General features: G+C 38.1%; 3 protein-coding genes across 5 annotated transcripts in view; all 3 read right to left on the minus strand.

Annotated features, from left to right (window-relative positions):
- Positions 1-38,179: 38,179 nt before the first annotated feature.
- Positions 38,180-39,091, minus strand: LOC113423026 (olfactory receptor 14I1-like). Its single transcript, XM_026684244.1, has one exon. The coding sequence runs from the start codon at positions 39,089-39,091 to the stop codon at positions 38,180-38,182; it is 912 nt and encodes a 303-aa protein (XP_026540029.1).
- Positions 39,092-69,893: 30,802 nt separating this feature from the next.
- LOC113423006 (uncharacterized) lies at positions 69,894-95,665 on the minus strand. Its single transcript, XM_026684210.2, has 8 exons — positions 95,551-95,665; positions 91,749-92,124; positions 89,339-89,569; positions 86,813-87,037; positions 84,554-84,658; positions 83,237-83,347; positions 74,291-74,839; positions 69,894-73,260 (listed from the first exon to the last, which is right to left on the minus strand). The coding sequence occupies exons 2-8, from the start codon at positions 92,116-92,118 to the stop codon at positions 71,375-71,377; spliced, it is 3,477 nt and encodes a 1,158-aa protein (XP_026539995.1). The 5' UTR covers positions 92,119-92,124; positions 95,551-95,665; the 3' UTR covers positions 69,894-71,374.
- A 35,759-nt stretch (positions 95,666-131,424) lies between these two features.
- The window catches only part of LOC113423027 (serine/threonine-protein kinase SBK2-like), a 14,379-nt gene continuing 1,624 nt past the window's right edge, over positions 131,425-144,179 (minus strand). The window contains exons 2-7 of one of the 3 annotated variants that reach the window (XM_087948296.1): positions 141,811-141,830; positions 141,200-141,516; positions 138,614-138,736; positions 138,245-138,419; positions 133,771-133,973; positions 131,425-132,226 (exon numbers count right to left, since the gene is read on the minus strand). In XM_087948296.1, coding sequence (XP_087804422.1) covers positions 131,666-132,226; positions 133,771-133,973; positions 138,245-138,419; positions 138,614-138,736; positions 141,200-141,241 — 1,104 coding nt within the window. In that variant the 5' untranslated portion in view covers positions 141,242-141,516; positions 141,811-141,830 and the 3' untranslated portion in view covers positions 131,425-131,665. Of the gene's footprint in view, positions 132,227-133,770; positions 133,974-138,244; positions 138,420-138,613; positions 138,737-141,137; positions 141,517-141,810; positions 141,831-144,179 lie in introns of all 3 variants that reach the window. The other 2 variants (XM_026684245.2, XM_087948297.1) reach the window with 2 other exon arrangements.

The following is a 144,179-nucleotide window of genomic DNA, read 5'->3' on the forward strand; positions in this document are numbered from 1 at the left end:
GAAAAACATTTCCTCACTGATGTATCTTTAAATTCTTATTCTACAGCTACTATTCTTGTAATCCAGCAGTTACATACTGCAAATTTGGTGAGATTCAGACATGGCTTCCTCCTCAACATTTGTTAACTAGTCCCATAGGGAACGTGGACACAATATTGAAGACTTCTATACACAAAGGTGGAAGCTGCCATTCTCCAGGGCACTAAAAGCACATAATGTTTACATTCAATAAAATGAATGTATAGTTGTAGAATTGTAATTGCAGGAATGTTCCAATCTCAGATGGCAAACCTCAGATAAAGAATGTTTCCAAGCAAATACAACTCAGACAAACAAAGTCACTAATCTATGGATAAAGGAGGATTAGAGAGGGGAAGTAGACATATGTTAGACTTTAACTAGAGATAATTAATTGTATGGATTACTGTACTAAACAGTAATGAAAGTTAAGCAGTAACCAAAGTTAACCAATGATGGAGGATAACTAAAATGTATATAAATGCAAGACTATACTCCAATAAAGATCATCATAATTCAGTTGTTCATGATCAAACAACTCGACTGCCTTGTCATTACAACAAGTGGCGCCTGAACAGGGACCCTCTTACTTCATCCAGCAAGGATTTGGTGCACCTTCAACCCTTTTTGGTTTCTTCAACCTTTTGGTTTCTGTAAGTATGGGGTCTTCGCTTTCTGAGGAACAAGGGAAGCATGTAGATGAATTAGGCTATTTGTTGAAGAAAAATAATACTGAGGTACCACAGAGAAATCTCTTAAGGCTGGTCCAGGAGATTGCAGCTCAGTGCCTATGGTACCCAGAAAAGGGGTCTTTAAAATTAACTGATTGGGAACATATTGGGAAAACATTGCATACTGAACCTCGAGCAAAAATAGAAGTTTTGCATATGTGGCATTTATGTAGGCATGCAATTGAAACATTTGGTCATAATGAACTTTCTCAGCTTGGACTGCAAGTAGCAGAATGGGAGGGTCTGCCTTATCAGATCTTAAGAGAGTTTAAAAAAGGCAGTTACAGACTATGGGATTAGTGGTAATTTTACAAGAGGACTTGTAAAAGGAATAAAAAATGGTTATACAATGATCCCTGAAGATTGGAAGCAAATATTTCACATGATTTTAACATCCATGCAATATGTGGTTTGGGAGAGTGAATATATGAGACATGCTCAAGCTTCTGCTTTAGGAGGAGGAGGAGCATATACAGTTGAGCAGCTATTTGGTTCTGGACCATTTGGTACAATTCCTACTCAAGTTGTTCTTCCTCCAGGTACGTTAACTATTGTTTCCGAATGTGCCTTTCGTGCTTTTCTTAAGGTACCCCAAGCTGGAGAACCTAGAGCAAATTTTTCAAACATTCGACAGAATGCCAATGAGCCTTATGCTGACTTTGTTTAGCATCTGTCCAAAGCAATTAGACAGCAGTTTGATCATCAGGAAGCTGCTGGTGAACTTCTTCGCCAGTTAGCTATTGAAAATGCTAATGCATTTTCCGGCAGAACTATACAAAGCAATAATGGAACTAGTAGGACCACTGATGCTGGAAGTGTTTAACAAGGTACTTCTGGCAGCCAAGATGCCGGACTCGTGGAGGGGGGCGCTGATTTCGCTAATCCCGAAGGAGGATGCAGATCATAGATATATTAACAACTATAGACCGATTTCACTTTTAAATGCCGACTATAAATTATTTACTTCTATCATAGCTAATAGAGTAAAACAAGCTTTAAATCCACATATCCACGAAGATCAAAATGGATTTCTTCTGTCCCGACAAATAAAGAACAATTTAAGAACCGTTATCGATGTCCTAGAATACTATGAAGCCCATCCGGAGAAACAATCCGCACTCATGTTTTTAGATGCTGAGAAAGCATTTGACAACTTAAATTGGCACTTTTTAATTCAAAAAATTTACAATATGAGCCTTGGCACCAAATTCGAAAACATTATAACAACAATTTACAATACACAACAGGCTAATATACTAATTAATGGCGAACAAACAGGTCCAATAAATATAGAAAAAGGTGTTAGACAAGGCTGCCCTCTCTCACCTCTTCTTTTCATATTTGCCCTAGATTCACTTTTAACACGGATTAGACAAAATTCTGAAATTAAAGGAGTGAGGGTCAAATCAGAAGAATATAAACTACAAGTGTTTGCTGACGATATGGTTTTCTTTTTGGAGGAACCTATGGAAAAAGGATATAATCTAATAAAAGAATTAGAACGATTTGGCGCAGTGGCAGGATTAAAAATAAATAGAAAAAAGACAAAATTAATGACCAAAAACTTAACAGAAAACCAGAAGGAGGAATTAGAAGCAATGATGGGGATACAGGTAACAAAAAGGGTCAAATATTTAGGAATAAGGTTAACACCACAAGGTAAATCACTCAAAGAGAACAATTATGATAAATTACTTCAACAAACAAAGAAAGATTTAGAATCCTGGAATAAGCTGCAGCTCTCCCTATTGGGCAGGATTGCCTCGATTAAAATGAATATATTACCAAAATTTCTTTATTTATTCCAGACAATTCCAATTAAGTTGCCAAAAATTTTTTTCAAAGAATTAAATAAGATTACACTTAAATTTATTTGGCAGGGGGAAAAAGCCAGGATCAATGTAAAGGCCTTACAAGATGTGAAAAGTAGAGGGGGTCTAGCTCTTCCAAATTGGGAATTATATTATTTGGCAGCTATCTTATTATAGTTAAAAGACTGGGTGAACTTACTTAATAAAATAATTTTAGCATTAGAAGGGCATGACCTCCAGAGAGGGTGGCATGCCTTCTTATGGGAAGTGGGGAAACCCAAGCAGCCTTATTTTCACAGACACCTTATTAGGGACTCATTATTAATTAATTGGAAAAAAATATGCAAAAAACACTATCTAAAAATTCTGATCTGGCTATCAACAATGGAGGCAATGGTACATCCCAATAATTTGGACATAACAAAAATGATTAAATAAAGATTTATTAGATCCGCAAGGAAAATTAAAAACTCGACAAGAATTACAGGAACAGGGATTTAAAATTGATCAGTGGTTATATATACAAATTCATAGCAGATACAAACAAGACATTAAAGACTTCGGAATTTATAACAAACTGCAGTATTTAGATAAAATTTTATTAGGATCAAACAAAAAGAACATATCAAAATTCTATAAATATTTACTGGAAGTAGAATTAGAACAAGAGATAGTCAAAGGGAACACGATAGCCTGGAGCAGGAATGTCGGAAGAAGTATTACATTATCAGAATGGGAAAAGATTTGGAACAGAAATATCAGGATTACAAAATCGGCAGCGTATAAATAAAATACATACAAAATGTTTTATAGATGGCACTTGCCCCCTTCGAGGTTGACGAAAATGAATCCTAACGCGAGTCCAAAATGCTGGAAATGTAAAAGCATAGAAGGAACCTTTTTTCACATGTGGTGGTCTTGCAAGGAAACCCAGAAATATTGGCAAAAAATCAGAAAATGGTTGGAGGAGATAACCAAAGAACAAATCGAATATAAACCAGAGTTCTTCCTACTAGGGATCTCTGACAAACATTTATCCAAAAAGATGAAATATGTAACAATTCATATTTTAACTGCAGCCAGATTAGTGTTCGCTCAGTGTTGCAAATCACCTTATACACATACAGAACAAATGGTTATCCAGAAAATATGTGATTGTGCAGAAATGGACAAATTAACTATAGCACTTAAAAATAAAGAGTCTTCAACATTTTATGATAATTGGAACTCTTGGTATAATTGGTTAATCCAGAGATAAACTGCTTAAAAGACAATGGGTAATTTAAGCATAGATATCGATAAGATGTGTGTATTCAAATTAAGTTAGGAGAATTGGATCTTGCAGACTGTCAAAAAGGATATTGTCTGTTTTTAAATGTATTCTTTTCATTTCTTTTTCTCTTTCTTTGTTTCTTCCTTTCTTTTATATCTCTCCTTCTCTTCTCTTTCCGGTTCGTAAGGCCGAGTGTTTTTTTTTCTTTTTTTGTGTATGTAATGTCGATATGTTTTTAATTGTAAATTTAATAAAATTTATTTTTTTAAAAAAAAGAAAATGTTAATACAGATTGTAAAAGAGCTTTACAGCCGTTGAAGGCTACTGCTCATTACACTCTGGCAGATATGCTGCGAGTCTGCCAGGATATTGGATCACAAACTTACAAAATGCATATGTTAGCAGCTGCTATTCAGAAAGGACAGCGACCAATTGGTAACTGTTTTAAGTGTAAGAAGCCTGGCCACTTTCAGAAGGACTGTCGTTCTACACCTTCTATGCCTCAGAATCGTCGTTCTAAGAAGTGCCCTATTTGCAAGAAGGGATTTCATTGGGCCAATCAATGTCGGTTTCGGTCAGGAAACTTGCCAATGGGTGTGGCACCCACCCAGAATCCAAAGCGTGCCTTTCCCATCACTCTGACTCCTCCAGCAGTCTCTCTCACTCCTCCCCAGCCACAGCTGGTAGCGCTGGGATCGATTTAATCACTCAAGAAGAAATTGAGTTTAAATTTCCCATGGAAGTTAAAATAGTTCCATCTCAATTTAAAGGTCCTCTTCCTTCGGGATTAGTTGGCTTAATTTTGCCTCGTTGGCTTAATTTTGCCCCTTGCACACAAAAAGGACTGTTTTGTTGTGCCTGGGGTAATAGATTCAGATTACACTGGTATCATTATGATTCAGATTTGGGTGAATTTTCCTCAAGTTCTTCCTTGTAATTCTTCTGTTGCTCAATTGCTTCTTCTTCCACATGAAATTCCATATCCTGGTATAGGTAATCGTGGGAATGCAGGATTTGGATCAACTTCTTTATCTGTAGGCTTACTTCATCAGCTGAACTCCTCTCGTCCTTTGTTAACACTCTTCCTAAATAAACAACCATTTCAAGGATTATTGGATACTGGAGCCGATGTTACTGTCATCTCCTCTTTACAGTGGCCAGTACAGTGGCCAAAAACGACAGTTTCTTCATTGTGGGGAATAGGAGGTTCTACAGCTGCTTGGCAGAGTGTTCAAGAAATTAATGTGACAACACCTGCTGGTAAGTCCTTTTTCCTACAACCATACATTCTAGATATTCATACTAATATTTGGAGCCATGATATCCTTTCTCTTCTTAATGCCCATTTGATTCTTGATGATGGCTCTTCCTCTTAAATGGCTCTGTTCTGTGCCAGTTTGGGTGGAACAATGGCCATTATCAAGGGAAAAACTCGCTGCTTTACAACAATTGGTTCAAGAACAATTGGCTGCTGGTCATATAGAACCTTCTACTAGTCCTTGGAATACTCCTGTTTTTGTTATAAAAAAGAAAAATGGGAAATGCCGTTTCCTTCATGATTTAAGAGAAATTAATAAATGTATCCAACCCATGGGTCCTTTACAATGTGGTCTACCAAATCCTAACTTAATTCCTAATTTTTATAAATTATTGGTAGTTGATCTTAAAGACTGCTTTTTTACTATACCTTTGCAGCCTCAAGACAAAGAAAAATTTGCATTTACTGTCCCAGTTTTTAATAATAGCATGCCCACAAAACGATATCATTGGCGAGTGTTGCCTCAGGGAATGCTTAATTCCCCTACACTTTGTCAATATTTCGTGGATAATGCCCTTCAACCCTTTCGGAATAAATTTCCTTCCTATTTAGTCTATCATTATATGGATGATATATTGATAGCAGCCCCGGATTTTGATGAATCTAAGTTGTTAAAAGAGTTAACGGATATTGTAGCACAACAGAGATTGTATATAGCCTCAGACAAAATTCAAAAGGTAGAACCTTATACCTACTTAGGACATAGAATGTTGCACAATTCCTCCATTCCAATTCTTCCTGAATTACAAGTACAGAAATCATATACATTAGTACAATGGCAAAAATTACTTGGCATTATTAATTGGGCACGCCCATTCTTCTACATTACAACTGGTGATATGTTGCCCTTATTTCAGTCTTTGAAGGGAGTACAATCACCAGGAGATCTAGTTATATTAACTGATCTTCAAAGAACATGCCTTCAAGAAATATTGAATAAGTTTAAGCATCGATATGTGGACAGGATAACATCCTTAACAATAGGACTTTGCTTAGCTATTCTTCCCACTACACCATTACCCACAGGATGTCTTTATTCTAATGCGCCCCCACAAGCGGTCAACATTCATGAATGGATTAATTTGTCAGCTACTCCGCCTAGAAACATTTATCCTTATCAATCAGCATTAGAGGATTTGATTATTAAAGGTGGTAAATGAGCCTTGCATCTTACAGGACAGGATCTCATTAGCATAGCTTTCACTCGTACAAAAGTTGAACATGAGCATTTGATGATGATTTCAGAATCATATCAGATAGCCTTTTCTCAATATGTGGGAAACTTGTTGTATTCTTTACCCAAGGATCCTAGAATAGTGGTTACTACTACTTTAAATCTGGCCTTTTCTTCCATTTTTGTGCAAAATCCTATTTCTAAAGCTCTTACAGTCTTTACTGATGGATCACCTACAAGGGGTGTGGTTGTCTGGCAGATTCAACAACAATGGTATTCTAAATTTACTGCCACGCACACTTCAGCTCAACGTGCTGAGCTGGCTGCTGTGATTTTGACTTTACAATTGTTCAATGACCAACCTATTAACTTGATCATTGATACTCAATATGTGTATTTAGCTATGCAATCTCTTCCCTTTTCTTATTGTGCTCTCTCTTTGGATAAGAATTTGTTATCCTTGTTTTTACCTTTAAAGAATAGTTTGGAAACTCGCTTGTATTCTTTGTATGTAGAACACATTCGAAGTCATACTCCCTTTACTAATGCCTTGACTGAAGGAAATCAGAAGGCAGGTGAATCCTTAAAGGTTGTTGCATCTTTGTTTGCTGATCCTGTTGCTAGTCATTCTTATTTTCATCAAAATGCCAAATCGCTTGCAAAGCAATTTAAAATTTTATTATCTCAAGCCCGGGATATTGTACGTGCTTGTCCAGCTTGTCAGCAACTGGCACTTCCCTATCCAGTGGGTGTCAACCCACAAGGAACCCAAGCTAATCAAATTTGGCAAATGGATGTAACTCAATTTTCAACCTTTAAGCCATACTGTTATCTTCATATGTCTATTGACACTCATTCACACTTCCTTTGGGTTACTGCTTCAAAACATGAACGTACTTCAGATGTTATTTCTCATTGCCTATCCTCTTTTGCTGTAATGGGTCGGCCTTCTCAGTTTAAAACTGATAATTGCCCCGCTTATATTAGTAAGGAACTTCAAGCCTTTTGTCAGAAATGGAATATTGCTTTAGTGCATGGAATTCCTTACAACTCTCAGGGTCAAGCTATAGTTGAGCGAAATCATCGTACTTTTAAGGCAGGGGTCCCCAACCGCCGGTCCACGGACTGGTACCGGGCCGCGGAACAAGCCTTACCGGGCCGCTGGTTGCTGGGCGCCGCCATCTTTTTTTTGGTAAAAAAGCGCTTCTGGTGAGCTTTTCCGGGTAGAAAGCTCACCCGGAAGCGCTGTTTCGTCATAAAAGATGGCGGCGCCAGCGCTTCGGTGAGCTTTTCGGGTAGAAAGCCATTTCTACCCGAAAAAGCTCACCAGAAGCGTGGCTCAGCCGCCATATCATTTTTATGACAACAGCGCTCCCGTGACGTCACCGGAAGCGCCTTTTCGTCATAAAAGATGGCGGCGCCCAGTTGACGCCTGGTACTGGAGCGGCGCCCAGCTGATGTCGGAACCGGCCGCGGCGTCGAAAAGGTTGGGGATCCCTGTTTTAAGGCATTGCTTCAGAAACAATTACAAACTGAGTCTGGCCCTTACCATCTGTGAAAGATTCAAAATCTCATTGCTATAGCATTATATACTTGGAATTATTTAACCTTTTAGATTCTCTTGCAGACTCACCTGTTAATTTGCATTTTCGAACTACTAAATCTTTAGCAAGGCCTTTGGTAAAGTATCGCCAAGCTCCAGATCCAACCTGGAAAGGCCCTACACCGCTGATCACCTGGGGTCACGGTTACACTGCTGTGGAAGATCCTTCTACTCGACAAGCAGTGTGGGTTCCAGTGCACTGTGTTCGTCCGTATCATGGCATGGCATCAGGGCCTTCACAACCCGATTCCGGATTTCAATCTTCATCTGAACATGGAAGTCCATCTTCCAAGGTCGACGCGCCCGCAACCCATCACTTGGGGCCAGGTTAAATATACTACATATCAAGCTCAACAACAACTGCAACAGGCCTCAATACCTCAGACTCCTGAAAATCTTGTTGCTGCTGTTTTCGCTATTATTACTGCTAACTCTGTTACCATTTTATTTTGTATTTTCTTGTTCATGGTTAATGGTGTTTCTGCTCAAAATGATACTTCTGTGGTTCGTCTTAACCCTAATTTGTGGGTTCATCATGCCCAATACATGTTTATGACCCATGGCATGAATATTACTTTATACTATGAGCCCCCAATGGCATTTGGTCAAATTTCTTTTACCCCTAACTTGATCATGTCTTCTACATTTATTGTCTCACAACTAGAATCTATTTCACACTCCTGGCTATTTTCTACACCCCCTATGCAATTGAATTCTGTCTGTTGGCATTACTTGAAAGTTAGTCAATTTACAAGGGGTCTGTGTTTCTGTTGTCATGCTAAACACACTTGGCTTCATAATTGGTCTGATTATGATGCTGCTCAGCACATATTAAAAAAGCTAGGGAATTATAGTTATTGTTCTGACTACTATTGGTTGTCAGGTACCTTTAATTCTTCTTTGCATGGAATTAATATAGCTCCTGATATGTATCCTGACAATTTTCCTATTTTTAATGCCTCTGTTCAATCTAATATAGGATTGATATGCGCTGGTTGGCAGCTTAAAGATCCTAATATGTGGTTCTTTTTTGATAAATATGCTACTAATGTTCATCCTCAGAATTATCAATGTGCAACTATAGGTTATTTTACACTACCTGTTCAAATAGGTACGCTCCCATGAACTCGACAGCGGCGTTCCTCTCTGGGGCCTACATGTAATGATGAAGTCATTATTGACACACAATTGTCTTCTGGTTCTACATTTGGCCGTGCATTGGCAGGGGCCGTTACAGGAGTCCTTACTCTAGGCTCTTATCCTGGCATAATTGCTCAAGAAAACAGACGATCTATTCTTGGTCTCACCTGCAGACTTGAAAAATCCATCAATGCTACTGCTGCTATTATTTGTGATTTGCAGCATGAAATAGAAGACTTAAATCAAGATGTCTTACAGCAGCGTTTTGCCATAGACTATCTTTTAGCCCATCAGGGAGGGTTCTGTACGTTAGTTGGACGCCGTGGATGTGCTGTGCATTTTCATTCTTTGAATAAAACTATTGAGGATGAGCTTGCCAATTTACAATCATACATTCAAAATAATATCCATGCTCATTACTCACCTTTTGAGTGGCTAACCAATTGGCTCCCTGATTGGTCTTGGTTCAGACAGTTTTTCTTTTATGCTATAATTATTATTATTGTACTAATTGCAACTTGTTGTTTTATTCAATGTATTCCAAATTTATTCACATTGTTTCATTCCGCTTCCCCCTCTCTTAACCCTCTTCAATTGCGATACATTTATAAATCTTTGAATCCTCCATTTAAAATAAAAAACGAGGATATGTAGAATTGTAATTGCAGGAATGTTCCAATCTCAGATGGCAAACCTCAGATAAAGAATGTTTCCAAGCAAATACAACTCAGGCAAAGTCATTAATCTATGGATAAAGGAGGATTAGAGAGGGGAAGTAGACATATGGTAGACTTTAACTAGAGATAATTAATTGTATGGATTACTGTACTAAACAGTAACCAAAGTTAAGCAGTAACCAAAGTTAACCAATGATGGAGGATAACTAAAAATGTATGTAAATGCAAGACTATACTCCAATAAAGATCATCATAATTCAGTTGTTCATGATCAAACAACTCGACTGCCTTGTCATTACAACATATAGTATAGGTACAAAATATTACTGAGAGTAATATTACTTTAGCAAATAATGAATAGTACAAGTTTCTCTTTCTGTAATTAAGGATTGATATAATACCTTATCTTTTCGATCCCTGCCTTTAGTTTTCAAAAATATTGTGTCATGAGCTAAAACTGTCCCTTAAAGACCACTCTATGTATCCCAACTATTCCTTACAATGAAGACTACTGTACATCAAAAATTTTATTTGCCCAATGAAAGTCAATTTGAATAAAGATCTATGGTTGAATAAATAAGATTAGTTGCAAGCAGAGTCCATCAGTGATATAAGGAACACAAATCTAATATCCTGTAGGCATCCACAGAAGTATAAATGGCACATGTGAAAAAATATGTGTCCAATACCCTCCTTCATAAACTTATGTGTGATGTTGAAGCAAGGGTTTGAAAAGAAAAGGCTTTGATCAACACATCACAAAATATGTTTTGTTATTTTTGTGTGATGGCAGTTAACTCTATATGCTTGTCCTAATTAGTAACTTGCAAACTTCAGTCTCTATTATTCTAGTATACAATATTTATTTATTTATTTATTTATTTATTTATTTATTTATTTGATTTGCCAATTGTTTACAAGATAATAAGTATAAGCGTATGCATAGTTGTGAATACATGAAATGGGTACATATAAGAAAAATAAAAGAATAAGAGAAACAATAGGACAGGGACGGTAGGCACGTTGGTGCGCTTATGCACGCCCCCTACAGACCTCTTAGGAAGGGGGTGAGGTCAATAGTAGACAGTCTAAGGTTAAAGTTTTTGGGGTTTGGGGAAGAGACTACAGAGTCGGGTAGAGAATTCCAGACGTTGACCACTCTGTTGCTGAAGTCGTATTTCCTGCAATCAAGTTTGGTGCGGTTTACTTTGAGTTTGTATCTATTGTGTGCTCTTGTGTTGTTATGGTTGAAGCTGAAGTATTCATTGACAGGTAGGACATTGCAATGTATGATTTTATATACCATGCTTAAGTCAGACCGAAGACAGCGTAATTCAAGGTTTTCTAGTTCTAGAATTTCAAGTCTGGTGGCATAAGGTATTCTACTAACGAGTAGAAGAGTGGAGAACTCTTCTTGTGAAATATTTCTGGACTTTCTCAATTGTGCTAATATCAGATACGTAATGAGGGTTCCAGACTGATGAACTGTATTCGAGTATTGGTCTAGCAAATGTTTTGTATGCTCTGGTTAGTAGTGTGATATTACCAGAGAAAAAGCTACGTAGGATTAGGTTAACAACTCTTAATGCCTTTTGGCTATGTAGTTGCAGTGGGCTCTAGCACTTAGATCATTAGAGATGAGTATTCCAAGGTCCTTTACAGAGCTTGGGTCATCAACAAGTTCTTGACTATTCAGCTTGTATTTTATTTTCTGATTTTTTTGCCAATATGTAAGACAGAGCATTTATTTGTTGAGATTTGAAGTTGCCATTTGTTTGACCATTCAGATACATAGTCGAGATCTTTTTGAAGGGTAGCAGTATTGTCTGTGGTATTGAACAGCTTTACATCATCAGCGAAAAGAACGCAATTGCTCTTAATATGATCACAGAGGTCATTTATGTAGAGTATGAAGAGAGTTGGTCCTAGAACACTGCCCTGGGGGACACCACTATTGACAGGTACTGGATTTGATAGGACGCTCCCGATTTTGACCATTTGTTGTCTGTTTGACAGGAATGCTTCTATCCAGTTATTCAGTTGTCCAGAGATACCATAAGATTTTATTTTTAGGAGTAGTTTGTCGTGTACCACTGAATCAAAGGCTTTACAGAAGTCTATGTAGATTGCGTCTATTGCTTTGCCCTGGTCGAGTTGTGTCGTCCATATGTTTTTGCAGTGTAAGAGTTGCAGATTACAGGATAGTTTTTTTCTGAAACCAAATTGTTTATTGGAGAGTAGGTTGTTTGTCTCTAAGTGGAGGATAATGGATTGGTTAGTAATTGATTCCATGACTTTACAGGTGACAATATATTCTCATCTAACTTATTGAGCAAGCAGGTTTTTGTTATATAGTGGGTGGAGTGAAGACCAAAGTACTTCTAAGTTCTTTATTTGGCTCCAGAGAATGCAAGGGAGAAATCATGCCATGGCAGCCCTTTTTAAAGGGAGCTATCTGTAGCTTCAGCATGTGCTTGTTTTTCCTGCTTCACCTGACTAATAATTGGTCCCTACATCATTTTACTCAATATCTAACAGCTCTCCCCTCTGGAATAGTTTTGTCCAATCAGATTGAGTTATGGAACGTGGTCCTGTGAGTAGGCGAGATGCTTGTGGGTGCAACCTGACCTCATATGACTCGGCAGCCCTGGACTGAGAGTTTAACGAGTTGTTGCTCCTGTGTTAGCCTGTGGAAATGCCTCAAAGTCTCCTTGAGGCATGGTATTTCTTTCCAGCTGGATGCCGCTTCATTCTCCTGTGGTGCCAGGGTCTTTCTACTGTTTCCTGGACCCACTGATAGACTTCAGCTAAGTGATTGCAACCTATGCTTGGGTTTGAGACTAATTGTTGTGTGTTTGCTTTGCTACTTGGTATAGCCTGGCCGGAATCTGCTATTCTTTGGTTGTGTTTACCCTCTCATTCCAAGGCCTTCTCTTGGGTATTGTGTCCCCTTCTGGTTATACAGCCTCGGAATTGATCAATGTGCCTTTTCCATGCTCTTCCATTGTCTGTCTCTATGCAGTAAGAGAGGGGGCCTGTAACTTGTATTATTTTTGCTGATATCCAGGTAGGGTCACCGCTGTAGTTCCTGGTATTTACTCTGTCCCCCACTTGAAACATTCAACATTTACTGGTAGAGTCTAGGGTTACCTCTGTGTTATATTGTGGGTGTAGTCTGTCCAGCGGAGACCTTAGTTTCCTGCCCAATAGTAACCCCGCTGGACTTCTGTTAGTGGTGGAGCTTGGGGTAATATGTTGGATACTTAGCAAATTTTCTATCTTAGCTGGGGTGTCCCTGAGGCCCATCCTGGATAGTGTTTCTTTTGTGGAGCTCACAATCCGTTCTGCCTGACCATTTGTCAAGGGATATCCAGGCATGGATAATGAATGCCAGATCCCTTGGGCTGCCAGAAAAATCTTGAATTGATTGGTGGTGAATTGGTGACCATTGTCTGACACCACCACATCTTGTAACCTGTGTGTTGTGAATAGTTTTCTTAAAACCCTGATTACTGCCTCTGTTGTGGTCGATGTCATGATGCTGACCTCTAACCATTTAGAGTATGCATCAACTATGATAAAGAAAGTTTTGCCCTGACATATTCCTGCAAAATCGATATGAATTTGGGACCAGGGTGTCTTTGGGTTTTCCCATTTGTGTGTGGGTGCGCTGTGTGGAGTTGGCCTGGGTTCTTGGCAAGGTGTATATGTGGCAACCTATGTTTCTATCTCCTTGTCCATCTCTGGCCACCACACATAGCAAAAATGATTTCCCACCACATCATAGTAAAAATGATTTCATTTTTACCATCCTCGGGTGTCCCTTATGTAGCATTTCAAGAATTGTCTCCTGTAAGGCTTTAGGGATTACTACTCTATCACCCCACCCAGACACCTCTTTAGTCCTGATAGTTCAAGCTGGTGAGTTTTAAATGGTTTGAATTCATCCTCTACTGTAGCCTCTGGCCACTCCTTCCATACCCAATTTAAAATTCATGCTAGCATTCTGTCTTTGGCAGTAGCTCTCACAATCTCTGATGCCGTGACTGGTCCGCTCACGAGAGTTTCTATGAGAAGTGTGGATGTAGCTGGAACAGGGTACTCCATGGGTTCTGGTAAAGGACATCTGCTGAGTGCATCAGCATGGTTGATGGTTTTTCCTGGTCTGTAGATAAATTGGTATTTGTATGCAGCGAGGAATTCTGTCCATCTCATCATTCTCAAGAACAATATATTCGGTGTTAGGTGATCCCCCACAATGATTCCCAGGAGTGACTTATGGTTGGTGATTAGTTCAAAATTTCTCCCATATATATATATATATATATATATATATATATATATATATATATATTTTTTCATGGAATTGTTTGATTCCAGCAACTGCAACCAATGCTTCCTTATCAAGCTGACTTTAGTTCCTTTCTGCTTTGGATGTCTTAGAATAAAATGCAATAGGGGCTTCCTGTCTGTTTGGCATGCGATGGTTAAGGATAGCCCCTATGTTGAAAGTTGAAGTGTTGCATGTTAATACCAGGGGTAATGTTTCACTATATTGCACAAGTATATTGTCTGATGTTAAAAGTTTTTTTATTTCTCCAAATGTGCTTACTTTTTTGTCCCCATCTCCATTCTGCCCTTTTGTCTAGTAGCTGATGAAGAGGTTTAGCAATCGTCACCTTCTGTGGCAAGAAAATGTTGTAGAAATTAAGTAACCCCAGGAATGCTTGTAATTCTGATTTATTTTGGGGGGTTGAGGCTTCTGAGATAGCCTTCAGTTTACTGTCGGTGGGGTGTATGCCGTAGCTATCAATTAGGTATCTCAAGAATTCAACCTTTTCGACAGCTAGTTGGCACTTTTCCTTCTTTGCTTTTAAACTGACTTCCTGAAAATGACTCAAGACTATTCGTAAACATTGATGTAATTGCTCTCTGTCCATTGCTGACATGAGGATGTCATCAAAATAGGGCACTACCCCTTTGGTTCCCCTTAAGGAGGTGTTAGGAATCTGTCTACCAATTAGTTGGTTTGGCAATATATAAACCAGCAATGTATGTTTGTAGCTTTAAGACAAAATCACTGTATTGATTTGTACTGTGTTCTGATTGGTTGATTGCATTGCAGATTTCCATAAGAGGGAGCTAGAGATCATAGAGACATTCTGTCTCTCTGACATTCTCTCTCTCTGACATTCTGTCTCTCTGACATTCTGTTGCTATCTAAGGTTCTCTGTTGTATTTATGCTGTCCTTATACTTTGATATTTTTGTTTACTGTAAATGACAAAGACAACCAGTAAGAAGACTTTGTAATTGGATATTCTTTGGACTGTAAAACGTATATGACCTGGACTGTTTATTCGACTGTGCTATTTCTTAAAGTAAACTTTAACTCAATTTAGTGTATCTGTGTGTGGCTGAATACTTACTCATAACTATTCTCATAAACGTTTCCATGTGCATATCCTTGTTAATCAAGGGTTATTCTGTACATATCATAACATTAGGCACTCCATTAGACTCTGGAACAACCCCAGGGCCATGCTTACCCCAAACTGCAACTGTTGGCATTTGAATACCCCTGGTGGATGACAATTGTCTGGGCTTCTGTTGTCACATCATTGACATGTAATTGTTGGTATGCTTGAGCCAGATCAAGCTTTGCTAAGATTTTTCCTTGCCCCAGGAAATGCAATAGGTGCTGCACAACTGGCACAAGGTATGTACTCTGTTGCAACACTCTGTTCAGAGTGCATTTATCATCAGTGTATATGCGCACTGACCCATCTGGCTTTGTGGGATTACAATGGGGGTTTCCAACTTGGCATGACTGGTCAGTTCCAACCCCCCTGAGCAATTAACTTATCCAATTGTTCACCTATTTTGGGCCGAAGAGCAATGGGACCCTTCTAGGCTTCATCTGGACAGGGGCAACCTTGGGATCTATATTGAAAGATATAGGTGTCCCCGTTTACTTGCCCAGCTTTCCATTGAACACGTCCTCAAAGTCCTTTAGGAGGTTGTCTCAAAATTGCAATCTTCTATGTTGTTGATACCAGTCACTGCTAATCCAAGGGGTTTGAACCATTCTAGCAGGCTAGGCCAGTCCCAGTCTACTATGGTCAGGGGAGTTGTCAGTTGAATTTTTTAAATGTTATCTCGAAACAACTGATTCCCAGCACTGGAATTCGGTTTCTTTGGTAGTCCTTTGGTGTCATTTTCTGTGGCTTGAGTTGTTTGGCTGTGATTCCCAGAACTAGAATTCATGCCATTTCATGAATAAAGAAGCTTGTGAGGCATAATGTGCCCTGAGCAATCTCTCTAGTGCCAGCCAGGTCATGGTTTTCATCTCAGTTGGTGAAGAGAGGTCTTTTGCCATTTGAATATCATGGGTCCACAATGAGTGAGGAAGAGTACCCTCTTCATCTGTTCCAAGAGGCTCAGGAGGTTGTTTGCTTCCAAGAACATGTGGAAGTGATCCATATAGGAGTCCCAGTCTTCTCCCACTGGGTTGAATGGAGCTGATGGAATGATTACTGCAGACATCTTGGGGTTGGCCAGATTGAGTTCAATAGCTAACAATACCACGTGGATGCCTTCGCTTCAGTCCTAATCCCTCTTCAGGATCCCACCTTCATTTTCAATGTTGTATAGTGGACAGCATGAAAATGCAGGACACCAAAGTACTTCTAAGTTCTTTATTCAGCTCGTACCATGGCAACCCCATTTAAAGGGAGCTATCCACAGCTTCAGCCACTGACTTGCACTTATTTTTCCCGCTTGGCCTAAGGGACCAATGATATTTTACTCAATGTCTAACAGTTTTGGTGATTCATATCAACTGCATCTAAATTTAGTAACTTGACAATGAAAAGAAAGAGAAAAATTGATTCAAACATAACAAGAAAGCAAATTTTAAAAAATAAAGTAAGGAATGTGTTCTTAATTGCATGAAGAACAATTAATTGACTAGTTTTAAACCAGAGCACTTTGGAAATCAACCACAAGCTGAACGTTGAACATTGAGCAACATATATCTACTCCAGGATTGGTAGCAGCAATCATTAGGCAGAATACATTATACAAACTAACTGTAGAGTGAAAGTTAAAATATATTTGTACTTATGTTCCACAGAATGTTGAAAATCACATTACTATTATTTATTCTGTTTCATTTTTCTTAACACTTTTTTCTTACACATTTTGCTTTCTTTTGCTTGCTTGCTTTTCCATTTTTCTTACATACTGTTTATTAATATGCTTTATTTTTTATCTATTTGCTAATATGATTTAATAAAAATTATTTAATAAAAAAGTACTGCAAGAATTATTGAGGGACAACAATGACAGAAAGGAGAAAAAAGGATGGCTTTATCATGCTACAACTTATTTTCTTTGCCCTCATGCTTAACAGGAATTTTCCTAATAGGATTTGATAAGAATGTGCATGAATGAATTTGATAAGAATGTGAATGAAAAATGTGGACCTGAAAATGCTTAAAAGAAATCTTAGTTATCATGTGCTATTTGTTGGAGAACTAATTAAATTTTATTTATGTATTCCCTTGTCATTAATGTAGATTACATTACTTCACTCTTGAGAGGTTAACATCTCATTAAATGATATATGAGGATTTTCGTTGCATAAACTTCCAACCATTGACCAAGGCTATATTACAAGAAATCTAAAGAAGCCAATTCCTACCCATTTATAAGGCACGTAGAACATAAAGTGAGAGGGTATAATTATATGTGTCTCAAAGAGTAGCAACAAAAAATTGATGAAGTATATATGGGATAAAACAGTTTTTTTTGTTAAGTTTAGGAAAATTATTATTCATTGTTCAGATTTTTTCCCCTAAAATATAAGAACTAAATGGAAATGCAAAACTTCAGAAAATGGAAACTTAAAATAGGCAGAATTTTACCAACATTTTGATTATCCTTAGATATGTGTGCAATAGAACTACAACATTATTCAACCACATCACATTCAGTCTTAGACTTGGCTTATTAATTTGGGTGCCTGAAGTGCTACCTAAGCTTGTCTATACATTTTGTGGTGGTTCAGTCTATATGGAAATAAAACATTATCCATTGTGATGTTATGCTCATGCTATCTACCTGAGGATGGGAGTTATCTATGTATACAAATGTCCATTGCCTGGATGTAAAATAAAGATATGGTATCCACAAGTTGATGCTATATAAATGAAGAGAAAAGTTCAGTAACATAATGTTTATGATTAAACTGCAGATTTATAAAAAAAAAAATGAGGGAAATTGACTAATAAGCTAGCCTTAAAATCAAGATAAAAAATTATTTAGCTTAAATAGATGAAATGTTTACATATATTACATTTGTGGTTGGACAGGTAGAAGTTGAACAAATGAAGCTCCCCCGCCCCCCCAACAATTGCCAAAATGCTTATTCGGTGAGGGAGGGGCAGCTGGCAGAGGGGCGATGCAGGCGGAATAGCTTCATGCTTCCTGGTCATACACCCCTGGCGCCTCCTGGCAGGTGAGCCCCAGAAGCTGCTGGAGAATCCGGGCAGGGGATGAGATGTGGGCTGGCAGGGAGCCAAGTGCCGATGGCTTTGACTTGGCTGACTTGCCTTTTCCTCTGCCACCAGCTGTGGGAGGAAGATAACATTTCAGGCAGTCAGGAAAGCCAAACTGTTCCTCAGCCCAGAGCTGCCGGTGGTGGGGGGACGTGAGGTTGCAGCACATGCCTCGCTTGAAGTTCCCAGCCCTTTTGTTTCCAGGACAGGAGGAAGAGAGGAGAAAGTGAATGAGATAAATGGATGGATAGATAGATACATGGAAGGAGCGGGGAGAGAGGAAAAAAGGAGAGGAAGGAAGGACACAAACCCTGGCATCAGAAGACTCTTTGAAATAGCACAGGAATCTAAGGCTGGAAGGGATCTTGGAGGTCATCTTCTAGTCCAAGGGTCTTCAAATTTTGCAAGTTTAAGACTTGTGGACTTCATCTCCCAGAATTCCTGACCTAACATGACTGGAGGAGCAATTCTGGGAGTTGAAGTCCACAAATCATAAAGCTGTTAAGTTTGAAGACCCCTGTTCTAATCCAACTCCCTGCTCCAGCAGGAGATCCTTAGAATATCAGAGTTAGAAGGGACCTTGGAGGCCATCTAGTCCAACCCCCTGTTCTAGCAGGAGACTTTATATCATCTGGAATCTGGATTATTTTGGTGCCTCTAACAGAGAGGAAAATTGGCAGAGGAGTTTACTAGGACACGGATGCCATGCAGAGGAAGGCAGATAGTTCTTCACTTATGACCACAATTGAGCCCAAAATTTTGATTGCTAAGCAAGAGCATTATTAAGTGAGTTTTACCACATTTTACTCAATCCATGACTTCTCCTGGGTCTAACAGTCATGTGCAGGCTAGGGAAGTAAATCTGAAGGCATGTGCAATGTTCTAATGTACAGAAGTTATTTTTATATATTTATTTATTTTTATTTTATTTGGTTTGTTAATTGCTTACAAGATAATAGGTATAAGTAAAAACATAGTTATGAATACATGGATACATATAAGAAAAATAAAAGAAACAATAGGACAGGGACAGTAGGCACGTTGGTGCACTTATGCACGCCCCCTACAGACCACTTAGGAAAGGGGAGAGGTCGATAGTAGACAGTCTAAGGTTAAAGTTTTTGAGGTTTGGGGAAGAAACCACAGAGTCAGGTAGAGTATTCCAGACATTGACCACTCTGTTGCTGAAGTCGTATTTCCTGCAATCAAGTTTGCTGCGATGGGACTTCTGGTTTGAGTTTCTTCAGCGACAGACCGAAACCTTGTCTCTGCGAGGTTTTGATCCATGCTCACCACTGGAACACGCTGAGCCGGCTGGTTTCGGGGCTAAGCCAACCCGTAGAGGGGGTGAAGAGGGGGGAGACTGGCTGCAGGGTTGAAGAGAGCCGCATCTCTCCTCCCCAGCTGGCCATTACTCCCTTTCCTGAAGGCGGTTGCAGCGGTGGTCAGAAATGGCCACCACAAAGAAGAACTCAACTGGAAAAGAATGTGCAGGAGGAAGATAAGAGGATAAAGTTTTAGTTGACCGGGTCAAACAGCAAAAGCAACAAATAAGGTACCCTGGAATTGAAACTATTAAAAAACAATAACATTGTTCCCTAAGAAAATTTTTAAGCTGAGAAGGAGAGAGAAAAGGGGAAAAAATTGGTTTTTTTTTCTCCTTTTCCTATACTGGCAGCTAAGAGACTTAAGTAAGAAATTGGAAAAAAATCCACTTTGACATCAATAGGCATTTAATGCTGAAAATAAAAAGTCAAAGGGATAATAAAGATTTCTGGATAATTGAAAGCTTTTGAAAACAGGAAAGGAGAGAAAAAGAATAAAAGGGCAGGATCTGGAAGGGAGAAGACTGCCTGAAATTAAAAAAGAACTTACAGCAAAATCTCAACAATACTTCCAAAAGATACATTCTAACTGAAATATCGCAACAAAAACCCCAGGAAGAGAAAGTCAAAAAAGAAATAAGAAGATATAACTCGGGACTATTTGGATTACTTGATGATTTCTGGATTCTTGGTTATTGTTTTGAATGCTAAAATCAATCGGGTAGTTGTCTAAAACTGTTTAAAATGGCTCCACTTTTAGAAGAACTGAAAATGGAACTTTAAAAGTACAAAGAAGATGCACAAGAAGGGAGAGGTTCTTTTGGCTTCGTATTTCAGTTTTTAGAAATGGAGATTTGGAATTATGAGAAACAACAAGAAATGCCTGCAGAACAAGAAGATTGCGACAAAAAAGAAACCATCTTTAATGAACAAGTAATCTTAGATCGGGGGGGGAGGAAAGGGGGGAAAGAGAATGGAAAGTTTAAGATTGGGAAAAACAACTCCCAAAAAAAATAGAGTGAAAAATAAAAAATCAGAAAGCAACAGAAGAGGGAAATGCAGAAGAGAGAATTAGAACTAGAGAGACAAGGGGGTAAAAAGGGGAGGGAGAAGATGAGAGGGAAGAAAGAAAGGAAAACAAGTCATAAAGGACAGAAACAAAATATAGAGAAACAGGGCCTATTTAGAGATAATGTGTGAAAATTTAATGGAAAAAAGGATTCTGCAAAGATACATAAGGTAGTATGGTTATACTAGAAACAGAAATAATTTTAGAAAATATGAAACAATGTATGATTAAAATGTCTGATAAAATAGCTATCATAATTCAGTGGAATGCCTGTCAATAAATAAATGTAATAAAAGGTATATTTTATGATTTATAAAACATATGTGAAGAGAAATAAAGGAAAAATTAATTATGGAGATTATATGTGTTTTTTAAGGAACTATGATATTTAATTGAAAAGAAATGTTAAAGATGTTAAGATTTTAATGATTATTAATGATAGAACTGAACGGGAATGGAATGAGGGTTTATAATTACATATATTTACAATTTTTTTAAAAAAAAGAATATAGTGTGTATTATAAGAATGTACCAAGCAGAATTTGATTGGAAGTTATGTATTATGTATTATATTGAAGGTTATATACTTTAAGGTATATATTGAAGTTTAAATAAGAGTTGAATGGATGTAATTTAAAGATATAAAAGTGTCATACTCCAATTAGTAACTACAGGAGAAAATTTGTTTAATGAGAAAAGATAATATGAAATTGAAACAGAACAGACAAAAGTATAATGATTTGAATTGAGATGAGATAATCAAAATAAAATTGAGAAAATTAAAAGAGGGGAAAAACTATATAGAAAATGTAAAATAGTATATGGAATAGAATACAAAAAGGAGCATGAAATTGAGTTTTGTGTCTGTATAAAGAAGTTCAACCCGGGACCATGCTATTTTCAAAAAAGATGTTTTACTTGTATTTTGTATGTGTGAAAACCCAAATAAAACTTTACTAAAAAGTTTTAGTAAACTTTGTGATTAACCTTGAGTTTGTATCTATTGTTTGCTCTTGTGTTGTTAAGGTTGAAGCTGAAGTATCCATTGACAGGTAAGTCATTGCAATGTATTATTTTATATACTATACTTAGATTGGACCGAAGGCGGCATAGTTCTAGGTTTTCTAGGTCTAGAATTTAAAGTCTGGTGGCATAAGGTATTCTGCAATGAGTAGAGGAGTGGAGAACTCTTCTTGTGAAATATTTCTGGACTTTCTCAACTGTGTTAATATCAGATACGTAATGCGGGTTCCAGACTGATGAGCTGCATTTGAGTATTGGTCTAGCAAATGTTTTGTATGCTCTAGTTAGAAGTGTAATGTTACCAGAGAAAAAGCTACATAAGATTAGGTTAACAACTCTTAATTCCTTTTTGGCTATGTAGTTACAGTGGGCTCTAGCACTTAGATCATTAGAGATGAGTACTCCAAGATCCTTGACAGAGTTTGGATCATCAACAAGGTCTTGACTATTCATCTTGTATTTTATTTTCTGACTTTTTTGCCAATGTGTAAGACAGAGCATTTATTTGTTGAGATTTGAAGTTGCCATTTGTTTGACCATTCTGATACATAGTCAAGGTCTTTTTGAAGGGTAGCAGTGTTGTCTGTGGTGTTAAATAGCTTTACATCATCAGCGAAGAGAACACAGTTGCTCTTAATATGATCACAGAGGTCATTTATGTAGAGTATGACGAGAGTTGGTCCTAGAATACTGCCTTGGGGGACACCACTGTTAACAGGTACAGAATTTGATAGGACGCTCCCAATTTTGACCATTTGTTGTCTGTTTGACAGGAATGCTTCTATCCAGTTATGCAGGTATCCAGAGATACCATAAGATTTTAGTTTTAGGAGTAGTTTGTCGTGTATTACTGAATCAAAGGCTTTACAGAAGTCTATGTAGATTGTGTCTATTGCTTTGCCCTGATCGAGTTGTGTAGTCCATATGTTTTTACAGTGTAAGAGTTGCAGATTGCAGGATAGTTTTTTTCTAAAACCAAATTGTTTATTAGAGAGTAGGTTGTTTGTCTCTAAGTGGAGGATAATGGATTGATTAATAATTGATTCCATGACTTTACAGGTGATGCAGAATAAAGAGATTGGTCTGTAATTTTCAATTAGGTTGGGGTCTCCCTTTTTGAAGATTGGGATGACTGTGCCTTGTGACCATAGGTTAGGCAAGGAGCTGGTCCTGAAAGATTTTTCAAAGATTATGCTTAGAGGTTCAGCTATGGCGGTGGATAGCTTTTTTAAGAAGTAGGCACATATTCCATCCAGTCCAATAGATAGAGATGGTTTTAGATTGCGTAGTGCTTTTTCAACATTGTCTACTGTAAAATCGATGTGTATTAGATCATTGTAGTTGTCTGTGGCTCGACTAGGAAATACCAGGCATGATCCATTGCTGCTTACAAATACTGAGCCAAAGAATGTGTTAAAGTGGTTGGCTTTAATAGTGTCATCGTTGCAGTCTTTACCATTAGGTCCTTTCAGGGGTGGGATGGACCTTGAGTCTTTTAGTTTGTTGTTTACAAAATTGTAGAAAGCGCAGATGGAATTGGCGTGTAGAAGGTTTTCCTCTTGTTTAATGTGATAATTGGTGCATTCAGTCTTTATCTGGTGACATAAATTTTTGTATCGGCTTTTGAAGTTGGCAACATGACCAGATTTGTTTTTCTGCCAAAGTGATCTCTTTTTGGATTGAAGCTTCCTTATTGTTATGGGTAATCTGTTTTTTCTGGTTTTTGGAGTATTTATTGGTACATATAGTTTGATGATTCTTTTGACTTCAAGTAAAAATATGTTGTAATGATCTTCAAGAGTATTGCATCCAGTGAATAGAAATTGCCAATCAAGGGATGAGTGATCGTTGTCTATAAGATCATAGTTGCCTTTTTAAAAGTTATAATTGGGGATCACACCATTGTGTTGATTTTTGTGTGGACGTATGTTGAGACAAAAGTCAATCATGCTGTGGTCACTGTTGGAAAAGGATTCTTTAATTTGTATTCTGTAAATTGAATTCAAACTATTGCAGAAGATGACATCGAGGCAGTTGTTAAGTCTAGTATTGTTGGTTACTAGTTGTTCCAGTTCCAGGTTTGTTACAGCACTGTAGAAGGTTGCATGTATCGGTTCAGTTTTACATTCGTTTAGGGTCCAGTTAATGTGAAGTAGATTGAAGTCACCAAGAAAGATAAAAGTGTGTGGGCAGAATGTTGCCCATGTTAGTAGTGAATTTAGCTTGGTTACATGTTCGATGTCATAATCAGGGGCTCTGTAACATAATAAAAATAGAAATGTGATATTTAAGGATAGTTCACAGATGATGGTCTCAGGAAGAGCAAGCTCTTGGGTAATTTGGATGTTTTTTAGCTGTAAGGACTTTTTATAGAAGATAGCAACACCACTTCCTCTAGGGATTTCATGATCTGATCGGTAAACATGATAGTTACTCTTACTGTGGTAATGGAGTCAGGGAGAAATGCATTGAGCCATTTTTTCACAGACAAATATGATGTCGAATTTAGCCATATTTTGTAAGAGGAGAAATTCAGGTATTTTATGCACAAGGCTTCTTGCATTGAGTAGCTTGCATTTAAGGCCAGTTGTAGTTGGAATTGAGGTAGTTGGGGCATGCATGCCTAGTTTTGTGTGATGGTGGATTGGATGAGGTTTGTGTGACTTACTTTTGATACAATCTGCGCAGTAGTCAATGTAGAGATCCTTCTCTCCATTGTCTAGACATCTTTTGAGTTCCTTGTGGAGTTCACAGGAGCAGATTCTTTGCAGTATGGATAAGTCTGGTCTTGAGCGAAGTTTTTTGTGGTTGGGATTGGTTTTTGCAATGGTGTTTATTGTTTGAATGAATATGCGTTTGCTGGACTCATTTTTGCAAACAACTCTACAAAATTTTGGCGCCACTGAGCTATCATTGTATTTGGACTCAGGGCCATCTCTGGTTACTTCAATGCTTTTTTCAGGAGAGATGTTTGTTGTATTTGAGTTGCTTATGATATTACAAACTTCGGTGATGTTATCTGATTTGTTGGTGTCTTCAAGACCAAATAAGATGGCATTTGGCCATTTCTGATCACATTCAATGGTGTCTCTGATGAGTAAGGAGATATCATTTGTGGAATTATTTGATGGGATAGTCATTATTTGTGGTTGTGGTTTGGTGGTTATTTTTGGTTGTAGTTGTGATTATAGTTGAGGTAGTATTTGTGGTAGTGGTTGGGATTTGATTTTGAGCTGATAGGTAGTTTCTTATCAGTGCTGTATTTTTTTTCCAAGAGAAATTAGGCTTTCTTGTATAATTGTTTCAAAACGTGTTGCTAAGCATTTTTCTATTGAGTGCATGAGTATGCTATCAACTCTGTCAGGCAGGGTACTTGGTTTGTTTAGCTTAGGAAAACATGATGGACATAGACAAGGGAAAGTATCTGATGCTTTTAGGAGATCAGCTTGGTCTTTGTTTAAGTTTAAGCAGGCAAGGTGGGCTTGATTGTCACATAGGTAGCATTTGATGTTATTTTCGCTTTCATTGATGGTTTTAAGACATCTGAAGCATGTACTGGGAGATCATTGGTAGATATATTTTTTGTTGTTGTTTGGTAGTGGAGGATTTGGAGTTTCTGGAGTTTCTGGCTGCCATGGTCACTATGGGTGTGTTTTTCCAAATGCAGTGAGGTTGAATGTGTATAGTTTTAGAAGAGATGTGTGTGTATGTGTGTGTGTGTGTGTGTGTGTACATACACAGAGCATATATAGTAGATAATGTATCTTTTTGTGTGTCTATACACACACTATACTATGTAATATGCATGTACACATATGGCATATATACATAGGATTTAATAGTGTATTTTGGATGTTCGGTAGTAGTAAATAAATAGCGAGGGAAATTGTATCTCTGAGGCAAGGAGAAGCCAGGCAAGGTGTGAGTGATGTCAAATTGGCCATGACCACCCAATCACATGACCACCCAGCATGACCACCCAGTCACATGACCACCAAGCCACATCCACCAAATAAGCCATGCCCACAGGACAGGTAGTAAAAAATTTTGAATCCCACCACTGCCTTGGAAGCAGTAATCCACCCCAATATAATGGAGGTTAAGAAAATGGCCAGGTACAGGGAAATTTTAGATAACCAAGGGAATCTAAAGATTAGACAGAAATTGGAAGAACAGGGAATAAAATTGGATTGGTGGACCTATATGCAAATACAAACAAGATATAAAAAAGACAGTGAGGACTTTGGAATAGACAATGAATTACAAAAACTGGATAAAATCTTGATTGGCCCAGATGAGAAATTATTATCAAAGTTATATAAACATTAATTAGAATTTGATAGAGCCGAAGAAATTGTGAAAGGAACAATGATTGCATGGGGTAGGAACACTGGACATACTATTGATCTGGAAGAATGGGAAAAGATTTGGAATATGAATGATAAAATAACAAAATCGGCAGCATACAAGGAAAATCAACATAAAATGTTCTGTTGTTGGCATATGGCACTCTCAAGATTGGCTAAGATCTATCCAAATTTAAAACCAAATTGTTGGAAGTATGGACAACAAGAAGATACCTTCTTTCATGCTTGGTGGACATGTCCCGAAGGGAAAAAATATTTGAAAGTGATTTAAATGTGGTTAGAAGAGTTAACTAAAAACAAAATTGATTTTGTCCCAGGATTATTCCTTTTAGGAATAAAAAAAACTATAACAGAAAGATAAAATATCTTATATTACATGTATTAACAGCAGTAAGAATTTCCTATGCCCAGTACTGGAAGAAAAACTCCACACCACCTGAAGGCTTAATAATAATAATAAAATTTAGAGTGCGTGGAAATGGACAAATTAACTATGGAACTAAAAGGGAAAGTAGACACAGAATACAATGCAATATGGGAAACACGGTGTATTTGGATTGATAATAGATATAAGAATAGAAAATGTAAACAATATATATAATAGACACAACGGTATGAAAGTATTGTGTATTGTAAGTTTAGATAGGATACATAAATGTATATATAATGTCACAACACTGTTTAATAAGTATTGGTAGTATGTATAAATGGGAAAAAAATCAATAAAGCATTTAAAAAGAAGAAGCAGAAGGAAGGGAGGAAAGTGACAGTGATAGAACATTCCAGTACAGGCTAAAAGTGAACCCCGCACTCAACACTGAAAATTTTTAAATTGGACAATTTAAATGATCTGCTAGAACTTCAAATTTTTAAACTAAACAATTTTGAACTATAGAATTTTAAACCCTTAAACTAGACATTCTTTAACTGCTAGAATCTTAAACTTATAGCTGCACCTTTCCCCCCAAATTTGAAACTTAAATGATCTGTTAGAATATATATAGTTTCCAAATTTGGACATTTTTCCCTTTAAAAATCTGTGGTAAAACCTTCTACACTTCCATTTTCAATTTTTTAAAATCCACTCATGGAAGAAACTATTGTGATCTGCAGTACATGTTCCATGTATATACTTATGCTCATAGAATACCCAAACTATATATGTACCAGATGTAAACTAATCATGTTACTAGAAGAAAAAGTAAAGGGTCTAGCGGAAACTCTAACTACTCTGAAACTCAACCCACAAAATGAAAAACCCCAAACCTTGCAAAAGGAATATGCCCAAATTGAACATAATAACGATCAAACAACTTCTAAAAAAATCAGACCCCTTAAAGGAAGAAGAAAACAGCTGAAAACATGTCACTCATAGAAAAAACACAAACTTAGTACAAAACCTCTGTCCAAACCAATCCATTCTGATACAGCCCCACTGGTGCTAAGCAGTTGACTCTCACTAGAAGAAAACATGCAGATACATAGAAAAGAAGCACCATCAAATGTCCTTTAAAAAGTAATATCATCAAGTGCTTCTGTAGTAGATAGAAAAACATTCCAAATCTTCCTAGGGGAAAAAAAAAGGTGAGTCCTGGTGACAGGAGATTCAATTCTCAAGGGAACAGAACCTGCCATCTGTAGACTAGACAGCCTATCCAGGGAGCTATGTTGTCTCCCTGGAGCTAAAATCAAACATGTGGCTGAGAACCTAACTGTTAGGAATGTAAGTCACCTAACAGTTGGGTTGGAAATATATAAACCAGGATAGACATTTTAATACTGTCTCTTTAAGGGAATGCTAAAATTGTAATTGGGTGTAGTTCCTCAAACAGCCATAAGATGGAGCCAGAAACCTGATTTGGATGTCCTGTTGTTGATAGTTGCTAGTTGGTCGATGTTCTGATGTTCACTGTTTCCTGAATATTTCCCTATTGACTGTTGCTGATCATCGTTATTCTTGGATTGATGTGAGTCTATTACTGAACTGTTTTTGATACTGGACTTTGATATTGGATTATCCCTGAACTGAAAACTGACTGCTTTAACCATGAATGACTTGAACTGTTTGTTGGACTTTGCTTAACCGTTTACTGGAAGTAAAAACCTACATTTTACTATACAGTGTATCTGTGTGCTGGTTGTGTGTTATTCTTTACCACTCTCACTACGTCTCCCTGTGTGCGCTCATTCTCCTAATGGGGAATTACTTCAACACTAACCAAAATAATAAAATCCACAGACTATTACCCCTTTCTATTACTACATGAAGGGATGAATGACACAAAAAAAGAGTTAAAAACAATATTGAGTGATTATGAGCAGCTAAGCAAGAAAGTCAAGAGCTTAGGTGCACAAGTAGTTTTTTCATCTGTACTGCCAATGAAAGGACAACATCTGACAAGAGAACAAAGAATTCTAGAAGTGAACCACTGATTAAAGGGTTGGTGTCATCAAAAGCTTTGGATTCCTGGACCATGGTCTGTACTATCTCTATGATGGGCTTCTGACAAGGGATGGGTTGCACCTCACCAAATTTGGGGAGATTGTTTTCAGAAAATGACTGGTTCAACTTATCAGGAGGGCTTTAAAGTAAAATTGAGGGGGGGAGAATGACTGATCTTCAGGATCTCCAGGAAGCAAAAACCCCTAGGAAGGAAGTCAAATAAGGAAGTAAAGAGGAATGGGAAGGAAGACAAACTCAAATACCAGATAAGAGACATAGGAAGCATACCCAACATCAGACATAAAGATATCAAGTACCTATATACAAATGCACAAAGCCTGCAAAACAAACAGGGTGAACTTGAACTACTAATACATGGTGGATATGGTATAGTTGGATAAGAGAAACTTGCTGGGATGAAATCCATGACTGGGTCATACTGATAGAAGGATACAAACTGTTCAAAAAAACCCAGACCCCATAAAAGAGGAGGTGGAATTGCACTATGTAAAGGACCACTATATTGCTACAGAAATGCATGAAACCAAAGACAAAAACCTCCTAGAATGCATATGGGTCAATATAAAAGAAAAAAAGAACGTCATGGACATAGGTGTATGCTATAAGCTACCCAATCAAGCAGAAAAATTATATGTCCTTTTTGCCAGTCCAGACCTCAAAGTGTACTTTGCTGCCTTCCAAGAAATGTCTCCACAAGAGGAGGGCCCTCCTCCCATATGGCCCATTGTTGTTATATGTCAGTGTGTGTTTTGGACACGTAGGTGCAGGGTTGCAGTTGGAACCTTGTAGGTGCGCTGCTGCTACCACAACATTGCTGGCATCGGCCTGCACCACAAACGGCTGCTCAGGGTCAGGGTGTCATATAATTGGTTCTTTAGAGAATAGTCCTTTTAACTCCTCAATGCTTGTTGGCAGTCAAGGATCCAGGTCAAAGGTTGGCTGGGTTTGGGTTTGGGACCAGATCTTCTGATCTTCAATAGCTCTGTAAGTGGCAGAGCTATCTCATCGAATGTGGGAATGAATTGCCAGTAAAAATTTGCAAACCCTAGGAAGCTTTGAAGTTGTTTTCAGGTGTGAGGGGATTGTCAATCCAGTACTGCTTTAACTTTTCCAAGGTCCATTTCAACCCCCTCATTGGACACCCAGTAGCCCAGGTAGTCTAGTGAAGTCTTGTGGAATTTGCACTTTGACAGTTTAGCATAAAGCTTAGCATCAAGGAGTTTTTTTCAAGACTTGTCATACTAGTTTGATGTGTTCTGCCATCGTCTTACTAAAGATGAGAATATCACCCAAATAAACAAAAAATCCCTTATTGAGCTCATGTAGCACCTGATTAATGAGTTTCATGAATACTGCAGGGGCTCCTTTTAACCCAAAATGCATAGCCTTAAACTGGAAACTGCCTAGCAGGCAATTGAATGCTGTTTTCCATTTGTTGCCTTCCTTGATCCACACATGGTAGTAGGCTTCTCTGAGGTCTAGCTTTGTAAACACCTCTCCCCTCACCAGGTGGTTAAGCATGTCCTTCATAAGGGGGAGGGGATAGGTGTTTTCCATGCATACAGCGTTGATTCTGCAGAAATCCACACAAAGTCTCATCCCCATCTTTTTCTCCATACAAAGTCTCATCCCCATCTTTTTCTCTCAAGTTCATTCCACTCAGCACTGTGTGGACTTAGATCCAGCCTTCCACCTTGGACCCAGTCCAAGGGGCCAACAACTCAGTCAGGGCTTGCAGCCAGCCAATATCCTGTTCCCCTGGGGCACTTGAGCCCTGGAAACCATGACGGAACCCAGGCCTGCCCGCCTTCCCCCACCAGCAGGTCCTGGATTGTCCCCAGCCAACCAAATTCTTCTTGGATGGGCATTTTACCCAGGGCAGGATTCAGTGCCAGTGGATGTCAACTCCAGCCCTACCACCAATTCCACCAGTTGCACCTAACCCACTGCAATTCTTGGAAACCTTTGATGGCAGCCCAAAATAATTGACTTACTTCCTAAATTGAATCTGGGCCCACATTGATCGCTACAGAGCTCAATACCAATCAGACCAAGATATGATCTTGGCTATTGCAGACAATATGAAAGAGGGGATGCTGCTGAATGAACTGCTCATCTCCAGGATGAGGGAGCCCCCAAGTTAGAAGATGTGGACAATTTCATAGAATCCCTCGGAGCTTGATTTGAGGATACTGATAACTGGGAGGAAGCTGAAGTGGAAATCATGGGATTGAAGTAATGCGGGCGGCCCCCTGTTGAGGTATTCCCCGTTAGGAGAATGAGTGCCCTCAGGGAAACATAGCGAGAGTGATGTTGAATAACACACAACCAGCATACAGATACACTGAATAGTAAAATGTAGGTTTTACTTCCAGTAAACAGGTAAACAAAGTCCAACAAACAGTCCAAGTCATTCATGGTTAAAGCAGTCAGTTTTCAGTCCAGGGATAATCCAAAAATGATGTCAAGTATCATAAACAAAGTTCAGTAAATGGGGTTTACTAACAGTTGCAAGATTCACAGCAATCCAAGCAAAATGACAATCAGGCAAAACAGCAATACAGGAAAATGCAAGAAGAACAAACCAGGTTTCTGGCTCCATCTTATGGCCATTGGAGGAATCTCAGCCAATCACAATTATAGCATTCTCTTAAAGATACAACAGTATTAAATGACTATCCTGGTTTATATATTGCCAACCCAACTGTTAGGTGACTATCATTCCTAACATTCTACCCTTTGGGTAGGACAATATATAAAACCTTACAGTTTAAGTCCATATTCATCACAGTAAGCCTTATGTTTTACAGTGCCTTGGGCTTTCATAAAATGATCTGCAATGTTATTCTCTGACATGCAGTACTCCAGTGTAATCATTTTACTTTGAACACATTGTCTCATATTTAAATATTGTAAATCGGTGTGTTTTGAGCTTGTCTTTACAGCAAGATTGGAAGCCATCTGAATTGTTGATTGGTTGTCTTCATATACAACAATAGGTTCATTTACATTAATTCCCATATTTATTTTATTTATTTTTATTTATTTGATTTGTCAATTGTTTACAAGATAATAAGTACAAGTGTATACATAGTTGTGAATATATGAAATGGGTACATATAAGAAAAATAAAAGAATAAGAGAAACAATAGGACAGGGACGGTAGGCACGTTGGTGCGCTTATGCACGCCCCCTACAGACCTCTTAGGAAAGGGGTGAGGTCAATAGTAGACAGTCTAAGGTTAAAGTTTTTGGGGTTTGGGGAAGAGACTACAGAGTCGGGTAGAGTATTCCAGACATTGACCACTCTATTGCTGAAGTCGTATTTCCTGCAATCAAGTTTGGTGCGGTTTACTTTGAGTTTGTATCTGTTGTGTGCTCTTGTGTTGTTATGGTTAAAGCTGAAGTATTCATTGACAGGTAGGACATTGCAATGTATGATTTTATATACCATGCTTAAGTCGGACCGAAGACGGCGTAATTCGAGGTTTTCTAGTTTTAGAATTTCGAGTCTGGTGGCGTAAGGTATTCTATAACGGGTAGAAGAGTGGAGAACTCTTCTTGTGAAATACTTCTGGACTTTCTCAATTGTGTTAATATCACATACGTGATAAGGATTCCAGACTGATGAACTGTATTCGAGTATTGGTCTAGCAAATGTTTTGTATGCTCTGGTTAGTAGTGAGATATTACCAGAGAAAAAGCAACGAGGATTAGGTTAACAACTCTTAATGCCTTTTTGGCTATGTAGTTGCAGTGAGCTCTAGCACTTAGATCATTAGAGGTGAGTATTCCCAGGTCCTTTACAGAGCTTGGGTCATCAACAAGATCTTGACTATTCAGCTTGTATTTTATTTTCTGATTTTTTTACCAATATGTAAGACAGAGCATTTATTTGTTGAGATTTGGAGTTGCCATATGTTAGACCATTCAGATACATAGTCTAGATCTTTTTGAAGGGTAGTAGTATTGTCTGTGGTATTGAACAGCTTTACATCATCAGCGAAGAGAACGCAATTGCTCTTGATATGATCACAAAGGTCGTTTATGTAGATTATGAAGAGAGTTGGTCCTAGAACACTGCCTTGGGGAACACCACTATTGACAGGTACTGGATTTGATAGGGCGTTCCCAATTTTGACCATTTGTTGTCTGTTTGACAGGAATGCTTCTATCCAGTTATTCAGTTGTCCAGAGATACCATAAGATTTTATTTTTAGGAGTAGTTTGTCGTGTACCACTGAATCAAAGGCTTTGCAGAAGTCTATGTAGATTGCGTCTATTGCTATATCTATCAATAGTTGTTTATAACAAACTAAATCCGTACATAATAGAGACAAACATGAGAATTCAGCCTCCATTGTTGATAGATGTTTCTGTCTAATAGACCACCATCCAATTAACACCTTTCCTAATAATACTACAGTACCTGATGTTGATTTATGTGTAGGTACGTCTGTAGTGAAACTTGCATCAGCATATGCAGTTAAACTTAGTTCATCCTTAGGCTCCAAATATAATGCATAATGCATTGTTTGTTTAAGATATTTCAAAATACACTTACCAGTGCCTTTCAGCTTGGCTCAGTGTTAAACCTGGATAATTGTTTAACACTATATGCTATATCTGGCCTTGACCAATTACTAAGATAAGATAAGCTACCAATTAAAGATTGATAAATATCTTTATCAAAAACAGGACTTTGCACATCACTGTGGCTAAACTCCTGGCTCATTGGTGTTTTAGCTGGTTTACAAAGTTCCATTTTAAAGTTTTTTAGTAATTGGTTAATTTTAATCTGCCTGTGAGATTTTGTAGTCTCCCCTAGTTTTATCTGTTTTTAAACCAAGATACTGTTTAATCTCACCTAAATGTTTTATTTTAAATTTCTTCTCTAACAGTGAAATAATCTCAGTAGCTTCTTGCTTAGTCTTAGTGATTAATGCTATGTCATCAGTGAACAATAGCAACAATGAAATTACACCATCACTTTCCTTTTTCAATAAACATGGATCAGCCATGCCAGCTACAAAACCTATCTTTGTTAATTCCTTCACTATGCACTGGTTCCATTCATAGCCTGATTGCTTCAAGCCTTAAATACTCTTTTTTAATCTCCAGCAATCAGTTTTGTTATCAGTTTTTATTCCCAAAGGCTTCTTTAAATAGATAGTATGTTGCAACGGTGCATGAAGATATGCCGTCTCCACATCTATATGATTTATTATGTATTTGTTCTTAGCTGCCCACACTAATACTGCTCGTAATGTGGTAGCCTTCAGACTAGGTGCAAACACCTCATTGTAGTTGTTTGCTGTCTGATCAAACCCTTGTGCTACTAACCTGGCTTTATGGGTAACAGTAGAGTAGGCAGAGTAGCCAGAAAGTTATGGGACTGACCTGAATGACTTTTCATCCACTACTTCAAGGCCTTGGATCAGGACCTTAGGCAAGCATGCACCTATAGAGGAGTGCCAGACCAGATTCAAGATTGGTATCGGATAGTGATGACTATGGATTTAGAGATCTACCCCAACCAGAGGTCCCCACCTGAGAAACCCCTCAAGCAGCCATTGGTATACAGAACTGTCTCCAAAGCAGCAGGGGAGCCAAAGCCAGCAACAACGTCTGGTATAAAGTGCTTCACATGCGGCTAGCAAGGTCATCATGCCTCAGAATACCTTACGCCCATTCTGATCCCTCAAGTGCTAGTGGCATCAATGTCAAGGAGGACTCCCAGAAAGTCATAAGACAAGGGAAATTTTGTTTAGCAAGCCATGGAAGTCGTCCCCCTTCTGCTCCACAAGGGGGGAACTCCAGCTTTGGAAGGCACCAAACCAATGGCAGTGGCAAGGAGGATCCGATGGTAAGTGACAATTGACAAAAATAAATAAATAAATAAATGAGGCCATCTGTCCCTTTGTCCTAAAGTCCTGCATAGTAGTTCCCAGGACAGAGGCCCACGGAAACCTAGAGGCCATAATAGATACTGGCTGCATCAGGTGTTTAATGAGCACTCAGATGATGGAGAATTTAGAAATAAAAATATGGATATTGAGCTGCCCCATCCTATTCAAACAGGTAGGTGGTTCCCTAATGGGGGTTGCACCTGCAACATTAGTCACTGAACCTATAAGGCTGGAGATGGGGCACCACTGGGAAATTATTTGATTCATAGTTGCCCAAAAATGACTGAGTCTCTCATTCTCAGTATAGCCTGGCTAGACAAGTGGACACCTACAATCACTTGGGAAGATGCTACCGAAAATGAAAGTTGTCCATTGGGCCGCAGCCTCCCCTCCCACAGCATGAGAATTGGTCCTCTTTAGGACCCAACAATCTAGGCCAGATTCTGTTCCCTTTAGGACCTAGTGAACTCAGTCAAAGGAAGGAGTGGCTTCCGCCACAGAAGCTCTGCCCAGATGCCTGAAAATATCCAAGGAGTAGTCACAGCCCCCATGCTGTTTAACCCAGCTGTTTAACCCAGTGACATTCACATCACATGGCCCAATCAATCGCCTGTCTCAGCTGCCACCAAACTTTGTTCACTCCCCTCCAAGTACCAGCAGCTTGACCTTGATCTCATGTGAAAGAATGTTATTGTGACTATACTCCCTTCACTAGTCTCCCATTGCCATAGCTCATCCATCCCCCACTGTGGCAGCCCTGTTAAGTCCATCCAAAGATGGATCCAGGGCTGACAGGAATCTCTGGTAAATACCAACTTCAGTGAGTTTCAATTGCTCACTATTTCAGTGTTTATGTCTTTGTTTAGGGGCAGAATGATTCAACACTGTACCTATGCTATTCAGGGCTAACTACTGTATTACTGCCTTCTTCTAATGTGCCTATTCTTTCACAGTTTAGGAAATGGACAAATAAATTATAGAATTATAAATAGAAAACAGCAAATAATGATAAATAGATTTTGTGCTGCCTTCAATCTTTCACAACATATATTCTTATAACAATCTTGCCATGTTTGCAATATGCAATATGTTGGAGACCTCCATTTTCTTGTAGACAGCTAAGTTGAGTGAAGCAATTATTAACCAGAAAAAAATAGAGTGCATCAGTGTGATAAATGGAGAGTAAAGAAAAATTTCCCTTCTATAACATCACAGGAGCTGTTCACTACAATAGAATTTAGAATAGAATAACAGAGCTGGAAGGGACCTTGGAGGTCTTCTAGTCCAACCCCCTGCTCAGGCAGGAAATCCTACACCATTTCAGACAAATTGTTATGCAATTTCTTCTTAAAGACTTCCAGTGCTGGAATATTCACAACTTCTGGTGCCAGTTGTTCTACTGGTTATTTGTTCTCATAGTTAGGAAGTTTTTTCCTAATTCCACATTGCTTCTCTCCTTGATTAGTTTCCATCCATTGTTTTATTTCCTGCCCTCTTGGAGAATAGCTTGATTCCCTCTTCTTTGTGGTGACCCCTGAGATATTGGAACACTGATATTATGTCACTCCTAGTCCTTCTTTTCATGAAACTAGACATACCCAATTCCAGCAACTGTTATTTATATGTTGTAGCCTCTAGTCCCTCCAGTCTCTGTACTTTTTCTAGAGTCTCAACATCTTTTTTACATCGTATTGACCAAAACTGGATGTAATATTCCAACTATGGTCTTACTACAATAAAGTGGTATTAACATTTCACATGAACTTGATTCTATCCCTCTATAATTGCAGCGTAAAACTGGGTTGGCTTTTTTGGCAGCTGAAGCATTCTGCTGAGTCATATTTAAGTGGTTTTCCACTAGGACTTCAAGATTCCTTCACACTTACTACTATTGAGGGAGGTACCACCTATACTGTACCTGTGCATTTCAGTCTGTTACCCTACCCAAATACATTTTACATGGGATAAATCAGTCCATCTCTACACAAAATCTGACACCAGTAAAGGATATTTCTCAGAGCATTTTGAGCCTGAATTCAAGATGACTATATTTAAGAAATAAATTGAAAGCAAAATAGAGATTTTATGAGCAAATATTTAGGCAAGAGAATACTTAAGAATATTTTCCATTGATTAAAAGAAAGCCAAGTTTCTTATATTTATTTATTTGTCAAACATGTCCAAGATATCAAGTATAAGTATGAACATAAACATGAACAAACGAAGTAAATACAGATAAATGGGGATAGTAAGACAGGGATGGGAAGCATACTGGCGCACTTATGCACACCCCCTTTAAGGACCCCTTAGGAATGGGGTAAGGTCCACAGTAGACAGTTTGAGGTTGAAGCTGTGAGAGATTGAAGCTGTAACAATGGAGTTGGGTAGGGCACTCCAGGCATTGACCACTCTTTTGCTGATGTCGTATTTTCTGCAATCGAGTTTGGAGAAGTTTGCCTTGAGTTGGTATCGGTTGTTTGTCTATATATTATTGTGATTGAGACTGAAGAGGTCATTGACAGGTAAGACATTGTAACAGACAATTTTGTGTACTATGTTTAGATTGGAATGCAGGCAGCACAGTTCTAGATTGTCCAGGCCCAAAATTTCAAGCCTGGAGGCAGAGGGAATTCTACTGTGAGTGAAGGAGTGGAGTACTTTTCTCAAGAAATAACTCTGAATCTGCTCAGTTGTGTTAATGTCCAATGCACAGTGTGGGTTCCAGGCGGATGAGCTGTATTCAAGAATTGGTCTGGCAAAGGTTTTGTATGCCCTAGTTAACAATTCAATGTGGCTAGAGAAGAAGCTTCACAAAATAAGGTTAACAACTCTTAAAGCCTTTTTGGCAATGCTGTTACAGTGAGCTCTGGGGCTTAGATCATTTGAGGCAAGTACTTCTAGGTCCTTGACAGAGTGAGGGTCATCTACAACATCATTTCCTCCTAACTTGTATTTGGTGTTCTAATTTTATTTTGCCAATGTGTAGGACAGAGCATTTGTTAATTGAAATTTGGAGTTGCCAATCCCAATGAATAGTGTAATTATATTAAAATATGGATATTACATCTAATTTCTCTTTTGCTAAAGGTTACAACAAGTAATTCCACCTTTTCTACCATTTCATATAAGTGTGTGATTTGTTTTGGCTATGCCCAATACATTCAAATAAGTACATTGTAGTTCACAAGGCTTAAATGATACTAAAGATATTTCAACTCATAAAATATTTCTATGGTTGTTTTAGAGTTGCCAACAGAAAAGGAAGGGGGAGCAGTGCAATAGCTTGCAAACCAAAACAGCATTCTATAAATGTTTTCAAAGATAGTAACTAGGTGACTGAAGTTTCTGCTGTGCAAAATTCTAACTGGAGAGCATGATTGATGACTCTTGGCTATGGATATGTCCCATTGGAGAATATAAATTATGATACACCCAGTGGGTGAGGGAAAACCAGGGTCAAGATGACAATGAATTATGTGTCTCAGAGTCGACTACATCCAGGCAGTGCCAGACATTTTAACTCCCAATAAATCATTTTTAAGTTTTGGAAGTTTGGCTCGAGACTCATGATTTAAATGGGGGTAACTGCCAGAATCCTGACAAGATGTTAGTCTTTAGGATAATAAAAATTTGTAATTCATAAGCAAAAGTTACTTAAGAATTCAGTTTAAGTAGTTTTGTATTTTGATTTGTAATCTTTTAATTAAACAACTTCTTTCAATTAAACAATTTCCATATATTAGCTTTGATCTCCTTATTCCTCATGCTATAGATTATAGGGTTCATCATTGGAGGGATTACAGAGTAAATCACTGCAAGAACCTCATCCCACTTGTAAGAAGACCAAAAATTTGCTATCAAATTAGAAAATATACCTGTACCACATAATAAGCAGACAACAAGGAGATGGGGAATGCAAGTAGAGAAGGCCTTCTGTCTACTTGCCATTGAGGACATGCTTAGTACTGTCTTAAAGATTTTTATATAGGACATGATAATTAACATAAAACAAACAATACCCAGCAAAGTACTAAGAAGAAGAACCCAGAATTCACTAAATTTAGGATCGAAGCAGGAAATCCTCATGAGGTGTGGGATTTCACAGAAGAACTGATGGATGACTTTGGAACAGAAAGGCAATGAAAAAAGGGTTCCTGCATGCATGGCAGCATTAAGAAAGCTGAGCATCCATGCACCCCCTACAATCTGGAAGCAGTTTCCCCATTTCATCAAAGACATGTAATGTAAAGGATGGCAGATAGCCACATATCTGTCATAGGCCATAGCCGTGAGAAGGAAAAGGTCTGATGACAGGAAGAAAACAAAGAAAAACATTTGTGCAGCACATTCAGAGTATGATATCTTTCTTATATTCATGAAGGCACTGGCTATTGATCTGGGCACGGTAACAGTGGTGTATCCCAGATCAACAATTGCTAAATTGACCAGAAAGAAATACATTGGTTTCTGAAGATGGTTGTTCATTACTACCAAAATGATGAGGAGAAGATTTCCTGTCAGTATAACCAGATACATCATAAGAAAGATCACAAAATGCAAAACCTGGAACTCCCATTTCTCAGAAAATCCCATAAGCAAGAATTCCATGATAATGGTTCTGTTTGGCATTGTTGAAATTTTAACTGTCAGGGAAAAACATATCAATTAAACAAATTTTCCCATTGAATATGATTCTATATTGCAAAAAACACAATAATTTGTTATTGTACACAGTAAAATTTTCAACTGCATAACATACTAAAGATATGAATAAACTTAGGAGGGATTTCAAAGCTTTTTAGAGTGTTTATGTATAATAGAGAAGCAATGGAGACTGTTATTTTTGGCATTTTACTGAAGTTTAAACTTGTGGAAAACAAAGATATAAATTTTGTTATGGTGCCATGATCCCAGATATACATTAACCCAAACCCTAGCCATTTTCAATATTGAATACTTATTTTGCTAAACTTTGAAATTTTAGAGATAGATCTTTCTTTTACTACTACAGAGATATTATCTGTAGCCAAGGGATATATTCAAGGATGTGAATTGTCAAGAGAAAGTTTAATACCTGTTGATTAGCACAAAAGTTGTTTCATTGAAAATGTTACATTTCTCCTTTCTAACTTTAGCCTATTTTTATCAAAACTATGAATGCAATAGCAACAAAACCTCTTTGTTATAACTCATAAGAGGACAGGTTACCTGATGAACATTTCTTGAATAATCCTGACAAATTTTAAAATTTAAAAACTTACTTTTTTCCCATTGAGCCTTTTAACAAAAACAGTCATTTTTCTTTTGTTGTTTCTCTTATATTTTTTCACAACCCCTTGAAGTCCTTTTGTGGAAGATTTATAGCCCACCCCTACCTCAAGCATAACTGCATGATGCCAATTGATGGAGAAAAAGCTAGCATCAAACACCAGTGGATGTGATAATCATAAAAGGAAAATGAATCCTTAATTAGAATACAGATATTATTAATCTTATTCAAAAAAAGATTTAATTTAAAAAAAATCCTCATTTGCTTTATCTTATTCTACAGTTATTATTATTGTAATCCTGTAGTTACATGTTACAAATCTGATGAGATTCAGACATAGCTTCCTCCTCAACATTTGCTAACTAGTCCCATGAGGCACATGGACACAACATTGAGGACTTCTATACACAAAGGAGTGATTATATTAACACTATTCTAGTGATTGCAGATACCATTCTCCAGGGCACTGCAAGCATATAATGTTTACTTTCCATAAGAGGAAGGTATAATAGAAGTACTGTTAGGGATAACATTGGTTACCTAACTTAGTTTGGCTAAATATAATATATGTTTGTTAGTTTAAATGTGTGTGTCACTTTAAACTGTAAGCCAAGTATTTGGGTGCGGTTGTAAATCGCCATAAGAGGGAGCAAGAGAGCTCACTGTTCGCAGGCTTTTACTGGAATGCTGACAGAGAAGGATTGATGGTGATTACTGCGTGCGTTTGCTGAGAGAAGAAAAGGTTTGAATTTGCTTCATATCTCTGACTGCAAAAGAGATACATCATTGGACTGATTGTTTGTGAGTTGAACGACCTATTTTCTACACTGGACTTTGCAAACTGAATAACCCTCGGACTGTCTGAACTTAGTGTATGACATATGGACTGCTTTGACTATGCTATAACTCTTGCTGGAATAAAAAACTATTTAATTACACAGTGTATCTGTCTTACTGATTGTAAAGCTACAACAATGCTTTATCTCACACACACTCTCTGTCTGCTAGACTGCCGTTGCACGTTCTGCTAGGGTGTTGTATCCCTAACAAGTACAAAGTATTAAGATAAATAAATAAATATCTCTATATTTATATGGTTCACACATTCACTGTTAGAAAGAGACTTTCAAACGTTTCAGTCATGCAGATTAATATATACAAAAAAGTAGACATTTCTTTATATAATTGAGAATTGAGGTTTTTTTATTACTGCTCAGACAGATAGTCTTTGATTTACAACTATTCTTTAGTATCCATTAAAACTTACAACAATACTGAAAAAAGTGACTTATGACCAGTCCTCATATTTACAGCCATCACAGCATCCCCACAATTTTATCAATATATAGACACTTGGCAATCAGTAAGTATTGATTATGGTTGAACCATCCTGGAGATCATGTGATCACTATTTGCATCTTTCCCAGGTACCTTCTGAAAATGGAAGTCAGTGAGGGAAGTTGGATTCACTTGACAATTGTATGATTTACTTAACAACTGCAGTGATTCATTTCATAACCATGGCAAAAAAAAGGTTGCAAAATTGGGCATAACTCACTTAACAACTGCCTTTCTTAGCAATGGAAATTCTGGTCCTAATTGTGGTTGTAAGTTGATAATTGTCATATCAAGGCTGGTTTCCAGCAAGGCTTAAAAACCACAGCTGTGTCCATCGACCTTACTGCGGCATACAATACCATGTGAAAGAAAGCTCTGTTTTACATCATTCCCTGTAAAATCCTCTATCACAGGGGTGGGCAAACTACGGCCCGCGGGCCACATCCGGCCCGTTGGTCTGTCCAATCCGGCCCGCCCCTGAAAAAAAATCGCTGGGCGTGGCGTATTGCCCTGTGCCGTGTGGCCCCCAAAGCTGCAAAACAGTGCGGAGCGCTCTCAGGGTAGGAAAGAAAAGAAGTTTGCAAAGGCCTCGGCTGGGAGTTCGAAATCACCTTCGAGTGCGACTTCTCCGAAGGTGAGTCCCCGCCCGATCCCCTTTTTTCCGGGGCTTCAGGCTTAAACTTTGCAAAGGCAAAGTTTGCAGGCTGGAGCGTCTTCCCACCGAGGTGGGAAGGGTTCCGCCTGGCGGGCGGGCGGGCGGGCTGCTTGGAGCGGGCTGCTTGGAGCCACCTAAAGCTAGGCCGCTGCTGGTGGAGCCTTGCCCTGCCTTGGTGCCCGTTTCCCGGCTCGGCGGTCCTGCTCGGGCAGCACTTTAAAAGCCTGCTCCCAGCACCCAAGCAACTTCCCAGCAACTTTCGGCTTCCTTTTAACTCGCGGGCGCCGCACCTGGCCCTGAGCCGCGCAGCGAGGAACCCGGAGCGCTGCCAGGTCGCCTCCTCCAAGCAGCCCGCCCGCCCGCCGGGCGGAACCTCCCGCTCCTTGGCGGGAAGAGCTCCGCCTGCAAACTTTGCCTGTGCAAAGTTTAAGCCTGAAGCCCGGAAACCTGAGCAACTTCCCAGCAACTTGCGGCTTCCTTTTTCCTTGCAGGCGCTCGCGCCTGGCCCAAGCCGCACAGCGGAGGGAAGCCCGGCGGGCGGGTGGGCTGCTTGGAGGAGCGACCCGGTGGCGCTCCGGGTTTCCCCTCTGCCACGCGGTTCGGGCGAGGCACAGCGCCCGTGAGTTAAAGGAAGCCGAAAGTTGCTGGGAAGTTGCTCGGGTTTCCGGGGCTTTCAGGCTTAAACTTTGCACAGGCAAAGTTTGCAGGCGGGAGCATCTTCCCACCGAGGAGCGGGAAGGGTTCCGCCCAGTGGGTGGGTGGGCTGCTTGGAGGAGGCGACCCGGCGGCGCTCCGGGTTTCCCCTTCTCCTTCTCTGCCGCCTTCTCTGCCTCTCCCCTCTTTCTCCTCACAGTTGCCCTGAGCTGGTGCGGTTCTTTACTTGGGCAGCCAGATGCCCGCAGCAGCAACAGGCAGTTCTGCCCGGGCTCCGCTCAGGTGTCCGGGCTCCGCTCAGGTGTCCTCGGGGCTGTCAGGAGTTGCTACTGCCGGCACGGCTCCGCGCAGCTCCAGTCCTGCGTTGCCTTGGGAAGGGAAAGGCAAAACCAGGAGCCGCTGAGCCTGAGCCTCCGGTGCCGTTGCTGCTGTTTCAAAGCACCGCCGCAGCTCTTCCTTTTTGCCTTTCCCTTCCCAAGGCAACGCGGGACTGGAGCCGCGCGGAGCCGCGCCGGCGGTAGCAACTCCTGACTCAGGGGGCCTCCGAGGGGAGGAAGGAGGAGAAGAAGGGGAAAGGGGGCAATTCCCAAAAATCTTGTGCTGACCCGGCCCGTCTGTCAAATTTTAAAAGTCAATGCGGCCCCCGAGCCAAAAAGTTTGCCCACCCCTGCTCTATCACCTAATAAACAACATGTTCAGTGATAGATCCTTTCAGATCATTATGGGGGACAATGTTAGCAGTTAAGAAGACTGAACAATGGCCTTCTACAAGGTTCTGTACTGGCACCCACACTGTTCAATCTTTATATCTCAGCTATGCCAGCTACAAGAGACTTAAATTTGAGTATGCAGATGATCTGGCCAGGGTGAAATTCAATTTTTTTTCTACTGCCGCTGTGGACCTGGCTTGGTGGGTGTGGCTTGGTGGTCATGTGACTGGGTGGGTGGGTGTGGTCATGTGACTGGGTGGGTGGGCATGGCCAAGTCGAAATCACTTGGCCTCTCTCTCATCTCTCATCTCTCATCTCATCTCATCTTTCTCCTTCTCCTCTCTTCTCTCTCATTTCTCTCTCTCTCATTTCTCTCTGTCTCCCTCTCTATCATCTCTCTCTCTTTCTCCCTTTCTTTCTCACTCTCTCTGACACTTTTTTTGTGAGGGAAGCAAAGGTTTTGCGCTAAGCGTCAATTGCCACTCAACCAGAGAGGGGAGGGGGCGAGGAAGGTCTCTGGCAGAAGCAGGAAAAGCAGTGCCTCCCACATCTCTCCCCACATCCCCTCCTCACTTGTACAGCATCAGCACTTGGTGGTCACAGAGCTGGAAGAAAGTCACAATGGGCAGGGGTCCCTCTGGCACCTTCTCCATCGCCTGAGCTCCCAGCAGTTGAGTCATCCGGGCCAAGCAGGCGCAAGCAGTCCCAATGGGCTGGCTCTCCCTGGTTGCCATGGAATCTGCTGACCAGGCTCCCCTCACAGGTTGCAAAGCCCTTGCCAACCCTCTGGCACCCACCAAGCTTCCTCCTTCCCACTGGGTGTGCGAGCCTTCTGGCAAGGAGGAAAAGAAGCATGGTGGGGAGGAGGCTTGGCGAGTGCCAGAGGGGCAGCGAGCACTTTGCAGCTCCTGAGGGGAGGCGTTGGAGATCAAGCTCTTCCCTCGCAGGTCAGGGAACACCTGGGAAGGGCTTCGATGCTGCAATCTCCCAAATGCTACTCTCCCTGCCTGCACACATCAGTCCACCCACCGCCAGTATCACCCCTGTTGCTGACACAGGTTTGACCAGGCAGGCATCAGCGGGGCCAACCAGAGGTGATTGTTTGGTTCAGCGAACCGAACCCAATCATCCCTACCATCTCTCATGAGGTGGTATGAGGTGGTTGAACTTCACCCCTGGCCCTGGCCCTAGCAGCACAAGATAAAAACTTGGAAGTATTGGACTGCCTCCTCTCTGAGGACCTGAAATCCCTGGGAAAATTCCTTGCTGCCTGGAGACACATACCCAGTGTCAGCAAACGGTAACTACCTGTTTCCATCTCAACAACAAACTTGCCAATGTCACCCCAAAGGCCTACCTGAATAACAACTTTCTCCCTTATGATCCTCACCCCAAATACTTCAGAGTAACTTTGGATTGGACTTTTTCCTATTAGAAACACTTAGAAAACATGTCCACTAAAATCAATACGAGGGATAATTTATTCCAAAAGCTAAGAGGATCAAGATGGGGAGCCTCCGCCTGTACTCTCAGAATATCAGCACCAGGGTTGGTCTACTCCACAGCTGCGTCCTCATCAGGCTTAATAGCTGCCCCACTAGCAAGTTCGATGCTAGACTAAATGATACAATGAGGATCATAAGTGGTTGCATAAAATCAACTCCTCCTTGATGTCTTCCTTCTTGAGCCACATAGGACCACCAACCCTATGAAGGCAGGAGGCCTTAGTGAAGGAGTACAATAAAACTATGAGAAACCCACTTCTTCCTTTGCATTCTGATCTTCCTCATATATCAATTGGCAGGCTTAAATCCAGGAATCCTCCTCTTGCACCTGCTCAAATAGCTGTCTACAACTTTGACATCAACTCACAGTGGAAAGCCAAATGTGCTGCTGAACACCCAGAGGCTTGATAATAGATTATACAAGGAAAAGAAACATCACGAAAAGACTAGCCTCTAAGACATTAGAGGATGAATATAAAGGACTTGAAAAAGAGTTACAGAAAATGCCACAGAAAAAGGACATTATGTTAAAAATGGATATAATTAAACACAAAATGGGATTAATGGAAAAAGAATAATTAGCACAGAAAATCAGAGGTGCGAAACAGAACTATTTTATGGATGCAAATAAACCAGGTAGATGGTCAGCATATAAACTGAGAAAGGAGAGAGAATCAAGGAAAATATTGCAATTAATGGATGATCAAGGCCAAGCTTGTTATGGAAGTAAAGAGAAGAAGAAAAATCATACGAGATTATTATGGGAAACTATACACACAAGAGAATATCGATGATGAAAAAGTCAAACAGTATTTACAGAATGCTAATCTATCCCAGATACCTAAAGAGACTGAAATAATGTTAGAAAACAATATAACAATGATGGAGTTAACTGAAGCACTTAAGACGCAAAATAATGGAAAGGCACCAGGACCAGATGGACTTCTGGTGGAATTTTACAAAACACTACAAGAATCGTTGAACCTTCCATTGTTAGAAGTTATGAATGGAGTTATGTTAAAGAAGAGGATACCTAAATCATGGTCAGAAGCTTATATTACACTTATCCCAAAAGAGGACGCCGACCCATTACAAATCAAGAACTATAGACCTATTTCCTTACTAAATGCAGATTATAAAATTTTTGCTTCAATATTGGCAGAAATACTCAAAAATACCTAAATAACTTTATGCATCCTGATCAAAATGGATTTCTGCCAAAGAGACAAATTAAAGACAATATGAGAGTAATCTTGGACACTTTGGAATACTACGAGGCACACCCTGAAAAACAAATGGCTTTGATATTTCTAGATGTGCAGAAGGCATTTGACAATGTGAATTGGCGATTTATGTTATTACAGCTGGAACAGATGGCTTTGGTAAAAAAATTATCTAAGCAATAGAAGCTATATATCATAAGCAAACGGCAAAGGTAATGATAGAGGGAGATTTAACGAACTCTATTGATATAAGAAAAGGGACAAGACAAGGGTGCCCACTGTCACCTTTGTTGTTTGTGTTAACTTTGGAAGGGCTGAATAGAAATATTAGAGAAGAAAAGGATATAAAGGGGATGAAAATTAAAAAGGAAGAATTTAAATTGCAATCATTTGCAGATGATCTGGTTTTCATCTTAGAAGATCCATTAGAAATAGCACTAAAATTGATAGAAAAGATAGAGGTATATGGGAAGGTGGCCGGTTTGAAAATAAATAAACAAAGATTCTGACAAAGAATATGTTATCAAGACAAAAGGAAGAATTGGCAGATGTTTTGAAAATCCAGGTCACAAATAAGATTAAGTACTTGGGGATAAATCTGACAACAAGATGTAGTTCACTTAAAGAGAATAACTATATTAAACTCAAGCAGCAGATAGCGCTAGATTTGGCGAAATGGGAAAACTTACAACTGTCATTAATGGGGAGAATATCAACAATCAAGATGAATATATTACCCAGAATTTTATATTTGTTCCAAACAATTCCAATTAGGCTTGGAAAAGATTATTTTGAAGATTTAAATAAAATTGTGTTGAAATATATATGGCAAGGTAAGAAAGCGAGAATAAAACTAAAACTTTTGCAAGATGCTAGAATAAGAGGAGGATTTGGTTTGCCTAATTGGGAGTTGTATTATCAAGCTACAAATTTGATGTGGGTTAAGGAATGGATAACATTAAGAAATGCTGGATTGTTGACATTAGGAGGACATGATCCATTGTTGGGGTGGCATGTTTTTTTATGGTATAAAGGAACTAAAACATAGGGGTATTTTTGAAGACATTATATATGGGAGTCTCTGGTTAAACTGGGAGAAGACTAAAAGGCAATATTATTTGAAAATTCCGGTCTGGCTATCTATTGAAGCTTTTTCCTATCCTATAATATACAAAAAGGAACAGTTAGATATGGTGAAATATTGAATGAAAAGGGTGAACTTAAATCTATGCAAAAACTAGAGGAACAAGGTATAAAGATGAATTGGTTTTCATATGCTCAAATACATTCTAGGTATGATGAAGATTCTAAAACAGAAGGTTTCTATGATAAATTGACTGATTTAGATAAGATTTTGACAGGTACTGATGAAAAGGTGATTAAAAATTGTATGGATATTTACTAGAAATTAAACTAGAAGAACAAGTCAAAGAAACAATGATTGCTTGGGGGAAGGAATTTTGGATATGGAATTGATCTAGAGAAATGGCAAAAATTGTGGTCTCAAAATTATAAAATGACAATGTCAACAGCATATAAAGAAAATTTGAATAAGATGTTTTACAGGTGGCATTTTCGCTCAACAAAAATGTTCAAGAACAAATATGAAGAATGTTGGAAATGTCATCAGGCTCATATTACCATATGTAGTGGACGTGCGCGGATGCTAAAAAATGTTGGACTAAAATCCACACATGGTTGGAAAAAATGACAAAAAAGCATATAGACTTGAAACCAGAGATATTTTTATTGGGGATTTTACCTGAAATATATAGTAAAGAATTGAAATATTTGATTGTAAATGTATTAACAGCGGCTAGGATTGTATTTGCCAAAAACTGGAAAAATGAGAAAATACCAACACCGGAGGAAGTTATTAAGAAAATATTGGAATGTGCTGAAATGAGTAGATTGACATTTGAAATCAGAGAACAACAAGATAAATAATTTTATAAGATTTGGGATCTATTCTATCAATGGATAGACAATAAAACATGGTAATGAAATATGTAGATTTTTAGAATATAATGAATATATAAAGATGTATTATTTTTATTATAGCTACAAAATGATTATAGGATAGATTTGAGATGATAATATGAACTGCTATAAAACAAATTAAGTAAAATATGGATTACCTTGTAAAACATGAATGAATAATAGTATAGTCAAATGATTGATTAACAATGATATTAATGTATTTTGGAATATCTGATTGACAATACAAGAACATATACAATGTAATTGTAAGTGAAGACTATGAAGTGGAAGCACAAAACAATTTGTAAACCAACCGGCACATTGTATGTATATATATGGAAGATGGCTTGATGTTTTTATGTTGTGTTTGTCTATGTTTGTCTTAAAAAACAATAAAACTTTTATTAAAAAAAAAAGAAAATCAGATCTGCTATATGATCACCATTCTGGATCAGACATTTTAGCAACTGGATCAGCATGCTAGCAGTCATGGTACTGTAAACTGCCAGGTTCCATCAGACTTTGCCCCAGAGAAGACAGACTGAAGTCAGTGGTTGGTTTCAATTTTTTTATCATCGGTTCTGTGAGCATGGTTGGTGGGCACACTTTGCACACACACAGAGGGCTTCTTTTTTTTAATTTTAAAAATAAACTTTATTATAGATTAAAAAAATATGTATAATACACAATATAAGACATCTCATTACAAATGAAATCATTGTGTAAAACAAAATGAATAAACATAAACATATTTCTAATCAATTAGACGGTGTGTTCTTTTTTCAAAAACAATTTTTCTAATATTCATTTTCTGTTTCTGGGAACTACTAACTACTTTATTTTTTCCATGGAACTACTAACTACTTTATTTTTTCCATGGAACTACTAACTACTATATTTTTTCCAAGGAAAAAATAAAGAGGGTTTCTTACTAACTTTCTCCTGCAATCCTGCACTCTCCCTGATGTGCAGCAATCTGGTGTGCTGCGCAAAGCAGCTGAGATTGAAAAGCAGGAAATAAAGATCAGTATAGAGCCAGGGGGGGCAGCAGCTGATCATCAAAGCAGTTCACTCACAAATGATCATTGGAGCTATTGGTTCAGCTGAACTGAGCCAAACCGATAGAATACCACCAGTGACTGAAGTCCTTCAAGACCATAAGTATGGAGAAGTCAGCACCAGGCAGCCATGGAATCAAGTTGCTCAGGCATGGAAGGTATTACGCAACAGGGAAGCTGGTATAGTAGTAGTAATCCCAATTGATCTCTAAGAGGCCAAATGGGGTCTCAGTTATCTGGAGCCTGAATCTGCGAAGGAAGAAGAGCTGGACCCGAAGGAAATTGAGGGGGCAGCTTCATTGGCTTCAGAGGAATGTGGGGAGGAGCAGGCCAACTCAGGTCAGGGCCTTTCAGGATTGGGACAGCTTATAGGCAGGGAGGAATAGGGACTGGATGACCAAGAGAGGGTAAGCAGTGAACATGAGGAATGACGGAGCTCACGCAATGAGTAAGGACCACCCTTTCCTGATCCCCGAGCATGGAAAGTGGAGAGAAGGTGGGAACAGTGCAGGCTGACCCAACAACTTGGGAGAAGAGTGCCCTGCCCCTCTTCATAGGGCACACCTGGCGACTGAGGTTTAAAGAGATGCTGGTGAGGGCATTTGTCGGGAACATATTCTGAATTTATGGAATGTTGTGTGCTGTTGCTGACATTTGGAGTTTCCTGGACTTCTTGCTTTATTTCTTACTTCCTGGATTAATTGCCTTGTTCTTTTGCTTCCTGAAACCATTGCCTTGTTCCTTTGCTTTGTGGAGTCATTGACTTATTCCCTTGCCCCTCTGGATTTCTTGCTTTGCAGCTGTTGTGCTCGCAGTTTTTGCTGGACTACTTGGGAGCATTTGAGGAAAGTTGGAGCAATAAAGGGGTGGTTTGAACTATCAGCTGACTGTGTTGCCTCTATGCCTTGCCCAGAGTCATCATAACTTTGCTTGTTGGAAGCCAGCTGAGAAATGGCAAATTGTGATGACCTGATTCTGGGATGCTGCAACTATCATAAATACATGCCAGATCACACACTGTGGGGATGCAGCAATAGTCATAAATGTGAAGATTGTTCATAAGTCACTTTTTTCAATGTCATTGTAACTTCAAACAAATTGTTGTAAGTCAGGAACTACCTGTATGGGAAAATATTTCTATCTCTGCACAAGTATTATGTTGCCACAGCAATTTCTAAATAATACAATAAACAATTTCTTTATAGTCTTAGCAATTCTCAATGCCCATATAGCTGGAGAATCTATCAAAACCTTTCACCACCCTTTATTATTGTGTTCCTTGATAAAGCAAGGACACAATAATAATTCCTTTGCTGGATTTTCTAATCTACAGCTATAGGGACAAGAAAATGGAACCAACAATTCTGAATGTTCATGGACAGAGAAAAGGCCATCAATAAATGGATAAATTATTGTAAACAATCACAAAATATCAGAAGGGTAATTTGGCAATGGATGATTTAGATTATAATTTTGCATTCTCTTTCCTGCTCCTACAAACTTGATAATTTGGAGAAGAGACCCAAATATATTTTCAGAATGGAAGAGAGAACAAAGAAATATCCATGAGGCGACTGGTAGTAAATTCCTACAATAACGAAATACTCATTAGGGAATTGTGTGCTGACATTTTGAAATTCAGATTAAGGAATGAAGTGGAAATATTAGTAGTTTTCAATTGCACTTTAGTGAATGAAGTTGTGCCATCTGCTGGACAGTTGTGCCATCTGCTGGGCAGCAAGAATCATTGCTTGCTTTTTCGTGCTTTCACAAATAAATGAGATATAGTGTAGTACAGTAATATATTTATTTACAACCATGGGTTTTAGAAAAAAATCATATAAAATTGCAACAATCTGTACCAGTTCAGTGCATTCTTTTAATATTAACAGCACTATTATATGCTATATAAGGTATATAAGTCTAAGTGCTATTGCTATATTCCAAAAGGCAGGAACCATACAGAAAAATGTGTGCTTCCTAGGTTCCGCTCATTACCATTGCTTAGTAAATGGGATGCAAAAGACACTTGTTCTGTCAGATATTATGGAACAGATAGAACTCATTTGGGACAGGCTGCTCAGATAACTGGCATTGCTATTGAATCTTCCCTTTGCAGCACTTGCAAATTATTACACTAGGTGGCAAATTATTAAACTAGGTGGAAGATTAGCTGAATTACCACTAGCCTTATCATTGAACTGCACAGGCCTCCAACAAGTCTATTGTTCAAAAGGTTCAGTTGTGTATTTGAGAAGACTAATGTTTCTTCATCAATTTCATCTGATTTATAGAATACAGCAAAGAAATAAAACCTCTAAATTAAGTATAGGATTGTTATTATGCTGATCTCATTCGGAATTCTATTATGTACTATAACTCTTGCAAGCAGGTGTGTGTTACAGCTGTTCATGTTTCAAGAATGATTCAGAAAAGGCGCTTTGAGGATTGCACTAGCACAGTACAGAATCTCAGTGCTATTCATTAAAGCAGAATCAAACTCAGTTTTAACAAGGATTTAATTCCCAAGTAACCGATTTATTGGGTGAAGACTGAACACCCCCTCCCAAAAAAATATACAAATGAAACCAATGAGAAACCATTTATTTTGACCATCAGCTGGTGATTTATCTTGGTGATAATACAGTTATAATAGCTAATGAATGATAGCTGTTGTGTCACTGAAAAATTAAAACACTCATTACCATTCCTTGAAATTCTTTTCCCCAAAGGTTTCTTCCCTAATGGTAAACAAAGTTTCTGAAATGTATAACAGAAGCTGCCTGTCTGATTAATTCTGTAGGGAATCAAATGAAGAACTTCCATAATTTACAACTAAAATAAATGTAATAACTTGAGAACATTGGTTGGTAACAATTCTCTGACTTCATAAGAGATAATTGTTAAAGTATTGCTAGTTTAAGCTAAATTTCCCTCTCTGGTACTAACCACAAATTAATATCTTACTGCTTCCAAAAACACGAAATGGCTTTAGATCTATGCTTCAATGGAGGCCAAATAGGAGACTAAAACCCAAGATAATTGGAAGCATAATTTTGCTATTGGGAGAAAAAAAAAGGCTTCATAAGAGAAGCTGGAAAGTAAAATGGAGAAACAGAATAAGAATAGAATGATACATTGGCAAGGAGGGACACCTATAAATCTTAATCCATTTTGTGAAAATTTTAGAGCCATCTCCCTCTGCTCTTCCAGTGGCCCCAATCAAATCTAGCCAATAATCTGAGATTAAAAGAGATCACCAGAGCAGGGGTGTCAAACTCTATTTCATTGAGGGCCACATCAGGTTGTGGTTGACTTCAGGGGACCGGGTGGGTGTGGTCGGGATGGGTGTGGCCAGGGTGGGTACAGCCAGATTCCCCGCCTCCCTTCTTCTCATTCCCATCTTGTTCCTTCTCCCACACTCAAGAAGGGACAAGGGGAGGGGAAGAGATTCGAAGTGCTGCCAGTGGTCTCCCACATCGGGTGAAGGTGGTCCCAATGAAAGGGAAGCTGCAAGGCCAGGCCAGCATGCAGGCCATGGAGGCGCTGGTGGTGGGTATGGCACTGATCTATAACTGGATGGTGGCCATCCATCCTGGAACACAGTGAGCCCTAAATCCATGCTGGAGCCAGCTAGGGGCTGCTCCTCACCACCTCACCAGCTCCAGGGTAGCTCCGCAGATCTAGACCAGAAGGCCACCATCCAATTACTAAACAACTGCCTCGATCTCATCTTCTGCAATAGTCTGAATTTAATTTATGGAATACAAGCTAAAGAACCCTTTTCCAACAATAACCACAATATGATTGACTTTTGTCTCAACATACGCCCACACAAAAATCATCACAATGTCGTAATCCCCAATTATAACTTCAAAAAAAGCAACTATGATCTTATAGACAACGATCTCTCATCCCTTGATTGGCAATCTCTATTCACTGGATGCAATACTGTTGAAGACCATTACAACATATTTTTACTTGAAGTCAAAAGAGTCATCAAACTATATGTACCAACAACAACTCCCAAAACAAAACAAAAAACAGATTACCCATAACAATAAGGAAACTTCAATCCAAAAAGAGATCACTCTGGCAGAAAAACAAATCTGGTCACGTTGCCAACTTCAAAAGCTGATACAAAAATTTATGCCACCAGATAAAGACTGAATGCACCAATTATCACATTAAACAAGAGGAAAACCTTCTACGCACCAATTCCACGCGCACTTTTTTACAATTTTGTAAACAACAAACTAAAAGACTCAAGGTCCATCTCACCGCTGAAAGGACCTAATGGTAAAGACTGCAACGATGACACTATTAAAGCCAACCTCTTTAACACATTCTTTCGCTCAGTATTTGTAAACAGCAATGGATCATGTCCAGTATTTCCTAGTCGAACCACAGACAACTACAATGATCTAATACATATCGATTTTACAGAATACAATGTTGAAAAGGCACTACGCAATCTAAAACCATCTCTATCTATTGGACCAGACGGAATATGTGCCTACTTCTTTAAAAAGGCTATCCACTGCTATAGTAGAACCTCTAAGCATAATCTTTGAAAAATCTTTCAGGACCAGCTCCTTGCCTAATCTATGGTCACAAGCCACGGTCATCCCCATCTTCAAAAAGGGAGACCCCAGCCTAGTTGAAAATTACAGACCAATCTCCTTATGCTGCATCACCTGTAAAGTCATGGAATCAATTATTAACCAATCCATTATCGTCCACTTAGAGACAAACAACCTACTCTCTAATAAACAATTTGGTTTCAGAAAAAAACTATCCTGTAATCTGCAACTCTTACACTGCAAAAACATATGGACTACACAACTCAATCAGGGCAAAGCAATAGACGCAATCTACATAGACTTCTGTAAAGCCTTTGATTCAGTGGTACACGACAAACTACTCCTAAAACTAAAATCTTATGGTATCTCTGGACAACTGCATAACTGGATAGAAGCATTCCTGTCAAACAGACAACAAGTGGTCAAAATTTGGAGTGTCCTATCAAATTCTGTACCTGTCAATAGTGGTGTTCCCCAAGGCAGTGTTCTAGGACCAACTCTCTTCATACTCTACATAAATGACCTCTGTGATCATATTAAGAGCAACTGCATTCTCTTCACTGAAGCTGTTCAAGACCACAGACAATACTGCTACCCTTCAAAAAGATATTGACTATGTATTAGAATGGTCGAACAAATGGCAACTTCAAATCTCAACAAGTAAATGTTCTGTCCTACATATTGGCAAAAAAAATCAGAAAATAAAATACAAGCTGAATAATCAAGACCTTGTTGATGATCCAAGCTCTGTAAAGGACCTTGGAATACTCATCTCCAATGATCTAAGTGCTAGAGCCCACTGTAACTACATAGCCAAAAAGGAATTAAGAGTTGTTAACCTAATCCTACGTAGCTTTTTCTCTGTTAATATCACACTACTAACTAGAGCATACAAAACATTTGCTAGACCAATACTCGAATACAGCTCATCAGTCTGGAACCCACATTACGTATCTGATATTAGCACAGTTGAGAAAGTCCAGAAATATTTCACAAGAAGAGTTCTCCACTCCTCTACTCGTTGTAGAATACCTTATGCCACCAGACTTGAAATTCTAGACCTAGAAAACCTTGAATTATGCCGTCTTCAGTCTGATCTAAGTATGGTATATAAAATCATACATTGCAATGTCCTACCTGTCAATGAATACTTCAGCTTCAACCATAACAACACTAGAGCAAACAATAGATATAAACTCAAGGTTAATCACACCAAACTTGATTGCTGGAAATACTATTTCAGCAACAGAGTGGTCAATGTCTGGAATACTCTACCTGACTCTGTGGTTTCTTCCCCAAACCCCAAAAACTTTAACCTTAGATTGTCTACTATTGACCTCACCCCTTTCCTAAGAGGTCTGTAGGGGGTGTGCATAAGTGCACCAACATGCCTACCGTCCCTGCCCTATTGTTTCTTTTTCTTTTTTCTTATATGTACCCATTTCATGTATTCATAACTATGTATATACTTACACCTATTATCTTGTAAGCGATTGACAAATCAAATCAAATAAATAAATAAATAAAATTATAGATCAGCCCCTGGCCTGCCTGGGCACAGTTGAAATGCCAGGAGCCAATCTTTGCTGTCCCGGAGCAGCCCCATGGGCTGGATCTAGCCACATCACATGCCAGATTTGGCCCACAGGTCTTGAGCTTGACACCCCTGCTCCAGAATAGGGAAACAATACAGTGTTCAATAAAACCTTGGAGTATCCCCTTGCTTATTTCTTTCCATGTAGGTTGTAGTTCCTTTGAGGACTATAGGTTGAGTATAACTGGCTGACAAATCGTAGTCAATATGTAGCTTTCAATGAAATTTCATCTATATGGAGGGAAGTAAGGAGTGGGGTAGGCCAATGCTCTGTTTGGAGCCCAATACTCTTTAATATCTTCATAAATGATCTAGACAAGGGAATAGAAGGGGAACTCATCAAATTTGCAGACAACACTAAGCTAACAGGAATAACCAGCATCCCAGAAGACAAGCTCAAGATCCAAAGAGATCACAACAGACTGGAACATTGGGCCCTATGTAACAAAATGAAATTTAATGTAGAAAAACGGTTTTACACTTAAGCAAGAAAAACCAACTATATAGGTGAAACTTAGCTTAATGCCAGTAATTCGGACAGGGATCTTGGATTCCTAGTGGACAATCACTTAAATATAAATCAACAGTGTGCTGCAACAGTTTAAAAAGTCAGTGCAGTCCTAGGCTGCATTAATAGAGGGATAGAATCAAGATCACATGAAGTTCTACTACCGCGTTACAAAGCCAGTAAAACCAGACTTGGAATATTGCATCCAGTTCTGGTTACTACAATATAAAAAGTTGGTGAAATTCTGGAAAGAGTGCAAAGAAGAGCAACAAGAATGATTAGGAGGCTGGAGGGTAAATATAAAAGTATGTCTAGTCTAATGAAAAGGACTAGGGCAGACATGATAGCAGGGTTCCAATATTTGAGAGGCTCCTACAAAGACAAGATGATCAAACTATTTTCCAAATTATCAAATGGCCAGATGGGAAACAATGGATGGAAATTAAACAAGGAGAGAAGCAACCTAAAACTAGCAATAGCACTTATTATATGCTGCTTCGTAGTGTTTTACATCCCTCTCTAAACAGTTTGCAGACTCAGCATATTGCCCCAGCAATCTGTGTCCTCATTCTACTGACCACAGAAGGATGCTGAGTCAACCTTGAGCCATTCAGAATAGAACTCCTGGAGCGAGCAGTGAGTTAGCCTGCAGTACTGCACTACCATGGCTTTCAGGAAAAACTTCCTAATGCTGAGAGCAATCAACCAATGGAACAGCCTGCCTTCAGAAGTTGTGGATGTTCCATCATTGGAGATTTTCAAAAAGAGACTGGACAAGTATTTACCTGAAATAGTATAGTGTCTCCTGCTTGAGCAGTGGGTTGGACTAGAAGACCTCCAAGGTCCCTTCCAATTCTATTATTCTATGTTATATTTATGACTTGTATTGATTATCTAGAAGAATGTTTCATACAAAGATGGATTTTTCCTCTCTCCTATAACAGGCACTATATCGACTCATTCATAAGTAAGAATATGGAATAATTTGTCCAAGTCTTTTAAATGATTTAGATGACTCTACACTGAACTGATTTAGATGACTCTACACTGAACAATCGCATCTATAATATAGTTTAGAAAATATGAAAATGTATTTTTTTTCTGAAGTAGTATCTCTAAATATCTAATAACATACCAAGTTAACAATCATATTATTTTAAGCAAATTGTGCTGTGAAGTTGCAAGATGATTGTATGGGCAGGGCTGATCAAAGCTAAATATATATATTAAGCATATTACAGTATTTCTCACTTGCAATTGTGCATAATAAAATTTGTTGCAAATGAATTATTGTGCACTCTCAGTAATCATTCACCATTTCTATCTGCTTCTGCTTGAACAGGCAGGTTCTTTTCTTTAGCATTTACAGGGAAAGGAGCCATTTTCTTCCCATCATCTTCAATGACAATTTCTGCTCTTACAAACCTTACAAACTTTGTTATTTCCTGTTTGTTTGTTTTTTAATGGGCTTTCTATGTTCCTATTCTTGTTCTCCCTTTGCTGCTTCAGATGTTCTTTCTCCTGCAAGACAACATCAGCTATCTAGGTGGTGTTAATCTATCCACACCATATATACCAGTGGTGGGATTCAATTTTTTTTACTACCTGTTCTGTGGGCATGGTGTGTCTTGGTGGGCATGGCAGGGGAAGGATACTATAAAATCTCCATTCCCACTCCACTCCAGGGGAAGGACACTGTAAAATTCCCATTTCTCCCTACCCCACTAACCTGCTTTCCAGCTCTGTTCTCCTGTGCAGGGCAACAAAAGAAAACCCAGCTGGGACTCGGGAGGCAGAGAAGAAATGGGGGAGGGGCTAGTCAGAGGTGGTATTCCAAACTACTCAAAATTTCCGCTACTGGTTCTCCGAACTATTCAAAATTTCCACTACTGGTTCTCCAAAACTGGTCAGAACTCAGAACCTGCTGAATACCACCTCTGATATATACATTACCACTCTAAAAGAGCTATTAGCCCTTCCTGATTAGCATATTTAGTGCCACCTAACATGAAGAGCCCATCATCTAGCATTGAAATGATGCTTTTGCCATTGTCACTACATCGATCCTTTGCTTTAAGCATTTTCTTATATCATTCCTGCCCAATAGGTGCCTGTTTGTTTCATCTGGGGAGCAGGGATGACCTTCGCGTTGGGTGGCCTTGGTGGGATTATATACCTTTGCCATACATTATTGGTGCTCTTCATTTAAACCTCCAGAAATTTCATTTCTACAACAGCCTGAGTTTCTGATGCTTTGATCTTTTGGATCCAATACTTGGGTATGCATGTGCAAGGAATTATGGACAAACAGTATTTTATATGTTCTGCTATACAGGAACACAAAACAAATCATGCCCATTTCTCATCCCGAAGTTTTGGCAGGTGTAAAAGTAACCTTGTCTACATGAAAATCAGAGCAAAGTTTAGGATTTAATTTGTTCTAGAAGAGTATGTTCTCATAAAGTAAGGGTGGCAACTCAAAGACCACATACCTATTCACGTCACTGAAATTCAATTGCAAAATACACAAAATTTAGCATTTTCTCCACATTTATTAAATAAGTAGAACAAGTACATTAAGCTTTGGAAAGCTAAAGCAAACCTTTTGTTTAAGTCATCTTAGTGCCCTTAAAGGGAAAAAACCCAAATTAGATTAAAAATTCAGTTGTTATCATGTCTCCTAGTGCCCTGGTAGCTGGGGGAAAATAGTAGTAAAAGATAAGCAGCATTTGACTGTGTGACTTTGAATTTATCTTGTACCAATAAAGGAGAATATCTGCAGCTCAGGATTGAAATGAGAGCTAAATAATTTGGTTATTTGCTTGCAGACTTTTCATTACCCCAGGGGTCTTCAAATTTGACAGCTTTAAGACTCGTGGACTTCAAACAACCAGAATTCCCCCTCCAGTCATGTTAGCTCAGGAATTCTGGGAGTTGAAGTCCACAAGTCTTAAACTTGCCAAGTTTGAAGAGCCTTACATTACCCAAACAACTTCATCACTAATGAATGAAAAATCTGCAAAAAAATATATCAAGCTCTAATATCCTAAATAGCACTTTTAACAGTAGATATAACTTATATTGATATTTAATGATAGCTATATTCAATAGTCAATGTTATAAGTAAAATTTGGTAATTACACCTGAGAATATAAAGAGCCGAACTGAAGCCATTTTGTGTTTGCAGTTTGAACTTTTAAAGCTCAGAACAGTTATGCAATGTGTTTTAATGACCTCCTTATAATCTTCTGGTATTTGATGTTGAAAGTTGTCCATGAGAGGTTGGAATTTTTTATGAAAACGTTGTATAACATACATATATGGAAACAGGAAGTGTTGTGTAACCATGTGATTTGCTAAACCTATATAAGTTGTATTCACTAAATGGAAGTGTCTCCTTCCTCCTAGAAAATGTTTTTTTTTCTGGAGTCCAGGAGTCCAGGCTGCAGTATTTTCCCTAATAAAGCATCCTATGGATCAGATTATCAAGAGTCTGTTGATTCATTTTTATGTACTTCTCACAGTCAATAAGAATTTTATAGAATAAATTATAAATTGTTGTGAATACTTATAATCTAGAGAGATATAAAGATATATTATTTATAGAGGTATACATTAATTCATAAGGTATTCCAAAAAGCAACTTAATTAATTCAGTTTATATAATTATATTCCAGTAGTTTTTCAACAATCACTTCTATGGCTTGTTCTTCTCTTTTTTTTGACACTATAATTATTATCCAGCAGATATTCAACAGATGCCTCTCTCTTCTAGTTGTCACGCTCTATATTGCAAAGTCATTGTTCTTGTTAGGGATATACACCCTAGCAGAACCTGCACGGCAGGTAGGCAGGCAGGCAAATATGTGAGAGAAACGTTTTGCAGCTTACACTCAGTAAAACAGATACAATGTGCTAGTTAAATAGTTTATTCCAGTAATAGTTTTAGCATAGTCAAACAGTCCATATATCATACACTAGTTCAGTCCGTCCGGGGATTATTCAGTTGCAAAGTCCAGTGTCGAAAAAGAGGTTGGTAAACTTACAAATATCAGTCCAGCAATATATCTCTTCGCAGTAGAGATATGAAGAAGTCGAACCTCCTTTCTTCCTTCAGCAACAGCAGAGAACACGCAGTTAACAATCCATCATCGTCAGCAAGCAATCCAGTAAGCCAGCAATCAATCCAGTTCTCTTGCTCCCTCTTATGGCGCTTTACAGCCGCACCCAAAATTACATGCTTTGCAGTTAAAGTGACACACACTTAAAATCACTATTATAGTCTATATATATATTATTTTACCTAAACTACGTTAGGTACCTATGTTAGGTAACATACTCCCCTTTTGGGTAATATAATATATATATATATATATATATATATATATATATATATATATATATATATATATATATATATATATATATATATATATATATATATATATATATATATATATATATATACACACACACACACACACACACACATACATACATCTTTAAACCATAGTTGTCACAACTTTCTTTATGTTTGACTGAACCTTGGGCTTTTGTAAATTGATCAGCAAAATTTTCTTCAGTCATGCAATATTTCAATCTTATTAAACCATTTTTTACAGATTGTCTTACATTCAGATATCTAAGATCTGTATGCTTAGATCTCGTTTTTACAGCAATATTTGTAGCCAACCGTATGGCTGCTTGATTGTCCTCATAAACTACAATAGAATCATTAACAGTTATTCCCATATCTAATAACAACTGTTTATACAGAATTAAATCAGTACATAATAAAGATAGACATGAACATTCTGCTTCCATTGTGGACATACTTATGTGTTGCTGTCTAATTGACCTCCAACCAATCAGTGCTTTTCCTAAAAGTATAGCCGTACCTGAAGTTGATTTCCTATTGTTTATGTCTGTTGCAAAACTTGCATCAGCATATGCACTTAAAATCAGATCATCTTTTGGCTCCAAATACAATGCATAGTGCATTGTCCTTTTAAGATATCTTAATATACGTTTTGTGGCTTGCCAGTGTCGTTCAGTGGGTTCAGCGTTGAATCTTGCCAATTGATTAACGCCATAGGCAATATCTGGCCTTGACCAATTACTAATATACGATAAACTACCAATTAGTGATTGATAAATAGTCTTATCGAATTTTTGACTTTGAGCATCAGTGTGGCCAAATTCCTGACTCATTGGAGTTTTAGCCGGTTTACAAAGTTCCATCTTGTATGCTTTTAGTAATTGATAAATCTTATCCTCTTGAGATATCTTATAGCCACTTTTGGTTTTATTTATTGTCAATCCGAGATACTGTTTTATTTCTCCTAATTGCTTTAATTTTATCCTCTTACCTAATAATGATATTATTTCAGTAGCTTCATTATTAGTTTTTGTAATTAAAGCAATATCATCTGTAAACAACAATAATAATGACATTATTCCATTTTTCTCTCTTTTAAATACACATGGATTAGCTAAACCTGCTTTAAACCCTATATTGTTTAACTCCTTAACAATATATTGGTTCCATTCATAACCAGATTGTTTTAATCCATAGAGACTCTTTTTAAGCTTCCAACAGTCATTATTATTTTTTGTTTTATCATCCTTAATTCCTACAGGTTTCTTTAGGTATATAGTGTGCTGCAATGGTGCATGCAGATAGGCAGTTTCTACATCTACCGTGTTTCTCACATAATAAGGCCAGGCCTTATTTTTTTTTGACCCCCGAAAAAACGGCTAGGACGTCTTTTCGGGGGTGACATTCTCCCCCTTGCATCCTCGGGTGGGTGGGCGGGCGCGACAGCTTGGATATTCGGGAGACCTTCGGGTTCGGGCCACCATTGCTTTCCCTTCTCCCTTGCTGCCGCGGCGTTTGGCGCAGCCACGTGCGGCCAGTCAGGCTCCTCCCTGCAACTGGAGCCCTGAGGAGACACTTCAGCTCAGGCGCTCCGTCTTTCCTTTGCTTTGAAGGTAAAGCGAATTATTTTACAAAGCCTCCCCTGCCCGAGAGGGCAGCCCAACCCACGTGGGGAGGCTAATCTCCCGGGGCCTCTTCCGTTCCTCCCGACCTCCCTACGCTGCGCGCCTCTGACGCGCCGCTCCCTTCAGCCCAGCGAGCTCTTCCACCTCAAAGAAAGGCCAGGCGGGCGGCTGCGGAGCAGCAGCAGTGGGTCTGAGCCGCTCGCAGCGGAAACAGCCACCACCCGTAGCCCGGACGCAGGGAGAATGAGTGAGGTTAGCGCTCGCCAGCCCGGACGAGATTTGGGAACGAGGGGCAGGAGGAGGCACGCACACACCCGCGGCTTACTTTCCCAGCTTTGCCCAGCCCTTACGGCCCTGGCGCGGCCCTGGCAGGATGAGCGGAGGGTCCGGCGGGGAGGCCCCGGGAGATTAGCCTCCCCACGTGGGGTTGGGCTGCCCTCTCGGGCAGGGGAGGCTTTGTAAAATAATTCGCTTACCTTCGAAAGCAAAGGAAAGACGGAGCGCCTGAAGCCAAGTGTCTCCTCAGGGCTCCAGTTGCAGGGAGGAGCCCTGACTGGCCGCACGTGGCTGCGCCAAACGCCGCGGCAGCAAGGGAGAAGGGAAAGCAATGGTGGCCCGAACCCGAAGGTCTCCCGAATATCCAAGCTGTCGCCGCCCGCCCACCCACCCGAGGATGCAAGGGGGAGAATTAAGTCACCCCAAAAGACGTCCCAGCCGTTTTGGGTCAAAAAAAATAAGGCCTGACCTTATTATGTGAGAAACACGGTAGATGTAGAAACTGCCTATCTGCATGCACCATTGCAGCACACTATATACCTAAAGAAACCTGTAGGAATTAAGGATGATAAAACAAAAAATAATAATGACTGTTGGAAGCTTAAAAAGAGTCTCTATGGATTAAAACAATCTGGTTATGAATGGAACCAATATATTGTTAAGGAGTTAAACAGGGGAGGCTTTGTAAAATAATTCGCTTTACCTTCGAAAGCAAAGGGAAGACGGGAGCGCCTGAAGCCAAGTGTCTCCTCAGGGCTCCAGTTGCAGGGAGGAGCCCTGACTGGCCGCACGTGGCTGCGCCAAACGCCACGGCAGCAAAGGAGAAGGGGCAGCAAGGGAGAAGGGAGAAGCAACGGTGGAAGGTCTCCCGATATGAAGTGCCCCACCAACGCAGGCAGCACCATATCCGGGCATGCAACAAAAGTACTTACTAACGGCAAGCCCCCCCCCGCTCTCCCCCCTCCATTTCGCATGTTTAATATGGGGCTTAATTTGGGGGGAGGGGCTTAATTTGATTTTATGCCAATAAAACATGGTGGGGCTTCCTATTGGTGGAGGCCGTATTGTTGGAGAAACACGGTAAGTGATTTATAATATAATTCTTCTTAGCTGCCCACACTAAAGCTGCTCTCAAGGTTGTTGCTTTTAGACTCGGTGCAAATACTTCATCATAATCACATGCAGTTTGATTGAATCCTTGAGCTACCAACCTAGCCTTATGGGTAACAGTCCCATTTTACCTGTTTTTAATTTAAATATCCATTTACAGCCAATGGACTTTTCACCTGGAGGTAATTTAACATTTTCATAAATTTGCATTTGTTTTAATGAATTTAATTCTTTCTCCATTGCTCTTTGCCAATTTTCTTGTTCCTTTGCTGGATACATTCTAAGTTCTTCAACAGTAGTTGGAACTTTACAAACTTGGCAAACTACACTTGCCTGGTACCTGTCAGGTGGTCTGGTTTCACGTGTTGATCGTCTAGGTATTACAGGGCTTACAGGTGGACTTTCATGTACTACCTGTTCCTGGTTATCTATTTCTTCCTGTTCAACTATTTCTTTCTCTTCTGGTCCTATGTGCTCTTCCTGTACTTCCTCTTTAATTGTACTCTTCTTATTACTGATATGTGATTTTGGTCTTTTGTAGGTTTCTATAATTACTTCCTTACTTGAATCTTGTTCCAGTTTTTCCCATCCTACATGTTCAAGGAATTGTGCACTAGCACTACAGTAAACTCTAGGTGTACCTTTTTCCCAGAATCTGTATGATTTGTGATTAGATTCATAACCTACAAAGAATAACTTTTTACCCCTATGCTGCCCCTTATGTCTCAGTTGTGTAGGAATATGCACCCATGCTGGTGCTCCAAATGTGTGCATGTAGCTTAGGTCAGGTTTTCTACCATGCCACCGTGTGAATGGTAATTCACCTGTTGTTGAGTTAACAACATTATTCAATATATGATTACCACACATTATTGCTTCTCTCCACAAAGTTTCAGGTAATCCTGAATCCGACGACATAGTACGAGCCATTGCCTGTATTGTTTGGCCTCATCTTTCTATAAAGGAATTATGTTGTGGCCTATATGGTGCAGATTTTTATGTTCAACACCTGCCATCTTCAGTCTATTTTGGAATTTATTATTTATAAATTCCGTACCATTATCAGTTACAAGAGTTACTAGTTTCCTTTTAGTTTTTCTTTCTGCAAACTTCAACTAATTAAAGAAATTCTGATATGTTTCTGTTTTACTTTTCATTAAATAACAGAAACCATATCTGGAATAATGATCCATTATACTTAATATATAACGAGCACCTCCCACACTTGGTTTTTTAGGACCTATAATATCAGCAAATATGACCTCTAGAGGTTCCTTAGTTTTAAATCCATTTATTCTATTTGCTGGTATTACCTTGCTTTTTTCTTGACTGCATGCATTGCAGTGCAAATACTTACTGCAAGGCTTCAGTTTTATACCTTCAGACAGTTCAACCGTTTGCTTGAGCATTTTAAAATTTATATGCCCTAAACGTCTGTGTAACAAATGTATGCATTCATCATGAGGTTTAACGTTATTATAAACTGTGTTAGCTACCTCTAATGAATTATCATTTAACACATACAATTCACCTTTTAAAGTTGCAGTCACTTTTTTACCTTCCTTTTCTATTATGCAGTTTTCTCCTCTAAAGGTAACTACATAACCTAGTTTAACCAAAACTCTAACCGAAAGCAAATTAAACTTAAGTTGTGGTACATATAACATTTTTACATTTTCTTTTATGCAAGAACAATGTGCAATACCTTCACCTTTTGCTTTCATTTTCCAGCCATTAGCTAACGATATCTGCTGTGAACTCGTGGACATCTTAACAAATCTTTTCTTATCTTTCGTTATGCAGTGCGATGCTCCACTATCTACAACCCATAAATTATTATTCACAGTTTCGTTGCTATACATGGCTAACTCTATGCATTTTTCATCCTTTTGATGCCTTTTAGCATTCTGGCTGGCATTGTGGCGTTTTCCTTTCTTGCAGAATCTAGCCAAATGTCTTTTTCCTCCACAATTAAAACATTTTCTAATTGTATAGGCTGTCGTAGATTCTTTATCTTCTTGTGGTTGTTGTTCCCTTCTGAGTTGATCCCTTTCAAGCCTTCTCCTGGCTTCTTCAATTAATCTGCCAGTAATGTCAGTTAATGTGAGGTTATCTTTTGGCAGTACTTCCAGTGAAGTTACATAGTCGTCATAGCTCTCATCTAACGAAGACAAAATTATATAAACCTGATGGAGTTCTGTGAAGATAAGTTCCTGAAAAATTCTCTTCATTGTGTTTATATGAGTCAACATGTCTCCATTCTTTTGAAGATGTGTTCTGAACAGTTTCCGTGTAAGATTTATATGTGCTCCTACACTGTCTCGAACATAAATCTTCTTTAAATTCTCCCAACATTTCGCAGCTGTTTCTTCTCCACAAATATGGACAAGCTGCTGGTCACAGAGTGTCAGTCCTATTATACAGAGAGCTTGCTCATTCTTCAGTTGATATTCTTGTATTTTCTGGGCATCATCCTCATCCTCCGGATCCCAAGCATCTACCTCTGGTGGGCTTTTAATTATACTCCACAAACCTTCTCTGCGTAGAAGTAGGCTGCATTTCATAGACCATGAAACATAGTTTGTTCCATCCAGTTTGGATATTAGAGACAAACTTTGTAAATTGACTTGTGCCATCTTTTTCTGGATATTAAACTATAATTAATAAAACACAGCTGTCTGTTTACAGTATTGTGTAACTACACAAACTCTCACTTTATATAAGCCTGTTATATCCTGGTTAGTCTGACTGAGCAGCTGGGCCCATAACCAGTGTTAGGGATATACACCCTAGCAGAACCTGCACCGCAGGCAGGCAGGCAGGCAAATATGTGAGAGAAACGTTTTGCAGCTTACACTCAGTAAAACAGATACAATGTGCTAGTTAAATAGTTTATTCCAGTAATAGTTTTAGCATAGTCAAACGGTCCATATATCATACACTAGTTCAGTCCGTCCGGGGATTATTCAGTTGCAAAGTCCAGTGTCGAAAAAGAGGTTGGTAAACTTACAAATATCAGTCCAGCAATATATCTCTTCGCAGTAGAGATATGAAGAAGTCGAACCTCCTTTCTTCCTTCAGCAACAGCAGAGAACACGCAGTTAACAATCCATCATCGTCAGCAAGCAATCCAGTAAGCCAGCAATCAATCCAGTTCTCTTACTCCCTCTTATGGCGCTTTACAGCCGCACCCAAAATTACATGCTTTGCAGTTAAAGTGACACACACTTAAAATCACTATCATAGTCTATATATATTATTTTACCCAAACTACGTTAGGTAACCTATGTTATTCCTAACAGTTCTTATAGAGACTCCATTTTATCTTAACTATTAACCAGTATCAAAATTTCCTAGTCTCTATTTTAGTTTCTTTTTTATTCAGACTATGTAACACCAAAAAGTTAAAGCTCTACAAAGTTTCTCTTATGTACCTCTTCTTTTTTGCCCCTTCCAGCTTTATTCAGTTCTTATTATTTCCTGGTTTCCTTTCCACAAATTCTTTCGCTTGCTGCTGCTGTCATAACTTTCACAGCTGTCACCTCTCACCTGGCTCTACAGCTTTGATCTCTTATACGTGCTCCCTTCCGCCGCTTCACTCATTAAAGCCTAGGGGAATACTTTCATCAGATTCAGACCACCATTATTCCGCTCATTAATCGCTTACTCTGTCCAGCCATCAGATCATCTAGGCAACCTCCTGGTCCACTCGGATCCTGGTTTTTCCTGCCGATCGCTGCCAGCCGCCGCTTACAAATAGTCCGCTGGATGCCCCACTCCTTCAGCCATCCCTTCGGGACTTCCATCAGCTCCGGTGAGCTCTGCAGACACAGGAAAAGCAGCTTGCAAAGCGGAGGTCACTCGCACCACCGGTCTCTGACAGCTGGCCCTGCCGCCCCCAAATACTGAAGTACTGGAGATGGGAAGGTTTATATTGATCTCCAGTAAATGTGTCTTAAGGGTCATTGTGATCCCAGATCAATAGCATCTCCCTTGACAGTATCTCCTATCATGGCTTGTTTCTCTCGTGAAGAACATAACAAATTCTTAATAAAGGTTTCGTGTATCCCATTTACTATTACGAGACATTGGAGCAGGGATGTCAAACTCGATTTCATTGAGGACCGCATCAGGGTTGTGTTGGGGGCGTGGCCAGGGTGGGTGGGTGTGGCCGGTGTGGCCAGCTCAGCGTCACTTGTCAAGGCTCCATTTTCAGTCACAACAGCCTCCTGTAGTCCTCTGCCAGCAAAAACGGAACTCCCCGAGCTCCATTTTCACTGGCAGAGGCACTGCGGGTGGGTCCTTTGCTGTTTCCAAGGCAGCCTCGAGAGCCAGATTTAAACACTCTGGCCCATGGGCCTTGAGTTTGACACCCCTGCATTAGAGGGGGGGAAATGTGATTTGGGAATGAAACAAAGGTTGGTTGGGACTTGAGGTAAACAATTTTTATCACATTACACAAGACGCAGTTCAATAAAGTGAGGCATAAGTCTTGCCATCACTAGCACAAAACAAGTCATGAGCAATTATTTTCCTCCCCCCAGCAACAGCAGGTGGGTGTTCACAAGTTAAATGAGCATGGAGTGACTAGTGTAATAGGAATCTAAATATAGGCCAATGTATTTATATTTCATACATGCGCACAAGTCCACATATAGACTGGGTGAAACCTGGCTCCACAGCAGTAACTGTGAGAGGGAGCCTGGAACCTTAGTGGACAACCATTAAGCACAACCACTATGAGCCAGCAGTGTGCAGCAGCCAAAAAAGCTAATGCAACCCTAAGTTGCATGAACAGAGGGATACAATCCAGATCAAGTGAGGTACTAATGCCACTCTATAAAGCCTTAGTAAGACCACACCTAGAGTACTGCATCCAGTTTTGTTCACATTATAAAAAAAAGGTTGACACTCTAGAAAAAGTACAAAGAGAAACCAGGATGATTAGGGGACTGAAGACTCATTTTGTAGATATAATAAGAAAGAAGTACATCTTTATATATTTATTATTTTCTAAAAGTCTACATATTTCATTATGGTACTTTATTGTCTAACCATTGATAGAAAAGATCCCAAATTTTATAAAATTGTTTATCCTCTTGTTCTCTAATTTCAAATGTCAATCTACTCATTTCAGCACATTCCAATATTTTCTTAATAATTTCCTCCTGTGATGATCATATATAGAAAATCCTACAATGAGAAAACAAAACATTACTTTGACATTCCTGTTTAAAATCGCCACTTAATCACTTCTGTCAAAAACTTTTACAGATTCTTTCTTTTCCTTAGGGCGTCCTTTCAGATCTTAGAATTAAAAAAAAAAGTTCTCACCAAACCGGCACACTCTCTCTTTCTGCTATCTTCCATTTCGGAGCTATCCCAACTTCAGCAGCTTTAATGGCTACCTCTTTGCCACTGGCAAGAAGAGCTTCTCCTGGATCTACCAGGGACTTTGCGGTCTCCCTGGGATCGACAGGATGCGCTCTTCACTTTCACCGTCTCTTCGGGACGGTTTAGATCCGATAGGACCGTCCAGGAGCAAAGATATCGGCAGCGATCTCAGACCTCCAAGATCGCATGCCGTATCGTCGTGATGCCAGCTCCACCCTCTGGGTCAAGCTATTTTCTAAAGCACCTGTAGGCCAGACAAGGAATAATGGATGGAAACTGAACAAGGAGAGATTTAACCTGGACATAAGGAGAAACTTTCTGACAGTGAGAACAATCAACCAATGAAACAGCTTGCCCTTGGAAGTTGTGGGAGCACCATCACTTGAGACTTTCAAAAAGAGATTGGACTGCCATCAGTCAGAAATGGTGTAGGGTCTCCCGCTTGGGCGGGGGTTGGACTAGATGACCTATAAGGTCTCTTCCAACTCTTGATTATCTGTTAATCCTATAACACAGATGCAAATAAGTCTTCCTTCCTAGTTACTTATTCCCAATGGTGTTGGATTAAATCTTACAAATGGATCAAGTTTAATAATCTTCAGGATACATGGAATAGGCTTTTGTGTGTGCTTAAAGTTTGATAATTAAAAAATGATCAACTACACGGCAGTGGAAAGAATGTTATGGCACAGGCTTCCCCTCCACCACCGTTTTGTTGTTTTTGAGTCAATTTGACTCTGGTGACTACCCTGACTATTGTCACATTTTTCTCGGGAAAATTGCCGTGTGTCTAAGGCAGAATGAAAATTTGGTATTCTGATTTCTGGTCTGGTGCCTTTAATCATTAAACTAAACTGCCTCTCAGAATAATTGTTCATTCTAGAAATCAACTAGATGATCAGCCAGGCTTTTCTAAAGTCAGCAATAGTTGCATCATTAGTTCCCAATCCTTCCAGGGTTCAGATGTGTAATCCATTCTTAAATGCTCTCATGTGATAATGAATGAAGATGTGATTAGTACTAGCTAATACTGATTGTTAGGACTTACCAAATGCGATAACAAATGTAAAGAATTATGTGTTATCCACATATTGTTTCTGTATTTTTGAATTTGTATATTTTTAAATTTGTAAATAAAATTGTTTTTAAATTTTTTTTAAAATGCTCTCATTTTTCTATAACCAATACTATTCAGTGTTTGATTTATTACATTTACAAATAGTACATGTTGTTATTTATCCCATAACTTGAGACAGTAAACACTCTGAATACTCCAGCCTTCTATTTTCCCCACAATAGCCCTGTGAAATGAGTTGGACTGAAAAGTGACTGGCTAAAAGTCATCCAGCTTTCATGCCGAAGGAAGGCCTAGAACTTGGTCTCTTGGTTTCTAGGCCAGTACCTCAACCACTCCACTAAACTGGCTCTTTCTATAATATAGATATGCACATATTTTTTGGGAGGAGGGCAATACTAATAAAATGCTTGAACAATTCCTACAGACTTTTGCCCACACCCGTTTACATAAAACAAACATGTGAAATTAAAACATGTCAAACATCATTTTTTCTCTAATTATTTTATTTTGACACAAAAATATAAGCCAAAAGATCCACACAATGAAAAAATACATAAAGTATTAATTTTCTAAACAGAAATTAAACTGGAAATGGAATATTTGTCTGCTAAAAAATTTGCATGTTCCTTGAATTAAGTGTTGCTTAGATGGATTCTCCTGAATTCTTGTCCTTCAATAGTAACTATCCTTAAGAGATTAACTACTTTCTCCATAGGCACATGGACAAAAAGGCAGTTGCAAACTGGAGAAGGTTGGGAGTAAGCCAGAAATAGGTTTAGAGAAAGAATTTAAAGTAAATCTGCTCTCATTGAAAGAAGAGAGAGAAAGAGAAGGCTATGAGAAAAAAGGGGAGGTGGCTATTGGGAGAGTACTGGGAAGATTGAAGGACAGATCAGCCAGTGGCATATGCAGCACTGGGACATCATTGAGAACTGAAGGAGTAAAAAAAAGACAGTCAAACACCCAGCCTATGTGGAGAAGCAAGAGGGCAGAAAGCAACACATTGCAACCTAGGTGCATTTGTTCTTAAAGGAACTCTAGCATACCTTTTGCTTTAGTCGTAACTCAGAATCATAACAGTCCAAGTTTGTATTTCTACCAAAACACAACATGAGACAATTCAGCAGAACTTCCAGAGGAAGATACAGAAAGCACAATTTTCAACCATTCTGCTTACAAATATTAGGAGATACGGAAGACAACACATTCAATATCTTGCAAATCTACTTAAAAAAGTTGTTGGATCAACTAGTTCAGAATTAATGTTTCAAATGTGTTGAATACAAACATTTCATAAAAATTGAGAGAGAAGGCAAAGGTTCAGGAATCAGTTTGTGCCCATGATTTCAGAACAGAATAACAGTATAAAGTAATTATACATAATTACATGCTTGCACAACAGTAAACCAAGCTGCTTCCAACACAGAATCTGACCACCCTGGACAATTACAATTCTACCCTGTCTTTTTTTTAAAAAGAGCTCAGTACAACTAAAAGGAAGATCTCACAGTGATATTTCTGGGCAAGACGACCCAGGGCATATGCCCGCCTTAGGCGGGGGGAATCGTAGCCTCTGCTCCTCATTCAGAAAATGAGTTAATCAGCTGACCTTGGCTGAATGCTGTTGATGGTGTCTTCCATCACATAAAAAACCAGAAAATCAGCTAGAGGGCACTGCAATGGCTATAAGTGTACTGCAGCTTCAAGCTATGTGTCATTTGAGGTAGCTATCTTACTATATGTAATTTGGTGATAATTCTTTTTATGGCTGAAACAATTTAATTAACAATATTTTTAACATTCAGAGAATTCTCATAATTTTAAAGTTTTTAGGTAAATAGGTTAACTTAGACAAGGATGATCTCTAAATGCCCTTAGGCAGCACATTGAAGAGGCTATTCTTCATCTCTCTTCCTGGAAAAAAAAGTGTCCATATGCAAATGTCTTCACATGGACCATTTGAAGGATAGCCTATTATAGGATGAGACATCCATCATAGATTCTGGAGACGTGAGTAACCTGCTCTTCTTGCAAAGAGGCAGACTGGTCCCCCTGTTTAGAAAGTGAGGATGTGAGATTATTCTGAGTAGGAGGAGGATGACTTAAACTAGCCTTGAAATCAGTATTTGGAGTTTGATAGGCACTGGACTTTGACAAAATACTAGAAGTACTGGTGGCCTTGGCAGAAGCATAGGCATGCTGGCAAGGTATGCTAGTGGTAGAATCTAGAGGAGAAGAAATGGAGCTCGCCGTTTTTGTACTCGAGGAAATTATAGTCTCGCTTGCTTGTGTGCTCGGTCCCTGATATGTGAAAGCATAAGTCTCAGAAGATAGGTTACTGGAATTAGTGGTGATCCTGCTGGAAGCATATGCAAACTGATGGTGTGAACAGATGTTGGATTCTGGTGACCAGGAAGTGGGGCTTGTTGTTTTTGTGTTTGAGATTACAGTACTAGCTGCCCTGGAAGATTGTCTCTGCTGAGTGGAAGCTTGAGTCTCAGAAAACAAAGGAGTGGAATTACTGGTGATCTTAGCAGAAGCATAGGCAATTTGATCATATGAGTTGGCAGTAGAGTCTAACAGACAAGAAGCTGGACTTACTGCTGTTGTCCTTGAGGATACAGATGACGAAGCCCTGGAATTATTGATCACAGATGAAGTGTGCAAGGATCCACTGACTGAACAGGCAATGGATGATTCTGTGGTTGAACTGGTTTCAAGAGGATTCACATAAGTGGGTTTTCTTGGATACACTGCTACAGGAGATACGCTGTCCAAAGAGGCTTTTCTGAGGTTCTTATCTGCTAAAGAAACAGAAGTGGATTGCAGATCATCTAGTCTTGCATGGGCAGGCTGTTGTAATTGGTGGTTTAGTTGGGATCTGGAAGGAAAGCAGCTTGCGGAATTTCTAGGCAATGAAGAAGCAGAACTCCTCTTTGCAGAAGAGTCAGGACTCGAGAAATGCTGCAAAGCTCTGGATTGTTTTTGTGCTTCAGAGAAGGAATCAAATTCTGAAATAGCATGATTATAATTCCTTTGTGCTGTACTTAGGATGGGAGGTGGTGGTTGTACTGAAAGCATAGGCTGAATACTATTGGAGCTCTGTGATGCACCTCCTGGAGGGTGAATTTCAGGTTTTACTAAAACTGAGGGAACTGGTGTTGAGTCAACTGATGGAACAGTGTCAGAAATCTTTGACTTAGTGGGAGTTGCAAATCTGGGTTTAAGAATACCTGGCTGCAAATTCTCACTACATTCTGTGCCTTGAAAATATGCAGGTAAAGCTGCAAAGCAACGTGGAATGAAGGAGATCTCTCCTAGCTTGGGATCGGGACCATTCAAACAAGATTTGTTCATTTCCATCACTTTAATGGAACCTGGGGTACTCTGGGTGTGAAGTTCAGTGAATGGCTTATTCCCCTTATTTTCTACAACTCTGACGGACTGATAATATTGCAAGAAGGAATGAGGGGACTTAGGTACAGGCATCATGGCAGCCCTGGGAACAACAGGCATCAGGAAAGACTGTGGAATGATCAACGATTCATCCTTAGGCAAGGAACGACCAGGAAGCACTGGAATGTCTTCTACTTTTGACAAATCAAGCTGATCCGAAAAGCCTGGCAAGCTTGTTCTGGCCTTCTTTTGTTCTTGGCATGGGGCCAGAAGCATATTTAGGGATAGGTCCTTAGAGCTGCAGCAATCCTTGCTTCCTGGCTTTTCAGGAGGGATTAAAGGTGATGTCGAAACGGGATGGGAATCAAAGGTTTTTACAGCAGGTTTAGTCACAGGTTCAGGATTGACCAATGAAAGATTACATACCACTGCAACATTCTCAACTTTGGAAGAGGCAGGCTGACCTGGGGAGAAACAAAACATAAATTTAACTGAAAATTGAGTAGATAAATGGTAGTGGGTACCATTGGAGGACAGAGAGCAGAGCAGCTTATATGATCTTGGCCAATAATTTCAGGCTTCATACTCACCTGGGAAAGAGGCTGAAAAAAAAGTGTAACTTTTGATAAAACTACCTAGAGAATTTTGACAGATCTCTGAGCATTTAATAATTAGGCTCACATATATTTGTATTTGTATTGCTTTTGTTGGCTCTTTATTGGCCTTCATCTTGTCTATAACAAAATCCAACATATTAAGGTAGGGTAGATTGCACATATATAGATGTGTGGGCTGAGTGGAGGAAAACTTTAGGAACTTTTTTTAAAAAAAATGTCATCTGCCTGATTGTAGGGTTTGCAAAATAGACTCACGTTTCCATTACAAGATGTCAGGAAACTGCTAGCAGTTTTCAGCAATGATGGTCCATAGGAGTTCTGAGGGCTCAATTACCATATACTGATTTTGCCTTAAAATCAAATTAATAAACATTTGAATGAGGGGAAAAGTTCTACAGTGTCTTGCATTTTCCTTTTTGCCACACTTTCCTGGATCCAAACGCCAAAACATAGAACATATCTGTGTTTTTGTATATTCCGCCCTCCAAAAAACAACCAATCCCTATTATCCCAAATTCTTTGTCCTGTTTTGTTTTTACAGAAGAGTGGGGATACTTCTTTTCCTGAAATGGTGATGGTACCAGCTTCAGTCTAAAAATAGACAAGGCAGGCAGAAGCAACCACCTTATTTAATTCTTCTTATCTTATCTATGCTTAAGATTTGTAATCCTTGTGCCTGATGAACATGAAGTGTTCTTGCTTGTGAAGCATTTCATACATCTGCAGTTGGAATAAAAACTCTAATTTTGTTTTAATTTGGTCATATGGTTTGTGGAAAAGTGTGGAAGGAGAATCTGGGACATTTTTCTGTTTCAAAAACTAAATGCAGAGGAAATGTCAAATTAGGAAACTAAGGAAATTCCATAACAGCACATACCTGGTTTTGCAAGTGACACGTCAGGGGATACGGGCAACAGTAACGTCTGAACTCCATGACCCTTCATATAAACAGTGTCCGGCATCTCGAGAAGACGTTGTTTGGTAGAAGAGGCATTCCCCACTGGAAAATGTTGTTTAAAGGTAGCACTATAGACAATCCGGAACTGGAATAGAGATATGCCCCTTGGATACTTGGCCATAATCTGGGCCACCTGTTGCTTCAGTTCATCCAGAGCAGTTGAAGGTTGGAATATGGGCACTTGTGAACTGCCAGGTGTCTCTTCAGTGACTGATTTTGCACTGGGCTGGCGTGGGTTTGGCTGCTGTGACGGAATAGAAGAAAAAGAAGAACTCTTGGCTTTGACTGATAAAGTATTGTGGGACTCATGTAAGTTTGAGGACATGGTATTTGGATAAGACTGGTTGGTATGAAACAAGTTTACTTCAGGAGGGACTACAGCAATTGAAGTAGGTTCATTCTGACACTCAGAGTCACTTGCAGAGGGATCACTGAGGGTGGAAGCAGGTTTAGAGTTGTCTTCTAAGTCTAGGAAAGAAAAAATAGTGCACCATTATTGCAGACAACTGAAGGAGGACATGTAACATATTAGTACATCTGTTATTTTAAGTCTCTAAGAGGCAGAATAAGAGACAAAGAGTTACTTTAAAAAAGAGCTATAGCAAGTTAACAGCAATTTGGGATCAACACAACCTAAGAATCATTTGTGTATCTCCTTCTTAAGGGATTAAACTATAAATTTCAGTGTTATAGTGCAGGTGCTCCTCAAATTATGCCAGTAATGGAGTCATTACCATGACTGCAATGCAAGTCATGACGGTCATTAAGCAAGGCGCCCACATACCAGTAATTTCTTCGCTTAATGATTCACATTGTGCTCTCCCAAATATAATTGTTAAGTGCCATATAGAGTGCATCAGAGGTAGGGGAGGTCTAGCACAGGCTCTGGCTTTCCTGCGCTGAGTCTTCCAAGGCCTCCCCTACTTCTAGGCACCACATGCTCTGTTTCCTGACTCTCAGGGTCCCTGCAGACCTTGGGCCTGCTTCCCACCCAGCCACTCAGCTACCAAGGATTCAGGTGGCTGCAGATGCAAATGGAACATGGGACCTTGCTGCCGCTTGTAGACCTTGGGTTTGTCCTCCCCTCCAAGGGACTTGGAGGACTCAACCAATGCAAGGCTCAACTTTCATAGAGGCAGCCTTGTGGAATTCTTGTGCCATTATGCAACCAGATGCCATTTTCACAATCCTTTGGAAGCCTCCATTTTTAAAGAAGCTCTGTATTTAAGAAGGCCTGTTTTAAGGATGGAGCCCTCTTTGAAACAGAACCTCCTTAAAAATGGAGGCTTTCAAAGGATCGTGAGAATAACACCTGCTTGCAGAATGGCAGGTAGTCTATAGGAAAATTGAGCCTTGTATCTGCTGGGCATCTACCTCAGAAGCTGTAAGAAAGAAAAAAATAAGTTGAGTACTGCTGGGTTTTGGAACTGACTGAGGAGCAGACCAAGTCCTGCAACTCCCTAGTGGACTGAGTGTCTTGGTCAGAAAACCCGCACAGACCTCTATGGAGAAGAAAACCAGACCCAAGATCTGCAAGGACTCTGAGAAGAATGGATGCAGGAAACAGGTAAAGGGCAATGCAGTATTCCCCCATTGGTCATTAAGGGCAAAATGACCACTGGGGAGTTGCAGTAACCCTAACTTTGAAACCAGATTGAAAGTAGCTCTAAGGGGGTGTAATTTCAAACGGTTACTAAGGGTTACTGTAGTGATGTAGATCATTACTTTACCTCTCATGGTGATAACATATGAAATAGAACCAAGATAGAGATCATTACACAGGCAGGTTGGGGGTGGGGGAGAGATTTTGTGCTTTTAATGATCAATCTAAACTTTTATACTGGGCCTCAAAATTGTAGTGAATGATTGCAAAATATGTTGGATCCACTTAAGCCAAATTTCTGAAAAATCAAATTTTAAAAATTCAAATGCCCCGTTTCTAAGAAAACTAAACAGATAACAACAAACTGTTAAATGGAAACAATCAAAACCAAAAGGAAAGGATGAGGGAGTTATGAATCCCCTCTCTTTATTCAATTTCATTTCACAACATTTCCAACCAAGATGGTTATAGTTACTGTTAATGGAAGTTATAATCCAACAACAGTTCAAGAGAACATGGTTCACCATTATTTAGATTAAGGGCAGGCGACCTGGCATTTCATGGTTATTTGGGGCTATGCAAGTAGTCCCCAATGTATAACCAAAACTGGAACCAGACTTTCCATCGTAAGTTACTGAAGACTGATTTTATGACAATTTTTATAGTAGTTATTAAGGAAATCACTGCAGTTGTAAAGCGAACTACATGGTCACTGAGCAAATCTAGCTTCCCAATGGTGGGTTTTTGATTGGAAACTAAAAAAACAAAAATGCAAACGGTGGTCATGTTCCTGCAGGATACTGCAATCAGTAGCAAATGAGAACCAATTGCCAAGCTCTTGAACTGCAACCATGTGACTGAAGGGGTGAAAGTATGAGTACAGGTCACAAACCACAATTTCCCAGGCCGCTGTAACTTCAAACAAATAACTGTAAAATGTGGATTGCCTGTAATCTACACTACCACCCCCCAGCTCCAATGCATAAAATCAGCCTGCGGATCTCAAAATCAAGACCCATCTTCACAATATAGGATATGAAAATAGCTCTGCCTAAACTTTAAAAAAAAAACCCTGCTCTGGGCAATATAGACCAGGGGTGTCAAACTGGCGGCCCGTAGGCTGCATCACGTGTACGCCACGCCCACCCCAGCTCCGCAAAGGCAAAAGTCATGATACATCACATAATGCGATCAAGTTTGACACCTGTGACATAGACTATAGTGAGATGAAGCAGCTTGGGGTTTTAACTTCACCACAATAAATTCAAAGAAGGAAACACGTATAAGCCGCTAAAATGTTTGCATTTGGAGTCTCTTGAAAAATGTATGTTCTATTTCTTCATTGTTTGCCCTCTTTCTATTTTTTCCCCTCTTTCTATAAAGGTCAACGAAGATTGTGCAAAAGTCAAACAAATCCCTCTCCATTCCAATATCCACCAGAAAAAACTTTTTTTCTAGCCTCAGCAAATACGTAATAGACTACATAATAGTGTGGTCTTATTGTTAATGAGTGAACAACTCTCGCAGAGATTTATTAATAACAGTTAAGTTGAAAAATTTTGCCATTACAAAAAAAACAATATTCTATAAATAGAATATATACAAAGAAATTTTGAGTGTATGTGTTGTGGTTAGCTGGCAGCAGATGCAGATGGCTGAGGAGAGCGATGACTCTGATGAGGGGCCAGGACCATCAGGGAGTGGACTGCTGCCTTCAGAGATTGTGGGGGCTGGCAGCAGTGATGAAGAGGTTCCCGAGGAGCCTGTGCCAAGTGCACGTGCACCAAGGATTATTTGGAGGAAAGAACAATTACAACAGCACAGGTGACTCGGGAGTAAGGCTGCAAGGTAATGGCCCCTCCCTCAAGAGGATAAAAGCCAAGTTGGAAAAAGCATTCTTTGCAGAAAGCAAAGAAGCTCTTAAACTCAACTGGTGAACATCTTAGTTCGTGTTTGGAGAATTTTGTAAATTAGTTATCTCTGGATTTTTTGGCAGCCTTGACAAACAACTTGGCAAGACTCTTTCTTGTTGGAGCTAATTAGTGGAAAGCATCCTTCAGAACAGAAGTCATTATTAAACCTTAAAAGGTGGGGGCTGCTGCCTTTTTCTGTATTTGCTCTTTGGAAACCCGGTTGGGTCAGAACAGTATGTCCACTCCAAATACCAAACTATTAAGCTTTACATTTGATATAACACAGACCCATTACTGGATTTCAAGTCCAGCAAGGGATAATGAAGACAATCTTCCAAAAGGGAGAGCCCAGCCTAGTTGAAAATTACAGACCAATCTCTTTATTCTGCATCACCTGTAAAGTCATGAAATCAATTATTAACCAATCCATTATCCTCCACTTAGAAACAAACAACTTACTTTCTAATAAACAATTTGGTTTCAGGAAAAACTATCATGTAATCTGCAACTCTTACACTGCAAAAACATATGGACTGCACAACTCGATCAGGGCAAAGCAATAGACGCAATCTACATAGACTTCTGTAAAGCCTTTGATTCAGTGGTACACGACAAACTACTCCTAAAACTAAAATCTTATGGTATCCCTGGACACCTGCATAACTGGATAGAAGCATTCCTGTCAAACAGACAATAAATGGTCAGAATTGGGAGCGTCCTATCAAATTCTGTACCTATCAACAGTGGTGTCCCCCAAGGCAGTGTTCTAGGACCAACTCTCTTCATACTCTACATAAATGACCTCTGTGATCATATTAAGAGCAACTGCGTTCTCTTCGCTGATGATGTAAAGCTATTCAATACCACCGACAATACTGCTACCCTTCAAAAAGACCTCGACTATGTATCAGAATGGTCAAAACAAATGGCAACTTCAAATCTCAACAAATAAATGTTCTGTCTTACATATTGGCAAAAAATATCAGAAAATAAAATGCAAGCTGAATAATCAAGACCTTGTTGATGATCCAAACTCTGTCAAGGACCTTGGAGTACTCAACTCTAATTATCTAAGTGCTAGAGCCCACTGTAACTACATAGCCAAAAAGGCATTAAGAGTTGTTAACCTAATCTTATGTAGCTTTTTCTCTGGTAATATCACACTACTAACTAGAGCATACAAAACATCTGCTAGACCAATACTTGAATACAGCTCATCAGCCTGGAACTCGCATTACGTTTCTAATATTAATACAGTTGAGAAAGTCCAGAAATATTTCACAAGAAGAGTTCTCCACTCCTCTACTCATTGCAGAATACCTTATGCCATTAGACTTGAAATTCTAGAACTAGAAATCCTAGAACTATGCCGCCTTCGGTCTAATCTAAGTATAGTACATAAAATTATATATTGCAATGTCCTACCTGTCAATGAATACTTCAGCTTCAACCATAACAAGAGTACACAATAGATACAAACTCAAGGTTAACCGCAACAAACTTGATTGCAGGAAATACAACTTCAGCAACAGAGTGGTCAATGTCTGGAATACTCTACTTGACTCTGTGGTTTCTTCGCCAAACCCCAAAAACTTTAACCTTAGACTGTCTACTATTGACCTCACTATTGACCTCAACCCTTTCCTAAGAGGTCGGGGGGGTGTGTGTGCATAAGCACACCAACATGCCTACCATCCCTGTCCTATTGTTTCTTTTTATTTTTCTTATATGTATCCATTTCATGTATTCATAACTATGTTTATACTTATACCCGTTATCTTATAATCACTTGACAAAATAAAATAATAAAATAAAAATAAATAAATCGAACAAAGATAACATCATAATGTATTGGGAGAAAAGAAATTGAACCAATTGTGTAATGATCTTTATTATTGTGAAGATCTCAAAGGTTAATTAAAAAAAACAATATAGAAAATAAACATGCTAACAATTACAGGCTATTGCAGGTCTTCTTGAAAACCATCTCTATCTTTATAAGTAAGAAGCTTAAAGTTTTACCTAGATCAGAATTTAGGGGGTCAGCTGTTCCTATGGATTTCAGAGGAGGAACTGGAGCATTTCACAAAGTAAATTTAACATTGGGATGTATTGGAGAAGAAATTTAAGCAATCAAATACTGACCTCTGTTGTTATATAGATCAAAAAGCTAGGTTTTTTTAAAGAGCAATATGGAAAATAAACATGCTAACAATTAAAGGCTAACTCTCATTAGCAGAATAAAATCCAAGAATGCACTTTCATACAGAAAGGCTGTAGATAGCTGTTAAAAAAGTACAAGCACACATTAGTGACAATATTTTCCAAAACGTATTTATCCATTGCAGAGATGTAACAAAACAACGAATGGAAATGCAGGGGAAGATTGGCAGATAGAATGAGGTAAAGGTTTCCCAGTCCAGTCATGTCCAGTTCTAGGGGCAATGTTCATCTCTGTTTCTTAGCTGAGGGAGCCCGCATTTGTCCAAAGACACTTCTGTAGTCATGTGGCCAGCATATGTACCCTTCCATAATACCACCTCTTACAATACAAGAAAAACATAATATCAACAGTAGAGACCTTCAAATTTCTAGGTTCTATCATATCTCAAGACCTAAAATGGACACCTAACATCAAAAACCATCAAAAAGCATAACAAAGAATGTTCTTTCTGCGCCAACTCAATTCAGTGTCATTGTAACTTTGAATGGTCACCAATTTTAGACTCATGTTTGAATGTCAATCTTTCTAGCTAGCCAAGAAGCCTTGCTGAATGTCACTCATCTTGGTTCCTTGTCATTAAAAGCTTCTTTCTGGCAGCTCTGCTTTATTATTCAATTATTTCTTCAAAGTGCTAACCCAACAGGGGAGCATTTCCTCCCAACAGCAGTGTAAAAACCTTAAAACAACCCTTCCCCTTTAAGAAAGTACCAGCAATCCCATCTTTTACTAGCAAAAACTCTTGCAATTTGAAAATTCTCAGGCCCTTCTCATAATTGCTTAAGAGGGCAGTGACTAATGCCATGACTTCGCCCAGTACTGTTGAAAAGGAGGGAAAATATATAGACAGGCATAAAGTTCAGAAAAGCCATGGAGAACAAACTAATACATCAAACCAATCCATGAATACCATAATATCATATAGTCACACATAAAAAATTACTTAGGAATCCCATCTTAATCAATAATTATATGCATGTGTTTGCTTGTGCTGAACTTAACATTGATTCAACTAAACAGGCCACGAAATACTTTTCTGAAAAGTGCAAAACAAGGTGTTATGGCCAAGAATACAAAAGCAAATTAGATTCCAATCAACCCTGTTAAAACCAACTTACTAGGCCTGTGAGACTATACATACATACTATATTAAGCCGTAGTACGATTTGCTTGGTTTTAGCTCAGCATAATAAGGCACAATGTCAGCGTTCCAATGAAACTCCCTATTTCATTCAGCACTCAGAAACAAATTTCATCCAAGCTTCTGAGTAAAATATGGCTTCCAAAGCTGACACACAATATGTGAACTATTTCATCAGGCATGTTTGAAGACCATGGTTAAAACAGCCTATTTAAACACACATAAACCATAACCAATGGCTCATTGCTTGAAAGTGATCGAATTCCATTTCTATATCCACCTCTACAGAGAACTAAAAAAAATTCTATTCTACAGGCATGATATTCCGCTCTGGAAAAAAAATCGGGGCCGGCCAAAGAGACCCCCCCGCCGCGCCCGGGAGCGCCCGCTGCTTTCCTCGCCAGGGCCGGGCGGTGGCGTGTTGCACGGAGGCTGGTCTGTGGCTGGCCCAGCTCCCTTTTCCTGCCGCTCAGCGGCCTCCGCTCGCACCACCCGGGCTCCGCTCAGGTATCCGGCTGGGGCTGTCAGGAGTTGCTACCGCCGGCGCAGCTCCACGTGGCTCCAGTCCCGCGTTGCCTCGGGAAAGGAAAGGCAAAACCAGGAGCCGCTGCTGCCGTTGCAAAGTGCCGCCGCAGCTCTTCCTTTTGCCTTTCCCTTCCTGAGGCAACGCGGGACTGGAGCGCGCGGAGTCGCGCCAGCAACTCCTGACTGGGCCTCCGAGGGAGGGGAAGGAGGAGAAGAAGGGGGGAAAGGGGGGATTCCCAAAAAATCGAATTCGATTTTAATCGGAAGAATATCATGCCTGATTCTAAAAAAATAGCATCACTTATTTGTTTAGATTAGAACATCTTATTTATTCTGTGATTTATCATGCCTGGTTTCTTGTTTTAGCACTGTTTGTACCTGGGCAGATTGTTCTACATTTCGGGGGAATAAGCAGTAAGGAAAAAGGCAAATTCTTTTACAAAGAATTCATGATGTACACATTTTCTAATTTGTCATTTTCCCAAGACCTTCCAAAGTTATTTTTAAAATATGTCAATCCTTTAATTTTACAGGTTTGCCATCTTCCAGAAAAGGATACCAAGCAATTATACTCTAATTTCTAATCTTTATTAAGATCACTTTTAATTTACTTATTTTCATGCTGGTACTCTCCAATAGGGTTTGATCCTTATCATGGGTCCTATCATGCATTATCAATAGTAATATTAGATTTTTTAGATTAATAAACTGATGGATAGTAGATAGTGGAAGGCTGTTTGAATTAATGTTGATCTTCCCATTTTCAAGCAGGGCTGCACAGGTTTCCTACTTTTATGATTTTCTCATAAACTGAACTATCTTGTAATATTTATGTAAAAATAACATATCCAAACTAATTAAAAATGAGTGATCAGCAAATGTGAGACACACATTTACAGAAGTAAAATTGGGCTGGGCAGTTTTATTGTTGTACCGTAATGAAAAAAATGGTGAACTATGGCTGATGGTGATGATAGCTGTTGGTATGGTGATATGGCTGAAGAAGGTCATGGCTGTTGATATGATCTAGCAAAATTCAAATTGGTGCCTTCTAGATATTTTTGGGACTACAACTCCCAGAAATTTCTCTGAAACATGCTAGAAGAGAATTTTGATAATCTAATTCCAATACACCTTAGCATACCAGAGTAGAAAAAATTGTTCTAGGGTTATATGAGCCTGTTCTGCCCTATAAACCCAGAGTTGTACACAAACTTTTAAGTAAATCATACTTATTGTAAGAAAGAATATGTACATGTTTGAACTGAGAGTACCATATGCAGTAACAATTATAGCAGGTGCAGAAATGATAAAGGATCTACTTGATCGTCAAGAGGGCTTGATACCTAATGGTATTAACAATCTGTTTTCATAGAAATAGACCACTTCATCTAACATTCTCTGATCTTTCTAAGCCTGGTTCCCATTGTTTCCAAAATTTTAGAATTAAATAGAAACTTACCAGGCATCTTTTCAGATTCATCTTCGTTTGAATTGTTTGATGTGCCAGTAGATTGATCTGAGCCAGGACTGGAGGAATAGCTGGATTGGTATGAAGAGCAGCTGAAGGGAACTGGAATAGTAGAAACATAGGGGGAAAATGTGAGAACATTCAGAATGTGAGAAATCAGAGAAACAAATCTGGCCAAAAAACCCCATCCAATTACAGATTCTCAACTATAGTAGTTGATAGATAGGATGGGATGAATAAGGTGTTGGCTATTTACTCAGTTCAACAACTGAAAGGTCACTTCCATCTTCACAGTTTGGGTAATATGAAAGACCATTTTCTCCATCCTTCTCAATTATTCTTCCCTCCAGATAAATGGAAACCATCAATGGCAAAATTTCCAGTCATTAAAAAAGATCAAGATTTCCCCTGTTCAGTCATGTCTTGACTCTAGGGGGCAGTGCTCATTTTTGTTTCTTAGCCAAGGGAGCCAGCTTAGACTGTAGCACAGTATTTTTACTAGACCAAATGTCAGCCAGCCTGCTGCTTGCCACCATAGAATAGGAGGGAGGGAATAGGGAGAAGCTTACATTGAAGCTTTGCAACTGCTGTTATCTCCAAGGCCAAGTCCGTTGGCTCTGGTATGTGGTTGCCTAGTTGTAAGGTGGTTGCATTGCATACTGTGTTTGAATCTGGATTTACATTTTTTTGGCCTCATAGCTTGCTTGAAACTGTCTGCTATCAGTTTGTTTCTAGTAAATGTACTTTTCTCTAAATCTATGGAGTCAAGGATTTTCTTTCCTAGGAAATGAACAGAGGCAGCTCTGACATCAAACTTTTTTCTTTTTGTAGCCCAATCCAAAGCCAAATACTCTAGATGTGTTGTACATGCAAGACCCACTCCCCACATTAGGGATGCCAATAACCATCACCAAGAGTGATGGATCTATCCAGGGGATAGCTAATGAAGCCTGTTAGTTTGATAGTTCAACTTTAATTTAGGCATCTTTTGCTCCAAAAATTCCAATGTGTCTTTGTCGCCCTGGGCAATGCTGAACTTCTCAAAATCAATCCCTTCTTTTATCAGCAAGTCTTGCAATTTCTTAACTCTCAGGTCCACCTTATACAGTATCTGCTTAAGAGGGCAGTGAGTGAAGCCATAACTTCTCTCAGTATTGCTGAAAATGTATATACAGGCATGTATACAAAATGTGTATACAGTTCAGAAAAGCCATGGAGAACAAACTAATACATCAAACCAGACCAAGAATACTACAAGGGCCATATTCACAAAAATGGCAGTTGTTAAGTGAATCAGATCAAACTCACCAGGCTTCTTTTCAGATGCAGCTTGCTTTACTTTCTTTGATGTGCAGATAGGCTGTTCTGAATCAGGAGAATGGCTGGATCGGGATGAAGAGCAGCTTGAGTAACCTGGAGGAGTAGACAAGTAGGGGTGAAAGGTATGGAAATTCAAAAGCCAAAAAAACAAATCTGGCCAGAAAAAAAAATCTGACTACACATTGCCAATTAAATTGAAAATTGATTATGTATCATATTAGGGACACTATCACAGACTGTGGATTTTCAGTTTATTTGTTTTTTTCAGGGAGATTTAGCTATACTTCATGCTCACCATGATATAAAGGAAGATTTCAAAAGTGGTTTAAACGCCTTTGACTTCTGCCTAGAGCTGAGAGTGAATGACTGACCAGTCACCTAGCTGGCTTTCTACATGAGGGCCAGAATGTGGGTTTACCCATGACTAGTCTAGCACCTTTATCCACTACACTGAATTAGCTCATATTCCTCCACACATCATTTTAATATTAGTTTTCCTATAATAAATTACAAGAAATTTAAGTAGATTTGATTTTGCCGTGATCATTTGAATGCTATGCCTCACAAATATTATTGGGTCAAGAGCTTCTTCAGTACAGGGACCATATCTTCAGAACATCTTGGCTCCCTTGTTTCAGATATTGATAGCAATGAAGTTGTAAGCTTTGCTTATGCCTCCTCTCCTAACACTGGCTAGATTTGCTTAATATGTCTCTTGACACTACTGTCTTTTCCATTGTGACATCATAGTGAGTCCAGGTGAACCTAAAGTCCTTGGGTTAGCTCACTGAAGTTGAAATTCTCAGTTGTTCTAATGATCTCAATGAAGACTTTCTGTATAAAATTATGACTCTTATTGTTTCTAATTTGTTGACTTTGCTCAAACACGAAAAGGAGGGGGGAAAACTTTCAATTTGCTCATTATACCCAGTTATATATTGGGGCTTGTGTTCTTCTTTTTCTTTTCTTTTTTATGAGTCAGGATATTTTTATTTATATATAAACATTTTGAATACAGTGTATTTTCCAGGCATACCTTTTTACAAAAGAAAAGAAATAGTAACATATATACCGATAACACCATATTTATAATTATGTTAGCTTATTTGTAAACCTACTCATTATATTAGCATCCTTATAATTATAAACAATGTTCATGTTTAATTTATACACAACAATGTTCTTATGTTCTACTTTTTCTACATGTGAATAATGTGGCTATCCTTTCATAAGCACAGTAGGACAATTGAGCACTCAAAGCATTCACTGATTCTACTGAGAGCCCTCAATGGTAATTATTTAGCAGACAACTGGTTGTTTTTGCCAAGAAACTCAAAAGATTTCATGAAGCACCAAAGAGAATGAAACTGATATTAAAAATTTTAGGTATTTGGGTATAGATTCCAGTCCTCTAGTGACTGAAACATAAAAATTGATCATATTGTTTCACAAGTGTAATGGAATACAGCAGCTACTATGATTTTTATAGCATTTGGGCATTTGGGCAGACCATTTCTTTCTCCTTTTGGAATACACATAGGCTAAAATTATAATTAGAAAAAAGGTGGTCCATGATTTCCCATCACATTTGAACCCAACATTTCCATTGCTAAGCAAGTCACTTGTCAAGTGAGCTTTGCCCCATTTTACGACATGGCAATTCCAGCAGTCCCCAGTTACCATCATTAAGAAAGGTCTATGCAGGTTTGTTAAACAAGGACTTCATGTGATCAAAACACCCTACTTCCTGCAGGTTTCTCCATTGACTTGGCTTGTGGGAAGCCTACAGGAAAGTCACAAATTATGGTCACATGATTGTGGATTTTGCAACAGTTGGAAATTTGGGGATGTTTTTGAGCAGATTGCAATAATTACAGAAGTTCACAAATCATTTGTAAATACCATCCTTTCAATGTTGTTGTTGAATGAGTAATCCATTAACTGAAGACTACCTAGAAAGTAATAGGTGTCATCTTCCATGATCATCCTACCCAGTCCTGGAAGCGTATTAGCACCACTGACCTTAGTGTGAACTTCAGAAAGTGATATTAGGCATTCAGGACTGTTGAAATACTAGGTACATAAGCTAAATTTCACTTTATTGGTAGTTCACATCCCTCTTTATTTTATTGCTATTTCCTTGCCTGAACTATCTTGCTCAACATAAGCATGCTCTTTTAAATGCCTCAAAGCCACTCCATATTCATTTATCCAAACATCTGTTTGCCCATCAGTTACATTTCTTACCTGGCTTAAGTTGAATCCTACAATTCCTGCTTTTATTCCTGTTTATTATCAGCTTAGGAATCTCCTGGAGGCATGAAAGTATGTCGCAAAAGCCAACCTGATAACAAAATACTTCCAGGTCATATCCACATTTCTTCTTCACCGCCTCTTTTAATTTTGACAACTTCAAGCCATCAGGATATAATTTCAAGATGTCACAAATTGGCACTGATACAACTGTTAAATCTGCAAATGAAGATAATGATTTCAATCCTCATATTAGGTAATTAGTAAATAGTTTTGCTATAAATGAATCAATACTGCAGGAGTAAACCATTGGATGCTCCTAGAAATCTCCAAAAGTCGCAAATTGTAATTTCAAGTTACAGAAGGATGAAATAATTCAGTGTGGAACTTGAAAACAGCCACATTAACTATACCTAAAATTGATGAAAATTCATGAAGTCAAATGAAATTTTGCTCCTGGATTTATTAAGTACATTTTTGAGGAGATGGCACTTTGCTCAATAACCAAAGATCAAATGCAGTTTCTGGAGTCAAAAGAGGTGCTATTTTGCCAGCCAACTTAAATTCAAGGAAGTGGATTAGAAAAGGTTTTGAAGGAATGCCCACAGAATGAACTGTTGGCTAGGAACTAATTTCATCAACATACACAGATACAGTATATTTGTACATTCCTCAAAATCTCTCATTGTCTTATTAAGAAACTAACTCACTGAAGTTTTTGTGACATTTTATGAAGAATTTTGAAAGCTTTCTCTTAATCTCATTTAAGGCTATGTATAAATGCTATCATGGATCCCATAGAATTCAAGCAAGGGTAGTTTTTAGCCCTGTGTCTCCTGCAGAAATTTGTATAAGAGAAAGAAAGAAGAAATTCTCAATCAACCTGAAATTGTGAAAGTATTCCATTCCCACCTCATGATCTGTTTAAGAGTAGAAAAAAATCAACTACCAAGGCCACACTGTTGTGTTCCCTGGAAGGTAGTCCCCATTAGCCATTGAGAAATTATTTCTATTTAATAATAGTACAAAGCCCTTTTTCCAGACTAAGATTAAGGCTAGTTTCTGAAAGAGGCAAACTGAGCATTAGGATAGCAGGTTTTTAAAAAGAGGATAAAGAAGAATGTTTTGCTCTATTACTTCTACTAAGATTGTAATTATTGCAATAAGGGCTCACTTTTCCATAAATAAATTTAGATATGAATTACCGAACAGGATCTCTATTCTTTCAGAAGAAAATGTAACATTCCTCTAGGAATACTGTATTTAATTTTTTGAGAAACAGATTTTCTTCTTGCTCTAAAATATTTTTAACTATGGCAAATCATGTCAGAGAGGTAGAAGGAACTGTTATGAAGGGTCCTTAGTGCTCTTTGACCTTGGGTAATGGAATGACTAAGAAAACAACTGAACTAGGTAACATCATCAATGCTCTCCTTTATTAGAACTTTCATGGCTTCTGATAAGTATTTCTTGCTATGGCAACTACATCAATCATGGTAGATCAGTGTTTTCCAGTATGGGAGTTTCCAAATATATTAATTCCAAATTCCCCACAACCACTATCAGAATGGCCACATCTTAAAAGTTCCCTAAGGATATACACGTTCCATGCACAAACAGTTCTGAGCACAGAACATATACTTTCAGGTGGTCTGTATCCAGTCCAAACACTGAGTTCTGGAAAGAGACTGTTGTTGCCCGGATGGAGACAAGAAAATGGCAAAATTCCAAGATTGACAGGAAGGGCATGTAGTAATTAAAGGGAAAGAAGGAAAAGAAAGCAACAGGAAGATAGACTGTCCAGCAGTTGAAGATATCAAGTGATGGCTTGATGCATCACTGCATCATTTTTTGCAGACCAAAAAAAATGCACTGGGGTGATTAGGGAGATAGGCTGGCTGGTTTGGTATGTACATGCCTGAACCAAGAAAACAGGCAATTGTTAAACGGTTGTAGAGAAAGAAATACACTGGGAAAATTAGCAGATAGGACAGTGCACAAGTCATGAAAAGGAAGAAAAGGGATCCTAGCCTTGCTCTACTCCCCTCAGGAAACCCAAAATGTCCTGGTTTCAGTTTTGTGGAATCTGAATCTACTTGGATTATATGGCAGAAATTCTGAGATATAGTGGGTTTCATGCATTTTTTTAAAAGTTGCTCATGTGGGATGATCTGCGAGATCTGATTTGAATTAGTCAATTCCACAAGATGACAACTAGACTAAAATTCTTTTTTAAGAAAAAGTTCTGGGAATTCGTTTCTAATTTCAAGCAAATAGACTGGTATTAAATAAACCATGTAGATTTTTTGGAGGCATCTGTTTGGATGATATGTGAAAAATGTTGGTAAATTTGATAAGAGTTTTTACCTGATCCAGCAGAGTTTAACCTTCTTATACAATATATAGAGACATTTCTAATTATTACATTAAATATGGAATCAAATTTTATTTATATTTTATTATTTATATCAATTTTATTAAAATAGAGATTTTGTGGCTGTTCTGTCGTCTGTGCTATACCTTCAGAGAGTTGGACAACACATCTGTGAAGGTTCTCTCGATGTCTGATGATTAGCTTAGGTATCTGGTCACCCAAAAAGGTTAGGATATCCTTATAGCCTTTGGTGATGATAAATGCCTGTAGATCAATTCCAATTGTGGAGAGCAATAGTGTTTGGATTTTCTCAAACTTCAAACCCGACTCATATTCTATTAGAAGATTGGTAATTGCTGCTAAGACTTCAGCCAGATCTACCAAATAATGCAAATCAGTGATCAAAAAACAATCCACATCTTAATGTAGCATTTTATAATGATATTATAAATTATCTTAGTCTGAACCTGTCTTCTCCCTGAGGTTCTGTCTCAAGTCTGCCACTAACTTGGTCATTCTTATATAAACATTCTAAAGAAATCTGAAATCTCAATAATCATCAAATATATGTTAATTAGAATGTAAACTGGAATAGCATACAGAGGTGGAAACCTAGAAATATTTCTTGCTGATCTATTATATTTGTAATTTGAAAAAGTAGCTCTTATCATCTAAAAGAACTGAGAAGCATGTTAGCATTCTGTGTTCCATAATTTCCATCAGTTACATGGCTTCAAATAAATGTGATTTTGTAACATGAATTACCTTTGGATGGACAAATATTTCATTTAATTATTAGATGCAAGGGAACTGCAGAAGACTGGATAAAAGGTGAAGATATACTTTTATGAAACTTTGCATCCAGTCATTCATTTCAATGTACTATCTGACATGCAGAGACCAGGCAATATGCCCAGTGAATAAATGAATAGAGCACTGGGCTACTTGTGATTGCTTCAATTAAACTGCATTGCTACTAAGTCATAAGACCAAGAAAAACTTAAGTCTTATCCAACTTGCAATACAGCTAGGCCTTGAGTTACAACTACTGTATAATAGAGCCTACTCATTAGTTGCAAATTATGGTTGTTAAGCTATACCACGATTACCTTAACAAACATCACCCCTCCTCTTCCTGATGAGGATGTTAAATGACTACTTCAGTTATTAAGCAGAGCACTGGGTACCTCAGGGATAAGGGGCAATAGAAGCTACCGGCATCCACAGGGTTGTTACCACTTATAGACCTAGGTCTCCTACCCAGCCACTCAGTCACGCAAGAAAATGCAAAGTGACCCAGAGACTTGCAGGATTTATCCTGCTCCTAAACAAGCTCCAGGAGCCAGCAGCAATAATTCAAGGTGCTGGTTATCACCTTTAAAGCCCTTCATGGCTTGGGACCAGTTATCTGAGAGACTGTCTCTTGCTGGTCACATCTACCGGACCCACTAGAATGGGGAGGCAAAGAATGGTGTTCCATCCCCTAAGGAAATACATCTGGCAGGACCCAAAATAAGGGTCTTCTCCGTGGTGGCTCCCTCCCTCTGGAAATTAGATTGGCCCCCACTCTAACTCTCATTCCGAAGGCCTCAAATACAAAGTTCTGCCAGCAGGCCTGGGGAACCCAGAGCAGCATGGAGCACATTAAATGGCTGGTATGTGTGTGTTGTGTTGTCACTGGGGTGGGAGGATATTATTTTATTATTTTTATTTCTTTTATATTGTTTCTATTTCCTGTAAGCCACCTTGAGTTGTTCTGTGCAACTAGGCAGCAATATAAATTTTCCAAATAAAATAAAACTTACCTTTCCTCTTTTTTTTGCAGAGCCTCATCAGGTCAATGTGAAATTAAACTTTCCTACAGAGGCTGCCTCATGGCAACCACTTGCTATTCTGCAGGCAGTATTATTCTCATGATCCTTTAGGGGGTCCTGCTTTTTAAGGAGGTTCCACAAATAAATAGAGTCTAGCATGTGGTTCACATGAGGTAGCCTCTGTAGGAAAACTGAATCTATGATCGCATCGGCCAAGACACTTCTCTGCAAAAAAAATAGAAAAGCAAGTTGCATGCTGCTGGGCCCTGGAGCTAACCAAAGAGTAGACGATGTCTTGTGCGGGATAACATGTAACAGTCCTCTGCGTGCCAGTAGTTTCTTCTACCAGCTTTAGGATCCCTTAAGTGGCTGGGTGGGAAGCAGGCTTCAGCTGTGGGAAATGTGTTGGCATGAGTAGGACAGATAGGAAGAGGGCCACTGCAATATCCCTGCAATCGCTTATAAGGGTGAACAAATGCAGGGCTATTGCAGCAGCCATAATTTTGAAACTGGTTCATAAATGGATTCTATTTGAGTCTGTTATTTTTTTTATTTAGAGTCTTGTAATTTTGACCAGGCTTTTGAGGGAAGGGGTGGGGGGGGAGAAAATGGGCAGCACACAAATAAAGCAAATAAATAAATGAAGCTTCAAATAGCCAGATATAATGCCAAATATATGAGGCAAATGCTATAGTTCTAGCTGTACTGGGCTGCCTTTTCCCCCCATAGGTAATACATTTACCTGCTGCTGCTGCAGCTGTATCTTCCCCTCTTTCTCTTCCTTCTTCCTTCTTCAATCTTGAATCTTCCTCTTCAAAACTGTCCAGTCCACTGTTTTCTATTTCATCTAGCAAGCCATCAAGATTTAAACCACTTACTAGCTTCATTACTGAGCCACATGATCTTTTGCCTTCTACAACTACAGTTTCTTTCATGTGGTCGAGCAATTGTCTGAGTGAACAATACCCGTAACGAGAGAATTTGGGATGAAAATTATGGATCTGATAAAAAGCTGCACTGAAGTCCCCAAATTTGAGACCATTTGGGTGATTGATTAGCAATTGCAATACATTGTATCTTAAGTCATCGGTATCCTTCCGCTCCAAGTCCATCAGTACCTAAAACCAAATGAACATGTCAAGAACATCACCATTGTTATATATCACCTGGGGACTTATCATACCTGGTCCTAAAAACAAATGAATGCATTCTCACCAACCAAACCTCCCCTAAGAATATCTAACAGCTTAACTCGTCAAATTCCCAGCCAGCACAGAAATAAACCAATAAAAATTTTGCTACCTCTGAAGGGCTAGAAAAAAACTGAAAATCAGTAAAGAGTAAATAGTAGATTAGATGCCATTAGTCAGCTTTTTCATTGTTTACTGATCGTAACAGGATGCAACTTGTTTAATTATGGCTTATTAGAACATGTGATCTGAGCTGTTTTATTCCAGCAAATTTGGGCAAAACAATATATAACCACATCTATTATTCTGAAATAGAAACATGTTAAGAGTGAAGAGTGCTCAGAAAATAATTTAGGACCAGCTTGATCTGGTAGTTAAGGCAACAAGCTAGAAACCAGGAAAGTATGAATCCTAGTGCTGCCTTAGGCATGAAAGCCTTTGAGCCAACCATGTTCTCAGCCCAACTTACTTCAAAATTGTGGGAAAAACAGGAGGAAAAAAGTATTAACTATGTTTGTTTCCTTTATTTATCAAAAATAAAAGTGGGGGGAAAATATATAGGTAGTTCTCAGCTAGTTGCTTAGTAACCATTCAAAGTTACAATCGATCTCCCCAAAAAGTATTTGTGACCCAGTTCTGAAATACCAACACCACGACCACTGCCAGTAACATTTATGGCTGTTTCTAGCATTCCAGAGTTATGAACTGCAATTTACAACATTTTTGCTGAAAATCAGCAAATGCAAATGCCAGTTGTTGACAAAAACACTCCATAGTGAATGAGTTTGCTTAACAACCACAATGTTTGGCCTGCAGAGCATTCTATAAAACAAGGGTAACCACAGAAATGTCACACTTTCTAGGTCCCATAAAGTGACAAGATTTTTTTAAAAAGGAATATGGAGCAATCTTATCTTATCTTCCCTAAGGAAGATAACGGATGAGCAGATATTCTTGGGAGATAGCGGTCCCTCAAGTAACCCAGTTCTATGCCATTTAAGGCTTTGAAGATAACCAGCACCTTGAACTGCAACTGGAAGCCTATCAAAGATGCCAGTGTACTGTAGCTTGTACAGTAGCAGTGTTACACACAGTGTGTGATGCACCCATAATAACCTGTGCCATTGCATTCTGGACTAACTGAATTTTTCATAGTTTTCAAGAGCAGCCCTGCACAGAGATGTGGAACCTTCCTGGAACTTCCCTTAAATTGTACAAAGTAAAAAAGGAACTTCCAAAAAGATTCCACACCCATTTGCACAATTCAGGTGACCCTGTGAGGGTACAGATAAATGTCCTCAATGACTCTCAGAAAGAGTGCTAACAACTAGGTGACAACCAGGAATATAAATCTATTTTCCATCATTCAGTCAAAACTGAAGCAGCTTCTTGGATGAGAAGTGAAATGTCTTCAAGGAAAACAAAGTCCAGTTACCTTTTGAAAAAGCAACTTTGGGATAATCACGATCTGGATGACTGAAAATCTCCATAGACACTGATCAGAATTTCTGTTGCTAAACATGACAATTAAATGAACTGTACTCAATTTCATGACTTTTCTCATGTTGTTCAACAAATCATTACAGCTGTTAGGAGAATCATGTGGTCAGCAAGCAAATTTAGTTTGCCCCATTGACTCTGCTTGTTGTAAAGCTGGGACAGTTGCAAATGATCATATGACACTGGAGATGCTGAACTTTGAAAATGTGACTGTGATGGTTATAATAAGGACCAGAAGTGTAAGGTGCAAGTCATTTTTTTTCAATGCAATTTTGAATGGTTGCTAAACAGTTTTAATTAAGGACTACCTGTAGTATTATTAAGTGGTAGTAAAGCACAAGTAACCCTGAGCAGGGCCTTACAATCCAGGAATGGGTACAACTGACCTATGCAACTGAGCAGCCTCTATGAAGCCAGAAGAAAACTCCAGAATGCACAATAAGTCTGAATAAGATAGTGTCTCCCATTCAGAACCAAAGGCAGAAACTTTCCAACTACCACTTCTGGAGGTCTCAAAACACTACTCAGTTTTGGCAAGGTTCAACTATCACTTGTACTTCCCTATTCAAACTTTGGATTTTAGAAGTCTTTAGGATTTATTTCTGGACAAGTTTATAAAGCAAACATAGGTAAGCTGCAGTTCCTCACATACTGTTCCATGACCCTGTTTCATGTTGGAAGGAAAATTGTCAATAGCAATATATCAAATATTGACAAATAACTGTTTATCCTTGTAGTGTAGAATTGAGGCTTATTTCAGAACAGAACCTAGTCTATATTAAGACATGGCTTAATTATGATTTATCAAAAACACTTCCAAGCAATGGACTGAAATAGTTTACCACCAAGTGGATATACCCAAGGCATTATGCCTTAAATAAAGCACATGTTGGTTTTGCATATGAATGCAGCCAGAAACATTCACTACAAGCCATCCTGGACAAAGACAGTATTATTAAAACAATTACATTTATGTAATGGCTTATAAATTCGAATTGCTAGAACTCTTCCTTTTGTTTAATATAGGGAGTAAAAGGGGAAGGGACTGCAGCTGGCCCTCATCAATTTACAGTGCTAGAGAGAAGAAAAGTCTTCAGAATTGCAAATGAGACTTCTCTGATAAAGCTGAAACCAGGTACCCTCAAAACTTTCTGGAAAAAACCAACAAACCATAGTCGGTTTTTTACTTCTGAAAAAAAAAAGTGCATGCATGTTTTTCCTGCATTCATAATATAAGCCTCTCGGGATGCATGGACAGGCAAAAAAGCAATGAACTCAGGAGTTTATCCATGAACAAACATTTTGTGTTTGAGCTATATGCCAAGCTGATAAAAATCAACAGAAGCCTTGGTAATAGTCCTCACGCAAGATCTTTCTACGGAAGGGGACTTTAAAATCGAGCTGTAATGCCAATACAAACCAGTCTTTGATTCCTAGCGACGGCCTGGACTAGAAAAATGGTTTACCATTGCCTGCGTCCTGGGACTGAGAGACGTGACTGGCACAAGACTCCTGGTCTTCCGCTTTCTAGACTGGTGCCTTAACTATTACATCAAACAGGCTCTTATGTCAGGCTTTAGATACGGACTTCCACAAAATACGTATTTCCAAGTTTTTTTTTAAAAAAACAGCCTGATAGCACCTTTTCCAACAAACTTCATTCGAAGACATACGCTTTTCCTTACTCAGAAATTCCCTCTGAATTTTTGTAATTGCTACTAACCCGGCTCCCCTCCAACTAGACTTAGAAGTGGCAGAGAAATGGGGACGGCGGGAGAGAGAGAGAGACACGTGAATCCAAAGACTCAATATGAATACACTAAGATAAAGAAACGACCACTTTTAAATTCTTACCTAAGTTAAGCCCTTTCTTCTGAAGGGGGTCGGAAGAAGCTGAAAAAAAGAAAACAAGAGTTTAGTAACCGTAGCAAAAAGAAAAACACGTCCGTGCCTTTTCCTCTCGTTTCGTCATGTGATCACAAAGGAACATGTGACTAGGTTCGGCCTCCTCCCTAAAGAGAGTTTGGCGGGGATGGGCGGTTCTTAGTCACCTGGAAATTAAATTGAAAGAAACCATAATTAGAACGTTCAGCTAGGGATACAAAAGCATGGAACGCGCAGAGAATTCGAAGTAGCGCCACGTGTGAGGCGTTGTATGTTACAAAAATTCGAACGGCTGACAGCAAAAAGATATAGCAAGCTCGCTTCATTGGTATCCGAGAGTGATCCGAAGTTTTGTACCCCGAAATTTTCCATTGCCCTTTTTGGAGGAATTGGGGAATTTGCTGGCCAGGTTCACATTTTGAGTTAAACTGAGTCACTCACGAATTTTTCGGTTTTGCTTTATGGGGAAGCCAGTTTTTGTGGGTTGTAACTTAAGGCTGAATTCCTTTGGGCACCATTTGGATTCGCGCAATTAAATATGTTTCTGCGCAGTCTTCCCATCTCCCGTATAAACGTTTGAAATCGCATGATTGTTTCAAACTACGTATTGATATTCAGTACAGGGGATCGCACGTGACCAAAAAATTTGAGCAGTTATTACAGTAGTAGCTGTAAAAACAAATTGGTGTTCTGTATCAATTCTGATATACAACAATAGGAAGTGACCATACTCTGAAGTCTCTCTCCAAACTAAGGAGAGCATAAGAAGTTTTCACTGATCATTTAAAGGTTGGTGGCAACTTGTGGAGCTCTCTGAATATTCATACCTTAGGCTATATAGGCCAGAATCACATATTAAATCAGACCCCTGTATTTGCCTCTTAACATACAGATCTTGCCATCCTTTATGTGAGGTACTTCAGGCAACCAAACCTAGGTTACAAAAATACATTGATCTTGGGCTGAATACCAATGCAGAAGCAACAAAGAACTATAGAAAACTATTACAGAACTCTGCAATGGTCTTGTCAATTCAAAAAATTGTAGCCCAAATATGAAAATCATGGGAGTCTCAGTCTGTTCTTCCCAATCATCACTGTTCATAAAATTGCCTTTACTGCAGCCATTGACTGAGTTTGAGGGGTCATTAGTCCCCTGAGCTTGGTTGTTTTCTTGCAGATGTTTCATTATCCAAACTAGGTAACATTATCCATACTATTGGCTGAGTTTATACAACACGTTAGACTGTGCAGTTGGTACTTTCTGGACAGGAGCATGATGCAAATCCAGGTAAGCAAGGCTAGTTTATAGTTCCATGCACTGTGCAAATCCAGTGCACTAAGTTAATGAAAGAATCTGCAAACATAACAGACTATGCTCTAATAAAAAAAGGCAATACAGGTAGTCCTCACAACCATTGATTTCAAGTTATAATAGCACTGCAAAAGGGTGACTTACAACCAGACTTCACACTTCACAGCAAAATCCCCATAGTCATGTAATCAGAATTTGGTTGCTTGGCATCTGGCTTGTATTTGTAATGTCCTGGGGTCATATGATTACCATTTACAACTGTCCCAGCCCACTTCTGGCAAGCAAAGTCAATAGGGAAAGCTGAATTAATTTTGAAGACTGAATGATTCACTAAATGACTGCAATGACTCCTTAACTGTGGCAAAAAGATCATAAATTAGGCACGACTCATTTAACAATCACCTTGCTTAACAAAAATTCTGATCTCCATTATGGTCGTAAGTCGAGGACTATAGCATCTATTACAGCTGTGGAAATGGGATTTGAAACATGTATTGCTTCAGCAGTTGGCCACTAGATGGCAGCAGGAGGAATTACAGCAATAAGCCAGTTTTGTATTTTAGTGTAAGTTAGACTACTTTTGAGCTCTCAGTTGAAATTATTTGTATTTTTCCTGTAGCAGCCAGGCTTTAGTGTAAGTAAATTAGAATCTGGAAATGTTCTATAGCAAAAGGCTTCAAATATTAAGTTAGATAAAGCTTATTAGAAGATCTCACATATTCCTATTCTCAGTCACCATTTTGGCTGACCTATCCTTGACACATTGGTTGCTGCAAAAAAAAAAGTCGAAGAAGCCATGCCCACCCAGTCACATGCCTACCTAGCCATGCTTTTTATGCTTTTATTCTTATGCTTAGCTAGGTCATTTTCAACTTGTGTTTGGGAACACAAAACTGTTCTTTTGATTGATATGTCAAATGTTTAATTTTTAAAAATTCTTCTCTGTACAGAAAGCCTTATGATAACCATAGATGCTAATTGGTAGCTTGGAATGTCATATGAACACATGTATAAACTACAACCCCGTCTTTCCATGAGTATTGAACATAACCCAACACTCTTTCTTTGGAAGTGAGGCCTTCTACAGGTAAGCTATGCACTTGTGTTGCTAATTATTTAACCACCTACGGTATTTAATACACCTACAGTTTTAAATTGGGTTTTAATACTGGATTTTAATTGCTGTATTTCACTGTTTCTTTTGAGGTGCTGATAGATTTTACACTCAATCTTTTCTGTTAACAAGGTAGTTTTTAGAGCACCTTCAGTTTCTCCTATAATCTGATGGGATAGATTAAGCTGACGTCACATAATCTCTCAGAGAGTTTCCACGGAAGGTACGCTTAACTTGATCTTCCTGATCACCTTGGAAAAACACCTCAAACATGTAAGTGATACAATTATAATTCCTATTAGTAATAAAGGATTATTCTGAGCAGAGACAGCTGCATTTGTAGGTTCTGCCAGGCCATGATTTGCATTAGACAAGTGTTTACTAAAATTAAAATGATTGCATTCACACCTAATGCGAAGGTATAATTTATAGTGCACAACCATACAGGTAGTCCGCAGCTTACAACAGTTCATTTAGTGATCGTTTGAAGTTACAACAGCATCGAAAACAGCAACTTGTGACCGTTTTTCATAATTACAACCATTGCAGCATCCCCATGGTCACGTGATCAAATGCTTGGCAATTGACTCATATTTATGACAATTGCAATGTCCTGGGCTCATGTGATTCTGCAACCTTCTGACAAGCAAAGTCAATGGGGAAGTCCAATTCACTTAACAACCGTGTTACTAAATTAACAATAGTGATTCACTAGCAAGAAAATGGGGCAAAACTGTCTCATTCAGCAACATAAATTTTGGGCTCAGTTGTCATAAGTCGAGGACTACCTGTACAGATAAGAGTTTCTCAACCTTGTCAACCTTAAGACATGTGGACTTCAGTATGCTGGCAACTGAAATCCACACATTTTAAAATTGTCAGGGATTAAAAACACTGATATAGATATGCTAAGCCAGATCCAAAGAAACTATTCTAGTTGGTTGTGCTGTATCAATCTTATTGATGGTAGAAATGAAGAGGAAAAACATGCAAGTGATAGTAAAAATCTAAAATAAATAATATTAATGGATATTAAAGCTGCAGTGTATGCAAAAGGAACACAGACTTTTTAAAGCAGTATTCTAGTTAATACCTGGAAGATGGAACAAGAAACCATTGTTCCTCAATCCAGAAGGCTCAAAAACACATACTAATTTTTCACACCAACAGCAGTTTAATGTGAATGTCCAATATTAATTAGTCTTTTTGTCTTTTACACCACCATGATATGCAAAAAATAAGGGAATTGTTGGAGATGGGCTGGTGAAGCTGGTCATGGTGGGGGGGAAGCAAGGGGGTAGCTGTGGCTATGCGTGTGAAGCCCCACTTGTTTTAGCGCCTGCATGCAAAATAAAAGGAGCTACGTTTCAACCACACCGTCATGGCCACTATTTCGACTTTTGTAACAGGTGCCCTGGGAAGATCCTTTATTTTACCTTTTTTGGAAGGCAGAGCAGGGACTTGAGACAGGCTTGATTCCTGGTGAGTACCTAGCTGAGTCCTTGCAGTATACTTGGCAATATTTTCAGAATAGTTTGTCAATTTCTAGGACTGAGAGAGAATAACTGGCTCAAAGTCACCGAGCTGGCTGCTGTGTGACAAAGGCAAGGCTGGAACTCAAATTGTCATGGTTTTTAGATTAGTGCTTTAATCACTACAGCAAATTAGCTCTTTTGCAAGTTACAAATATCCCTTCAAACCTCATCTGCAAATAGTTAAGTGGCCCATTTGATGACTTTGAGGAATCCCAGTTTTAGATATGTTTCAGCTGAATGGTATACAGTGTATGCTTATATGAATACCAGCAGAGGCAGTACAGATAGTATTATCTTTTGTCTGTAAGATAAGATCCTCAGGCTCTTAACACAGCGTTTCTCAATCTCAGCAATTTTAAGATGTGTAGACTGATTCGCAGAATTCTCTAGCCAGCCTGGCTGGGGAATTCTGGCAGTTGAAGAACTCACATCTTAAAAAGTAGTCAAAACTGAGGCAGAACTGGCAAAACTGATCAGTGAAATATTTGACCATGAATACAGAATTGGTGACAGAATGTTAACCAACAAATAAATACAGTTTTATGAGAAAAAAGCTGGAAATTATTTTGTCAAGAGGTGTGAGAAGCTCGTATTACATAGGGGCAACATTCTAGCTATTGCAAAGAAGCATCATAACTGAAGAGGTAGAGCTTGAAAAGAGAATGGAATGGGCATCTTACTAAAAAGTGACCAGAGAGGGGAAGGAAATTGTGGGAGTAGAAGATTAATATTGGCTGAAATTGTCGTTTTCTTATCTGGTCTTTGCAGCTATGCCTTAAACAGCAACCTTATAGGCAAAGATAAGCTGATGACTTTCCTGAATGCAGAACAGAATGAACTGTATCTCCTAGTTATGTGAAGAAAAAGTTTATCCTGGCAAGGGCCTCGTGCTTTTGTTCTTTGTAAAGGAAGAAATGGTTTAAATTAATATTTAAAGATTTATCATGGAGAGTGTATATAGCGAGAAAAAGAAACAAACTGAGATAATCAGTGATGCATAGTAATGGGAAATAGTGTACCTAGATTTAGTAACCATAGAAATAATCCTCAATTTACAACCATTCATGTAGCAACTGTTCAAAATTACAGTGGCACTGACAAAATACTTATAATACTTCATGATCACATGATCAAAATTTGGGTGCTTGGCAACTAGCATGTATTTAACAAGGTTGCATGTCCTGGGTCATGTGATCATCATTTTCAACCTTCCCCAGCAAGTTTCCTATAAACAAAGTCAGGGAATTGAATTTACTTACCAATAGCATGACTCACTTAACAACTGTGGCAAAAATCAGGCACACCTTATTTAACAACCACCTTGCTTAGCAATTGAAAATTTGGTCCCAGTTGTGTTTATAAGTTGAGGACTAGCTATATACTAATTTCTGAAAGAGGAACTCACAATAAAGTGATGACAACCTTTAACATATCAGAATATTGTACTTATTTTGACCTGCTCCTGTAATGTATAGAAATTTAAATAATTCTATCATTTGTAAAATAGACTTCAGGATTGCTGTAGTTGACAATGAGTTTGGAAGACCATGGTTTGAGTCATTTCCAGAATGCAAATATTTCATCTCATTATATCTTCTGATTAGACAGATTTATTGCACACTTGAAAATGTGTGTGTGGATGGATGGATAGATAGATAGATAGATGATAGATAGATAGAGAGATAGATAGATGATAGATAGATAGATAGATAGATAGATAGATAGATAGATAGATAGATAGATAGATAGATGATAGATGATAGATAGATAGATAGATAGATAGATAGATAGATAGATAGATAGATAGATAGATAGATGATAGATAGATAGATAGATGATAGATAGATAGATAGATAGAAATTAAAATAAAATTTGGAAACCCTGATCCTGCTCTAGAGTTTTTCCCACTTTGAGAGAGATGGGATAAATATAAACCACCTCAGTCCTATAAGAACATGAATTAAAATAGACTGTTGAAATGGGACTATAATATTCCAATGAATGATTATAGAAATCTAATTGATCAGTCCTTCTACCTCTGTTGTGTCTCCACCATTCTGAATCTAGTTTAAAGAGACAATAATTGATCTGAGTTGATCTGATCATTTTCAAAATTATTTGACAACAGGATACTGTAAATGTAGAGACATTTACAAGTATATAGTTTGCATAAGACCACAAATCAATCAGTACTTATCCTTCCTGGCAAATAGCTGAATCTGGAGTATTGTCAGCCAATGATTGGTCATTTGCCACTCAGCAACTAGACTCCTTCTCATAACCTTTACATGTATGCCAAAACCCATTTCCCTTTCTTCTCTTCATAAAATAAAATAAAATCATTCAATACCATTTCCTATTACTAAGTTAAAATGACTTGCTACTATGTTTAAAACTTATCATGTTGGAACTCTGGCATTTCTGCTTTTGAACTCTGCTTAATTATGCCAGTATGCTGTTGAGGGACACAAGATGAGAGATGGGATGAACAGCAAGAACATAGACTGTGTGACACAAAATAATGATATGTTGCCAGTTTTTCGTGGCATTGGCTGCCTTGAAACAACATCTTCTACCTGTAGGCCCAGCACTTGGCAAAAGGTTTACTGAAATTGCTTGTAATTTCAAGTTTCCTGTTACATGATTTTATCATTAACTAGCTCGATACACGTGCTTCGCTATGAAACTTTGTGGTCAGGCTTAGTTTTTGGGGAGGAAAATAAGGGGAAAAAATTCTGCCTCAGTATTCATCTGGCTAGCGTCCTGTCAATATGTGAGAGAGTTGAGGGCTGTTTGGAAACTGAAACAGTATTTGCTGTGTGAACAAGAAGGAGACAGCAAGGAGCCTGGGCATAGCTTAGCTCAACTGTTCTGAACTTAAGCTCCTTGGTGCTGTAAAACTAAAACTGAATCTCCTTTCCTCTACTTGTGTTTTGCAGTTGGAACAGATTTCTTTTCAGGTGGGGAGGGAGAGTAGAACTTCTTAGCATCAGAGTGTGTTAATAATAATATACGAAATACTAATACTGTGATGGTCATTTTAAAAAATCCTTTCTTAGTGAGCACCTAGAAGTCAAGAGGAACATACGTGCCAAATTTCAAGTTTATAGGCTTTACAGTTCTGGAGATTTTTATGATGATGCATGAGTTGCATTTCACTTTTATAGAGAGAGATGGGGGTTCACTTCACACAAACGGTAGTCTGATACCTTTGTCTGCTAAACTTTACAATTTCAAGCAATGATGCAAAATCGTGATCTATTTATTAACTTCATATGCTGCCTTTTGTTTAGAAGAAAACACCCAGAGCAGTGACAATTAAAACAATAAACATAAAAATCAAAGCACAAATGAAAAGAAAAATAGAAAAACAAATATTGATATCTCTAGTGCACTGTAATAAACTACAGTATATCATGCTTTACAGGATAACTATCTTCCTAAAGTATTTCAATCAATACATATAATTAAAAGAAACACAATTCTAGGGTCCTTGTAATAGGGCAGTTGATAGCAACAGCCAGTTAGTGGAATAGGAAAAGGATATGTGATCTTGACTATGTATCAGAATGGTCAAACAAATGGCAACTTCAAATATCAACAAATAAATGCTCTGTCTTACATATTGGCAAAAAAAATAATCAGAAAATAAAATACAAGCTGAATAATCAAGACCTTGTTGATGATCCAAGCTCTGTAAAGGACCTTTGAATACTCATCTCTAATGATCTAAGTGCTAGAGCCCACTGTAACTACATAGCCAAAAAGGCATTAAGAGTTGTTAACCTAATCCTACGTAGCTTTTTCTCTGGTAATATCACACTACTAATTAGAGCATACAAAACATTTGCTAGACCAATATTCGAATACAGCTCATCAGTCTGGAACCCACATTATGTATCTGATATTAGCACAGTTGAAAAAGTCCAGAAATACTTCACAAGAAGAGTTCTCTACTCTTCTACTCGTTGTAGAATACCTTATGCCACCACTTGAAATTCTAGACCTAGAAAACCTTGAAATATGTCGTCTTTGGTCTGATCTAAGTAAGTATGGTATATAAAATCATACATTGCAACGACTTACCTGTCAATGAATACTTCAGCTTTAACCATAACAACACAAGAGCACACAATAGATACAAACTCAAGGTTAACTGCAACAAACTTGATTGCAGGAAATACAACTTCAGCAACAGAGTGATCAATGTCTGGAATACTCTACCTGACTCTGTGGTTTCTTCCCCAAACCCCCAAAACTTTAACCTTAGACTGTGTACTATTGACCTCACCCCTTTCCTAAGGGGTCTGTAGGGGGCGTGCATAAGTGCACCCTGTCCTATTGTTTCTTTTTATTTTTCTTACATGTACCCATTTCATGTATTCATAACTATGTTTATACTTATACCTATTATCTTGTAAGCGATTGACAAATCAAAATAAATAAAATAAATAATTTTTGGTGTCAATCTTGCTTATCTTCCTTTTTTCTTGGGAGACATCAGATGTCTTAAGTGTCATTAAGAATCCATCCTATTCAGTATCCTGTTGTACCTGTGAGAAGCCAAGCATCTTCAGGAAGTCCCTAAATAGGGCACATTAGTGGAGAAATGATCGCCCTCCAGATTGCTGTGCTAAGTTATATCTCCCTTCCTTAACATTAGCGAGATTGGTTGGATGTGCTGGAGCATGTAGTTCAGCAATATTTTGGAGGTCCACAGATTCTATCCCTAAAGAGAACAGTCCTTACTGGTCCTTTTTATCTAACATGGAACATTTAGACATCTTGCCTTTGAAAATGGAAATTACATTTAGCTCTCATGATTCATCTGGGTCACTTGTTACTAAGTTGGACGCATTCAAATCCTTTCCCTTTTCATGCATTGTCAAAGAAAATAAATAACATGCTGTTACAAATTTGTGTGGCTCCCAAAAATGGATTGATTAAAATGCATTGATAGATCTACATTTTATTTATATACTACTAAAACTCATTTGTCTGTGTATAACCTGTAACCTGGCAAAACAGTGTGTCTTAGGACAACAATTTTATATTACAGAATGTGCCCCAAATCCAGAATGCATAACTCCTGTGGTATTTTATAAAACATTTTATGACATAAAAATTATCACATTTTATGACGTCGTAAACACTTCTCATGTTTGTGCTATGTAGATCAACATGGGCTATTTTCAAATAGATATCCTTATAGAATATTCCTTTTATTTTTAAGAACTTTTCTAGTGGAGGCAGTACCTTAGAAACTCTGCAATTGGTAAGGCAATATCTTTGAAATTATGATCCAACAGGTCATAGGTAGTCTAATTATTAAAAACCCAACCAATTTTACCCTGCCTTCTTAATAGTATCTCACCTTTTTCAGTTGTTCCATCTTCATTAATCTTGATTGTTGCTGTTCTGGGCAAACATGACATCTTGGATGATGTCAATATAACAATTTTCAACATAGCAGGCCTCCCAATTTTGTCTATCTTTCATCATTTTTCTATTCCATAATAAGCTGGCAAATATGTGATGGTCTCTTTTAGCTGAAATAGTAATTTTTCTCATAATTCCAGAGATAATGGGATTTTCTCTTTGTCACTTTCTCATTCCATTTCCCTTTCTTCAACTGTCTTTTCTCTCTCTTCTTTTTTTTAACTTTCAGTTCTCCTAGCAACTGTCTCCTAGCAACTGCCTCCCAGTATCAGTTTTTGGGACTTTTTCAAGTTTTCATAGTTCTGAACGTGTTAACTGTATACATCCTATTACGCTCAAATTCATATCTACAAGTATTGTTCTAATTAAAAAGGAAATAGAACACTTATTATAATGAGATATTGCAAACCTTTCAATTTCCTCTGACAATGAGTACTGAAAAGTGAAAGCAAAATTTTCCACCCACTGGGAATAAGAAACAGATTATAATTGTAATGTGAGATTTAAAACAGGCATATCAGAATTTTTTAAAACGCCAGTTTTCCTGAGTTTATCTGTGTCTGTCATATACGACACTAACTACCATGTAGCACTGAGCTCCTGTTCCTAGCCCAAAACATATTCTTGACTATTAAAATATTGTCCATCTATGCATTACTTCTAAATACAAATGCCAAAGTTCCTGTTCTTTTCTCTTCAGGTCTGTTACCTTGAAACAGTACAGGTAGTCCTTGATTTACAACAGTTTATTTAGTGACCATTCAAAGTTACAACTGCACTGAAAAATGACCATTTTTCACAATTACAATGGTTGTAGCATCCCTATGGTCACGTGATCAAAACTGAGACACTTGGCAACTGACTTATATTTACCACAGTTACAATGTCCCAAGGTCATGTGATCACCTTTTGCAACTTTCTGAAAATAAAAGTCAATGGGGAAGTCAGATTCACTTAACAACTGTGGTAAGAAAGGTTGTAAAATGGGACAAAACTCACTTAAAAACCGGCTCACTTAGAAACAGAAATGTTGGGCTCAATTATGATCATTAGTCAAGAAGTAGCTTTATATGGGGTGAATAGTTCTTTAAATATACATTTTTTGCGTAAAGTTAGAAACATGATCTATCTACTTGATAGTAGACACATTTGCATGATACAGTAAGCCATAAATTTAGTTGGACTTAACATAATTCAAAGTAAGAATCCTTTTCTGATTAAGGTTAATCTAGAAAGCCATGCACCCATTGTTTGTCTTCTGCTTATTTATGTTAATTATGTTTCTATGTTTTAGCCAAATCCAGATACAGAACTAGGTGATGGAATGGAGATGTTCCTGCAATTGCAGGTCTGCTGTTTTCCATCTTTACAGTGGTGGGATTCAAATTGTTTTACTACCGGTTCTGTGGGCATGGCTTGGTGGGCGTGGCAGGGGAAGGATACTGTAAAATTTCTAGTCAGAGGTAGTATTTGCCCGTTCTCCGAACTACTCAAAATTTTTGCTACCGGTTCTCCAGGACTGGTCAGAACCTGCTGAATACCATCTCTGCACTTTTGATTTTCAAATTCTCTGTCTGTCCACAGGGACTGTCCTAAAGGCTAGCAAGCCCCTGTTTCCTTTGTTGATAGTTCTGTACTTGGAGCCATTGGTTGTCCAGTAATCTACACTTTATGAGCGTTATGTTTATATGCTTACTAGCTCGATAGTGTACTTCACTACAAAACTATGCGGTCGGGCTTAGTTTTTGGGGAGGAAAATAAGAGAATTTTTCTCTCTTTTTGCCTCTGCCTATCAGCATCCATCGGTATTCATCTGGCTAGCATCCTGTCAGTATGTGAGAGAGTTGAGGGCTGTTTGGAAACTGAAACAGTATTTGCTGTGTGAACAAGAAGGAGACAGCAAGGAGCCTGGGCATGGCTTAGCTCAACTGTTCTGAACTTAAGCTCCTTGGTGCTCTGAAACTGAAACTCTTTTCCTCTGTTTGTGTTTTGCATTTGGAACAGATTTCTTTTCAGGTGGGGAGGGGAGTAGAACTCCTTAGCATCAGAGTGTGTTTATAATAATATACGAAATACTAGTGCTGTGATGGTCATTTCGAAAAATCCTTTCTTAGTGAGCATCTAGAAGTCGAGAAACACATGTGCCAAATTTCAAGTTTATAGGCTTTACAGTTCTGGAGATTTTGTGATGATAAATGTGTGGTATTTCACTTTTATATATATAGATTCAAGCAGACATGAATATCTCTGAGTTTCTGACCTATCCAGAGAAACAGAGAATCTCTGGGACAAAAGCAAAAAGACATTTATTGCTGGTTTTGCAAAAGTCTCAAAGTTCTCATCAAGTTAAATCTGAGGGCAATGGGTAATTTAGAAATATGAAATATAAATAAAAGCTTCTTGCAGGCTAGAGATATATCTTCTCTCTCATCAGAACACAACTGCCTTCTACATTCAAAAGTCCAGTCTCTGTGCCTCTGCTGGAGGAATAATTGGGACAGAACTGAAAATTTTTCAAGAACTTAAGTACAGAGACTGATTTAGCTGTAAGGCTTTGGATCCAAAGAAGGCCAGAAGAGGCCTTTACAGTGCCACAGCCATTTGAGCATTTTTATTATTTTGTCTACTGGATTCAGGCCACCTACTGCTTTCCAACTACTTTCAAGAAGAAAAAAAAACTAGTTGGACCACTAGTAACCTTCAGAATGGATAGAACAGGGGTCTTCAAACTTGACAGCTTTGAGACTGGTAGATTTCAACTCCTAGAATTCCTCCTTCAGTCATGTTAGCTCAGGAATTCTGGGAGTTGAAGTCAAGTTTGTCTTCAGAATGGATAGAAGTTCTCTGAATGAAACAACCCCATTCTTTTATCCCACTCTCTTGAAATAGGTTTCTGGTTGTTTTCTCTCCAGTTTTGCAGCAGAAATCATAAACTTGAATGTGATATGCAAAACTGTGGTGGATGATGTTTGCCGATCAGTGTCCTACAAAGGTTCAGGAGCAGACTGGTCTACTTTTGTTCTACTCAAGTGGAAAGCTTGTGATAGATCCATGTAAGGAAAGAAAAAGAAGTATCTGCTAATATTTCATTGGGGAAAGATTCCAAAAGCCAAGGAAGAGGTGGGCCAAGCCAGCACAGATAATCCATGGTTGAGATGAGGTAAGAAAGAAGAGATGGTCCTGCTCCACTTCTCAAGTATCAAGCCTTTCAGAATAGGAATTTGCTGCAGCGTCCCTTGGAACCTTAGCACTGCCCAAGCGTGTAACACGGCTGCAGGACTATTTTGGAACTGGGGACATCTCATGGTAATTATTACAACAATTTCTGTCACCACCTTGGGATTTGCCAGGTTCTCCTCCAAGTTTGGACTCAACCACGTGGGTCTAGTTGCTTTGGTGCTCATAAATACATAACTCAAAACAAGAAGTTGTCAAACAGCCCACAGAAAGATACAATAAAAGGAAAAACCATGGAATTGGGAAGATGGAAGAAAAGTCTAGTTGTATCTCACTTTAGTGTACAGACTTCCATCTTCTTGATCATGAGAGGGCAATAATCAGGGAATTAGAATTAAGTCAGATTGAAGGAACTAGGTAAGAAAGGTTAAATAGGAGAATGATTTGATATACCTACTATTTAAAAAGAAGCCAAAACTATTCTCTCATGAGAAGACAGGATTCAGAATGATAGATTTAAAGTAGTCGAAGGCAGTTTCCAATTCCACAAAATAACCTTTTATTTAAGAGAAGAGTAATTACTCAGGAAAGCTTGACTTCTATTTATTGGATGCAATTCAAATGGAATCTAAACTGGCTTCTGCCTGTGAAACTTTTATCTAGATATCTGAAGTGAGAGGGAATTGGACTGGATGGTTTAAATCAGGGGTGTCAAATTCATGTTGTTATGATGTATCCAGACTTTTTTCCTATTTGCTAAATGGGACGTAGGCATGGCCAGAGCGTAATGCATTTGGCCCACAGGCTGGGAGTTTGACAGTCCTGATTAAATGGTTATTTCTATAATTTTATGGTTCTTATCAATGAACTATTGTACCAGCATTTTACAATAAGACCTTCTGGTGGCTGAACCTCTGTAATTTTTTGATTGTAATCCACCCAGAGGTACTTTGTGGCAAGCCAATAAATTTTACAAATAAATAAAATTTAGGTGATCCTTCCCTGCTTTGATGCCCTCCAGATGTGTGAACTTCAACTCCCAGAATTCTCAGCCATGACCATATAGCCTTGAGAATTCTAGGGTTAAAGATTGTGAAATAAGTTGTTATAGGTGATACTGAAAATAAGCACATGCTCAATCTCAGGTTTAAAAATGATTAAGAGTACGGATCCAAAGGGAACAAAAATATTTTTAATTTCTTATGTTGCTTGCCTTAACTTTGGGACATTTGAATGTTGAGTAAGACAGAATCCTTCATTACCAAATGTGACTTTCTACTGTCCAGGCGGAAAAAAAAAGTTACAACTTAATCCATTTTTAAATATAAAAAAATTATCACCTAAATTGTTATAAATGTCTCTGAGATATGAGAGGTCATTCTCAAGGTGTCAGACAAGTATGAGTGTGATCAGTCAGTTCCATTTGATGAATCTTGAATTTGGGGACATCATAGTTATAGCAGTTATATTATATAATAGTACATTACTATTACTATATTACATAATATATATTAATATATTACATTACATTATTATATTTTGCTTAACACTACAAACCTTCTGTAATTTGTGTGTGTGTGTGTGTGTGTGTGCACACGCACATGCAGGTGTATGTGTGTACTACCTTTTTTAAGGTTTTAGACTAGGGATGTCAAACTCGCAGCCTGCAGGCCGGATAAATCATGTGTTGCCCCGCCCTCACCCGTTTTAGCAAAGGGGGGGGGGAAATTCCCGATAGGTCACGTGATGACGCCATGATAACGTGAGTTTGACACCTCTATTTTAGAAAGTTCACATTAGATTAAATTATCTTGTTATAGTTTCTTATGTTTTTAATTTTTTACAATTTGGAAAATCCCAGGTTTTACTTCTTTTTTATTTTCTCAAATTTCCACATGTTGGATGTCTTCTTTAAATTTAAGCAACATTCTCAGCCAACATTCTGAACATGTGACAAATCAGTGCTTCTTGCATCCCATGTCCAAAGATTTTTATGGAGTAAGAAAAGTGGGTTGAGCTTGTGAAAAAGTTACACAGAGCAAGTTAGATATATTGTGGAGGCACAGGAGTAAAATAATCAACAGCCTAATTGTACAGCTTTCTTGTTTTATTAAATTAAAGGTCCTAACTACCTTTAGATACTGGACTTTTGGTTCCTCCTGAGTCCAATATAATTGTGGGTCTGATAGGTTGAAATAGGATGTTTGGCAAAGACTTCTCTGCACAGACATAACCAAGGGCTAGCAATTTGTGCATGTGTATAAATCCAAGATTATAAATTGGTTGCTTCTTTACAAGATAAAATGCCATTATGGTTTAGTCAAAACATTGTTCCACACGTTGGAAAGGCATGTTAGGTTTTGGCTTAATTTGAAGTATAATACAATTGTATCTGAAGGAGAGGCTAAGAAAGTCCAAAATTTGCTGTTTCAGCCATGTATTTCAGAGTTGTCAAACTCCTGGCCCATGGGCTGAATACATCACACACTGGCCATGCCCACGCCAGTTTCTCAATAAAAGTCCCAATACGTCACGTGATTTTGACACCCCTGATGTAATTGAAACCTGTTCCTTTGGGTATACTCATGTCAACACACAAAAAGATTAGGCTTAATTTGTGTTTCCAACTAAAGTTTTTACATTTTTGATCCCCCAATAGACTTCTCTGGTGTGATATGCTGATCATAAGTTGAGGTTAGATGTAAAATCAGACTTGTTCAACATATTATTGTAAAAAAAGTCCTGACTTAATGTGAAGGATGTGAACTTTGTCCAATCTGCAACTGTCTTAATCTGAACCCAGACCAAGAATTTCATACCTGAATCTCACAAATGCTCCTCCCTCCACCATGACCTCTTTATGTCACAAATAAATACATGCTGGTTGCTGTGCCCAAAATTTGATCACATGACTGAAGGGATGTTACAATGATTCTAAGTGCAAAAACTAGTCATAAGTCACTTCTTTCAGCACTGTCATAAGTTTGAATAGTTGTTAAATGAATAGTCATTCGTCAAGGATATGATTTTCAGTCCCTTTTGTCCCAAATCATCCTTGTTCTACAAATTCTAAAATAGCAATTTAGCTGAGTTAAGTATATATTCTTTTGAAAATTCACCCCTATGTAACCTATGTAACCCAGATCTACTATAACTAGGCTACAAAAATCTCAACAACCATTATATGCAACTGTGGATTTTCTTTTCAGACTGTCTTCTAGTGGTTTACTGGTTTTTAAAACTTTTGGATTATCAGAAATTGGTGGTAGACACTAATTCACATTGTGAAGAAAATCAGCACAATCTCCCTTTTCTGTTCCAATGCATTCAGGAAAAACTTAAAAGTTCATTCTTGCAATTTAAAATTGTGGAACTATTACCATCTTATTTCAAGGGCTATTCTAAAAATAGCTCTTATTTTGAGCTTGTTTGCCCAAATATAATTGCATTTTTTTTTAATCAGAACTCAAAAATCAACAGAGACAAGAAACCATATATGGTTTTCTCATTTTAAAAAAAAATCAAACTGGAGCATGCTATTTAGGTTTTTGAAACTTTTGAAGGAGAAATATTAAATGGAGAAGAAATAATAAGGCAAAGGTATGAAGCTTGCATTCCACAGATATATTGTTATACATCCAGCAACTGCAGCCAGCCTAATCAACAGAATGAGCTGTAGGGAATCATAACAGAATGACATCTACAGGATTCCAGATTTTCTACATTCGTATTAAGGAATTTTTCTCAGTTTTCTTACCAATTTCAATGTATAATTCAAATATTAGTTGTAGTAAGTCAGTAAAATTCAGACATCCAGGCATTTCAGTGACATTTGGGAGATAAGATAGAGTCCTGATTGTCCTTGTTAGTGAGAATGAATGAGGAGTGGTCCACTTCCCACATCATATCTATTGCATTCATGGAAATAATGTTAACTATGTGCAGAGAGAGCATGCAAGCAAGCTCTAGTTGCTAATGCATTTCTTGGCAAGCCTAGCCGTGGCAAATAATAAATCTTATTTCTCAGATTAAAGTTTGTATTCAACAAGATTTGTATGGCAGTAAGATTTGCTGGATAAGCAAAGATTTCTTCTTCACCAATCTTCAAGAGAATGAATGAATTTGGGAATCTCTCTGGGGATTTTGGCCTTTTGAGCTAGAATTGTTTCCTAATGATAGGGTATATTCAATCAGAAAACAAGGTTTTCTACTTATGAGCTGAGTTCATGCTGGTTAGGAAAGCACAATTCCATGCCAAATATATAGCTAGTATTATATAAATTAAGAAGATAGCCAGATTCCCACAACACCTTAAAAAAAAGGTCTTCAAACTTGGCAAGTTAAGACTTGTGGACTTCAACTCCCGGAATTCCTCAGCTAACATACTGGAGGAGGAACTCTGGAGTTGAAGTCCACAAATCTTAAAACTGTCAAGTTTGAAGACCCCTGCATTAAAAGAAAGATTGAGATCTTACTTTGAATCATGAAAAGCACAAGCACCATTTTATTTAGTTAAGCATCTTACACAAACTCAGTATTCTATGCTCAAAGCCCTATTCACACAACACTGCTAAAATAGCTTTAACAGCAGATCAGTATTATCTCTGTAGTAGCTGAGTGTCTTACATAACATTAAGCCATAAATTATGACTTGTAAACCATTAAAGCTTAGACTGATACATTGTCAAAACCAAATACATCAAATTACAACTTATAGCTCTGTGTATACTCAGCCACTGTAGTTAGTAAACCACAGAACATGATCATTAGTTTTGAGAAGTCTTCAATACTATTTTTTTAATTAAAAAAAAAATTGGGAGTGCTATATTGGAACCAATCAGAAATTCATCTAGGATGACCAAATGCAAAATAATATATTTCTTCATCCTATTAAACTGTGCAAAAGAGGGATCAAGAAAAGTCAGGACTGCAGCTGTCAACATATGATAGATACCCCACTCTTTGTTATGTGTTTTGTATGCCAAAAAAAAAAAACCTGGGATGATTTTGGTCTGTTGTCCCTGAATCTTGCCTTTTTTTGCAAAAGAGATAGCTTCACTTTGTGATTTTTTTAATGCAAGTTTAATTTGGTAACCTTCCCTAATTTTATCCACCTGGTCAACTGTGAATGGTATTGAAAAAATTAAACCGGGTTGAACCTGGTTAGTATTAGGGTGGAAAAGAACAAGGGAATTGTAGATCTAATTAAAAAGCATCCCTGAAAAGCCATCACTTGTTTAAAAAAGCCCCCATGGGTACCCAGGTAGTCCTCAACTTAGTGACTTAAGTTACTTATGACCTGTCTTTGAAGCTACAATCATCATACTACCTCTATGTTTACATGATTCACTTAATGAACACTTATTTGGGCTCTTTATTATTGATTCTTGTGCATTTTGGCCATCCCATTTTCAATTAGAATAAAGTACAATTCATTTAAGTACGATCTCTTGGAATACAGTCAGCTGTAATCTTCAAAAGTAAATGGTTTAACAATTATCAGTAGAACGGCTCAGAAAAGTAAAAGATCCCACTAATTTTGCAGGTTAACAAAAGCAGACATTCCTTATTTCAGCCTTCATGTTTTATGATTATTTCATGAAGTGGGAAAACTTTGAAAAAAATACCGATGACTGTTTATGAGATACGTATCAATTTTTACTGTGTCATCATCTTGGATCAAAATAAGCAGTACATTAGATAACATCTAAGAGAAATCCAGACAGGTTTCCAACTGTGTACTTAACATTACGCAGAGTATAAGGTGGTTGTATCAAATACTGCCTGTGACATCAATGGACTTTGCTTTAGAAGCCCAACATAGTGAACCAAAAAAAACCCTGAATGTCAGCTGATAAGTTTCATTATTTCTTTAAACTATGTGACATTAAGGAAGTCATTAGTTTTCCCACTAGAAAAATGTTGTGACTTTAATAACAGCATGTGCAGATGTCATTAGGGACCATCAAGATTTATCTCAGTAACTAAAAAAAAATATTGAGTTTTGTTTTGTTTTTCAGAAACTCCCTTAGACAGAAACAGTTATGAACATTTTATTACTGATTCATTATTAATGCAATAGAGTTCAGGGGATAATCATAACCAATAGACATATTGTTGCCCATCGATCAAGATAAATGTCCATGTGCTGTTTAAAATGTGAATGGAATCAGTTTGATAGGGATAGAGATAATATGGGACATCACTAGGAAAATTCAAAACTATTGAAAGGATTTAGAAAATAAGAAATATCTGGCCAGTGGCAAATATCTTCCAATATCATTACTAAGAAAATTGCCTGAATGTGTCCAAAAAATTAACAAGCGTGAAGCTCTGTTCAAAAAAGACTTAACCTCTCAGCTTTGTATTTTAAGTGCTTCTGTTCCTCTTGTGAGATAGAATGTATGGAAAAGAGACTGAAATAACTGCATTTGTTTTAGATTTCTCAATCAGTTATGTGTCATTCCGGAATACATATTTTGCAACTATATTTGAAGTAAAGATGCTGACAATGGGAATATGATAATACAGATACTCTGGAAAATATAACTACTTGTCCATAGGAAAGGTTCAGTCTCCTTTAGATTCTACGTACAGATGCTACTCAAACCAGAGTTTAATTGTCATAATAGTATTGAAGGAAATAGCCTTACATTTTTGGATCAGGAAAGTAGGAATTTAGGGAAGGAAGCTGGAACAAATTTCTGTCTCAGTTGGATGTGCAGACATCGTGTGTGTGTGTGTGTGTGTGTGTGTGTATTGATAGACAGACAGATATAGATAGATATAGATATTGCTGAGATATGCACAGAATGTTTTTTAGCCTTGGCAACTTTAAGTCAGGTGGATTTCAACTCCCATAATTTCCCAGCCAGTAATACTTAAAGAATCAACTTATTAAGTCATCTTATTAGAATTATCATTCCATACCTTAAAATTGCTAAGGCTGAGAAACACTAGTGTAGACTGTAATTTTGTAATTTTGCAGCAAACTTTGAGAATTATAATGCTGAATGACCAAGCATAATAAGGGTAAAATAAATTTTAAAAAGAAGGCTGTTTCAATATACTGCCCTCTTGATACTTCATCCTTATTATTTCTTTATTTCATCCTCAAGAGGAACACATTCCTGGTCCTTCCCTCCCCCTTAGCAGCCACTTGATGCCTCTCTGGTGGTGTTACAAGATCCACCCTGCTGCATTAGCCGAAGTGTTGCCCTTTCACGGATCCAGGCATAAGGCCAGTAGCTTCCCACTGTGCAGGCAGCATGGCTGCGAACAGGCCAGCATATTTACAAACACTTTTTCTCTGCTTTGCAGCTCCAGCAGCTGCTACAATGCCAGGATGACAAGGGTGACAAGATCCCTTTCCAGACCCTTGACATCTTTCTCAGAGCATTTTCCATTCCCTCTTTCCTTCTTTGGTGAATGGATATCAACAGGCTGTCCGGTATCATTCTCCCAGGGAAAATGCAAATATCAGGTAGTATTACAAATGGATCCTTTCCTGATCAAGGCAATGTCTCTTTGCAGTGCCAAGGGTCATGAATTTGTTTTTTACTTCCTAACTAAAACAAACATGCCCTGGCAAATCTTTTTTATGACCTTTCCTTGTGAAACTGCTTTTATCTCATCCTCTGCCCAAAGCAAATGTAGCTTGATATTATCTAGCTGTTCCAGTTTTAAAAGCGGTTCCCTAATACAATTTTTTTTTTGTAAATTTTATTGGTTTTTAAAAACAACATAAACAAACAAAACATAAAAACATCAAACTTTCTTCCTTATGTATACAAACAGAATGCCGTTTGGTTTACCAATCATTTTGTGCATCTATTTCGTAGTCTTCAATTACAGTTACATTACATAAAAGCTCATATTATCAATCAAAAATTAGATACCCTAATATCATTATTAATCAATCATTTGACTATAGTTTTATTCATTTGTTGCAGCAGATCCTGTTTCCAAATCAGGACACAAGACCACGAAAGGTTGGAGAATACAGGTTTTTATTTGTGCACAAGGTTCAGAGCATTAGAATGGCAAATTCTGAACCCCTGGCTCTTCCTGAGGCGTCACTTTTATACATGTCATGACCTCAGCTTAGCCCAGGGCGTTACTTTTATTAAACCAAACAACAACGGAGAATAACATATATACCAAGAAAAGAGAAGTACATATAATTACTCATTTTATCTTACACCATCTGTTATTTTCCATATCCACCCTCATTTACTGTAATGTGGTTAGTTCCTTGGTTCAGTAACCTTGAGGTTTTACACAACATTGTACTAAGCAAAGCCTTGGGGAACTGGGGGACCCCTGCCAAATACAAAAGTGCTTTATGTGTAATTTCCCACTGCTTCACATTCATATTTTACGAGATAACCATAATATACTTAGTTTATTTTATAACAATTCATATTATCCTCCCAAATCTATCCTAAAAACATTTTGTAGATATAATAAAAAAGAAGTACTTTATATATTTATTATTTTCTAAAAATATACATATTTCATTACTATATTTTATTATCTAACCATTGATAGAAAAGGTCCCAAATTTTATAAAATTGTTTATCCTCTTGTTCTCTAATTTCAAATGTCAATCTACTCATTTCAGTACATTCCAATATTTTCTTAATGATTTCCTCCTGCGATGGTATTTTCTCATTTTTCCAATTTTTAGCAAATACAATCCTAGCCACTGTTAATACATTTATAATCAGGTATTTCAAATCTTTGCTGTATGTTTCAGGTAAAATTACCAATAAAAATATCTCTGGTTTCAAAACTATATGTTTTTTTGTCATTTTTTCCAACCACATGTGGATTTTAGTCCAGTATTTTTTAGCGTCCGCACAAGTCCACCACATATGGTAATATGAGCCAGGTGTCTGATGACATTTCCAACATTTTTCGGATTTATTCTTCAACATTCTTGCTATTCTGTCGGGGGAAATGCCACCTGTAAAAACATCTTATACAAATTTTCTTTATAAGCTGTTGACATTGTCATTTTATAATTTTGAGACCACAATTTTTGCCATTTCTCTAAATCAATCCCATATCCAAAATTCTTCCCCCAAGCAATCATAGTTTCTTTGACTTGTTTTTCTTCTAGTTTAATTTGTAATAAATATCCATACAGTTTTTTAATCACCCTTTCATCAGTACCTGTCAAAATCTTATCTAGATCAGTCAATTTATCATAGAAACCTTCTGTTTTAAAATCTTTATCATACCTTGAATGTATTTGCGCATATGAAAACCAATTCATCTTTATGCCTTGTTCCTCTAGTTTTTGCATAGATTTAAGTTCACCCTTTTCATTCAATATTTCCTAACTGTATCTAACTGTTTGTTCTTTTTTGTATATTATAGGATAAGAAAATGCTTCAACAGTCGATAACCAGACTGGAATTTTCAAATAACATTGTCTTTTAATCTTCTCCCAATTTAACCACAAAGACTCCCGTATATGATGTCTTCTAAAATACCCCTGTATTTTAGTTCCCTTGTACCATAAAAAAGCATGCCACCCCAACAACAAATCATGTCCTTCTAATGTCAACAATCTAGTATTTCTTAATGTTATCCATTCCTTGACCCACATCAGGTTTGTAGCTTGGTGGTACAAGTCCCAATTAGGCAAACCAAATCCTCCTCTAATTCTAGCATCTTGCAAAAGTTTTAACTTTATTCTCGCTTTCTTACCTTGCCATATATATTTCAACACAATTTTATTTAAATCTTCAAAATAATCTTTCCCAAGCCTAATTGGAATTGTTTGGAACAAATATAAAATTCTGGGTAGTATATTCATCTTGATTGTTGAAATTCTCCCTATTAGTGACAGTTGTAGATTTTCCCATTTTGCCAAGTCTAGCGCTATCTGCTGTTTAAGTCTGATATAATTATTCTCTTTTAATGTACTACATCTTGCTGTCAAATGTATCCCCAAATACTTGATCTTATTCGTGACTTGAATTTTCAATAGATCTGCCAATTCTTCTTTTTGTCTTGATAACATATTCTTTGTCAAAATCTTTGTCTTATGTTTGTTTATTTTCAAACCAGCCACCTTGCCATATGCCTCTATCTTTTCCAATAATTTTGGTGCTGTTTCTAGGGGGTCTTCTAAGATAAAAACCAAGTCATCTGCAAAGGCTTGCAGCTTAAATTCTTCCTTTTTAATTTTCATTCCTTTTATACTCTTTTCATCTCTAACATTTCTGTTTAACACTTCCAAAGTTAACACGAATAGCAAAGGTGATAGTGGGCACCCTTGTCTTGTTCCTTTTCTTATGTTAATGGAGTCTGTCAATTCTCCCTCTATTATTACCTTTGCCGTTTGCTTGTAGTATATAGCTTCTATTGCTTGAATAAATTTTCTAGCAAAACCCATCTGTTCCAACAATAATAACATGAATCGCCAATTCACATTATCAAATGCCTTTTGTGCATCTAGAAATATCAAAGCCATTTGTTTTTCAGGATGTGCCTCATAATATTCCAAGGTATCCAAAATTACTCTCATATTATCTTTAATTTGTCTCTGGCAGAAATCCATTTTGATCAGAATGAATAAAGTTATTTAAATATCTTTTAAGTCTTTCTGCCAATATTGAAGCAAAAAATTTATAATCTGCATTTAGTAGAGAAATAGGTCTATAGTTCTTGATTTGCAATGGATCAGCCTCCTCTTTTGGAATAAGTGTGATATAGGCTTCTGACCATGATTGGGGTATCTTCTTCTTTAGCATAACTTCATTCATAACTTCTAACAATGGGAGGTTCAACGATTCTTGTAATGTTTTATAGAATTCTGTCGGAAGTCCATCTGGGCCTGGTGCCTTTCCATTATTTTGCTTCTTAAGCGCTTCAGTTAGCTCCATCATAGTTACATTGCTTTCTAACATTTTTTCAGTCTCTTTGGGTATCTTGGGTAAATTAGCATTCTGTAAATACTGCTTAACTCTTTCCTCATCAATATTATCTTGCTTATATAATTTCCCATAAAAGTCTCGAATGATTTCCTTCTTCTCTTTACTACCAAGGCAAACTTGGCCTTGGTCATCTATTAATTGCAATATTTTCCTTGATTCTTTCTCCTTTCTCAGTTTATATGCTAAACATCTACCTGGTTTATTTGCATCTTCAAAGTAGTTCTGTTTAGCACCTCTAATTTTCTGTGCTAATTCTTCTTTCTCTATTTGACCCATTTTGTGTTTAATTATATCCATTTTTAGCTTAATGTCCTTTTTCTGTGGCATTTTCTGTAGCTCTTTTTCAAGTCTTTTATGCTTATCCTCTAGAGCCTTAGAGGCTTGCCTTTTCCTAGTATTCCTTTTCCTTGTATAATCTATTATCAAGCCTCTAGCATATGCCTTCATTGTATCCCATACATTCTGAATTGATGTATCTTCTTTTTTATTTTCTCTAAAGAAAAAGGCCAATTCTTTCTCCATCCACTGTGTAAGGTCTTTTTCCTTTAAAATAGTATTATTTAACATCCATCTCGATCTTCTTTTTTGTCCTTTCCATTTAATTGTCATTGGATTGTGGTCTGCCCAAGTACTTGTTTCGATATTTATTTCTTGAATATTAGATATTAATTCTGTTGACATCCATATCATATCTATTCTGGACCATGATAAATGTCTATTTGAATAGAAGGTATATTGTTTAGTTTTGGCATTTCTTTCTCTCCATGTATCTTTTAAATTTAATTCATCAACCATTTTAAAAAAGGATTTTGGGAGAGTCTTTCTGTTTTGCTTTCTTGTTGTTGCTGTGTAGTCCAATTTATTGTCTACAATTCCATTAAAATCTCCCATCATAACTATATTAGCATAGTCCAGTTCAATTATTTTCATATGCAATTTTTTGTAAAATTCTTCTTGTTTATCATTCGGAGCATAGATTGCAATCAGGAGTGTTTTCATATTATTGTCCATTATTTCCACCATTAGTACTCTTCCATCTTCATAAGTATAGATCAGTTTTGCTGGGGTGGTCTCTTTAATATATAAAACCACTCCTCTTTTCTTACATTGTGTCAAGGAAGTAAATATTTTCCCTAATTTTGTCTGTATCAACAATTGTTCATATTGTTTTTTAATATGTACTTCATGTAGACAAATTATATCAAATTTTAATTTCTCTAATTTATGAAAAGTTTTCCTTCTTTTAGCGGCTGAGTTAAGTCCATTTATATTAATTGTAATCAGTTTTTTCTCTTCCATGGTTATATTTTATAGTTGGGTTGAACAGCTCTCGTAGATCTTGGTTCACGTTGTTCTTTGGCTCCCACCATTCCACCTACTGCGCCTTCTTCTTTTTCAGTCTCCATTTGACAGTCCTCTTGGAATTCAATTAGTGAGACCTCTTTTTCTGCCTCTTCCTCTTTCCTTCCAAAAAATTCTGTATAAAATAATTCCGCTTTCTCAACTGAATCTATTCTATGTCTCTGTTCTTGCCATGTGAACATTAAACCTTCTGGAATCAGCCATGTATAATTCACCTCTTTTTTAAGTAGCATTTTAGTCAGAAATTGGTATTCTCTTCTCATCTCTCTCACTCTTCTGGGTATTTGTTTTAAAACCACAATCTCCTTGCCTTTGTATTTCAATGTTTTCTCTCTTGCCACTTGCAATATTTGCATTTTAATGGCTTTTTAAAAAAAATCTAATATGAACTGTAAGCTGTTTCTCATCGCATATCTTGTAAAGACTCGATATACCTCATCTATTCTATCCATCATCTTCTCTTCAGTTATTTCCAAAGCTTCAGCCAATATTTCTGTCATTATCTCAGCTAGGTTTTGTCTTTTTTCTTCCTCTATGTTTTGAAATCAAAGATAAAATTCTGATCTGTCCATCTCCCATCTCAGAATACCACTTTTATCTTGTTCAACCACAGTTAATCTATTATCAATGTCTCCAATCTTCTTGTCTCTTTGTTTATCTTCTTCAATTTTTTGGAATCTCTCGTCATACTTCGACATCATTTGTTGAATGTTCTCCACTTTTTCATCAGTTTCCCCTGTTTTTCGTTCAATGTTCTCTGTTCTTTGTTAGATATTCTCTATTCTCTTTTCAATAGTCTCTGGTTTTGCTTTGATATCTTGAATTCCTTGCATAATCATCTGTAGAGTCACTTTTTCTTGTTCTTTTTCTTGCTTTAACATTGTCTGTATTGAACGTTGTCCTCCAGATGGTGGAGAGGCAGAAGTAGAAGTTGAGGAACCAGGAGCTGTAAATTTCCTACTCATTTTAAACAATTCAAAATCTTCAGGTTCTTCTAAACCTTAATCTAATTGTGAAGTAGCCAATTATAATTCAAAATAAAAAATAAAAATGGTAGAGAGAGAAAAAAAGCCCAGTAGTAATAAAAAAAAGGGGGGGGACGAAGTTTCTTCAGGTTCTCTAATCAGTAATTAAATAAAGAAAAACACTTTTAAAAAAAAGAAGGGGAAAAATTCTTCAGGTTCTTCAAAACCTTAATCCAATTGAAAGATTTCAAATAGAAAATAATGCATAAAAATAAACCAAAAAGGTAAATAAAAAAACAAAAAATGCCAGGAAAGAAAAAAAGCTTTTAAGGCTTTCCCTTTAAAATAAAAAGCAAACGTGGAGATTGGACTTCCAAAAAAGAAAAAGAAAAAAAGACAAAAGCAAGCTCCAACCAGGCCAACAACCCAGATAGTTGTTACAAAATTAAAGGTTTTTTAAAAAAATACAGTAAAGCTGGTAAGGAGGGGTAGCACAACTTAGAAAAAATAAAAAAAGCACACTGCACTTTGTTTAGTTATCCAAGGCTCTTATTATAACTCTCTTCTCCAAAGACCTATCACCTTTTCTTTTCATAAGCTTCAACACCAGGCTCCAGCTGTTGATAGAAATCCAGAAGAGCACCTGCAATAACACTCTCCCATGCTCTTCCCTCTATCTTATCACATAGCAATGTCCTTCAAAAGGAGTCTCAGTTCTTTCTTTCACAGCTTTCTCAGCTTCATCTGATCACAAGAAATAAAGCATTTTCAAGCCTCTAGTTGGCAGTGTTACAAAGTTTCTTTGCTCTCACTTTCCCCCTCCTTTCCCAAGCAAAACGTAATAAAAATCACCAAAAAAAAAGGAAAGAAATATTTTAAAAAGGAGATAACTAAGTAATTAAAGGGAGCCTCTAGCCTAAAATATTCCAAAATCAAAAAGGAGAAGAAAAAATAAGTATAAATGAAAAAAACAAAAAACAGTCCAGTTTCAAAATACAGAATCGCGTATAAGAATCCAGCAATAAATAAAAAAAGCAAAACCTTACTTTGACACTTCCGTTTAAAATCGCCGCTTAATCACTTCTGTCAAAACTTTTACAGATTTTTTCTTTTCTTTAGGGTGTCCTTTCAAATCTTAGAATAAAAAAGTTCTCACCAAACCAGCACACTTTCTCTTTCGGCTCTCTTCCCTTTCAGAGCTGTCCCAACTTCAGCAGCTTTAATGGCTGCCTCTTTGCCGCTGGCAAGAAGAGCTTCTCCTGGATCTACCAGGGACTTTGCGGTATCCCTGGGATCTACAGGATGCGCTCTTCACTTTTGCCATCTCTTCGGGACGGTTTAGATCCGTTGGGACCGTCCAGGGGCAAAGATATCGGCTGCGATCTCAGACCTCCGAGATCACATGCTGTATCATCACGACGCCAGCTCCGTCCTTCCCCTAATACAATTTTTTGTTGGGGATACAATTTGATAGAAGAGAACAGAACAGAATTCTTTATTGGCCAAGTGTAATTGGACACACAAGGAATTTGTCTTTGGTGTTTAAGCTCTCAGTGTACATAAAGAAAAAATAAAATACATTCATCAAAAATCATAAGATACAATACTTAGTGATAGTCATAGGTTACTAATAAGCAATCAAATCATAGTAGGAAACAAATAAAACCAGGGATGGGATTCTACCAGTTCACACCTATTTGCTAGAACCGGTTGTTAACATTCTAAGCAGTTTGGAGAACCAGTTGTTAGAAGAAATTACCGGCCTAATCCTGTAAAGAAGGCAGAAAGGAAACATGGTGTTGCTTACAGAAACTGTCTCTCTGTTAACCCTTATTACATTCTTGGCAGGACTAAACTTCCTGTCTCAGGAACGTCTCTGGAGTTTTTTTCCCTCCTTTGCTGGTAATTTGCTTGTGTGAAGTAACCATTCAAAGTTTCAATGGCACTGAAAAAAGTGACTTATGACCATTTTTCACACTTACGACTGTTGCAGCATCCCCACAGTCATGAGAGGCCAGGCGAGGAGATGCGTGCCTCAATGTGAGTGATATTGAGTTGGCCATGCCCAGCCAGTAACATGACCACCAAGCCATGCCCACCCAGTCACATGACCATCAAGCCACACCCACCACCTAAGCCACACCTACAGAACCGGTTGTTAAAAAATTTGAATCCCACCCCTGAATAAAATTATAAATTGTAAAGATACAAAGAACACAGTTATAGTCATAAGTGGGAAGAGATAGGTAATAAGAAGGATGGGAAGAATAATAGTAACACAGTCTTACTAAATAGTTTGACAGTGTTATGGGAAATTAGTTATGTAGCAGAATGATGGCATTTGGGGAGAAAACTCCTAGTTCTGGTTGCACCACAAGACGAGTTGTTCAAACTCCCATCTGCATGCAGATTCATCATTGTCTCAAATGAGACCAATCACTGTTGTACCATCTGCAAACTTTTAGTACTTTAACAGAGGGATTCTTTGAGATGCAGTCATAGTATAGAGAGAGAAGAGAAGTGGTGAAAACACACAGCCCTAGAGGGCTCCTGTGCTAATTGTTCATGTATCTGATGTGATTTTGCCTAGCTTCACCTGCTGCTTCCTGTCTGTTAGGAAGCTTATGAACCATTTACAAGTGTGGTCAGGTACAGCTAGCTGATTCATTTTAGTTAGAATATCTGGAATGATGATATTGAATGCTGAGCTAAAGTGTACAAAGAGGACCCTTGCATAGTTCTTTGGAGATTCAAGATGTTGTAAGATGTAGTGCAGCGTCATATTAACAGCATCATCTGTCAATCTGTTGGTTTGTTTGATATGATTGGTTTGTTGTTGGATTGATTATGTGCTATCAAGTCCTTTTCAACTCATAGTGACCATAAAGAATAGATTTTCTCCATAACAATCAACCTCTAAGCTAGGCTTTCAAGATTTCCAGTTGTGTATTCAGCATGGTGAAGCTGAGGTTGCAGGCTGAAATTTGCCCAATTCTTATTATACACTTTTGGGTGCTGCAGGCACTCACTCTGTGGAGATTCTCAATCATCCAATTCATAGTTGTCTCAAAAGTGCTTTTTTTCAAAAGGCAGCTGGATTTTTTCCCCTGTTTTTCTGTTTTTGTTACTTTTTAAAGGCACTCTGTTTCCCTCTAGTCCCTAATCACTGCCTGTCAGCCATACTAGAAGGATCAGATGAGGAAATCATCTTCACAGGAATGCTAAATCTGTTTCTATTTGTTGGAAGAAAATATCCTTCTGAGTTCAGTTCTAAGTGGGAGGAAAGACACTAGAAACATGGAAGCTGTTTGGAAAGATGGTTTAATGGTGGACAGGATCACATGGCTTGGAGCGCCAAAGAAGGAAGGGCTGAGATGCTGAAAATGCCTGGGTTTTATATCCTCTGTTGGGATTTGAATTTGAGCTTGTACTCTGATTGGTTGTCAGACTCCTATGGGGACAGGCAGGGGCAACTCTGTAGGCTGTCCAGAATCCCAGGCTTGTTTGAGCCTTGCTGGATGATGATGTAACGAAAGGGCTTTGGGCAATTCCTATTACCACTCTACCTGGAGTAGATCTTTCCTATGTAAAATAGACTGACCCAGGCCTTAACGGCCCATTAATAAAGAGGGGAGGGGGTGAGTTTCTGCCTCTCTGAGTTTCTACTTCTCTTTTAGTGGAAATATTCTGCCTTTTTAGTACATCCTAAAATATTTCATTTTTCTAGGAGAGGGGTGGTTTATGACTTCCAACATATTAACATTGGCTATTGTAGAAGAACCTTGCAAGTTGGATTGTGCTGTATCTGTCCTTTTATAGATCATTGAATCAGAAAGGTGTCTGTCTAAGCAACTTCCAAGTGTTAGCTCATTTCATCCCCCTTTGCCAAGGTAATGCTTCTTGTAGAATTTCATCAAGATCATCTTTCTTACCCTTTTCATCAGCGATCAACAACCCCAATCCATAGATCGGCACTGGTCCGTCACATGCCAGCAACCAGTCCATGCAAACAAGTGAAGCCCCATCTACAGTGTGCAGTTAGCACGCAAAACCACGTCCCCTCCTGTCCACACAAAAACCTTTCTCCATGGAACCAGTCCTTGGTGCTTAAAAAGTTGGAGGCTGCTGCTCTGCATAGAATTTCATCAATTTTTATAGGACAGCCTGAGAAAACCTGAACTAAAGGATTAGCTGAGAATCAAGTGGATAGGAAATTACAGTAAAAGCTTAACAAACAAACAAAAACCCTTAAGAGTAGAATACAGTAGAATGTCTATGGAGATTCTTAGTCATCCAGGTCATGGTTGTCCCAAAGGTGCTTTTTCAATAGGCAACTGGACCAGTGGTGGGATTCAAAAATTTTTACTACCGGTTCTATGGGCGTGGTTTGGTGGGCATGACAGGGGAAGGATACTGTAAAACCTCCAGTCATAGTTGGTATTTGCTGGTTCTCCAAACTAGTCAAAATCTCTGCTACCTGTTCTCCAGAACTGGTCAGAACCTGCTGAATACCACCTCTGAACTGGACCTCCTGGTTTTTCTTTGAAGACATTTCACTTCTCATCCAAAAAGCTTCTTCAGCTTCTTAGATGAGAAACAAAACAACTACAGTACAATTCAGCAGAGGGATACTATATGTATAACTGGAAAGAGGATAATAGGAAGAAAATATTGATGCAACAAATGTGTTACTTAACATTGTGGGACACCTTGATAAACTTAATCCTTTTATGAGATGCTAACTGTGTATTGATAAGATTGAATATCAATCCAGACAGAACTCCAAGATATAGGTTGCTTACAGGTGTGGAATTCAAATTTCTTAACAACCAGTTCTGTGGGTGTGGCCTAATTTGTGGGTATGGCTTGGTGGTCATGTGACTGACTAGGTGTGGCTTGGTGGTCACATGACTGGCTGGGTGTGGCTTGTATGTAAATTTTGTAAATATTTATGTAAATATTGAATTTTTTATTTTTAAAAAAGAGTAATTTTTACCCAAAACCAGGCAAAGCAGGCAGGCAGATTGAGTTGCCCGCAAAATCACAGATTCACTCAGAGATCTACCTTTCTACAATCTGCTACCTGAGTCTGCACTGCAAAATAGAAGCTTCAGTCCTAAGGAAGGTTCAGCTCTGCTTTTAGATTAGCTAGAAAGCAAGAAATCCAACAATTTCCTGCTTTCTAGCTAATCTAAATATCCCATCACAGCTGATAGTAAGAACAGCTGATAGTCGGGGGGAAACAAAGGAAAAATAGCAACTTATCAAAAATTAGGCGAAGGTACAACACAGGCAAGTTGGATGGCGCACATGCCAGGTAAGGAGTGAGTGGGCGGGGAGGAGAGGGGTGCGGCCAACCAGTGGCGCGATTTGCCGGTTCTCCGACCTGGGCAGAATCATAACAACCGATTCTATAGAACTGGTCCGACCAGGTAGAATCCCACCCCTGGTTGCTTAAATTAAAAATACTGCAGGGGATAACTTCCAACTTTAAAAAAAATCTAAGAGTAACTTTTTTTTACTGTTCCTGGGGGAAACAGCAATCAATTGTTTCTAAATTACTTTTTCCTCATTTCCCATTAAGAAATGATAAGCTGTATGCACAGTTATGTGGCAGTCCTTCATTGATACTGACTGACCTCAAAGGTGAAGCAGATCCAGACATTGTTTGGACTTGAACAGACATCATTAGGAGATCTCAAGGTTGTGTACATCATTAGAAAATTGAAATAAATACCATGGAAGACATGTCTGGTAAATCACGTATGTATCATTGTCAAGAAAATTATATGAAGGTGTCTGTAATATTACCTAGAGCTATAGTGAAGTGGGGTTTACATTAATAAATCTTGCACTTGGAAACAGTTTTAGGTTCTTCCTCCTGTTTGGATGTGGTACAAGCTTCCCCCCTCCAGACGTTTGGGAGTAATGCTGAAGATTGATGTAGAAATGATTGAGAGTGCTTGGAAGAAGAAGCAGTAGGGCAAAGATAGCTTTCATCAGAGGCAATAATTCACTCTATTTGGAGACATCAGAAAAAAGTAGAAAATACTCCAACCCCAGCAGAAAATACATTGTCTCCTGGACTCTTTGGTTCTTGTCTGCTAGGGAAGCTGAATCCTCAAGCCAACCCTTGGCTCCTGAAAAATATGCTTAGATAGAGTTTCATTGTGGTGTAATTATTAATCTTTTTAGGGAATTCATTGCAAAGCAAAAAGGGTAACAATAAAAGTAAGTAGAAAATATATATTGAAAAAAGGACAGGGTCTCCCTCATTATATCCACCTGGGATCTGGCCCACCAGGATGGTAAGGCAAGATATGTTGCACATCCCATCTATTAGATATGTACACCTAGTGAGACCACAATAAAGGGCCTTCTTGCTAGGAACACTTCCATAGATCATCAATACTCCATTGGAAGGATTAGTTCCCACATTATTTTTCTAAAAGGCCCTGAATACATTATTTTGTCAGCCAGCCTGGTAGCCCTGAATTGAGATAGAGCCACTCAAGTGATTGATCTGATTGTGTTTTCACTGCCATTGGGGAAGGGTGGGTCAATTGGTGATGGTTTTCATATTATGGTTTTATACTGTAAGCTGCCCAGAGTTACCTGTGAGAGTTGGGCAGCCATATAAACATTTTTGTTTAATAAACACAATGAATGGATGGATGGATGGATGGATGGATGGATGGATGGATGGATGGATGGATGGATGGATGGATGAATGAATGAATTGAAATGAATGGTGTTATACTTTCATAATGCATATAGGAAAGATGATAGGCACAGTGGAGGAGCCTATAGAAAGAAAATGCCTTAGAGTTCAGAGACACCTATTAAAATAGAAAGATAATTTATCTCTGTCCCTCACTGTCATGATATACCGTATTTGCCGGCGTATAAGATGACTTTTTTGCCCTGAAAAACATGCCTCCAAGTGGGGGGGTCGTCTTATGCGCCGGGAGGACTCCGACTCCCACTTCGAGCTTGAGTTGCAGCCGGGAGGGAGGCTGTGGGGGAGCGGTGTGTGTGTGTGTGTGTGTGTGTGTGTGTGTGTGTGGCGGGTGTCACTGCGCCACACGCTGCGCAACCTTTCCCCCTCTTCCTTCCTTAGTGGTGTGGGGAGGAGAGGATTCGAAGATCCTCACGTGCGGCGTACTTTTCTTTTTCTTTTTTTCTTTTTGCACGCAGGTTTTGCATGCGGGCGGCTGTAGGTTAAGGATGGGGGAGCCCCGGGTGGGTTATCAGGTTTTACGGTGCTTCCAACATGTGCGAACGGTGGGAGAGCGGAGAAGAGAGCGAGCGAGCGCCCGCTGTGTGAAATCCTGCCGTCAAAGCAACAGTGGGGGAGGCAGGGTATAAATTTACCAGGTTAATGTAGCAATGGTGATTAATGCCCAGAACATTGTTTGCGGGTATTGGGGTGTGTGTGTGTGTGTGGTGGTGGTGAGGAGAGGTTGTCCTTTGAATGCGGAAAAGTAGGTGTGACGTGTAGGAAAATAAAGAGATCCTTTTAGCGTGTTTGGCTTCTTTGCCTCCCCTCGTTCGTTTTGATGTGGAGATAATGGCCTTCGGGCGGGAGGGGAAGAAAACTGTAGCTGGATCATTTCAAATTTCACTTACTCTCCTGCCTCACTTCAATATGTCTGAGCGACTCCAGATACTGGAAGACTTTTTGAATAAAAGTGTTACCTCCATATATTTTTTTAAAGAGGGCCACTTGGGGAAAAAAAAAAGATTCTAAGGAATTCCTTGTTTCTTGATTAAAGAGAAGGCATTGAATATACTGTTCCTTGGCAGCCTTTTCAGTGTCCGGGTTTTTGGTGTGTGTGTGTGTGTGTGTGTGTGTGTGTGTGAGAGAGAGAGAGAGAGAGAGAGAGAGAGATCAGCTGTATTGAGAAGAGAATGTTTCCTGTGTTCTCATTTTATTTACAACATATTTTACGCTTAATGGTAAGCAATGAAAAATATTTTTAAAACTCATTTCTAAACTCCATAGCTATTGGCATATTCTTGGTTCAAAATTGGATTAGCTCATTTCAAAATTGTCCAAAGCAGAAAAGTGCGTCAAAAAAAAAAAAAAAGTGCAAAAGTGGAAGGTGTGTGGAAGAGGGGTAGTCTTATACGGCGAGTATATAACAAACTCTATATTTTGAGTGGAAATGTTGGGGGGTCGTCTTATACGCCCAGTCGTCTTATACGCCGGCAAATACGGTATGTATAACTGAACTTCAAAAAAATGACATTTCTTTTTTTTTAATCAAATTACTAAAAATATTTATCAACATCTCTAGATTATCTATAATGCAACCATTCTCAATCTCTAGAAATATTAGGCCACAGCATTGTAATTCTTAACCATTTTGGCTCAAGATTAACTGATCCAGAAGGTGCCAATATAGCTATCTTGTGCTTCTTTAGAAAAAAAAATCATGGTTTGTTTGAGAAAAACAATGTACAGGCACAAACACATACATAAATGGGTTTTCTCTTGTTGTGTTCATATGACTGGTAAACCCAAACTGATTGAGCTTAAATAGACAAGCCTATTCAAAATTAAACTTTGAAATCACATACATTCAACACATTGTGCTAAATCAGGGGTGTCAAACTCATGGCCCATGGGCTAGATGCATCATGCACTGGCCACGCCAGATTTAGCAAAGGGGAAAAAATTCCCATCATGTGATGCCACCATGACGTTGTGAGTTTGACACCCATAAACTAAAGATTAATTTTCATTTACATGCAAAGGATCCAGTAAGCAAGGCAATTAAGTAAAATGAGTGAGATGACAATTATTATATCAGTTAGTTAGTCAATTCATATAATTGCCTCTCAAAATACCATTTAGAAAAAAAATATTTAAAAGATAGAAAAAAAATTAAAAAGAAACTCAGTTTGGACTAATGTGTTTCACAACCATGGCAACTGTAAGATACTTGGACTTCAACTCCCAGAGTTGAACTGAACTCTGGGAATTGAAGTCCTTCCCTCTTAAATTTGCCAAGATTCAGAAACCTTTGTCGGGGTGTCAAACTGGTAGCCTGCAGGCCAGATGCATCACATGTAAGCCACGCCCACCCCAACTTCGCGAAGGGAAAAATGTCACAATATGCCACGTGATGGCAACATAATGCCACGAGTTTGATACCCAGGGTCTAACGGTTATGGCACAGAGTTAAAATCAAGAGACTGAGTTCTAGTTCCACTTTAGGCATGACTTTGGATAATCACATTCTCAGTCCAACTTACCTCACAAAGTTGTTGTTTTAGGGAAAACAGGAGAAGGAAAAAGTATTAGATATGTTCACCTCTCAGAGTTATTTATAAAAATAATAAATAGGATAACATAATATACATAGTTCTAATTCAATGGCACCTTGACTTTTAAATGTTGGTTGGTTTTAAAAGTCAGGATCCATTGAATTAGAACTATAATAACCAGAGGTGAGTATCCCTGATATTTATTTATAGGAGGCTGCCTGAGAATCTTATTTGATTTTTGTCTCTATTAAATCTATATAGATTATACTACCAATTTTCACCTTTTGTTACTCCTGGCCTGAAACTTTGCCATACATATTTTGGTAATTGTACTAGAGAGGGTTCTGATACAAAAAAGAATCCATATGTAGCCCTAGATTTGCAGGTTGTTCATCTCTGCTGTTAAAAAAAAAACATCCATACCAAATTAAGCTAAAATCAAGCAAATATGACTGCAATGTGTGAAACCAGTAGTTGACTAGGTTCACATATTGTGCGAAACCATGGATTTTTAAGCATGGCTTCTTGACTAAACTGTAAGCAGTGGTTCACAAACCACAATGGTACAATGACACCCTAAGCTGAAACCAGATAAACTGCATTTTGGCTTACTAGTATATATGATTAGGATCACAATATATCATTAGGAGCAAGGTCTGAAGTAACATTTTGCGAAATGAAAATGATATATTTTCATAATTTAAATTCCAACTTACTAACAACACAAAAATATTTACCTTTATGTTTTATAATCATCTTAAACATGATCACATGCACTGATTTAGACTCTCATAATAAAATCAAACCATTCAACAGATACACGTTGAGCACTGCTGTAAATTACCCAATGAATAGCATTTCTTTTCTTTTTCTTTTTTGCAAATTCATAATAATGGGGGGATTGTCTTTCACCCCACTCCTTCCCTCTACCCCCATTCCAGTCAGATAAATTTCAGCTCAGATGGCAGTTTTAGCAGCCACGTCTGCTCGCCACGGCCGATCCAGGTAGCTGAGTACTTGGCGGATGGGGCCACGCTTGGTAGGCTCCAGGGCTAAAAGATTTTGTAACATAGCAATGCAATCTTGAGACAGAGGACGCCAGTGAAATGGCAGGTCTTCATCTGAACCTGATTCTTGCCATATCACAAAGTCGTCAAAAAAGGAATCCTCGGGTAGAGTCTTTTCCCAAGGAAAGTAGCCAGTGAGCAAGCAGAAGATCAGCACCCCAAGAGCCCAGGCATCAAGGCTGGCATCAATGGCTAGGCCTGGAGTGCCAGCAGTGCCACGGCTTAGTTCAGGTGCAGTGTAAGGGATGACCCCAGTCACAAGCTGCAGCAGAGTGCCCTGGGGTCGGGTCAATCCAAAATCTGTCAGTTTGATGCAGTGACAGTGACGGTCAAAAAGCAGGATATTCTCTGGTTTAACATCTCGATACACCAGGCCCCGGCTGTGTATAAAGTCCAATGCACTCACCAGTTGCTTGGCACAGAGCTTGGCTGCCTTCTCAGGAATGCCTGCCTAGATGGGTTAAAGAAGAACATTTTTTTACTCCATTAGTTCTTCTCAATGGTCTATAACAGTGTTTCTCAACCTTGGCAACTGTAAGGTGTGTGGACCTCAACTTCCAGAATTCCCCAGCTAGTCAGAATTTTGGGAGTTGAAGTCCACACACGTTAAAGTTCCATGGCTGTGAAACACTGGTCTATAACATTTAAAACTCACACCTTTTTTCTATTCTTCAACCCATCTCAATCACAATTAAAATTGGACTTACTCTTAATTTTTTTCAGCATCACATGATTCTACTGAAAAAAGTTTTCAAAATTCTTTTGAAAGTGGAATTATGATCATCTTTTATGGTCAAAGTTCAAAATTACAAGTTTTGAAAATTCAAAATACCTCATCTCGTACTTTGTATTTGACCCATAGTTTATAACATATTCTGTGTTGATTAGTTGACTTGTTTCTAGTTGATTTTGAAAAATTCAACTTTATATACTAATTAACTTTATATACTTACTAATTAATAAGTTAGTAAATAATTTATTAAATAAGTCTCCTGATTATTTTAAATTGGCTATGATCACAGCAATACATACATACCTTAAAATGAGACAGAACAGAACAGAATAACAGAATTGGAAGGGTCCTTGGAGGTCTTCTAGTCCAACCACCTGCTCAAGTAGGAAGCCCTATACCACTGCCCTATACCACTTCAGACAAATGATTATCCAATCTCTTCTTAAAACCTTCCAGGAGCATTCACAACTTCTGGAGGAAAGTTGTTTCACTGACTAATTGTTCTGTCATGAAATTTCTTTTTAGTTCTAGGTTGCTTCACTCCTTGATTAGTTTCCATCTTGTCCTGCCTTTAGATGCTTTAGAGAATAGGTTGACACACACACACCCCACCTTTTTCATAGCAACACGTTAGATATTGGAACACTGCTATCATATTACCCTTAGTCTGTCTTTCCATTAAACTAGACATACCCAATTCCAGAAATTTATGTTTTAGCCTCCAGTCCCCTAATCTTTTTTTCTTTTCTTTTTTTTCTTTTTCTTTTTTTTTTTGCTCTTCTCTGCACTGTTTCTAGAGTCTCAGCATCTTTTTTACACTGTGGCCACCAAAACTGGATGCAGTATTCCAAATGTGGTTTTACCAAGGCACTATAAAGTGGTATTAACACTTCACAAAATCTTGATTCCCTCCCTCTGTTAATGTAGCCTAGGACAATGCTGGCTTTTTTGGCAGCTGCAGCACACAGCTGGCTCATAGTTAAGTAATTGTCCACTAGGACTCCAAGATCCCTCTAACAGTTACTACTTGTAACTGTTGAGCCAAGAACCACCTCTATGCATTTGGTTTTTCTTGCCTAAATATAGAACCTTACTTTTTTCACCACTGAATTTCATTTTCTAAAATAGTGCCCAATGTTCAAGTCATTATTATTATTAAAATCTAAAACTAACAAATTGCAGATGTTAAAATATACAGTAAGTCTAAAATCTATTAATAATATTAATTTTTTTAAACCTTGAAATGTAAAAATATGCCTTACCTTGGGCTTGATAATGGAGATAAGGTCTCGATGGAGGGCTGCTTCATAGAGAAAACCGTAATGCTGGCTGGATTCTATAGCAATGCCAAACATACCAATGATGGCAGGATGTGGAGAAAGTGAGAGTGCCACACAGTATTCATATAAGAAATTCTGGAGCTTGGTGCTAGATTTAGGTAGTAGCTTGAGAGCCATCGGGGTCCCTGAGAGAAGTTGGGAGGGGATATGGATAAGATCAAGATCCTCATTTTCCAATAATCAGAAGCTTTTTCCTGTCTTTTGATGTGCAATTTCAAACAACTATTCCAGCAGTGTTTTCTGTATGCAAAGTCACCAAAATTTGGGGTCATTGTGACAGGTTGCCCTCAACTTATAACTATAATTGAACCTGGAATTATAGTTCACAAATCATTATGATCATAAGTCAAGCCATCACATGACCAGTTTGAAGTTATGACCATTAAGTGGAAACATGGTTGTTAAGTGAATTCATATTCCCTAAGGGGTGTTTTTGCCAGAAGTCAGAAATAAATGCCAAAAACTGGCAGAAACACATTACAAATTGGAGTCACGTGATCACGAGACACTGCAAACGATCGTAAAGGTAAGTGTGTTGCCAAGCACCCAAAATGTGATCTCCCAGTCATTGGGGTTTCTGTGGGTGTCATAACTCTGAAAACAGGTTGGAAGTATGTATAGGGAATGTCTGTTGTAACTTTGAATGGTTGTTATGTTGTAAATCACAGAGTTCCTGTACCCCCATATCAATAAATGTATTTCCATTATAGATAAATGGACACATACAGTCTAGATTTTTCATTTTTTAAGAATTTAAAATATGGTAATATAATTCTGAAATTATAATGTTTTAAAGTTCAGGTCAACAGTGGTTTAGCTAACATAACCAAATATTTCAGCTCCAAATCAATAAACATTTTTAAAAAGACACAACTATATATAATTACAATTTGCATGGGGGTGGTGGCTGCTGGAAGAAGTTAATAGATTAAATGATTGCAGCTAAATGTTAAGAATAACACTAAGTGCTAAGAATAACTCAAGAAAAACAGATTTGTTTTCACACTCCTTTAGAGAGAAACTGTTTTTTAACAATTTCCTCCTCTTTCTGTAATTTTGTTATTTCTTCCTTCTTTTCATCAGTATGCTAAACATAATTTTTACCATTATATATATTTAAATATACAGTAGATTTTCCCATTTTGTACTGCCATGTGCACCATGTGTATGATGTTAAACTCTTTCAGTCTCTATTTTCTTTTTTTCTAAATTATGTTTGGAATGTATAAGGTGATCAAATCCCTGTGACAAAAAGGAAACATGTATCCAGTTGAATTCTTGCCTAATGCATTCCAGGTCCAGTTTTTGAAGAGCCTGGAATATAGCATCCTGTACAAATCCTTGCAAATATTATGTTATACACCATATTAAATATTTTCCTGAATCAGTAATTTCATTTTTGTTCCTTCTCAATTCTTTTCTATTCAGATTCTAAGGTATAGAATCAAAAAATATTTCCAGTTCAGGAAAAAAACATTGTAAAATCAGTATTTAAATTTCTGCTAAACCATATCTGCAAAAGAATTAGACAAGCAATAGGAATTCCCCTTCACATCTTTGAAGAACTCTTGCATTGAGAAACAAGGGCTGGAATAAAACTCTGTTCACAGAATAGATATTATATATGTGGGTACAGATGTGCTTTTGTTACCAAAACCTAGCTTATCTGAAGCAACCAAATCACTTGAAGATCCAACATAATTGTATTGGAATGCATGTAGGCAATCATATACTATATATCAGACAATCAGTAAAGCTTTGATACTTTACTGAGTGGCCATGAGCAACAGCAAAAACTGTGTGCGTGCATGTGTGTGTGTGTGTGTGTGTGTGTGTGTGTGTGTGTGTGTGTATGTATGTAGGTGATTTATTTATTTGTATCCCACATTATTTTTACAAATAGCTCTAGGCAGCAAACATATTCAACACCCTACCTAACAGGTGTCAAACTCGAAGTATCACATTGCTATCACATTGTTTTGTGACATTTTCCCATTTGTGGAGCTGGGGTGACGCATCCGGCCTGTGGGCTGCCAGTTTGACAACCCTGCCCTATCTCCTCAACACAACAAGAAGTTGGATTAGGCTGAGAGAAAAAGACTAGCTCAAAATTACTCAGCTGTCTTTCATGGCTAAGGCAGGACTAGAAGTCATGGTCTCACATTTTTTAGCCTGGCGCCTTAACCATTAGACCAAACTGACTCTCTCTTTTTCTACTAGGTCAGCATGGCAGCTGCACTATCTCGGTTAATAGAAACAATTAGGTTTACTGAGTTACAGGTTCCTAACTATGTCTTCTCCCCATCGCCACTTGGGGTCAATTCAGCTTGCTATGAATATTTTCTTATAAGGGCACTTAAGCACTTCATGTGCCTTGGGGGTGGAGAGACTTGGGCTCAGTAGTGAATACACTTTACATTTGTACAGAGGAAGGGGAGATACATGTACTCTGACCACAGTAGCCAACTGCAGAATTATTCAGTTTTAAATTAAAAACTTGGCTCAAATAAGTGACGGCTCTTAAAATTAGTGAGTATTTGTCAGGAAATCTTTGTTGATTTTGTATTTGTAACAATGATCTGGTGGCTTTTGGCAATAAATTATTTTGTATGTCACCATAAGCCACTCTAGGATATTGTCTAAATTAAAACACAATTGCACAAGATATTGGAAAAGTATCTTTAATCCCAATATCAAAGATTGGAAATGTATGACTGATTAATTTGCAAAAAGATTTTATTATTTTTACTTATCAAAAATAATGTTTCCCTTTGGTGTAAAATTCATGTTTTGCAAATGTATAGGTGATCATGGTTTATATCAATTTAATAAACGTAATTATTGAGGTGTTTTATTTCTTGTTTGTCTTTTGGTATTTTAAGTTAATCATTAATGTGTTGGGTGTTTACATATTATCACTTCTAAATTTTGTCTTTGTATATTGTCTTCTCTGTATTTCGGTAGACACACACATAGGGAGAGAGAGAGAAACACACATATATAGTGCATATATACATATGCGCAGCTAAGGACTCAGATAGTAGGTGGAAACATGCAGAACCCTAAGGAATTCTGGGAATTGAAAGTCACACATGTGAAAACTGTCATGTTTGAAAACACTGATATAGAATCACTAGCTATATGAATCAATCTGTTTTTCTCAAAAGCAACTATAATAGAAACTATTTTCCATTGAAACTGAATACCCGGCTGTTATTCAACTGGGTATTAAAATATTATTAAGTACTATGTCAAATCAGTATAAAGCAGGGCAGTCTAACCTGAAACTCCAGTGCTGCATACATTCCCCATAGCTTTGGATATATCCCATCTTCACCTCAATCAAATTTCAACTTTTCAAGTGACAGAAGGAAGACATTTTAAGTAAACATACAAACATTGTATTAGATATATTTAATTGATTTATATTTTATTTTTTATTTCTCCATCTTCATCTCCTGGTTTCTACTAATTGTTGTGGTTCGCCGGCAGCCTATGCAGACAGCAGCAGAATTGGACAGTGGGGAAGAACGGGGACCAGTCAGGGAGTCTGGAGAGGACTTGGACAAGGGCCCTGCGTCCAATGCAGAGATGGGGCCAAGATCATCTGGGTACTGACTCCAGAGCCTCTGAAGTCTGGCAGCAGTGAGGCCGAGGAACAAGGGGAACCTGTTCCCAGTGCGCGTGTGTGCAGAACTGCTAGAAGACAAGAGCAGCTGAGACAAAAGGGGCAACTCGGTTGTAAGGCTTGGAGGTGATTGCCCCTCCCATAAGGTATAAAGGACAGGCAAAGGTGAGGAAACCTTTATAGGAAACGAAGTTGTTTGTTTCATTCAGATTAATCCATGAAGCTCTATGTGGACTTTATACTTTGGTTGTTTTTTTATAATTCATTTGGCACTCTAGTTGTTGGCAGCAATTCAAAGGAGAGAAAGGTGGGTACTTATCTCAAAGGGACTGTTTGGGACTCATTTCCAGCTGGGAATGAAAATAATTCCCAGCATTGAAATAAAACAAGAGTTGTTTTAACTAAGTGTATGCTTAATTATGGTCTTGGGAAGCCTTGGTCAGAACACTAGTCCTGCATTCAAAAAAAACCCTCTTCAGTCCAAACAGAGCGCCAGTTTGGTCCAGACTAGAATGCGGGAGACTGTAAATTCTAGTCCCATTTTAGTTGTGAAAGCCATTTGGGTGATTTTGGACTAGTCCCTCTCTCTCAGCCCAATCCACTTCCCAGGATTCTTGTTGTGGAGGAAATAGTAGCAGGAATATGTGTAGTGGATATCTTGGCTGCCTTGAGTTATTTGTAAAAATAATAAAGCTGGGAAACAAACAAATTTAAAAGGGTTTAGTGAAAAAGAGAGTAGGGTTGTTTGACCATACAAGCAATATTTACCTCTTTGCCTGTGCATCACCAGGACCACCTGTCCATATTTCCCCTTGCCCAGCTCCTTGATGATTTGGTAGTGTTCTGCTACTTCCATGTGCACCAGACTCTGGGCAGTAATCTCCAACATATCTGTGAGACGAGCCTGTGCCTCCATCCCCAAAGTACGATTCATGGTAAAACCCTATGAGAAGTACAAAGAAGTTGGTGACCTTATCTTATTGCAATAGTATGTGAAAAGGACCTCAAGGGATGAGGAATTGAGATAGCAATAGCACTTAGACTTATATACCACTTTATAGTGTTTTACAGCCCCCTCAAAGCGGTTTACAGAGTCACCATATTGCCCCCAACAATTTGGTTTCTCATTTTACTCACCTTGGAAGGATGGAAGGCTGAGTCAACCTTGAGCCTGGTGGGATTCGAACTACCAAATTGTAGTAGGAGTAGCTTGCAGTAATGCACTCTAACCACTGTGCCACTGAGGCTCCGAGATAGTGCCTAGGGAATGATCAGACAAGATAGAAAGGAGGATTCAGTCCCTTAATGGTCAGAGAGGAATTATACCCATCCTAATTCACCAGACAATTAAAGTGACTGTCAGAGATTTGTAAACCAGACAAGAAACATGACTAGATGAGTTAATTGTACCTCATTGCCAGTCTTCATTAACTGTATTTTGTGGGACTGAAATTGTTGTGTCTGCACAGATGCAGACACAGAGCAGCCTGCCGCAAACAGCGCAGGAAGAATACTTCAAAGTTATTGGATGACGGAGTGGCAGGCAGCCGCTATATAAAGGCTGCCCGCCAGCCATTATCTTTCGTTATGGTTACATTGTTGCTGAGCTTACCTCAAATAAACAAGTGTTGCAGATCCTCAGCTCTGGGTGTTTATTCCAATCCCCTGACACAATAGAAATCCCCTGCCATCTCTTTTAACAGTTTTAGTTTGTAATTTTTATTCATGAACTCTGCATGCTCCAATGTGCATCATAATATGAAATAAGAAATCTTTTAATATTCTTTGTAATTATATTTTTCTTTATGCCTTTCTACTTGCATTCAGTCCTACAGAATTACAAAATGGCAAAATGCACAGTTTCCCCTACCATGTTCTGTGTATTAAGAATATTAATGGCACCAAGTGGAACTCGAGTGAAATATGGTCAATTATCACCCATGAGTTTATTTTCCTGAAACCCAAAAAATCTTCCTTTCAAGTCCTCTTTGGCGGGTGTATCCAGATTTTAATTGTTTATTATTGTTGTTTGGTTTTGCTCCCTCTTATTACTTTCTGTCCAAAATTGTATTTACAACTTTATAGATTAGAAAAGAAAAATGGGATTTATTTATTCTGCACTCAGTACTTTAAGAATGAAATCTATCTGGGTCTATTAGCCTTAACATAGATATTGCTCATTTTCATTAAGTTTAGATTCCTTTGGCAATACAAGAGGGAAAGAAAGTTAGTATGCTCTTCCAACTTTCCAGCATATTGCAGTGAAACATCTGCTTTTACCGGTATGTAATCTTACTTCAGAAGAGGCAATAAAAAGGGTCATACTACAGCTACAGAGGCCCCTGGGAAACCTGGCTTATAACCTTTCTTGCCTTTTCCCCAGTTTCCTGAGAAACCAAAAAAGGAGATACCTTTTTCTGTATTATCATTGTACGTGTACAGGCTATTTACTACAGATAACAATATCAGAGAAAAAAAACCCTTACAATCGACAAACATGCTCAGTTCTCCTTAACTTGATCTCTTCCTCTTATTTTGAAAGATTTAAAATTTGGTAAACTTGAGTTCTAAATTTGCAAAGAGAGAAGGAAGGTGACCTCCAAGGTCCCTTCCAACTTCTTTCCTATTCTCTCTCCAGATTGCCACTTTTTCCATGTGAATGTGACCTTCCTATTTAAGAGGTAATTTTTCACTATGAAGTTATTCAATACATATAGGACTGGGTGAATCAGTGCATAAATTGAATTAAGTTAGCCAGTCTACTGTACTCAGTTGGTGAGCTTTTACTGTGAAGCTTAAAGTCTTTTGGTTGTTTTTCTAGTCCAAACCAACGCAGCAACAATAATAATGGAAATGCATTGGCAGTGTGTTTAGAGGTGACTTTGATTTCCTTGAAAGTTTTTGTCCTACAATCTCTATGTGCCAATCATGGGGAGCTTGATATGCAGGTAGCTGTTTTCATGCATCTCTATATGAACAAAACTACAATCCTTCATTCGTATCTTCTTAGAGCACCATATCCCATGGGTGGTCTCTCTCTCCCCTCGTCCCCATTTCACACAGGCAAACCTCATTCCAAATTTAGCAATGCAGAATTTAGCAGGTTCATTAAGTATATCACTTTTCCCAACTAATGCCATTTGCAGAATTTTGCCCTAGTTGCAGAACTATGAAATCTTGGAATGAAGAGTGGAAAATATTTCAGGGTAGGCCTTTTTTAGGCACTCTCTTTTTTAGGCACTCTCTTACTCCTCTCCAATTCTGGGGTAGCAAAATCATTGCAAACTGGACCAAAAACATGTTCTTTATTGTATTTCTGTGATCCACTGATTACTTGTAACCTCCTTACTTAACTGATACCAGTATGCCTGGCTTCTGATTTCATGCCAAGTGTCCTATCCTACATGTTACAGGGTTATGGGAATGTGAGGCTTAAGTGATACACTCCTAAACACTTTAGAAAATCATATTTAAACTTTTTTACTTATCCCTGAATATTTTTAGATTTTTTTTGAAAGGGACAATGTTGTAGAAATAACTCTCCTCATAATAGGATATATGTTATTGTTGTTCTTGCTGTTCTTATGACACACTCCTTATTTGTGAGTTCCGACTGGTAAATATCACAAATAAATGTCACAATATAAATGTCAAAACTTACAACACTTTTACAGCTAGTTATGAATGTCTCTTGTTCCATTAAATACTTGGAAATGGTGGTACCTCCAATTTCCAGAGATAATGGCAAACAGAAGTTAGCTCCATAAAAAATTGAGCCAATAACCCCAGTCTAATGAAGAATTGGTGAGTACAGTGGCTCTTTGTAATTCTTCTTCAGACAAAGTAGACTTGAGATTATCCACAAGTGCTCCAGATAGTTGCTCCTCCCAAGGAGATTGTAAGATGTTGGTCTTTGCAAGATTTAGAGCTCTGGGAGATGAGGGTTCTTTCTCAACCGTCTTTGGCACCTTTAAACGGATACTGGGTTCTCATAGTTCCTTTTCATCACTTTTGGAAAATGCTTGTTAACTGCTTTTCATCTATTAAAAATAAAAATGCTTTCCATGTGAAAATGCATTTTTCTTATTTTTTTAAATAATTGTGTACATAAGATAATTGGACACTAAAACAAATTAGAAGGAACTAAAGATTAAAATCAAAAGAGAAGAACACATTTAATTTATAGATACAGAATGAAGCAAAATTTAACATTGGACATATTGAAGGTTATTTTTGAATGATGAAACCAGAATTTAACTTTTGTTAAGTCTTAATTTTTAGTGACTGCTACAGATGAATTGTATTTAAACAATGTTATGAAAGAAGAATTTTACCTGATTAAGTTGAGACTGATCTGAAAGTAAATTTAAAAATGATAGGCTATAATAATGACTTAGAAAAAGATGTCACACTGGATACTGAAACCAATTGATATTTAGTGTTTACAACAGATATACAATTAACAAACCAAGAGAGCAATCTGGATAATTTGTTTATATTGCATTTACAAAAGAGACTTGTTAAAGCTTTGAATAATTTTGTGAAAATGGACAACAAATTAAAATGAAGTTAATTTATTTGTATGCAACTAAAATAAATATGTTGATATCTCTGGTAACAATGGACTTTTTGCTTAAATGTTTTTTCAGCAGAACATTTGAGAGTTATCCACTTATGCTGAACTTTTAGAAGAAAGCTAGATGTGAAATTTGCTGTTCCCTGGTCACAATAAAGGTATCTATTTTATAGATCTATTTTCTAGCAAACAATTTTTTTCTAAATTTCTAATTCTGAGTTTAAGGTACTGAGCTCTAGGGTGAACAATCTGTGATCACACATATATGCAAAAGAAGTGTGCATTTCACATATATGAACTTGACATAAAAATTGATCTTTGTGCAACATTCAGAGAAGACAAATATACTGTACATGTCTTTGCAGTGAAGGAACTGATACAAATTGAAGCAATGTTGGGAAATGAAATTGCCAAGTAAGATGCACCACAGATTCAGATGAGGCCATCCATTCAAAAGTGAAGAGTGAATTTGTAGGGTGAATTTGTCTGCATAGAATTGGAAGTCTTACACAATTCTTAATTTGGTCTTTATTTAAGCAAAATGAAAAAAGTCAGTAAGAAGGGGCCAAATATACATTCCTTTTTAAAATGGTATTTCAAAAGGGACAGGCTTGGTTAGGGCAGAAATGAACAACCTGAAGTCTTTTAGACTTGTGTGGAGTTGTTATGGATTCAGTTGCAGTGCATTGCCATTTTTAATGTGACAGAAGAAGAACATTATTAAATATTTCTAAATTATTCAACATGGGTGGATTTAAAATGATTAAAGTTGTTGGTAATTAAATTAGCTATTTAATAAATTCATTTATATTTTAGTGTAAATGAAATTGCATTTTGAGTTCATCTTTTTTTGCTTCTGAGTCCACCTAAATTATGCACTGTTGCTCTAGAACCTCTGTATCTTTGCACCATTCTATCTCAAGCCAAAGAAAAGGAAAATAACACCTCTGAAACTGCAAAAGAAAAAAAAAATCCTACTGTTCCATTTTTCTAGTAGTTTCTATCTTTTTATTTTATTTCATTTTGTTTTTTCCTAGAAGGCTTAAAAACATGCATCTTTGGGTTAAAGGTTGACAAATTAACACTGAATGAGGGATAAATAAGAGTTACAGGTTATACTTTGTTTTACCCTTCAGTACTTGAAAATCCTTGAAGTGAGATTCTAGTCCGTACTATTTGTGAATGTTTATGCGACTTGTTCATCTTTTGCATCTACTTTTTTCTATGTTTTTTTAAATGAACCAGCTTATATCTGGCCCATGAAAATAAACATAAACATTTTTGTAATGTATAGATGATTGATAAGGTGAATGAAAAAAATGTAATGCAGAATCTGACAAAAAAAATAAAAAGTAGATTAGATAGATAGATAGATAGATAGATAGATAGATATCTGTGTTATATAGTAATTAGGGTGATGGTATCAAGATAGATTGAAGGTGGCTGGCTCAAATTAATAATCAGAGGGGACAATTTTAAATTAAACTAAGGATTGATAAAATTGCAAATATGACAGATAAAGGTAATTTGGGAAATGAATATAGAAATGAGATGGGAATTTTAAATAATGTTGTAAAATAAGATATGAGAATACTCTAATGAATGAAATAAGTTATAATATGAATTGGAATTGGATAAGTTTAATACTTAATACTAATGGTTAATGTGATATGAAATTGAACAAACAAAATGAATAGGTAAATATGGTCATGTTTGTACTGTATTGAAACCTGGAATCAGACTGCTTGCCAAATGAGATTTTTTTTTATTTAAAAAGAAATTGAGGAAGACATTGAATAATGAAATTATTAGGTATATCTAACTGATATGCTGGTTGGCATTAGGAGAGAGTATTGAAAATAAGCAAGGAAGGATTTTGACTTAATATGAATGCGGATATTAAGAGATTATTAAGCTTGCTTATACTAAAATATATGATATATTGATGCCACACAGTTAATGAATTGTTGCATATGTGTAGATTGAAATTAAAAAAAACTTTTATTAAAAAAAAGAAAATGAACATAAACAATTAATCATAGGGACTTGTCATGCTATATGATATGTAAGTTGGCCCACACCTAAAGTAAATTTTGTGGTTGTGGTGCCTACAATTTTTGGTTTTTT

The sequence above is a fragment of the Notechis scutatus genome, chromosome Z (genome assembly GCF_049901735.1).
Source record: "Notechis scutatus isolate UNSWTSFEM ecotype Mainland chromosome Z, rNotScu1.2, whole genome shotgun sequence".
Taxonomy (NCBI): Eukaryota; Metazoa; Chordata; class Lepidosauria; order Squamata; family Elapidae; genus Notechis; species Notechis scutatus.

Bases quoted from the DNA above. Each gene is read 5' to 3' on its own strand.
- LOC113423026 (XM_026684244.1), bottom strand. From the start codon at position 39,091: ATGCCAAACAGAACCATTATCATGGAATTCTTGCTTATGGGATTTTCT.
- LOC113423006 (XM_026684210.2), bottom strand. From the start codon at position 92,118: ATGGACTTGGAGCGGAAGGATACCGATGACTTAAGATACAATGTATTG. The intron at 89,570-91,748 runs GTAAATGTATTA...ATTATTTGGTAG, and splicing joins TACAGCTGCAGCAGCAGCAG to ATCTGGCTGAAGTCTTAGCA. The intron at 73,261-74,290 runs GTATGTGCTGTT...GTTTCTCCCCAG, and splicing joins CGTGTCACTTGCAAAACCAG to GTCAGCCTGCCTCTTCCAAA.